This window comes from Python bivittatus, unplaced genomic scaffold (assembly GCF_059951505.1).
Source record: "Python bivittatus isolate LINGU-HERP-01145 unplaced genomic scaffold, Pbiv_v1 ctg000210_np1212, whole genome shotgun sequence".
NCBI lineage: Eukaryota > Metazoa > Chordata > Lepidosauria > Squamata > Pythonidae > Python > Python bivittatus.
The window spans coordinates 11,214,444-11,327,943 of record NW_028277053.1 but is presented as its reverse complement, the minus strand read 5'-3'; the positions used below and the strand labels follow the sequence as shown (position 1 = coordinate 11,327,943).

Genomic DNA, 113,500 nt, shown 5'->3' with positions numbered 1-113,500 from the left:
CCTTAGGCAGGAAACAAGTTACAGTATTTTTACATGGTTAGTCTGGCATGCTTTGCCAATCATTTGGTGTTGCAGTCAGGTGATTCAAAGGGAGGGATCAGCCCAGCACCTGGAAACTGCTCTAGGTTGGTGCAGACACTCACCTTCTTCCAGCTTCTAGAAGACAGTTCCTTCAAATCAGCCTCTCCCCCTGTTCCCTAGAGCTGATCCCTAGATTGGAGACCTGGATCAGCCTGAAGCAGGAAAAGTGCTTTCTCCCTCTCCCTCTCTCTCTCTCCTTTGTGGCACAGCTATCTCTGTGCTTGTTCAGAAAGCTTTTAGAGAAAGCTTCTTGAACAGCACCAAACCCATGCCCTAAGGGAGCCTAGTGACCAGCTCTGGTTTGGCCCAAGTGTTCTACTGATATCAGCTTCTTTTGGATGTGGGTTTAGCACTATTTGAGATTATTCTAGAAGAATGCTAATACTCTGTCCAAAAAGAACCCAAACATCAGCTGATATTTGGGATGTCCTTGAATGGACCTGTACAAAACACTTATACCAAACCAGAGTGAGTGTGTGGCCAATCTGGTCCCCCAGCCCTAGACCCATCCCACATTCAAGAGGTTGACTGGTGCATGTTTTTTCACAGGCTGGTGATATTTGGCAGAAGGGAAGGGAAACAAAACTGGGGAACCCATTATTCCCTATCTTTAACGCACCCTGTATATTGTAAAAGTGGACAACACCTATTCACCAGGCGTTAGCCCTGCGAGGTAGTCCAGCCAAGAAGCACAACCAGGAGTTCTAGCTCTATCTTTATTGTAAGGCTACATGAACAGAATCTTGCAAGACTGAAAGTCTTTCTCCCCTCCTCTCCTTTTACTCTCTGGAAAACTAGGGAGGGTCCCTTCTGAAACGTTTCCCATGCCCTCCCCCCTTCTGTGGGCTGAGACACCTTTTACATGCCGGTTGTCTCATCTGCGGCTCTCCCTCCTGTCTCCCGAGGTCAATCCCACAGACCATTATAGCAGGATAGGGGTTGTCCATGGGGGCAGCCAATTTGATCACCACCTAGTTTTCTCCAGCTGAAGGACTGAAGAATAGCACCTTAGCTTGGCCAAGGGGAAAATCCCAAGGAGGCCTTTTGCACGATTTTTGTGGAGGATCTTGTTTACCTGAGTTTTCCCCACCTATCTGCTCTGAGCCAGGGAGCTGTTAAGTCTGTGCAAGGGGCAAAGAGATGGGCAGGCAGAATTCTCCTTACTCAGTTGGAGGGTGGGAATTCCCTCCCTGGAGCTACAACCTCTCCTTTTCTCCCCGGGAGTAAAAGGCTTCTTTGTAATAGTGGTTTGCGTTCTTCCTGGCGCAAAAGTCTCTCCCTTTCTTCGAAATTCAGGAGAAAGAAAAAATGCCCTTCCTGACTTGACCTGCAGCCATGGCATTTGCTGGTGCTTCTTACTCCAAACCAAACCGGACCAACCTTTCTGGTCTTTGGAGACACTGATTGCAGCCTCCCATCCGAAAGGAGCAATAACTAAAATCGTGAGTTAAAACAAGAGAGCAAAAGAGGAGTCTGCAGGGGAGGGAGGGAGGAAAAGCTACAAAGAAAAACATTACTTTGGCACCATTTGACCTTCCTGCAATTACCCCATTAGTTCTGGATGTTCAACTTCAATTGGATTGCATATGCCCTGGGCTACTGATAAGTCAAATGCCTCTCTTTGGGAGGTGTTTACCAACAGCTAAGGATTTTAAGGTGTGTACCCAACAGACCCTTCGCCTTGCATTTCTTCAGCAATCTGATTAGATAGAGAGACACTTAAACAATACTTGGAGAGTTTTCTCTGCTCCTCAGTCGCCCCACTCAAGCCACAGCTAATTTTACCAGTCCTGATCCGAACTGTATGCTACAGGGCATGGGGAACTCTGTTCATGCACAGGGGCAAGGCCATCCAGAGGGCTGCTAAGAGTGTACCCCTGAGAAAGTGTTTCTTGTTCATACAATCGCCCAAAGGACAAGCATTGCTGAACTGAAGAAAACCCAGTGGGGCTTCTAGTCCCACTTCACTACACTTGCAGGGTTCCTCAAGAGTGTCTAGAGGCGCCCTCATCTGTCTCATGAGATGAGAGGAAGGCTTTTCACCCACGCTTCGCAGTTCATCCAATATAATTAACGTGATTATGGAGCTGACCCTCTCTTGGGGTTCATCCGACTAATGGAAAACCCTGGATGCGATTATCCCCCAACATTGCTGCGTGGATTTCCCTCTCAAGCTAGATGAATGGAGCTGCTCAAGAACATTCGCCATTGGAAGCGGGTTCCCGTTTCTCCAACCGGGGGCTGCGTTCACAGGATCGGCTTCGGGGTTCACACAAAAGACCGAACCCCTCTTTCGCCAGGCTCCGCAGGTTGCGCGGAAGCCTCGCAGCTGCCCCCGGTCCTGGCGTCCTCCAGGCGGGCCGTCTCGGAGGGGAAACCCTCGCTCGCTCGCTCGCTCGTTCGCTCGCCGGAGGACGGGCAGGGTGGGAGGACTCTCCGGCCTCGCTTCGCCTCCTCCTCCTCTCCTCCTCCTCCCCCTCCTCCAGCTCTTTCGTCCAGGCGGCGAAGCAAAAGCCAGCGGCTGCCTCTGGCACCGGACGGCGGCGCAGCGCTCTCGCCTCCTGCCCGGCCCGCGAGCTCGTTCGCCAATGCCATGAAGCCTTTCAAGGCTCAGAAGGGCCCCGTAGGCCAAGGTGAGTCGGGGGATGCCTCGGGCTAGAAGGGTCCCGCTGTTGCCGGGAGCGCGAGCGGGCGCTCGAGGGCGCGGGGTTGGCGATTCCGGCCCCTCGATCCTCTTTCGGGTCCGGGTGCCGCGCCCTCCGCGCGCGCCTCCAGCCGGTTGGGCTCCAGGGCGAGGCAGGATCGGGAGCGCCCGGACTTCTCCCGCTCTGTGCTTGGCTCCCTGCCCGCGCTGGAGGCAAGGGAGGGGCCGGGGCAGGAGAACGCGGGCGGCAGGGCAGGGGATCTCATTCCCGGCTGGCCCTGCAAAGGAGGACGGTGGGAGGAACAAATTTGCCTTTAGGCTGCGTTCGCACGACACGCTAATCCCCCCACCCGCAGAAACCTGACGGAACTGCAGGCTCAACACGTGGGGAAATGCAGGCGCAGGTCCTTCACTGACCCGAGTTCGCGGCTGGTGGGAAGACAGCCAGTTAACACTCTCCCGATCAGGTCAGCGTGTGGTGTGAACGGGGCTTCCGCGGGGGCGACTCAGAGGGGGGCTGAGACGATATGTAGAGGGACGATAGAGCGACGCAGGAAAAGCTTGCGCCCAAGAAGGTTCATCTGGAGACTGAAGAGCTCTTCTTTTTGGGTTCACACAACCAACCCACTCATCCAAACAGTTGGGCTTGCCCAACATCCTAGCCTCCTTTTTGAGGTTAATACTGACCAGGCTTGTGCAGATGCAATCAGGAGGTCTTGCACTCACTTGTTCAGCTTGTGTGAACACACAGCCGTGGAATACAAAGCAGGATCTAAGGCGATGAAGCGTGCATCATGGTGGCTGAGACAGAGAGGGGCTGGAAAAGGGGTCTAGAAAAAATGGGCCCATCCTCTCAGGGCAAGGAGGCGGGTCATCTCCAGTGGTACAAATGCCTCCCAGCCCAGGGACAAACATGGAGAAACTTTCCTGCCGTGACAAACTAATAGAAGGAGAAGAGTTGCTGCTACTTTCCAAAAAAATACCTCCAGATATTGCAACGTTCTAATACAGGGCCTGAAGTGCAGAACTGGCTCACCTGAAGCCAGATCAAAGGTAGGTTTGGCCTGCAAAGTGATGCATCTGCTCTGCTGATGAGCTTGCTGGGATCCATCACCTATTCTGTAGTCTAAACCACTTTTGAGGGTCACGTAAAGCAGATCAACTTGCTATATGTAGAGGGACCGAACAGTGAGAAATGCAGCATCTGGGTATGAGGGAAGAACTTGTGATGCTGGAGAATGAACCCATTTTTGCACTTGCATCTCACATTCTCCTCAAAACTAACCAACAGGTTGCACTTACACAAAATAAGCCACAAAAAAGCCCCAACTGAGGTCACGCTCACTAAGTTTAGCAGGTTGTACAAATGACATCATCTAAGCCATTTCTCCTGGAGAGGAACCCCAGGCTGGAGTAACCTAGTGTCCCCTTGAAACACTGCCTAACAAAACAAGAACACACAAAGGGTCTGTTTTTTGTGTCTGTAGGAGAATATTAACATGGATTTGGCAAAGAATGCCATACCATTATCTTCTTTCCCCCTTTTGTTAGTTTGAAGAAGTGTGACCAGATGCCTCCTGGTTTTTGACTACCATAGACTAATAAATAGGACTCTCCTTGTACCATATTAAACAAGGAGAATGACTTTTGCTTGGAAGCCTGTTCTCGTAGCCTTAGAGTGTCTTAGTGGAGATGTTCAACTTGGAACTCCTCTTGGAATAACATCCTAGCTGTAGATAATGGGCAAGTTATGGAATGAACAGCTGCTGTGTTCTGCTTTGCAGATTTGCTAGAGGATGGTGGGGAACTGGCAGAGGTTCTCTGCGAGTTTGATGCAGTGATAGAGGACTTCTCGTCTCCAATAAAGGAGCGACATTTCCAATATGAGGAGCATCTGGAGCAGATGAAGAGACGGAGCAGTGCCAGCATCAGTGACTCCGAGAGTGAGAATGTCTTCCTCCCTTCTCCATCTTTCTCTTTCACAGTACGACTTAATCTTACGCTTAAATGGCCAGCAAAAACTAAGCATCATAAATGATCTCTAGTGTACCCCCAAGAAAGGCTGTAGCTATCAGCCCTGAGAAAGTGTGCCAGATGGAGATCCATTACTAAATATTGTCTGTTCTTGCTGGTTATACAGTAAAATGTAATCTCCGTCTTTTTACCCTCTTTAATCTCCTAGGGTTAGATTCCTTGGAGGCAAGGAAGGTAGTTTTCTAATAATTTCTAATGCACACGAGTGAGTTGTGCCTTGTTTTAGCCTTGTCCTAGCATAGTGTGTGAGCCCATTAAATCATTGTTTGTCTGTGTATTGCACTGAAATAGGATATGGGCTATGTTAGTGATATTTAGCGATTGTGCAGAAGTCGGAGGCAGAAGGTTAAAATAGTGCTACCCGCTGTGGAGTGAATACAATTTTGGGGCAAAGCATAGTTAAGAAGTATAAATGGATGATGCTGAATTACACTCCAGAAAAATGGAATTTGACAATTATGAAGCATGCTGGCTCTATAGAGCCTGGGTTTCATCTAAGAGAATCATACTATGTAGATGAAAAGAAAACAACTCTTCCAGATGTCAAAGAGTGGATTCAAGAGATGTGTTCTGGGTTGATTTTTGAAAAGTTGATTTTTGAAATTTTTGAAAATCTTGTAAAAATGACAAGATGGGGCATGTTGAGTTAGTTATATATTAATATTCCATCAATCCTTTTCTTCCTTAAGTTTCAACTCATTTTTTCTCACATTACTTATATAGACTTAGTATAGTTTGGTGTTATATCATTTTTGTGGGTTTCACTAATAAAAACAATTTTCAAAAATGACCTGGCTGTGACAGTTCAGACAGCCCCCAGATGACATAAAAAGTTATTTCCTTTGCCTCTTTGCTGTCATCTAGTGGGCATCTGGATAGCTGCAGCCAGATGTTGTAGCCCCCTCAGCATTGTTTTTTAGCCTGTGGTCTCTCAGCAATTACTGTTAGAAACTGTCTGTTGTTTGTGCTAATAGAAATCTTTCTTAACTGTACTTTGGAGACTTCTTTACTTGGCTATTCCACTAAGTGTTTCAAACAGACTTACGAAAGTTTCAGTCGAAACGTTTTGCAAGAGTCTTTTTCAGTACAGTCTGAAAATAGCAATTCACGAAAGTATTAAAACTGCAATATGTTCAACAAGCCGTGGTCTCCTGATGCATTTGCCTGTCCAACGTCAACCCTCCAGTTTGTTGTCCTTCAATATTTTTAGTTAACGTGGGGTGCCATTGTTGTGGTCTGATATGTCTGTTCCTTCCTCTATCTTTCCTGCCGTTCTGGTCAGAGAATTGCTTTGGCTACAGCTTTATGTGGCTCTGAATACAACTCCAGATAAACTTCTACTATTCTAAGCATGAACTATTCATGAGTTGGGTCCTGGGGTAGCTATGATGGTATTCCGGAGCAGAATCAGAAATTGGTTTAAATGTCACCTGCATTTATCTGGTCAAAAGTCCAATTGAATGATGGAGCACAGTGTTAAGCATTAGTGTGCTCTGAGTATTAGCATTATGAATAGATATATTGTGTAGACTCAGAGAAGGTTAAAGCAAAAAGCTTCCGGTCATACTCAGCTTCTGGTGACTTCGTGAACAACCCCACTGAGTTTTCTTTAGCACAACATGGACATAGTTTGCCCATGTCTTCTTCTGGATGTTTTTCAGTTTCCCAATCTGGCCTACAGTCCTGGGATTTCTTATCCAAATACTAACTAGTAATTTGGTATTTAGTATTCAGACTCTTTCTATGTACCACATATGTAGTAGGCTGTAGTAACTACTGTATTGTGTACAACCATCTGTGTACAGCTTTGGTCCTTGGCTTTTTAAAAAATCTCTGCATGTTGGTAATAGTACTGCATTACTGAACGGAGATGTTACAAAAAAATGGCAGCCCCAATGGTATGAGTGAAGGCCCGCCCCTTTTTAACATGTATTGCACCACCCATTAAAAGGGGCAGGATTGTGATCGTGCACTTCTAGTCACTATCTTTCTTTTTTTACCCCTCTCCCATGGATTTTGCGCACCTTCGTATTTTGCAGTTGGACACATATGCTCATCCTAGAAAGAAATAATTAGATTATTTACTTTGAAATGGGGCCAGTCTCTCGTTTCTGCTAGTTGGTGCCCATTCTCTACTTGCTTGGTTTTTACCTTTTGAATCTCTCTCTCTCTTTCCCCCTTAATTTGAACACACTTTGTTTGTGATTGCAACTTGCCCAAGTTCCGTTAGGAGAAGATCTGCAATCTGAACCCTTGCTGGGGTATGTCTGTTTCCCCAAGGGCCTGGACTGTCTTGAGCAGGTTGATGGTTTATACCACTTGATGTTGGGAAAGGAATGTTTCTTCAAACCCTTCTACCTGCCAGCTTTGTTTGTGGATCTGTGTCCATGGCACTCATTCAGGGAATACTTATCGTGCTGTATCTTGTGCTGATGGAAGATCTGGTTCTAAAATGTGAAATCTTGTGCACTTCAGAAGGATGGATTTGTTGAGTGATTGGCTGCATTTTCTAGCATTAATGGAGTTCATGCATCCCACAGGGCCTTTTAAATTGGAAATGGTCTGTGTCTTTTATGTTTTGCACAGAAGTCAGACACATTTCTTCCGGCATCAATAGAGTCATATTTTCAGGCCTTCAAACTTGATACAAGCATTTTAGCCAACCTCAGTGGATTGCAAAAAGCTGAGCACGGATGGGCTTCATTAGCATTTGGGTGGGAAATTCTAGAGCTGTGGACCAGATTGGGAAGTCAAAACAGCGTCCAGTGGTGGCCAGCCACTAGAGTAAGTGCCCATGAAGACCCTAGGAGTCAGTCTCAACTTGGAGGGCTAACCTTTTTCTACAAGCAGTGAAGTTTGTCTTTTTCACCGTGAAAAAGAAGCCAAATAAACCTCTCCCCACAGATGATAATGAGCCCCTAAGCTCCTTGCTCGTTTGACTGATAACCACAACCTTAGCACAGACCCCTTGGGCTCTTCGGTAGAAATCTCTCGGAATGACAAATGGATCTCCAGCCTGATGAAATCCCATTTTAGATACTTGTTCACCTATTTTCTGCATGCGCTTTTCTTTTCAGACTGCTTCTGTGAGATCTCCATTCTACTTCGCGTAACACATGTAGACTCACAATTAGGGTTCACTCAGATCGGTTTTCTGAACTTTAAGTCTTCATGCCGCTACTTGAATACTAAACTCTTCAGTGAATCAGTTTTCAGCCACGGATCCATTTTTGTGAACAGACAGGGGCTGATGCACCCAGCGGGCAGTGGTGAACTACCTCATGGCTGACCATTGGTGGTCCACAGACCACAGACTGAGGAGTCCTGCTCTCAAGACTGAATAATTGCAGGGTGTCTAGAATCAGAAGACAGTATCTGTGGAGCTCGCCTGTGTTCCCATCAGTTCGGGGGAGTAGAAATGCTTGAATTGCTTATGTGGCCAGGCCACTGAGCTTCAGTTTCCTTTTCTCCTTTTGCTTTCCAGAATGGAAAAATGGCAAGACGCCCCTTTTCCCCCACTAATGGTAACCTTTGTAGTGAAAGCGGAGAGGCAAAGCAGGACTTCTGGGCATTTCTCTTAGAATAAAGAAAGGGTCTTTATTCTACAAAAATGCACAGAAGTCATAACACGTCTGCTTGCCCTCCATGGTCATTTTGCAATGCTCTATGCTGGTTCTGCAGCTGGGCATCTTAAATCCTAGGCTTCCCCTCTTGGCATCCAAGTCCTCTTCCTCCCACATCTTTAGTGAATTCGTAGCACCAATTTCATGATTGCCCAGTTTCCTTGGTAACGTTTATGCAAAATGTCAGTGTGGGAGAAGCCAGGCTGTGAGGAGGCGCATTGTAAAAACACATCTGTGGTAACTGCAGCGAAGGAGGCTGCTCAATGATATTTTGTCTGTAAACAACTTTTATTGGAAGGAACAATACACATCCTCCCATTTAATTTCCTCCGACTCCTTGCAAATTCACACCAGCCTTCCTGGGTCTCCTCCTGATTAAGCATGCCAGCAAAACGCTCAGCCAGCATGTGGCTTATTATCTCTTTCTGTGCTGGTAGGATGAGGCAGGATAGTAATCAACGGCACGCTGCAGTGGAGGAATAAAGTCCTGAGACTTTTGATGCAAAATCTTCCAGTATCTTGTGTTGTTTGGCCTCAGGAGGGCACATCAGGTTGGTCCCCTAATGCTAGTATAATGCCACTGTAATGCCCGTAGGAGAACCTTCCCTGTCACTAAATACCACCCTGGAACTTTTGTAGGTAGTGCTGCTGATCAAACAGGTCTGTTGGGAAAACCAAGCAAAAGATACACTTATGCAGCTCTTTCCCCTAAAAAGTAAAGTCTCCCTCAAGTTGAGTTTGACTTCTTTTCAGCTTTGCAAGGTAGCCCAGACAAGAAGCACACCCAGAAGTACTAGCTCTTTATTGTAAGGTTACAATAACAGAATTTTGCAAATCTGAAAGTACATCTCTCCCCCCTCACCTTTACAGTCCAAGAAACTAGGGAGGGTCCCTTCTGAGATGTTTGCCATGCTCCCATTCCTTCTGCAAGCTAAGCAGCCTCTTATCTGACTGTTGTCTAGTCTGCGGCTCTTCCTCCTGTCTCCTAAGGTCATTCCCACATACCATTACATTCCTGGTGACTTCATTTCATGCACCTGTCTCTGTTGTATGTGCAGAAATGGTTTGTCATGGCCTCCTCCTCCTCCTCCTCCTTTCTAACTTTTCAATTTAATTTACAGGTCTGCGATAATTAGTAGTCTCCCATCCAAGTACTAAACAAGTCCAGCTCTGTCTAATTTATCTGTGATAAGATCTTCCTCTACTGTGACTTATCTGTTATACAGGGCAACATTTATTGGTTCAAAGTCATTTTTAATAACAAGTACTTTTACTGTTTTGCATATAAACTAGACAGCTATTTGTCTGGGATACAATAAATACATATTTTTTAACAATAACCAAATTTTAAATCCCAGCTGAAAACTTTCAGCATAGGTCTAAACAGAGCCATAATTATAACATTTACAGGTTATTTAATTAATTGCTTTTTTATTCCAGAAGAATATGATTCTCAGCTCTCCAGTTTATAGTTTTTTCAACAATCCTATGAAAGAAACAAAATAGAAGTCATGCTAGCATCCTCTCCCAAGATCCTTTTGCTTTAAAAAAGATTAATAACATATTATTCATCTCTAATGTTTTAGATATATATGGGAAGCCCAAATAAGGAAAATTAATTATGAATCTCCTTGGTAGGAATTGTTATTAGTGTCACAGGGAGAGGAAGAGAAATTTACTTTAAAAGATTAAACAAATTACTGTGGTGGTGTCTATAAATCAGCGGGATTTTGAACTTTATTGTGCTGAGGATTCCCATAGCATTTTTTTTCCTTTTTGAGGGTATGCAGTATATTTTCTTGGTGTCAAAGAAATTGTGGCTTTCTATTTGCTGATGGATTCTCACATTCATTGGAGAGTGCCCAGGCTTAGAGGCTGATCCAAGAGATTGTGCTGTCTATCAGTAGATAAACCAGGCTGACAAGAAAACCATATAGGCAATTCTTCAGGAACTTTTAGGTGAGCACTAAACCTTTGTTGAAAACTCCTTTTGGAAAGGGATTTGGATTGATTTAATGAGCTTTTGCTTGTATTTTCACCACTCTTAGAATAACATGGGATGCGATGGTGATTGAAGATTGTATATAACTGATGGCTCAAATGTGAAATCAAGGATTGTTCTTTGTTTACTTCTGTCTCTATTTTGTTCATTTCTTTTTCGCACAAGCCACCGTGGAAAGCTCTTTGAAATGGTCACACTCGCTTTCAGACATAATACAAATGAGATATAATAAATCAAGGAGGGCAAGAAAGAAACATAGTTGGCAAAGCATCTTCAGGCTTCAGTAACTGAGAATTGCCCACAAAACTGGATCATGTGGTGGACTGGATACCTACAATAATAGAATTACATGAACTGTGGAATCTAAGTTATAGCTGTTGCAAACCACTCAGTCTTTGAAAATCTCACAGGCTTATCCCAGTGTGTTTCAGAGTTTCGCTGAACCTCTCTCTAGGCTAGCTTGCAGAACTCTTGTAACCTGTAGCCACTCAAAAATGTGCTGATGATCTGAGAAGATTCAAGAATGGCAGAAGATGACTCCTTCTTTGGCATCATTACAATTGTTCTGAAAGACATTAAACAAGCCCTCTCTCATCTGCCTTCTACTTTCCTCCTCTTTTGTTTCATTATCCTCAAAATAGATCATACAATCAGAATTATGGAATTGGAAGGGGACACAGGGGTCATCTAGTCCAACCTTCTGCAAAGTGTAGGAAGCCAATTAAACCACTGTCAAGAGATGGTTGCCCAGCCTCTTCTTTAAAGACTCCAGAGATGGAGAACCCTCAACCTTCATAAGTATTTATTTATTTATTTATTTATTAAATTTATACACTGTCCATCTCCCCCAGAGGAGTCTGGGCGGCTCACAATTAAAATAAAACCTCAAAAACAGTTAAAAATATAAATACCCACATTAATTTAGTTAAAAAGTTGAACTATATAAACAGTAAATTGCTCCATTGTTGTATGGATCTTACCACCAAGAAGTTGTATATGAGGACCCTCCTGGATCCTGCTCATAAAGAGATGGCACCTTGGTGTGGTCTTATCAGCACCTTACATCTATAGGTGGATCAGAATCCATTAGTCTTTGGTGGTAGGTTTTCAAGATTAGGTTAATATACCCTGCAACAATAACGTAGCTTTCCTGGAATCCTGCAGGGTCTCCCTCTGTACATGTGTACAGTATCTATTGTATACAATACTATTCACGTGTACCATATATTGCATACAATGTATCTGATGCATCATCCGATGTGTGCACATGTACAGGTACTCTGAACAAAGATAAACCCTAGTGGAACTGGAGTCATGCTGTATATGTATTTCATGCTACATTATATATTCCTGCTATTCCTTCTGTGGTGGATTTTTTTTACAATCCTAGTTGCTTCAGACAATGCAGTCTCTGAAAGAACATAAAGGAAGTGAAATAGCCAGCGGTGAATCTTCTGAGACTTCTTGCATTTCAGCAAATGAAAAGGAGATCATCTACATGGATTCCACCTCTCCTATTTTATGGGGGGTTGTTTTGACTCTGGGGAACTAACAGTAGATTTGAGGCAATTGCAGTTCCTCAGAGTTTTAATATCTGCCAATATTTGAGAGAAGAGCAATTAACTGCTAGGACTTAGCAGTTGATAACATGCTAGCTCTGGAATGTCTCCTATGGAACTCAACCACCCACGTTTTCCAGGGGTGAAAGAACAATGACACTATTTTCAAGAAAGCTCTGACAAAATAAGGCTGACTTTTGTATTGCCAAGAAATTCTATGTAACACTTGGTAGGTTTGTCAGTGGGAAGAGCTTAATTAAATCTAGATTGGAAGATAAGTGAAATAGGATATGGCAATTCTCTGTTCATGCAATTCTCTCAGTGGTATAAGATGTTTAATGAGGAGCATAAATTACAGTCAATTAACCTATTGGTTTCTGATAATGGTGTTTATTGCCTTAAAGTTTCAATGTGCTGCCTGAATTCCTGCAAAGGAGATAAGTGATTATACAGATGGAATCATTGCTTTATTTGCCATATATGGCAGAAAACAATTTATCTTGCTTATTGAATGGCAACATTTACACAAACATCATTAACAATGAAATCCCTGCATATTTTAGCATGGAGCCCTTCATAGATGATTTGGCATCAATTTAGTAATTCCAGCAATGTTAAATCTGTGATCATCTTGTTTAAGATTTTATGTATGAAGGCTATTTGATAATATTTAACCTCTGAAGTAAGCTGATTTGGACATTTTTATATTTTCCTTATGACCTTTCCTAAGAGCAGTGGCTGTCAATGCCCACTAGCTCAAATGTCATCCTTGTACTCCAGTGCCGAGATACAGACAGTAATCAGGCTTCCTTGCCTCTCTTCAAGTTGTATGTTAGAATGTGAGGCAATTTTAGTTGCTATGTATTTTACTGGAGTAAGAAAATATTGTAACAAGTTGGTTTACTTTAAGTGTACAGTGTACTCTATGGTAAATGGAATAACATTTAGTTTCTTCTTTTTCTCTTCCAAAAAAAAGACCCTAGAGTGAAGTTTCCATGTATGCTTTCTGCCCTTGGCAGAATAACTTCAGTTTTGATTGATTGATTGATTGATTGATTGATTGATTTAATGCATTTATAACTCCTCCTTTTGGCTAAGGGTTCAGAATAGGATTCTTCATTCTTTTCATCCCCACAATAACCAACCTTGTCTGGTAGGTCAGGCTCAGAGTGATTGGGTGAAAGTCACTCAATGAGATCTATGAGTGGGATCTCCCTGGTCCAGATCCTCACCTTACTTGCTACAACGTATTGGTTCTGTTCTCACATGGTCCATGGGTAGAATTTTAAGGCAACAAAATAAACCTGCATTCACCATGTGCAAGGACACTGAATTTCTGACCTCCAGCAAAGGTTTAATTATCTGATGTTGTGAGTGGTAACTCTGCCTCCTTTGTACTGCATTGAGTTCTCAAGTCATGCAGCCTAGACTCTGAACCTTCACTTTTTGTAAGAGGAGGAGGAGGAAGAGGAAGAGGAGGAATCTCTGGTCCATACAGAGTGAATGAACTAAAGCAAAGCATGCAAGCATTATTCTACTCAGTCACTTGGTGCAAAACGAGCTCTCTTGTGCCTTATATCCCTTTTAGCTAATGAATGAGGTCACTCACTGGGTATTTAGGAAAGGTCTAGTACAGATAAAAATGTGTACCCTCCTACAGAGGAGGAATTTCCTGATTCAGAAGCTTTTCACTGATAGAGAAAAGAATTGGGAAATTTTGGTTTCTCCCATTGACCAATAGAAAGAACATCTATGGAAAAACAAAATGAAGCAGCCAACATTCAAACCCCATGCTGACTTAAGTTAAATTTGGGATGGGATGGGATGGGATGGGATGGGATGGGATGGGATGGGATGGGAAGGGAAGGGAAGGGATGGGAAGGGAAGGGAAGGGAAGGGAAGGGAAGGGAAGGGAAGGAAAGGAAAGGAAAGGAAAGGAAAGGAAAGGAAAGGAAAGGAAAGGAAAGGAAAGGAAAGGAAAGGAAAGGAAAGGAAAGGACTTTAAAACTCAGATGGATATGACCACCTGATCTACACAAAGATTTGTCTCTAGTCAGTGGATGAAACACCTATAACATATAGAGGAACATGTAGATAATATATAGAGGTTAATGTAGAGGAACATGGAGATAGTCCTGAAGTTTTGCAAGAGTGGTGATGTAAACACCAGCTTAACCCTGAGAAAGAAAGAAACTCAAAATTACTCCCCTTTGATTGAAACTGTCAGGCTTTCAAGATTCTGTTATGGTACCCCACAACTATAAAGTAGGGTTCCTGACCTAGTCTGCCCCAAAAGGCTAAGAGTTCACTGCTATACAAACAATCCAACTCTGCTTCATTTCCAGAGCAAAATGTTCTTATGCTTTTAGGAGTCATGTTCTGTGTGCTCCATCCTATGTTGGTCTTATGACTGAGAAGACCCACCTTTTCTAAGCAGAAGACTTATGCGTGGTACCATCAAATAGATGGTTAAAACGGGGCTGCGAACTGCAGGGTCAGCGCCCTACCCAGAACTTTACGCCAGTGATGCCGATTAAAGGTGAAGGTGCATCTTCTAAAATGGTTTTCTGCTGGAAAAAAGAAGCCAAAGTACCTCTCTAGCTTTCTTTTTCCACCCCTACCTCCCAACTTGGTCCTGTAGCAGTTAACTGTTGCTTAAGAGACGGCCTAAATTTAAGTGGCGCACTTGAGGTTTCCCTGAACTCTGGAATAGAAATAACTGGAGCTAACCATGAATTATTTTAGTTGCCAAGGTAAGCATCATCTCTTTCTATTCCAAACCCTTCATCAAGTAGGTTTTGCCTCAGCCCAAAGAGACTGACCCTGCTTAGGAATCACAGACTCAGAAAATTGGAAAGGGCCATTTAACCAGTTAGCTCGCTGCAAAAGCCTAAATTAAGGAATCCTCAACAATTGTCTAGCTAGCCTCCACATGGACACTTCCAGTGAAGGGAAGCCCACCAAACCTGTTCAAAGCCCTTTGGGGATTGGAGCAACATATAAACTCTAATAAACAAACAAGCACACTTGAACAGTGGAGTGAATTACGGTCTACATGCTAACATTGCTTTGGCACATATTTAAAACTGGTGTTTATAGTATGTATAACTAGTATACTAAACTACCTGTTGAGACTTCAGGAGACACTCAGCTATAAATCTCTTCTTCTTTAAGAAATGAAGTCCTGCATTCAGGAATTAATTAACAGCAGAAACTTCAAATATTTGATTCTGCTAGATTAATTGATTTATGCACAGGAGAAAAAAAACACACACACAGACACACACACACACAAACACACACACATATACATACACACGCACATGAAACCCAATGGTTGTGTCAGCCCCTAGATTTAAACAAGGCTTTTCTTCCTGCCCTTTTAAGTCCGTAGTCTCTTAGCAGTTTGCTTCTCAGCCTTGGGAGCACCATACGTCTGCCTCATCTTACACAACAATTTGGTTTGCTGAAAATCAACACCTTCATTCCTTACACTGCCTGACTGCTGGTCTCATTTTGTTCCTCTTATGATAAAATACATAATTTCCATTCCTATGGTTTCTACTTCTCAGCACTAAAACTGTAAGACTGTGCTGAGCGAATGTACTGTAAGGCAACACTAATGGCTGTAAGACAGTGAAATTGCCACAACAATAGCCTTAAACCCTGAGATGTGGAACTTGTGGTCTTCCAAAAGTCACTGAATTACAATTCCCAATAGCCCCAACCAACTTGTCTAGCAACATTTTGAACACTTGTGGCTATTTTTTTGCATTCTTGGGTGGAGGAATTATGGATTTTAATCACTCTTGTTGCATCTATTCATCAATCTAGTTTTATAGACACTAATACCAAAATATGGACATTGTGTGTGTCTTTTGCTGCAAATAAGGCTGGAGAATGGTTAACTGTTGCTACAGATATGCCGTCTAACTCCAGTTGCTTGATAACTTTGTTCCAGGTGCAGATTCCTTGTGTGGAAATAGCCTCAGTTTTAGTGACGAAAAGTTACATTCTCCTACACCGTCCACTCCATCTGTGTCTTCTCCCACAATAGCTTCTCGAAAAGGTACTATTTTAAGTTTCGTTTTTTAAAATTCTCCATAATGCTATCTGCCTTTGTAAGCATGTCTGTCTATGCTCTCCAACATCTTTCAATTCCAACTCTTCTAACCTGATTCTCTCAAAATGTATAGGACTACAATTCTCATCCTTCTCAGCCACCATGATGATGGTATCTGTAGTCCAATCTTATTTGGAAAGCACTAGTTTGGAGAAGAGTACCTTAATATATGTATACATTAATTATGATTTATCAGTTGGAAAACCTTACAGGTGTGGTGGGGTCATTGAGGACTTCTGTACCATTCAGAGATCCAGTTGCCTGATGCAGGACCACCTCAGACAATCAGTTGTAGTCACTGTACACTCTGGATACCATGTTTGTGTTTAAGGGTTGATTCAATTTATCCTGGAACTGATTCTTATGTTGGATAAGGGCACTGAACATCTATGTGCATTAGGTATCCCTGTAATTCTCTACTTGCTGAATCAGCTGTGTACATACAGTACGTGGAATTTAATGGCATTTGGTCCATGCCATCTCCCACACAGTGACTGTTCAAAATATTTAACTAGGGAACTTTGAAAGTATCTCACTATTGAGAAACTATTATAGAGTTTTACCAAATTAAGTGGGCAAGATGAAGACTCTTACTTTGAACATAAAAACAGAGCCAAAACAATAGGTGACTGAAGCACAGTTGTGCTGGAATAACTGCTGTATGGCTCTTGTGTTGCAAATTAAGGGACTGCTTTTCTTGAGTCAGTCAATACCAGTTTTGCGGATGGTCTTTTTCATTTGTTTGATATATATTCATCTGTTTTGCCCCCAAACTTCATTTTAGAAGATTGCAAAAAGTAAAGAGAGTACCAGAATACATAACCATGAAGTCAAAATTTCTTTTGAATAGACATCATCAGTCTGTATTTGTTTTTGTTTTGCTTTTTTCAGCAAAGCTTGGAGACACCAAAGAACTAGAAGACTTTATTGCTGATCTTGATAGAGTTTTGGCAAGTAAGTAATCAACGTTGATTCACTGTAGATGCCTGGGCAAGGAACAGGGTAGACACCAATAAATTCCTGGCCTGGAAACAATGAACAGGTACATTCCTGTACTCAGCGGGAGTCCACTGGGGGAGGTAAAAAAAATAAAAATGGCAGCTGTGACCACACAAAGCCCAGTCCCTTTTCACATGCATCACACATTGCCCCTGAATACGGGAAAATACCACACTTCTTATATGCACACAGTTACATTGATTTAGGCGAAAAGGGCCAAGGGCTGAATTAATTTTTGACTGGGTGCTCCCATTGGGAATCTGAATATCAGGTTAGTTACTTTAGCTCTGATTTATTTCATTCAGTGTTTGAAACTTGTATCTGTCATCCCAGTCCCGTTGCAGAGTTGACCTTGAAAGGGATTAGCATATATACGGCACAAACGTAACAATAATATTTATTCTGTCTGATGTTTGTATAGGTATGTGAAACACTGTATTTTGACCCAATACCTGCGTTCAAAAGGATGAGTTTGAGTTATCCATGCAACCCATCATCTAATGGGACAGACACAGAAATCCTTCTCTTCTCAGCATATTGCCAGCCGTTGCCTCTTACGCCCTTAAAGCGTTACAAATGTTGTTTCTTTTTCTACAGACAGAATCAAGTAACGGATGTGCTCAAGCTGTAAAATGTAGCTTAACATTAATTTAAAAGGGCTTTTATGGAAAGATTTGTAATTCTATATAATTAACTTTTAAACGTTTTCATTATAATATATTTTTGTATGCAAATAAAACCTAAACTGGAACTTAATATATAGATAGATAGATAGATAGATAGATAGATAGATAGATAGATAGATAGATAGATAGATAGGTAGATAGGTAGATAGGTAGATAGGTAGATAGGTAGATAGGTAGATAGGTAGATAGGTAGATAGGTAGATAGGTAGATAGGTAGATAGATAATGGATGATGAATGGATAGATAGATATAGATATAGATGTAGATACAATAGATGGATGAAAGGATACATGGATGAATTGATGTATGGACAGACAGATGAAAGGATGGGTGGATGGATGAATGCTAATTGAGCATAGACAGATAGATGATAGAATAGATAGATGGATGGATAGATAGATAGCTAATTGAGAGAGAGAGAAATGATGGATGGATGGATGGATGGATGGATGGATGGATGGATGGATGATAGAACATATGGATGGGTGAATGGATGCTTAATTGACTGAGAGAATAGATAGATGGATGATAGAATGATAGAGATAGATAGATAGATAGATAGATAGATAGATAGATAGATAGATAGATAGATAGATAGATAGATGATAGAGAATGGATAGGTAAATATCTAACTGATTGAAAGAGAGAGAGACAGAGAGATGGGTAATAGAGAAAGAGATGGTTTAAAGGGCTATGAACTAGTTACTACAGTATTTTGCATTTGTGTCCTATCTTTTCCTCCATGAACTCATAATAATTAATTAAAATAGCTTCCATCTAAATGCTAGTCAGGCACAGACTTTTTCAGGTATTGTCAGATCATTCAGTCCTTTTCGTTCTGGACTTTGGCGCTTGCCAAATTTGCAAAAATTCCATCCTGTTCATTAATACAATAGTGTACATCTACAATGATGGCAAATTACTTAACCCGATGTTGCTGTAGGTTACTCGCGTGATACCACGGTAGCAACTTAAGCTTCTATTAATTGTCTCAACAATTGCATTCAAAGCAAAAGCTTCCTTTTCTCTTTGAATAACATTAGCAGTAAAACAGTCACACAGGGTTGGCCTTGCAACATTTGCCTTTTATATAAAAAAGAGTGAATAATATTCATCTCTAAAACACTGGTCCAGAAACAGTGTGCCTAATAAAACTTAAGCCTTGAAAACTCAAACATTTTCTTGTAGCAACTTATTTCATGTTTATTTGTCATGACCCACACAGAAGACAACTGGGAATAGTAATTACAGTAGTCTAAAGTGGGCAAATGTTTAATTTGACCATGTTATTCCTTTATATGTACATATTTCCTGCTGTGCAATAAATGAATTCTCCAAAGTAGCAACTCAAACCAACTTCAGATTCTTCTTTATTATCCTTCTTGTGCAGAAACTTTAAAAGTTCAGACTGAATTTTTCTGTGAATTCACAGAAAATGAATTTGTGAATTCACAGAAATTCAAAGCAACTTCAGATTCTTCTTTATTATCCTTCTTGTGCAGAAACTTTAAAAATTCAGACTGTGAATTTTTCTGTGAATTCACAGAAAATGAATCTGTGAATTTTTCTACCCTACATCCTGTAGGGTAGAAGAGAGAAAATTGTTGATGAACTACAACTCCCAGGAGCCTTCATAGTTTGCTTAGAAAATTGGGATTCATCAACAACTAGAAGGTCACAGGCTATCATTCCTGCCTGGGAATAACATAATCATCACTTTTTATCACTGACGCTGAGATGTATTTATGGGTGTGCTGGTATGACCATAAATCCTGTGTTTTCCTCTAAAATGTGATGCAACTTTTGAATTCTTCTTTGGTTCAGCATTTGTTCATTTAGCGTAATATTAAACTTTGTTAGTCTGGAACTGATCTCTGCTGGGTTGATATGATGCCGGAGCTTGGTGTCAGAGCAAGGGTCTTTAAAAAAACCTTGGCTTTATTTCTTTGCTTCCATCAACAAGAATTTGTTGATGCTGATCTGTGGTATTCCGTGGCCCTTCTCTACTGGTTGGAAGTGCTAAGTCCTAAATTAAACCTGTATTTTCTGATGGCTTCAAGGACCTGATGCAAGCTGACTATGACAATGCTCTGCAAATTACACTGTTCACATCCCTCAGTTCTGTTCCAGTGGCTTGCCTTTAACTAAGCCGTGCCGTTCTTTGCTTGCAGGCAGTCTGGGACAGGAGAAATTCATAAGCTAGTAAAGAGAAGGAAAGCTACTCAACAGCTACTCAGTGGGGGGTGGGTCTCTGGGGAGGATGCAGGAAGTGATGTGTTTAAGCACAGATGTGTGTGCCCATTCATTTTAGACCACAGCAATTCCTGGAGCTGGTCTCCAGCCACCAGAGGGGGTGGTGCAGCTCCGTAGGCTGAAGATCTTCGCATTGTAAGAGCATGTGGTAGGATAGGCTTTCTTCTGGCAAAGAAGGGGGATGGCATATTCCCTGGTCTGCAATAGGAAGCCAGCCTCTTATTGCTGCAAGGGATTCATTGAACAGGCAGCTCCACAAGAAAGATTTGTTGATGAGAGCTCTGTGAAGTCTATTCTCACACATCCATCCGGTTCTACTGGAAGGTGGGGGAGACAGATCTTAATTCATGTAGCTTTTCATTCCAGTGAAAGCCACGGAAACTGTAGGCACAAGAAACTCGTTTGCGAAAAGAAAAACAGTTCCCAAGATTCAGTTGCTCAGAAGAGCTCAATGAATTCTGAAAACAGGGTTGTTTTTTTTTCATTTGCTTGCCAAGAGAGACCGAGCCTCTGATTTAACTCTAATCATGCAAGAATGTGGATGTAGATGTAGATCAGAAGAGGTGCCCCTTTCAAGGCATTGCAGTAGGCATAGATGGTACCCCGAATTACAGCAGCTCCAGATCAAGGAAGCAGTACACAAACACTAATCTATTCATTCATGCAGATTGTCTCTAACTAGTACTCTTTTTAAAAATCTTGGATCAGGGGTGCGATGCATGTAAAAAGTGTGGGGCTTAAGATAGTTCAGCTATAAGATGGCTTTCCTTTATTACTTTGGCTTCCTAGAAGGCCGAGGGGACTTGCTTCCCATCAGAGCCCTGACTTTGGATGGAGGCACCAATGTCAGCATTTTTATTTAAAGAAGTTGGCAACAGATGGGGACAGCCCAGTGGAGCACCTTGAGTGAGATCATGTCCTGAACCCAGAACTGCATGCCCCCAAGAAGAACAGCATCTGCCAATGTTACGCAATGTACAACTGCAAGTCCTTTGTCCACAATGTTTATTTGAAGGCTAGGCATGGACTTTGAGTGTGTAAATCGTTCCTGTCCCTTCCTTTCCCTGCAGCCACCAGGATAAGTGGTGGATAAATGGGGCCAGGACAACGTAGTCTGCCCTCCCTCCCCAACTCCTGGTACCTGGATGTTGCCTCACTGTGCCCATTTGTAGAGCTGGCCTTGGAATGGACTGGTGGGATACAGGGATGGCTTTCTGTGAACATTCCTAAATTAATTTCTCCTGTGACCCAAGCTTGGTTAAGTATGACTTCTTATCAGGTCCTATTCCACGTCATTTCAGAAAAGCCATCAGATGCCCCAAAGAAACCCAGATTGCTTCAGGAGGTACTTGAAGGGCCCAAAGTTTTCACTTTCCAAATAATTAAACAACCTCAGTTCCACGTTAATTCTAAATGGATTACTCCAGAAGAAGCCTGAAACTTTTTATTGTTGACACTTTAGAAAGCACATTTCTAAACTGTTTCGGCCCTAATTACAAATGCTGGTGGTGATCTTTAAAATCCTTTCATAATACCCAAATCTATTTTATAACCTGAATCTATTAAGTATTATGGAGAAAATCTATCTATGGGGTCACTAGGAGTCGAAAACAACTTGGTGGCACATAATCAAATCGATAATATCTAAAGGTGTTTTAAATAGTGCTGCTTGTTCATTTAAATTGCTTAGATCAAGTTCTTTCTTCCATGTGCTATGGCTGAAGGAAGATAAGTGGGTTACAAGGAAGTAAACTCTCTCTAAGGAGGCCCACCTGGTCCTACATTGCTCTCATTTTGGTACTGAGTTAAAATATCCCTGTTTAACAATGTTAATATTTTATGTCCTTGTGCTAGATGGAAGTACCAGCTTTTAGATATTCTGTGCTAGCAATTGTTTCATGGTTTTTGCTGTGTTTTATAACAAACGTTTTACCTTTCGTAGAAGAATCAAAGTTCATAATTTCCCCTCTCGAGCTTTATATATCATCTCTCCCAAAAGAAAAAAACAAAAACAATTTATGATAGTAAATTAACTGGCACAGGGACGTATGGTGGAAAGAACAGTTCGGGATAATTCTGAACCCAGGCACACACTTTTCCATTGCATTTTGTGGAGAGTAAGAATAGAAAAGACGGAAATCTACACAAACAGGCTCTTCTTTATTTTTTTCAAATGTCAAGAGTTGGGAAAATAGATTCTTACTGTTTGCATGTCTCGGGATGTAGCTGATGAGCTTTTTAAAGCAGCATGTCAATGCTTGCCCATATTGCTGAAATGGGAGGTGACCAAACCCTGACTGAATGGATGACATTGTTGGAACCATATAAATTGGAAAACCAAAAACAATGCATGTGTTTAATGCCCAAAGAAGGCATACTAAAAGTAGAAGCAACATGCCCATATTTTCTAGCCTTCAGAGAACCACATGTCACTTGTTGATCATTGTTTTTTGGACACTGCATAGATAAATTGAGAACATAAAAGAAAGTCACCATAAAGCAATGATGATAAACCTAGATAACCTAAAACCAGCGCCATGGGGTTAAAACCATCCAGCATGTTAGACAAATAAAATAAAGTGGAAACAAAGCATTAACTATAGTTCTAACAATATCATGGAGAAGAATGAGCATTTTCTTGAGGTCATTGCCCTGATGCACAGCGAGATGTGGAAAAGGTTCTTTCATAGCCCGCCTCTTGCTTGGAGGAGAAACAAGTGCCAGGCTTGGTCATGAATACAGGAAGAAGGAACTTGGCTGCAAACTGTTTAAGGGTTTTAAAGTTATAAAAGACTGTTAGAAATGAACTGGCAGGCAGCAAGGGGAGCAATTTAGTGGCATAACGTCATCACATTAGCCACTCTTAGTTGACTGTCTGGCTGTTCTATTTTGAACACTCTGAGTTCTTATAGATTGTTTTCAAATCTTCAAGCTGAGGTTGGACATACCCACACTGCTTTACTGGCAACAGCAGAGAAGAGGTTCAGTGATGGTGGGTTCTTATCCAAGGAAAAACAAGGCCCATCTGTGCTTTGCTTCTGAGCCCAGACCAGTGTTTCTCAACCACGGCAACTTTTAAGATGTTTGAATTCTGGGAGTTGAAGTCCATACATCTTCAAGTTGCAGAGGTTATTGGCCTAGACAGTTGATACCATCACCTGCTGAGGCTTATCTCTTGTGTAATTTTGTGGACTAACTTAATGAGAGGTTATCAAAAATTAAATGAACATCAGAAAGCTCTTTCTGGCTAGGTAGAATCATGGCTAATAATTCAGCCTGTGTGCATGAAAGATGCTCTGCCTAAGATTTTGATGTCATTCTTCCAAGACTTAGAACTAGTGAACAGAACTCTTGACCCATTAGTGCATCAGGAAGTTTATTTATTTGCTTGATTTATTGACTATTATTTGTATTCAATACCTGCAACAACTTGTGTTTTTGGGTTGCTTTGGCTCTGCCAGTTTTCCTTTTGTGGTCATGACACTTTGCCATCATGACCCTTGGCATGGTATACAAGAATGAACATGGGAGATAGCTTAGAAATGGTTCCCACCTTGTCTCTGCATGCGAGGGCTCATCCATCAATAAGAACAGCAACAAGGGAGTAGATTTTGAAAAAACCTTTCTTTTGCAAGAAAAACATTTCTTACAGGAAATGCTTTTTAGATTTGGTCAGAATGCTCTTCATTCAAAGGTGTCTTCTCCCCGCTTCTCAATACAGCCAAATATCAGCCAACTGTACCAGCAGCAAAACATTGTTTAGCCACTGTGGAATCCAGACATTCCTTCACAACTTGTTGATAATTTGCTGCCCAGTTGCCAAGGAGAAACCTTGTTATCTTCCTCCTCTAGTGGTGCCACAAGGACCACCAACCTCTCTTGAGTGGAGAGGTTTTGCTTTATAAGCATATTCTTCTCTGGAGGAATTTTGTTTCTCAATTTTTGCGCAAAAGGAAAATGAGAACATCTCGGACATAGGTCAGACAACGGGCTGTTCTGAGCATGTTTGTGAGTGGAAAGGCGTTCCTAGTAGAAAATGTAACAGCAATCTGTTGAAATAAATAAAACAAACCACCCTGTGTACGTACTCCAAGGAGCAAATGCAAAGAAACAGTGTTAAGGGAGGTGGATTTGGACATTGCTCCAAGCCCAGACGTTACAACAGTTAAGAATAGCGTGTTAATACATGCCCTTTCTTCTATAGTCAATGCAAAACAAGTTATTTGAGCACCTAGAAATAGGTGTAGTTTTTAAAATGAGTTTCTGTTTTAACTTGATGTATCCAAATCATCTATTGTTCCCACGAATATTAGTCTTTGAAAGAGAAGCATAAGAAACTGACCCAAATTTATTCTTAGTTGTACCAATTCTTCAAATAAATATTAAAAAAGAATCAACCAGAAATATCCTTTATGTTGTTTTCTTTGATAGATATCGAGCACAAAATGTATTTAAGGAAATCTGTGTAGAAATCTTTAAATTAATCAAAGGCTCTGTGTTTTTAAAATCAAGCTCTTTATTGAAGAATAGCATGATTTAGGTCACTTTAATTCAAGTATAATATGTACTCCAATATAAAGCATATTTAGTTCAATATAAAGATTAGGGATTAATGCTCCAGTTCCGATCAACAGGTCATTTTGACTGCTCTGAGCTGGTCTTGCATGTTGAACAGTCAAGTTATTCAATAAAAGTCTTTTCTAAGAGCTTGAAAGCATGGTGGATGTGAAAATCTGTTGCAAAATCTGTGGAATTTCCTTGGTGTCCATAGCAATAAAAGAACGACCTGCAGGTAATGTCCTTTGCAATCTAAAGATCAGAAGGAAAAAAATTACCATGGAAGATCTCATCACTTTTAATCAACCCAAGAATATTTCAGTAAAATTAATCTCTCAAGAAAGGACCGAAAAAGGTTTTTTTTTTAAACAAAAAAACTTCTGAATCATAAAACGAAAAGATCAGAAGGTTCAGTGAGTACAAGCTTTGGGGAAATACCTTCTAGAGATGTGTGTTTATATCACGCGTCATGAGTGGTACTGAAACTGTAATGGGCAGAAATTCCCAACAACTTTTTAAATGCAAACACATCTATTAAGCGATGGGGCATATTAAGCTTTGCGTGATGAGGTTAGAACAAAAGTATACGGAATGATTTCAAGTTGTTTTCACTGGTTTGCAAAATGACATGTTAATCAGCATTTCTCAGATGTGGGAGCAGTTTTTGAGGGTAGAGAATATGGTCAGATTGTTGGAAAAAAAACCTTTATTTACCCCAGCCACTCCTGAACTGAGCAGAATAGCATAGGTTCACAAATTTGGGCTTGGCTCAGTGCAGTTAATCATTATATGAAATTGAGCCTGACTCTTTTCCTTACATCATCTGAATTTTGTTATGATTCATGCTCAGAGAAGCATCTTTTGATTGGCTTTCTTCAAAGCCAGTGCAACAGAAGAATTGCTTTCATCAGCATCCCTTTTCTAAACAAGGATAAAAAAAACGCTTCCCTCTTCCTACTTAGCACCAGTATGCCTGGGACAGGAACAAGACAGAGGATCACCCCTACCATTCCTTTTCTACATAAGCACTGGCTCCCAGGAATGGGATCTGGGAAAACTTGCACCGAAATTGCCCCAACCACCATGCCTTGCCCCATATAGTCCTCCTGAGCTTTGTGGGTGTATCCATACTTCAACTTACCTGTCTGCTTGATCCCCCAAGGAGCCAATGAATATGGCAAAAGCATTCACTTTGGGATTGATAGTCAAGGCTTGTGCAAATCTTGCGGGAGGAATGCCGTACCGCTCCAGGTTGGCATCACTTAAGACTATGACAAAATATTCATCTGCATCGTCTTTTGCGATCTCTTGGATGGCATGCTCTGTGCCTTCCAGAGTATGATCTCCACTCATACAGAACTGAGAGTGAGCATGCATAATCTGGGGAGACAAAAAGTAGAATCCCTTAAGTGACATGCCCAAGGAAGGAAATAATACCCAATGTGATCTGACCTTCAAAACTAAGCTCATGAATCTATGTTCAAACAAACAGAGAAAGTAAGCGTAATCATATTATTAACGTTTAGCATATTCAGGAGACAATACCCAATGTGATCTGACCCCCTTCACATAGAGAAATCAAGCGTAATCGTATTATTAACGTTTAACATGTTCAGCAGACAGTTCTGAGAATGGAAACCACTGATCCTATCTAGTCAGTTAACATAAAAGTTCTCCCCTCTTTAGAGATCTCCCATTTTTTACTACCTGCATTTGGTGACTACCTGGATTTGGTCACTGTGAACCATTTTTGATCAGGGAAGTTGGTCAGCTACCAAGACCACTCCTCATTCTCTCTTTCTTAATCCACTTATATCTATTTATGCCTAGTTAGGAAGCCCAATCCAAGTATTAAGATGAAGTTATCTTCTGCTTATGTTCAAGGTTGCTATACAGGAATTAGGTCAATGAATGCATGAGTGCATTGTATGGAGCTGAGAACCACGGCAAGATCTTCTCTTAAGGAGTGCAGGGATCAAGTGTAAGGATCAACGGCCTGATGAGGGGAGCACTATTTTTGCCTGCATGGCAGAGAGAAGCCAGTCAATTAATCACACTAAAGGATACGAACAAGGCAGCCTTCATTTACTGGGGACAAGCTGCACAGAATAAGTTTGTAAGAGGTCCACTAGGTCTCTGTGACATGTTGGGAGGCAAAGCTCAGATATATACTAGGAAATGAATCTGACAAAATAGGGACCACTGATGCCTCACTAGCGCTCCCTACTAGAAACATCTATTTTTTAAGTGCACATTTGGGGGAGGTCTCCTGTCTTGTGCAATTTGGAGATTTTGTCCATTTACTTTTTTGTAAAAAAAAAAATGGTTACTCAACTTTCAGGTCCCCTGTAAACACCACGTTTGCCAAGGCATTACATAAATAAACCATGTGGCTGACCTCTGGCGTATAAAAGCTGTCAGTAACTGTGTAATGGTCCCCATTAGAGAAAGGCTGAGAATCACTGACCTAATGTAATAGTACATGCATTTGGGATAAGTGTGTATAACACCAATGCTTGATGAGAACAAAGTCGTTCTAGCTTTGTTTTGCTATGCTAAGAGGATCGTTACACAGAGAAGGAAATCCATACACTCCTGGAACTAATACTGTATAGGGAGATTTTCTATATGAACATAAATATTTTCCTCCAGATTCCAAAGCGCCAGAAGCATATCATTCTTCCACGTAGTTCTACTCCCTGTTTCTAGTTTGCTTTTCTCTCCTGGATAGAAACAATTACAAATCTGCCCAGCTAGACTTAAACACTTCATTAAAAAAGCATACCTTTAGAATCTCTAGTCTCTGTTTATTGTCCTTTGGAACTTTGTCATTGGGGACCAGGACAATGTTGAAACCATCTCCTGAGTGGCCAATGATATTGTACTGCATGGGAAAGATTTGAACAAAGAAATTGAAGCAGCATCTTCAAGCAAAGTGGTCCGTTGTCGTAATAAAAAGAGCCAAGGTTACAGCTTGGAGCATTGTTCCACTCTGCCCCACCCATTGATTCTTGTCGTGAAAACCTCTCTGCTAGTATGCCAAATTACATATGTGTTAGGCCTTCGGTCATGTGTTTAAAAGTTATAATTTAGTTTCCTGTTTTCAGTAAATGAGCAAATGTCACTGGCTGATTCCCAGCAGACCCAGCCTCAACTTCATCAAAACGGGAACTTTGTGACTTCACAAAAGCAGAAATAATTACATGTTTTCCCTTCTTAATTGTTGCAGCAATAATTTCTCCCTAGAAGAGCTAGGGTTCCAGCATGTGGAGTATTTAAAAATGATATGGCAATTCACTAACATTTGTAGCTGGTATGCTCACATTTATTTATTCCTTTCCATTCATGATAATTGAAAGGCAGGTTTTATCATTATATTATTATTTATATTATAGTACTATTAATTTGATTAATCAAATATATTATTATTAATAATTTAATAAATAAATGTTAGTTAATTAATTCTTAATTTATGTGCCAAGAAATCTATTAATTCTAGATTTCTTGGCACTGACTACAAGTATGAACACGTTTCTGGGGAGGGGAAATAAACTGAAATGAAACTCTTCCAGAAATGACAGAGTCCCACGGCCTCTTTAAGGCTCACCTATATTGGTTTAGTAGAGCATGCTTGCTAAAGGAATGGGTGAATTAGGGAGAAAACAGGGTTCTGCATAGATTAGCAATGGTATCAGACCAGGATGGGAAAACTACTGAGTATGAAAAAGCATCCAAAATGGGCCTGTGGCATTATCAGGTACATTATGTTTATTAAAAATTTAACATAATTTAACATTTAGACACTAATGTGCTTGTCAAATATCCAGTCAAAGTCCAGACTTTGTGAGATTCTGTGATGTTTCAGGGAAAAGAAGGCCAAGTCTTTGATACTTCCTCCTAGCCCACCCACACATGCACCTCTAACTATTCAAATCTGGTTCCATCTGAGACTCACCTTAAATTTCTGCTCATAATTCTCAAACGCTTCCATAACCATGCAAACAGCTTCCATGGATCGCTCGAGTCGTCTGTCGACTCCATTGAAACGGTACATGCTGCCAGAGACGTCCACCACCAGGCAGAGGCGCTTGCATTTCTGCTGAGGACTTCCAAGCTTAAAGAAGCAGATGACAAATTATAAAATTACATGTCAACTAGTGCCGAAACACGCACACCCAGAACCAGCATCTATGGGCCCATCTGATTAGAGACCCACAGCCGGGTAACACATATCACCAACTCTGATTAGACCACCACCAATCCTCAGACACACACATCCAGGCAACTAGAGACCCAGACGCAACACATTTTGTGTTACCCAAAAGAAAGTATAAATGCCTTCTATGCCCACTGCTGAGAAAGGACGGGAAAAGAATTCTGAAAGCCTGTTCTTGCCCTGCCTTTGCTTAAACTGCACTCATAAATGAAAAAATGGAATTAAGAGGACACGCTAGGTTAGAAGGCAGGTTTCGTAAAAAGACATGTAAGTACAAAATCAATAAATATTGATTAGACTGGGAAGAAAGGAACTTAATTAGTTTTCAAAGAGCACTCTTGCACCTTTGGATTCAGAAGTATTCTTTGTGTACCTGTGAGTTTAATGGTGTACCAAGCAATAAATCTTGTGGAAACCCAATGCTAGCTCACTCACTGAATTGTACTACAGGTACTCTGATTGTCTCGGGAATAGCACTAGCAGTGGGTTTTTCAGAATATTTCAAAAGTGAGCCACTGTAATATAGTGATTCAGGTGTTGGGCCAGATGCGGGGAGATCCAGGTTTAAATCTACCCTCAGCCATGGAAATGGAAGCCATGTATTTGCCCCACTAGGTAGGCCAGACCAGGAAATCAACTCCACAGGAAGGCTAAAACTACTTTTATTGAGATTGGCTAGAATAACAGAATCTTGCAAGCCTGATTGTGCTGGACCCTGTCTTTCTTATAATGCAGTGAATTAGTGAGATGTTTGTCTGAGTTGCTTCTGAATATTGTTCTCTGAATCACTATTTGAGTATTCTGTTTTGAATTCTTCTTTCCTCAGTGCAACAAACCTTTCACAGTTCAGTTCTTTTCTCTGATTATTTATGCTTTATGTCAATTCAGAGGGTTCTGATCAAATATAACAAATGGCTGGAATTTCTTTAATCAGGAGTTCTGGAATTAAACAGGATGGGCATATGACCACTGACTCTAATCTAACTCTGCACTTGAAAATTAAGCATGTTGGTGTAAAACTCTTTTTAAGGTACACAGCTAACACTAAACCACTTTGCCACTGAATACCATAACCCTGCAAACATCAAAACTTTTTTTTTTTTAAATTGAGTCCTTATTGCAAGTCTTCTGCTGCTCTCATATCTGGTTTCATTCTTAGCCAAAGAGAAGATAAAACCAGCTCGCCCATTATCTAAAATACTGAGAAAATTTGTCTTTCAGTCCACCATGTCCCGAGTTGCTACTGTTTAATTTAGAACTACTACACCAGTGTTTTTCAACTCCCAGAATTCCCTAGCCAGCATGTTGAAGTCCATGCATCTTAAAGTTGCCAAGGTTGAGAAACACTGTACTATACGCTTTACAACAGTCACTCAGAAACCATGGAAAGAAACTCATTATAGCCACTGTGATTCACACTATAATATACGTCAATCATCATGTCAGCGTACTGGAGCTTAGCTTGGGAAATCTCCAGAAACTATTCCATGATGATGCTGGAGAGAGCATCAGCTGTGACTTTGCAATATAAGCACTGTGCACTGGTTATGGATGAACACATGCAGTTGGAGAGTCTTAAGAAGAAGTTAATTTTTCTTATGGTCTCATGTTCTTCAGTAAAATTGCACACACAGACTAGAAAAATAACTAGTGGACAAGCTGGTTTATAACTTTTAACTTACTTGTGGGTCAAGTTCTCCACGTCGCTTATAGATGGTTTTTTCCCCAGTCAGACTATCAATTATCTTGGCATCGTCCAGTTCTCCAACTGCCTGATGTTTTAGCCACTGTCTTTCCTTCCCTTTGGCCTATGGAGGAATAAAATATCATAATCACCCTTAAGGCTACTTCCATTTTTGATGACATATTTTCACTGAATGGCCTACTGGGACTTGTGTTCCAAATTCTACAGTCAGCTTTGGCACAAGTATTTGAAACTAAAGCATGACTAGACAGGTCTTTCTATCAGAGGAATAGCAACATTCATCAATGTTGATGAAATACATTCTTTTTCAGTCTCCAGATCTTGCATGTGATGTGAACCATGAAATGCTAGAATTTAATCAAAGAATTTAATCAAAGACCTATGTCCTATTTGACAACCCATGTAATTCCAGCACTCTGACAAAGAGGGTTACCAAATCAGTTAATCCTCTTTTAGCAAACAAAACCTAAGCAAAGCAAAGTCACAAAAGTGACATACAGAGAACAGGAGCATGACCAACTGATGTAAAATGCACATGTTCTTGGTTTTCAAAACCAAAAAGAACCAAAAAGAAAATAATAGAAGGCAAATAAATTTCAGGTTCGTGGAAAGTACATTTAATTGCCCTCAATAATGTTTGCACCAAGCATTGGCATTGTTAAAAACCGAAACAAAAGGAATACCCCATGGGAAGCCTGCTTCTTTCAATGTTTTACTAGGATGATGGATGGAGTGCTGTTAACAAGGAACTCAAGATCCAGTAAGCTTCTTCTTCAGGGGTGTCTGCAGAGGGCTTTGACTGCATGTGAAAAAGGATGTGGACCCCATCTTGAGTTTTTTAACCCTCTGTGGACCCCCCTTTCTATCTATTTGTGGGAGTATAATGCCCAGTAATTCATACCAAGCAGAGGAAGTCTTAAATGAAATCTTGTACTGTTCCTACAGTTTCGCAGCTAACACAATTCTGTCTTTATTGTCCTTCTTGCATCAGAATGAGAAGTCTCACTGAAAATGTTTGATTAACTTGCTATCTTTACCTGGCTGGCCATGCATATCAAGATACCCTAAAAGTGGCCAAAACTGAAGAGTGTTCTTTGCCATCCATTGGTGAGCTTTCAGTGAAGGCCAAAGTACAGTAAATCCTAACAAGACACTGTTGACTTTGGCCCTGGACTCTGGCTGAGGTTGAGACTCTGGTTTGTGTATGTAGTTGGTTGTGATTTGTCCCTAGCTACGAACTCTGTAAAGAACTTGCATCCTCCTGCTAGCTTCATTAAGAAAAAAAGAGTTCCTATTGGACTATTTTCTTACCCTGAAACCTTTCCTGGGAAATATTAAATCCTGGGAATAAAATTCAAATTATTTAAAGAGAGAAATTCTTCTAGTGTATAACCAAAGGCCCACAAAATTATTTGTCCAAAAACAATGAAACTCTATTTGAATGTATCAATGAACTCCAGTTACTTGCTTATGATAATGAAAACAAACAAATGATATTTGTAGAGCATTTTCAGATGTTTTATGTTAACTCTAAAGTAGATTATCTTCCAAACTCCAGAGGACAGCAGCAGAACTGGCTTACTAAAGTAATCCAGAGTTCATTGCAGAACTGATCCAAATGGGGAACAGGTCCTCATTTGAAACTTCACCACTTTGTCTCACCACTGAACAGCTTGACAACACTTCCAGGTGTGCAAGTAGCCCTCCTTCAGTACAATATGCCAAGGAAGTGTTGAAGTCCAAAGTATATGAGTTACCAGCCCTTTTTTCTCTTTTTCTTGCTGAAAAGCATGAAAAAACATATCCCTGAAAATTGGAGATTTGACCACTGAAGTTCAGTAGCACCAGCTGGAGACGTTCTAGGAGATATGTGTGTCTTCGAGAGATAGTGTGTAGTCATGACTTACCCATCCTTACCCCACTTCTCCTTTTCCTATGGGAGTGCCAAAAGTTTTGTTGTTGTTGTTCAGTTGTTAAGTTGTGTCCGACTCTTCGTGACCCCATGAACCATATCGCGCCAGGCCTTCCTGTCCTTCACTGCCTCCCTGAGTTTGCTGTTTCATGCTCATTGCTTCAGTGATGCTATCTAACCATCTCATCCTCTGCCATCCTCTTCTCCTTTTGCCTTCAATCTTTCCCAGCATCAGGGTCTTTTCCAAAGAGTCCTCTCTTTGCATTAGGTGACCAAAGTATCTGAGCTTGAGCTTCATTATCAATCCTTCCAATGAGCAGTCAGGGTTGATTTCCTTTAAGATTGACTGGTTTGACCTCCTAGCAGTCGAGGGGACTCTGAAGAGTCTTCTCCAGCACCACAGTCCAAAAGTTTAGCCACTGGGTTACATGAGGTCTAATTGGGAGTAGCAAATCATGCAGGAGAAGAGGTTGAATAGTTTTTTTATCTTAAGAAAGCCTATGGTGAGCGTTCTTGAGGTGCTTAGTTATAACTGTAAAAAAGATTATTTGCCTCAGCTCTTCACCTTATAACAGGGGTGGAACACAGCCCCCCAGGATCAAAACAAGTGCATCAGAAAGCTAGGAGGACATATTGTTCTAATATCCATGTTTCGTTTTTCTCTTTGGTTTTGTTTGAAGAAGTTTGAAACATAGGAACTTCCCGTCTCAAGAAGCAGCAACACAAGAGATACAATATTGTCTCCGCAACAACTGGATAGCAAAGGAATAATGGGATCCATACCATTTCATCCCCACCCCAGACATCAAATAAACAGTTGTTTAGGTCAAAAGCTGGACTAGCCTTTTCCTTGTCTTTCTATTACAAGCAGCAGGGGATGTCTGGTTCTTTAGTGAAACAGCTCGGCTGCACATTTCCTAGGAAGACAATGCAGTCTCAGGAAGCAAGCCTATGGCACTTTCCCCTTGAACTTTAAACAACCCTTTGTTAGTCAAAAGGAAGACGGATGTACGTCCTTTGCTGATAATGCAGGAAGGGGTGCTGATGGGCTCAGAACAGACACGGGCCCGGATACAGCAGGCTCGGCATGGCAACGGCCAAGTGTTAGTTGCACGCTTCTTTGTGCAACGCCTTGAGTACTCTAGTCTTCCTGGGGGGGCGGGGTTGAATACAACATCTGAACCATCACATGAGAAAGCCTTCGAACAAGAGATGTGTTATTGAAGCTGAAAAGCTTGTTGCAGCTGACATGTGGCCAATGAAGAACATTGGTTGGGTTGCAATTGTTTTATTAATACAAGCAGAAGATCTTCAGCATTTAAAATGGAACTTTTTTTTCACCTACAAGCTAAAAGATATGTATTATTCTACTTAGAATTTGCACCAGATTCTTTACCCTCTGCAAAGTAGAGGTTAGATTTTAAAAAAAGGTAATTGCTAATATCCAACACCCATCACACTGCATATACAGATGAACTACAGGCTTACCCAATGCATATCACTGCTGGAGCAAATGATGTTACAGTAATACAACAGCACACTGAGATATAAATCAACAATTCTTTTAAAAACAACATGCAGCAAGTTCTAGAGTACAATTGCATCCTTGCATCTAGTGTCTGAATTTGTTTAAACTTGTCCTGGGTGATTATCAAAATATTTTCTTTACTATCCATTTTTTCAATGAGCTCTGAATAGGATACACTGTACAACACCATGTAATTTAGTTAGCAATACTTGGAATCTAGTGTTCAGGCTGTAATGCTCACAACAGTTTTAAGAACAGTATTCGTATAGTTTATTTATTTGTCAATATTATATAGCCGCCCATCTCATGAATGTGACTCTGTTTACTTTGACTGGTACTGTTGAAATCTATAGGATCAACCCTATTGTCCCAGAGACACTTCAGTTGAAGTACAGCATCTTCTTCAAGGATATCTAATGAACGTCTTGGCTGTCATAGCAAGGTTTTAGACCCAGATTTCCTTAATCCATGTCCAGTACTCTAATACACTATGCTAATTCATCTCTCTGCTGATGATAGCTGACATTCCCATATTCAGTCCCTAGTGAGCCTTGATCTAATTCAGACATGCATGTAAATGTTATGGATATGCACATTTCCCGTTTCTTTCCACTTCATCGGCTAACATTACAGTACTGCTCTGCCTCTGAATGTAACTTAGAGAATTCTAGAATAAATGTGTAGATTTGGAACATATACACCTTGTTGCAGTTTTCAATTAGCATTTTTTGTTTATAAATTATTTATGAATGCCACTCCATATGATAATTAATCTCTGCAAAATGGAAACTTGAAGGAAACCTACACCCCTATCAGGAATCCTTTCTAATCAACCTGTACATTGTACGTCAAGATTGACTGAATTATAACTGTATTAATTGATTCTTGTTTTTAATGCTATCATATCAATACTTTGTAAGCTGCTTAGACTCTCCAAGAAACAGAGCAGGATATAAATTGAGTAAATAAATAAACATCCTTTTGCTGTTGAGATTTAATCTACAGGCATAAACACTAGCAGATATGAATATCAAGGGAAGTATGAGTAGCAAATTGCACATATATGGCACTGTGAACAAAATCAGAAATTAACCAAAACTCAGAATGGAGGAATTGGCAGCTTTCTGATTCACAGCCTCACCCTTAGGGGTGGACAGAAGGGACTTTTAGAGATTTTTGTGTTGACTCCTGGTCACTGCCTGGACAAGTCCCTGCAGTTTTCTTGGCAAGATTTCAGAAGTGGTTTGCCACTGCTTGCTTCCTAGGGCTGAGAGAGTGTGACTGGCCCAAGGTCACCCAGCTGGCTTCATGCCTAAGGCAGGACTAGAGCTCACCATCTCCTGGTTTCTAGCCTGGTGCCTTAACCACTGCACCAAACTGATTCTTGCAGCCCCCATTTAGATCCAGCCTATTTTCGAACTAGACTTTTCTTTTGCTGGCTTCTCCCATCATACCAAATTTGCTCCTGTTCTGCTCTGTTTTCGGAGGCTTAGCTTGCTAATGAACTGATGGACAGGCAGAGTTCTGAGCCCCTTTACATCATCTCTTCCCAACAGTCCAGAATAAAAGTTAGGAAACTCTGAGTTGCTAAAAACCTGCCACTATCAAATGCCGTACAGTCGATGTGTATTACTGCACAGCATAAGCTGGTTCCCTGAAAAGCCCTAGGTTTCTAAGATGACATGTCTTGTAATCACCAATTGTGTGTTTTTGAGCATCCTTTGGGAACTGCAGCTCTTCATCATAACGTTGCATTACGTGATCATGCATATAACAAACTCCGTTTAGTTAGGCAACAATTGTTAGAAAATTTCAAGTGGAACCCAGAAAGTGATTGTTGATTAAACACTCAGACAGATCTCTGCAGCACTCTTCCTCCTGCAGAGAACGTGAAAGGAAATTATTTCTTAAAATACAGATAAGGGAGGTTGTCTATGCAAGGGCTAGCAGACAGGAGAAGAGAAAAACAGTTAACAAAATGATTACCTGTAAGTTATCTAGAATAATTCGGAGTGATTGAACCTGTCTTCGAACAGCTCCAGAAAATCTTTCATATGTTGCTGCATCATATTCACTCATCTGGATCTCTCTTAATCTGAAGCAATTATGACAATATGGAACTGAATGAAAACAGGTTCTTTACATAGCTATCCAAAGCCTAGACAATAACTTTAATTCAAGACATGCAATATTAAGTAGAGTATACAACATGCATTCAAATATAAAAATGGCCCTTAGTGGATAAGTTCTAAAGCTGACAGTGTTCTGTTAATTCAAAAGGTCCATGTTCTCACAAGAGTTCCATCTCTGCTAGAATCTTCCTATTCTTAACAAATTCTTAGTCTTAAGTTTTACACCTAGAACTTGAGCTTTCCACATGGATGTCAATGTATCCTCAAGAAGAGAAAAGCAGTGAGGCCGTTGTTCTTCTGTCTTTCCTCCATCTATTGCAAATCTTATGGTGGTACAGCCATAATAAGACAATGGGATCCATTGACCAGCTGTACCTCAGTAAGTCACGGAGTAAATTATGGGAATATCAGGGAAGAAGAAGACAGTAGCTTTTGAGGATCCATTTAGCAGGCAGATGCTAGGGTATTGTCCAGCCTGGGAGAAGTAGCCAAAGGAAAGGAAGAGGGAGGAAAGGAGTGGAGGAAAGGAGCAATACACTGTCAAAGGCAGCAGTAGTAAGGGTTTCACCTAGCTGAGGAAGTGAGATGAAGTAGCAGCAGCAGCAGCAGCAGCAGCAGCAGCAGCAGCAGCAGCAGCAGCAGCAGCAGCAAGACTGCCTTTTTACTAAGGCAAATGAGATAGCTAACCATTGCTAATGGAAAGAAGCTTGTCTAAACAGCTCTTGAGGGACAGATGGTCCCAATGCTACCAAGCCACTAGAACTCTCATTGTCTACATACATTGCATTGAAAACTGCCTTCAACGTCTGGGGGAGACAGAATCATAATCAGGAACAAAACAAGTGACTGAGATGACCTCATAGCGTCCTGCCTGTTTTTCAGCCTTCCCCCCATTCCTTACTCTCCAGGTCAAAGATTTCCTACATGCCCCTCATTTCTCTCTCTCCCTCTCTCCCCCCTTCCCCAAACTGGTGCCTTCTAGTTGGTGGGAAATGATGGGAACTGTAATCTAACACATCTGGAGAGTATCTTGTTAGGGAAATAGCATCCCAGTTGTCTCCCATGGGGCACCCCCAGACCTCATCCTGCAAGGTGAAGTAATTCTCCCCATACATCTCCTGAAATGTTCCCTCCCACGAATTATTCCCAAGTTTTTCTTCCCCTTTCTCCCCCAGTTTAGCCTGACTTCTCCCCTCCCCAGATTCATGTCACACCCTGGGACTTGGGAACACACCAAGAAAGGAACCAAGCCACTGCATCTCACTGTCTGATTTCTTTTCCTCTCTTCTCAGCACAGGTCAGGGTCCCTGCCTCTGCTTCTTGGAATAAATCCCTGCATGAGTCTCTAAAGCGGGAGGTGGAGCAGGAACCAGTGAAGGACCAACTTACCCTGAGACTACAATTACTTATTGGTACTACTGCTCCCAATCAAATTTGAATCAAATCAAATCTTTATTACAGTCAAAGACCAACATAGGTCCCGATCAAAGTTTTTCTTAAAATTCCTTGTTCCTTTTCTCACTACTCTTCCCTTTGAAGTTCCCAACTCCGTGCAGTTCCCGTCCTTGAGGGGTCTAGCCATTTTTCTCCTTGTTATTCTTTGCAGAAACCAGGGGGAGAGGGGGAGAAATACCACCCGTAGCGACTTGTCCTGAGCTTCTGTCCTCATGACTGGAACTCATTCTTCTGCTGCTATCGCTGTAATTAGATTAGGCAGCCAGCTTAGTAAGCGTCAGAAGACAGACCCTGCTGGTGTCACGTTACCTGGCGCTTCAGGCACCAAAACGGACTTGTTCCATTGCTTCTTGTGACCTCAAGTTCATTCGCAGGCTTTTTTCTTCTATCTTACAATTGGCCACACTCCCCTATATGCATAAACTGGGTTGCACTAGGAGTGCAACCAACTCCCACCTCCAAGGGGAAGAGAAGAAGAATGAAAGCCCTTGGACTACCTGGTCAGCATCAGCATCACCATCAGCATCAAATCTGCCTTAAGACTTACATTCTTGGGTGCGACATATACAGTATTTTATCCAAATCCTGGACTCACTAAAGGAAGGGGAATGCAAGCAAAAATTAAATAGAGAAAAGTGGACACTAACCTCTGCTTAAAAGCTTTTTCACCCATTTCTCTGGCGGCTTTTTTCACCTCTTCGGGTACAGCATCTTTCTCAGCTTGAGATATCTGGTACACCTGGTGACCAGCATCCAGTCTGTAGGGACCCCCTTTGCCTCCCAAGCCAGCAGTGTCTCTCCCACCTGGAAAAGAATTCAGAACAATACTTTTGACCAGGAGTATATAGCCATTTTATTATTTCGTTAGCATACTATCAGGGCTGCAAATTCTGAATGACCACTGGGTGGCAGCAAAGGGTCAATGTTTTCTATATCTCTTTGCTGCCATCTAGTGTGCACAACACTACCTGAATTTTAAAGGATTTAACTACTTATTTACCTACCTTTTAAATTTAAATTTAAATTTTTTAAAATTTAAATTTTAATTTTAAAGGATTTAATTACTTATTTACCTACCTTTCTATGCACATATACACAAATACCCACATGTATTAGGAAAAATCATATTCGATAGAAATATAGAGTTTATCTTTTAATCTTGAATTAAAAGATTAACCTTGAAACTTTTAATTCAAGATTAAAAAACATACTATTAAAAAACCCTTATACATTTAATCTATATAATAAAAGCTCACTTTGTGCCAGAAGGTTTCAGTTCTTTTGTCTGTAATTTTGAAGCAAAAGTCCAGGTAGGCAAAACAACCTTTCTAAAATACATGTGTGTCTATTTCCAGCACCCTGCTCAGTTGAGAATTATCTTTGGAAAATGGTTTGATTGAGTTATTTGGATCCATGTAAACTTTCCTTCTAAGACAAATTTGCTCCAGAGGTAGATATATTTTGACCTCTTTAAGGTATCTTAACTTTATAGGACCACGTAATCAGCAACCGACAAACATTTTAACCAAGTAAAGGTGCACTGGATAGCTTTCTCCAGTTGCCATGATGCCTGGGAATTCTGGAGTTCTCAAATGTTTGGAAGGCACCAGATGGGTGGAGATGTACCCTATGACATTTTCTTCTGTATCAATTTTCACCTGGTTAAGTAATAGACATCCAAATCTCCACTTGGGTCACAATCCTTGGATTGCTGGGAACGATATTTGTTACGCATTCCACAAAATCATCTCTAAATCATCTACCCTTATTATGAAGGGAAGTTCCTTTGAAATGATCATGATTACAATGGCAAATAAAGGACACTGAAAGCAGTATGGAAAATGAATAGTATGACTGCCTTTTAATGTGAATTAGGAAGTGATTCTTGATCAATTAATCTTACTAACTTTAACTGCATCTAGGGAAAAAGGAAGTTCCAAACAGAAATACAGTACGTACTGTATGCATGCACAGAAAGTGATGTCGGTATTCAAAAGAAATATATAATATTTACAACTATCATAGATGTGAAGGAGAAGAAAGGAGAGAAATTTATAGTTCTTTTTTCATAATCATTTCAAGAGGAAGAGAGCCCAAACAAGAGCACAGAAGAGAGAAGATGGGACAAATGATGAAAACAGGGTTGCAACATCATGACACCAGCTCCGCTCCTTTTATATGGAATGGAGCATATGCACCCAAAAGAGGTGGAGTCTGTATGACAATAATGCTTCTGTCATTTTGACAAATCATCAGTTCCTGTGGGTACCACTGGAAGAGCATCTTTCATAGCAAGGAAATTACTGGAGACTTGATTCTCAGTAGACTCTGCTATACCCACTTTGTTTTTTACATCAAAGAATTAAGTTGAAGCTACACGCACAGGAGCAAAAAATTATTTTGTACCTGTCCCACCAGCCCAAGTGTTTCCTCCAACATGAGGGGCATTGTCTAGATCTATCTTCCCATGTTTAGGAGAGCTGACGTCCAAACCACTGTCCCTTTGGATAGTTATCTGTTGAGGAAATACAACACGTGGAGCCAAGAATTAGAGGAGAATCCATCTTGCTACATTTATGAGACAGACATGGAATAATTTTGACAGAATAGTGTTCCTTGGCCTAAAGAACTGATGATCCAATGCATTAAGAAACAGGTTCCTGATAAATAAAAGATTGATTCTATAATAACTGGGAAAATGAAGGAACATGTACAGTAACAGAATGTCATGCATCACAGAAGGATACTCATTCTTTTAAAGAATGGTCTGCCCCTCCTCAAGCTGTTGCTAGATCCCATCCTTTTGAACAATTTTTGTCCAGTTTCCCACCTTCCCTTTTTAGGTAAAGTTGTTGAAAAGGTGGTTGTGCGACAGCTTCAGAGTACCCTGGAGGAAACGAATTATCTGGATCCCTTTCAGTCAGGTTTCAGGTCCGGTTATGGGACAGGAACAGCACTGGTTGTACTTTTACATGATCTCTGGCAAAAGTGGGATGGGGGTAGTGCGTCCATCCTTGCTCTTCTTGACCTCTTGGTGGTTTTTGATACCATCGACCATGGCATCCTATTGGGTCGGCTGCGGGAGCTGGGGCTGGGCGACATAGTTTTGTGCTGGTTCAGCTCTTTCCTCCAAGGCCAATACTAATCGGTGTTGATAGGGAGCGAGAGGTCCAGCCTGCAGCCCCTATTTTGTGTGGTGCCTCAGCATCACTTAGGTCACCTGGGATGGAGATATATAGTTGAGTATCATCAGCATACTGATGATACCTTATCCCATGGTGCTGGATGATCTCACCCAACGGTTACATGTAGATGTTAAATAGGAGCGCTCCTAAGTGATGCTGTGGTTGTGGGTATGGAGAACCTCAAGATCTAGGACCTTTGGTTCTGGGTGGGGTTCACTACCCCAGACAGACCCGGTGCGTAACCTGGGGGTTACGCACCGGGTCCTAGACTCCTAGACTCACGACTCCTTGTCAAAGAGCAGATGGCAGTCATGGCTAGGAGGGCCTTTGTGCAACTTCATGTTGTGTGTCAGTTACACTCTTCCTGGATCAGGAGGCCCTGGTCACCTCCTGTTTGGATTACTGCAATGTGCTCTATATGGGGCTACCCTTGAAGAGTATTTGGAAGCTACAGCTAGTGCAAAATGCAGCATCATGGACAGTTTTGAACACCCCCAGGGTGGCACATATAACACCTGTTACGCGAGCTGCATTGGTTGCCCATTTGCTTCTGGGTCCAATTCAAGGTGTTGGTTATCACCTTTAAAGCCCTTCATGGCACGGGACCAGGTTATCTGAGGAGCTGTCTTGCCCGTTATATCTGCCCACCCCACTCGGTCCAGCAGAAGGGGCATGTTGCGGACCCCACCAGTCAAGGAATTCTGGCTGTCAGGGTCTAGGAAGAGATCTTTTCTGCCATGCCCCCCACCCTGAGGAACAGCTTACCATCTGAGGTGCAGGCTGCCCCCACTCTCCTGGCCTTCCGAAAAAGTGTAAAAACATGGCTATGCCAGATGGCCTGGGGGCCTGATGGGGGCTTGCATTGTTGGAATTGGCTGGTGGGATAATCGATATTGCTCCCCCCATCATCTTGAATTGTAGATAGGCTTTTATATAGAATAGGAACTAGTTACGTATTTTAATGTGGATATTTATATTTTTATTGTTTTTATTGTTTTGGATTTTAATTGTAAGCTGCCCAGAGTCACTCTCTGGGGGAGATGGACAGCATATAAATAAACAAACAAACAAACAAACAAATAAATAAATCTAATGACCAAAGCTCCTAAGAGAAATCAGCTGAAAAGAAAAATGAACTTTTTTTTATAGATGGATGGGTTATTTTAGAAGTTAGCTTCTAAGAAGCTACATCAGCAGCAGGAGAATTGACTGAATTTGACATTTCCAAAAATTCATGTCACATAAAGGAGCAAATAATATGTAAAGACTGAATCAAAATAAAATCCCAATGCTTTAGTCACTTTACTAGATCAGGGTGCTTCCAAGCAAACTCTATATTCTTCCTGAAGTTCCTAATGTGTGGGTCATGACCCACTGGGAGAGATCATTATGACATGGAGTGGGTCGGTCACATTTTTTTTAAAATGCTGATCAGGCTAATGTAGGCAAAACTCTCAAAACTCACTCCCATTTTACCTGGGCAAACAACAGAGCAGAGATGTCCACCTGGGAAAGGGTGTCAAAGAAGTCAAGATAATGCTTTGACTGGGCGATTGGACCCTGCCCCCCTTTTTATGTATGTGACGATACACATAAAAGGGAGCGGAGCTATGACTGTGGGGTCATGGCTGCCATTTTGACTTGGCAAGCCTGTACTGGTGTAGTGGGGAGCAAAGCCTGGAGCTATATTTGAGAGATGGATAAACCCATGAGTCAAAACCATCTGCCAATCGCAGCACTTTCATTTATTACTTATTCTTTTATTTATCATTTAGTTTTATTCATGAGGAAGGTTGCACGTTTAGCACTGGGGGGCACAGTATTGCAAACTTTGAGAAACTCTACATTATGCCATTGTTTTGCTTCATTTCCAGAAAAACCCATGAATCTGTCATCAGTGATTCTTTTTCCAGGGTGTCCCTATCCATGTTGCTAGAATTCTTCCTTGTTGCTTGAGAGCAAGGAAGCTAAATTGTCAACAGCTTATACACATCCAAGAAATCTTAAACATTTTCTGTGAAGACCCAAAAGGGTGGAGATGTTTTATCGTCTTTGCAATCACTCTGTTCTCTATAGATACAGAATGAGGACTGGAATTATCTCGCAATGACGGCTCTGCAAATATATACCAATACAAACCACTCCTGATTATTTTAAACCTTGACATTTCCAAGTAATCCACCACAGATAGCAATGGCAGGTAGGAAGATAAGAAGTTATTAGCAGAAGATTACACACAGGCTAAATTCTGTAGAGTTATGAATGAATTTACCTTTACTAGAGTATCTCTGTCTGCAGAGGATATGCTGCAACTGATGGTATTCCAAATAGTTCTCCCACTTGTCAAAAGATTTGCTGGGCCTTCAAGCACATTTTCCACCCAATTAGGAGAAAATGCCTGACCAACATGCACGTAGGATTTTTCTTTACTCTTTGTGTACCACGTGAACTTTACTTTCTTACTTTACTTTATTGTAATTACGGATATGAAACTACGGAAAACCATGCCCGCATGGTGCAATATCAAACAATCTTCCAAATACGTATCCAAATATATACTTTGCCTTCAGGAATTTCTGCAATTTTGAGAAAAGAAAATTCTTGCTTGCCCATGCATTTCTTCTCATTCCTGAAAATCTCTGCATGATTCTCCATCTCACCGCTTGGAAACTACAGTTTTAAGAACTACATCTGCATCCAAGATATTCCTTTCTGACCAGCAGATGGCGCTGATGCCACTTTATTACCAAGAGAAGGGATGAAACAGGCCGACTAATAAATATGAGAGGCTACCAGAAATTTTTGTTTTTTCTCATGACCTATGAAAGACATTCAACGACTCCAAGAGCAAGAACATGCAAGCAGTTGCACTAGCTCCAGTAAACATAAAACATCACACACAAGGCGAGTCTGGCTTAGGAGAAATGATCCATGGAAAGCTTGTTTGCTTTTCGCATCCTTGTTTACAATCACCCTATCAGGTCTAAATAATGTTGGAGGGAGGTTGTTGTCTAACAAACAATTATCTTGTTAGAAAATGTTCCTGGGTCTAAAACGGGATGAGACAGTCTTTCCTTCAGAAGGGGACTAGTCTGTCTTTCTATTTTCAGATCTGGGTGGGTTCATGGTACTAGATCTACATTCAGACCTCAATGGTGTCTTCCTCAAACTCTAGAGTGAAAGCAACAGGTAACGGGGTTAAGCACACAGAAATGCTGCCCTGGACACCAGAAGAGGCATTTCTGTGTGCTAAACTACTGCTATCTGTTGCTTCACTCTAGAGTTTGAAGAAGACACCATTCAGGTCTGAATCCTTGTGACTGGTAGTCATTATGACTTCTACTTAAACCAGGCTTGACTTACCTGAAATCTTCATAATGACTACCAACCACAAGGACTGATGTTCTCTTCTTCTCTGAAGAAACTTCAGTCCCAGGAACTCACTACCTCCTCTGCGTTACTCTCCAAACAAAACACTAGGAGTCTCTAATATTCAAAATGCTTCATCTTACCTGCACAGGCCTGCCATCCTCTTGCCCGATCATGGTTCTCCATTCCTGGAGTGATTTTTCAAGACTTTCTAGACTGGTTTCCCAGAGTCTGATATTGCCCCCCATGTCTACAGTCACCACTCCATTTTTCCCTAGTGAAGCCAACAAGGCATCAGTGTCTGAAATCATTGATAGCCAGGATGTGTACGGAGACAGATTCATTGATCTGAAAACCAAAAGAAGCTCATATATAAACTGCAGCAATATTACCACCACAGGCATCCCTTCTGGATAATATAATCACCACTTATGGTTAATTTAAAATGCTGCTAAACTTTGAAGAAGATGAAAGCAATATAAAGACTTCTGATTCTAGCAAACTTTTAAGAATAGGTTGATCTTAACTAATCTTTATTGGCCTAGTTTGGACTATTATTTATATTTATGGATGTATTTTGCATGATTACAGTAATTTAGGATGATGATGATGATATCATCTTTAGCCTGTTCTTTCTCCAAAGAGCACAGAAGCCAAAGCGGGCTTGTATTTGGGAGAATCACAGAAACAGTAGCTAGGTCAGTTTCCCATTAAGTATCATGACTCCACTCTGCTTTGAACTCAGTTCTTCTGGATTTCTCTATTTACCCACTTTCATTTTTGGACAAGCATTGACAGCTTGATATCTCAACCGCAACTGGAGTCCACTGCTTCTGCCTTTCTCAGTCCCAAGAATGACAGTCTGAGAGAAGTTTGTATGTAAAGGTTTATTTGCTGGGAAGTTATAGAGCTGTAAGAAATCTCAAGTCAGAAAGTTTTGGATTTTCAGCCTTCCCTTAACCCTACTGTGATCTACAAAAAGAAAGCAAAGATTGATTCAGACTGGATTATGTCTTGACACCCTTCCATTCATCCCTAGAAGAATGTGGGTTTCCAGTAAATCCAGTACCAAAGGTAACAGATATTATTTTCTTTCTACAGCAAGATGATAGATACCTTCATCTCTATACCTCTAACTAAAAACTTGATGCTCCATTGTTCTCTTCGGTAAGTTATTTCTGAGTAGGGTTGAAAGACCGTTGATATGTATTACCAAAGATTGTGGAAAATCAGAAGGAATCTGGTAGCATCTTCTGATTTTTTGCTACCATAAATTAACACAGTTGTCCCCCTACACTGTCTACAAAGATTGTGAAAAACCTAAGCAATGTTTCTCTGTTGGTCCTCTGACTCCAACAGTTGATGTGAGATATTTTACATAATAAAATACAATTACCCGGGAATAGGAATATATTTAATCTTCTTAGTTGTAAGATCTGTAATTTCCAAGTATCCAGCAGTTTGGGGAGGAGTAACATCTGCAAACAGAAATGTTTGGAGAGATTTTGTAATTCAAATTAATTACCCTGATAAATCACATCTCTACAACATTCTAAAATATTTTATCAGGAGAGGTACTGGAAAGTACAGTAATAACTCAAATTATTCCTATAGTAAGACATTTAAAGTTAGGAAATAAGACAGATATTTATTCAGTTGAATGCTGAAATATAAATAAACACAAATAAAAGTTAATCACGTGTGACTGCAATCATCTTAAACAACTCACAACAAACACTAGGTTGAAAACATATTTAAAGAGCATTTTTAACAGCTCTAGAAAAAGAGAATGCCGGAGAGATACATTGAGATAAATGAGTTCAAAGTTCCTTTCCCCACCTTCAGTTCAGCTCTTTTAAAGCACAAGAGATTATAAAAAGCACACTCTGTTTCAATAGCTCTGAACACTGGATTTCTCCTTCACTACCACAGATGCCTCTAATCCTTAATTACACTGAAATGGAAGCGAACAAAGACAAATGACTCATCTTTTCAGCATCAAGTTTATAGACGTGTGTTGAAATACAGGACTAAAGTGCACCAGCATTTAGATAAGAAATAATTTGTGAATGTGGAAGGTGTTGATAAACCTATGTAAAAGACATTTTCTACTTCAGCCATGCACGTGTTCAGTGAATGGGGCTAAGTGCAGAATTCACAGCCTCCTTATGCATCTACTATCCCATGGTGCCTAAACTTTACTCTGTATCCAAAGAGAAAATGACCCTAACTTCAAAGCAATCACCATACATGAAATTGATTAGATCCTTGCCTAATATAAAACTCAACTGGTTTCAAAGAAACCTTCTAGTCTTGTCTAATTTCCGCAATAAATTTTACAGCTCATTTCTATGCATTTTACTTGGTAGTATATAGGATGAAACAGCTTGAGGAAGAAGACATGTTAGTATTTCTATTTATATGAGACTTGAGGAATATAGGATATAAGAAAATAAGAAGTTGGGTTACCTTTAGGATATAGTTCCTTCAGAGGCACATCTCCAGGGGCTAAAAGTCTCACCACTTGATTAGCAGCAGCAAGAGTCACACAATTGGCTTGTTTTGCCACTCCACTTTTGCTACGTTTTCCATAATAAAGTGGATCAGCAGGTGAAAACTGTCTACTGCCCAGGGGGGAGCCTCTCTTCCAGCTGTAAACCTCATTGGGTGACTGTAGTACACAGAACATGTACATTACTGTTAAATTACACGTGTCTCCTTAAAACCAAATGAAATATTAATTTAAAACCTTCAGGCTCTAAAAGACAGAAGCTATCTAGATGATGAAGGAATGAAAGGGTGAGCAATATCCAGAAGGCATCCAGAATCCGTTCAGAGAAGAAGCTGGTGGATGGGGGAGAAGATCTTGCACTCCAACTAGAACTTCAGCACTAAGCAGTTCACAGGAACGGCTTACTGAAATCCAAGCATTTATATAGCTCAGAATTACAACTAAGGCTGTTCTGCGTCCTTCTCCTGCCAAGATTGTTGCTAACTTCTGGTTTATGGATTGAATGAAGTTTTGGCTCCAGGGTTTTGGTGGCCCTTAGATAGCACATCCCAAATAGCATCTCCTGAAACCTGATGAGACAGGGCCCAGAAAGTGATTTTCATGCTAGCCCTGGTCCTCTTTGGTATTTCATGCAGTGATAAATCCCTGAGCTCACCAGTCTTTGGAACTACCTGAACAGTGTCAGAACAACATTTGATTGGGCTGCTTCTATTTGAAAATGATGCCAAGAATCAAAGTTTTCTGTTACAAGGATGAAAAATCACAAATGTTGGAAGGGAATAGCAATTAGGTACATGTCAAAAACAAACAAACAAACAAACAAACAAAAAGAGAGAGAAAGAGAGAGAGAATGAGAGAGAGAGAGACTGGAAGAGAGAAGGCCGTTCTTTTTATTAACAGACTAAACACATTCTTGCCTGCAATTCAAGAACGAATTTCTTAAGGATTTTTTATTTAAATTTATTTCAGGATGCCGTACAGCTTGTCCAGGTTTCATAATCTAGCTAAATGATGCAACCTCGGCAACTTGCTTTTCCAACTGATCGGTCAGGGCAGGCACAATGCTGAGATGCAAGATGTCTAAAGCGTCCCAGTTTGAGGAAAGCTTGGTCTGGACATAATCACGGATGCAGAACTTTCAAAATTAAATTAAATTAAAAAAAAAAATTAAAAGCGTACCATGAGATCTGGGAATCCAACCACCAGAGTTGCATAATCTTGCTGGTTAGAGAACATCCGATTGGGGGAACTGATTTTCTGCTCAATTGCTCTGCTTAAGTTCTCGGAAGACAATTGATCCCGAGAAACAGCCTGGGGCACATAAGGTTCAAAAACTAGGCAGAAGAGCAAAGCAAACAAATACAAAATAGGTGTTTATTGAAAACATAAATCAAGATGAGCAGTGGGATGATGAATCAGGTTATTTAGGTTCAGGAGCAAACTGGACTTGAAGAAATCTCTTGAACAGATTTTATGATGGAGATTACCTTCACCCTTTGTTTAATTAGCCCTCCTATCTCAAGTGGGTATTGAGATAGTAAAGTGGGTATTCCTCTTCATGTGCAATTCTGTGATTAGTAAAACAAGGTACTCAACAATCACCTTGTTCAGCTCCATAGAAAATATAATTAAAAAGAGTAGGTTCTCTTCAGCTCATCTCTCAGTCTATCAAGGAGTGCTGGGCACTGACGATATCTCCATTATGCTCCTAATATCATTTTCTGTGCTTAGATTAGTGAGGTATATACTAGTAGTTCATTTTCCTGTGTTTCTCTTGTTTTTTAATATGTTTAATAAAATCTACCTTTCAATGTATATTTGACCTTTTAGATGATTTTTTTTCCTGGCAAATTACAGCAAAATGTTTTGACAAGCCTATCTGCCTGAAGTACTTGAATGTTGTTACTTGGTTAAGCTTTTATAGTGATAACAGCCCACCTCATTTAGGGATTTTCAGGCAAGTTAGAAAGTTGTTATTTCCATTTGCCACCCTCCCATTTTTTTTTTCACAGCTTCTTCTGACTTTTTTATTTTTAACCATATACTGAGAAGAGGGAACACTAGGAGTTGCCCATCGGAAAATACTCTGAGTTCAGCAAATCTATCCTCTGAACTGACGTTTCCTTAAAACTTTTCATTCTCATAATTATATAAACAAAGCAAACAAAAATAACCGCAAAGATGCTGACAATTCAGTTTTAAATTCCATACTTGTTGTTTGCCCAAATCCAGTTTCCACTGATTCCTCGGCCAGTGCGTGTAATTGGCTTACTCCAGTCTCTTCCATTTCCAGATGCATTGGCTGAGTCAACAGGTACTTCCTGGAAATCATGAGGAATTATCCATGTTATTTAAATTGGCCAAATTTAATATCTCGTCTTTCTTCCAGGGACTTGAAGGTACCATACATGATCCTTCCCCGCTTCTGCTTGTGTCCTAATAAAAGTCTGCAAGCATGGGTATCCGTATGGTGAAGCAAGGGGGAGAAAAGATGACTCAGGTAACATGACATCATGATGGGACCTGTCCTTAGTGCAATGACATCATGATGCACATGAAGTCATTTTGACATCACTGCAGTGTGTTATGGATGCTACTGCCTGTGTGGGTGGATTAAGCTTGTGAGCGGTTCAAGGCTGCTTTGTACATCATACTGATTTATGCTATGAATGAGATAACTAACTATGGGTATTGAGCAGCAGAACAGTATATACAACCCACCTTCTTTTAAGTTCAGAGAGAGGATTCCCATTAAAAATGCCGGTTTGAACCACATAAAATAAGATCAGACATATGTCTGATGATTCCCAGGAAGAATGAAACAGGTCATGTTCTGCCTTCAAGTAATCAATATAGCTGAACAGCACCATTTTGACTCTATTGACAATTGAATTATCAATCAGCTGTTTCTTCTCATACACTCCTTCCCTTTTATCCCTGTCTTCCTCTGTCACCCACCCTTTCATTTATTTATTTAAAAGATTTATATGGCCAGTATAACTCTGTAACTCTGGGCAGCTCACAACATAAAAGACAATAAAACACAGAAAATGAAACCATGTCACACAGCCAAGGTGCCATAACATTCCTATCCCAAATATACACACGCTGGGCTCAACTCCCATCCTGGTCCAATGTTTGGGGGAACAGCAAGGTCTTAATGGCCTTGTGGAAAGGCAGGAGGGTAGGGCCCATCCAAATTTCAGGGGGGTTCTATAGGGTAGGCACCGCTATGGAGAAGGCCCACCTCTTAGGTCTTGTCAGATGACATCATCTAATAGAGGGGACCTGGAGCATGCCCACCTTAGATATCCTCAGGGAGAGGTGGTCAAATAAACGGGCCATTTGCCATGTGGGGCATTAAAGGTGATAACCAGCACCTAGAATTGCACCCAGAAAGGAACTGGGAGCCAATGTAGCTCACACAGCGGCGGTGTAATGTGGAAAACCAGTCACCACTGCATTTGGGGCCAGCTGAAGCTTCCAAGTGGTCCTCAAAGACATCCCCATGTGCAGTGCATTGTGGTAGCCCAATTGGGAAATTACTTAGGCGTGAATGACCATGAGCAGGGCCTCCTGGTCCAGGAATGGATATAATGGATTTGTGCAAAAGCTATCCCCACCCTCAGCCATGGCTACCAGCTGCTCCTTGAACAGGAGCTGCAAGTCCAGGAGGAACCCCAAATTATGCACCAACTCTGCTCAGGGGAGTGTCAGCCCATCAAGAGTTAAAGATGGCAATTCTCCAATTCCAGGGGACCCAAACACTCAGAGCCACTCCATTTTGCTAGCGCTGAGTTGTAACCAGTTCAACTCCATCCAGATCGTCATAGCCTCCAGGCATGGGGTAAGCACCTGAACTTGTCCAGCCTGGGGCGGAGATGTACAACTGAGTATCATCAGTGTACTAATGATACTGCCCCCCACACTGCCGGATGACCTCGCCCACAGGCTTCATGTAGATGGTGTCTGCATGAAAAATCTGGTAAACCTAAAACTTTTACCAAGTGCACGAGACCACTTTTCCTCCATCTAGACTGAAACGGTACATAACTGGTAAAAATAAATTTTAAAAAAAAACATAAACATTAATATGAGAACACATGATATTGGAGGAACATAATTATCCCCAATATCCCTCTGCTCGTGTCCAGACAGGCTGATAATACAATTATTCCCAGCCACTGTTCCTTATTCTCACCTGGTAACAACTAGGAAGGGAGCCACAAAAAGAAATAAAAAAAAGAAAGGAAAAGAGGAAAAAAGGAAAAAAAAAAATCTGTTTCTCTAGGTAGAAAAAGGAATTCTCTAGTTTTAAAGTTAATGTAGAAGCACAAATAGATTCCGTTCTTGCTGTAACTGCAAATAGTTTGGGTTCTTCATAAAGATTACTTCCACATGCTTTACTGGGGACTTAATGTTCACAGTCCACATTTAGCGCCTTACCATCTCACTGATTTCAATGAAATGGAGTAAATCAAGTGGATGAATCATCCATGAAAACCAACAGGACTACAGAAATACTTGGCTTTGGCTGAGTCATGCCAGAAGGTTTGCTAAAGGAAGAGGCAGGCAATTTTTTTTTCTCAGAGCTTACAAAGAAATATTTTTCTGTAAAAATTTAGGTATGGGAAAACCACCTGTATCTATGTTTATATATACAGTAGATTATGTAAGCATCTGTATTAGAATGTTGATCCTACTGGTTGGTTTTATTTTCCGTCAGGAGCCACTGGTCTTCAGCCACTAAAAAGACAGACTTGAGGCTGATTGGCAAGGAGATGGTATGCGCGTTGCCCTCCAGGACATCGAGAACGGTAAGATGGCTCCTGAAAGATCAAATGCTAAAGATTAGGCTTAGGTGAGTCACAGGAGACGGAATGCCTCTGAAAGCGAAGAAAATAAGTAATTCATTCTTACCCTTCCTCTTTGTAGAACACCAGCCAGTTCTTGTGCGAAAATTCTTTGCACATTTTGTGACTTGTCTTCTGGGCAGGGGGGAGGAGGAAAAGACAAAATAATCAATCTTAATACCTCTGCCAAATTGCTAAATTGACTAAAGCTTTAAAATCCCTGCTTCTCTGCATTTGTTGCAGGTGGATACTTGGCTGTTACAAGAAAAGGTCCTTAGAGATCTAACTTGGGGGGCGGGGGCGTGAGGGTCCATTCCCAGAAATGCCAACCTTGATTCCTGTTCTCTGTGCTAAATAAAATGTTACATGGCAACCCACGCATTTGCATACAATTGCACTGTAGGGAAAAATGGCCCCTATTTTATCAGACTGCAGCTACATCATCACAGCATGTAACTCAATTTTCCAGTAGGGTGCACTCGATTTATATCATTCAAATTGCAACAGGCTTCTGTACTGACTATTATACAGAGGACATACAGTAAGTCTATTATTACAGATGTTTAATAACTAGATATATAATAACTGTACTGGATAACTGCTGGAGTTATGAACAAGCTGGAGACAAACATGATTTCTCAAACCAATCTTTGAGACCCCTGTAAACTTTTCATTTTAGCATTGTTCATTGTTGTAGACCTATGACCCGTCCACAGAAAGGGCAAATATTTAACTGTGTATCTACACAAATAACCTCCTTAAGATATGCTCTCTTAGCAGAGTTAAAGTTGAACAAATAAGTGTGAAGCATGGAGTGGCAGGACTGTGTAACAAGGAGTGTTAAGCCTGAAAAGGCTTAAGACACAACCCTTTCACAACAGGGAAACCCTCTGCTAAGGTACTAGAATAGCCCATTAAACTCATATGCTCAGGTAAGGCATTGAAAGAGGGAAATCCATATGGGCTTTTAGGAATCATTCGGAGAAAAGAACTAGTCTTGAACAGTTACCTGAAATTTAGGTGCTGGGCTTGTTTAAAGACGAGAACTAAAATGCTAACAACATATTGCCCATACACAAGTTCTGTGAAAAAGTATTCACCTCCTTTCAGATATTCTGAATTTTTGCCTACATTTGTATCAGAACTTTATGTAGGTCCTCCTGATGTACAAAGTGTTTGTGCTGAGTGAACAAACACCACATTTTGGAGCTGGTTCCCATGATTTCATAAATGAATTCATCCAACATGAGATTGTCAATGTGAAAAAGCAACTGTCCCCTTAGAGTCATTAACTGTACCACCTTTAGCTATGGTAACTACCGCCAAGCAGGTCTATAATTGGTGATCGATTCTGGCCCATTCTTCACAGCAAACTGCTTCAACTCAGTAACATTTGAGGGCTATTCAGCCTGGACTATTTGTTTCCATATCTTGCCACAGCATTTCTTTGGAGTTTAGGTCTGGACTGGACGTGGCTCTTCCAAAAGAATGAATTTCTTCTTCATCCATTCTCCTGTAGACTTGTCTGTATCCCTGAGATTACAGTCCCACTTGCACTGCAGCCTCAGTTTATGCAGAGACTGCCCTGTTTCATCCTGTAGATTTTTCTGATACAAAGAAGAACTGTATGTCCTTCAACCATGCAAGATCTCCAGGTCTTAAGGTATCAAGGGGTCTCTAACCACCTCCATGCTTGACACCTGGTATAGAGTTTGGTTTCTGCCAGACACAACACCTCTACATAACCTGAAAATGTCCACTTTTGATTCATCTGTCCATAGAATATTCCTTTAGACATCTGGAGGTACTTCCTGATTCATCCTGGAGATGAGCATCAATGTTGTTTCTTAATGAGCAGTGGCTTCCACTTTCCTACTTACTATGAATGCCATTTTTACCCAATGTTCGTCTGATGGGAGAGTCATGAACGTTGATTTTTAGCTAAGGCAAGAGTTACCTACTGATTGCTGGCTGCTGCTCTGGGATTCTTTGTGACTTCCTGAACATTTTTATGCTATGCTGTGATTTTTACACAACTGCTGTTCTTGAGAAGATCCATTACTATCTCAAATCTCTATTTTCAGACTATGTCTCTGACTGTGGACTGGCGCATCCCCAGAACTTAAGAAAATCAGCCCTGATTGTTTAATGAAGGTATTCACCCCACAGGCATCAATTAATCCCTTTAATCAAATTGACTGAACATTTTTCCACACTGACGTGTTACATATTGGATGAGTTTGTTTCTGAAATAAAACAAGCACAAAACCCGGGTCTTTAAGATCTATAAAAATCCAGAAAATTCAAAAGAGGGCAATACAGTATTTTTTTACAGCACTATACTAATGGCCTAAAACAGTAGCTATGTTTCTTCCTGCAGCAAAAAAATGTGGCCTTAAAAAAATGTTCAAATACATTATGAGGTGAGTTTTCAGAGAGCCGTAGAATCCAAGAATTAGAAGAGCCATTTAACCACTGAGTCCAACCTTGCTTAGTGCAGGAATCTGAATTCAACCATGTATCTGTGATGGTTGTCTAGTCATGATGCCTGAAAACATCCACTGAAGAGGAGCACACTCCCTTTCTGGGAACACGGAAGTCAACTTTCCTTAGATGCACTGCCCCTTTTAAAAGCTAGGCCAGAAACAACTGTAAGAGGGCTTGAAGTAGACTGAAATATTTAGTTTTGCACAACATAGGTATGCTATTGATATGTCTTACCTCCTCTTGCTTGCCCCCCCACCAGGATATTCCTTTAGGAGACTCTGGCATATCTGGTTCCAGTGAGAGTCGGCGTATGGCACCAGTGTTTGTGTCCAGCAATAAAACAACGTTGTTCTGCAAAATCAAAGGGTAACTCTACATACTTTGGAAGACTGTACAAACATACATGGCCTCAATTACCCTTTTCACTTGAAAGAAACAGAATGTATTTCAAAATTTAGGATGAATTTTGCTTGGTCAGAAAATACTAGTTACATTTTTTTCTCCCCAAGATAGCCCTTCAAGCAAAATTTGGTCTTTGTTCAGAGTTCACTGAAGGGCATTATCTCCTGGTGTGGAAAATACATATCTGGTTTCCTGTAGCAAATCGGTCCCCATCCCAATGTTGCTATGGGGAGCCATAAATCATAAACGGTGGGCAACATGCCAGCCCCAGATGTGTTCCTGAAACCCCTTCTGACTGCATCGTCTAATTTCAATTTTCCCACCATTTTGAGGGGGAGTCTTATATTCTAAGCCTATAATAGGCATGACACAGTTAAGACAGAAAACAAGCAAACCAGTTTCTTTCCAAAAACACGTACAAAACCCCAGATGTCCTTGCACTCACTGCTCATGGGTTATTCGGCTTCACCCACTTTGCACTGTCACTCCATCCACTATATTTCTCTCCCCAGAAACTATGAAGTGCATCTTCCAGCCAGTCAACACTCATCCAGGCTCCATTGAGAATCAGGAATTTCATGCATTAGTACATAAGACTTTGCAAGGGGCAACTGCCCTTTCTGCCAGCGCATTATACTAAATTAAAACCCTTCACTTCTCTTTCTTACTCAGTTTAAGAAGGGCAAGATTATACTGTACACTTTTCATTTCATCTATCTGAAAAAGAAGTCCAAGAAAGAAAAAAAAAACCTGGACTATTCAGATTCCCAAAGATCCAAACTGTGAATTAGGGATGAGAAGTCCTGGCTGAGTGATAAACGTCTCTGCATCACTCCCAGACTACAGGAGGACATGGTCAGTCTGTTCCTCCACTAAAATAATTCTTTTCACACTGAAAACTGTATAATCAGGGAGAAAAATTCACAAAGCAGTCTTGTGATGCAGGCAAGGGTCCCTTAATGCATCATTAATTAGCCAGGTCATTGCTCAGATATTCAGTCATTATTTTGATCGAATAAAGGAACAGCTCTTTTGGCTCCAACATCATAATTGATATCAGAGTTGCGAGATCATCCTACTGAATTTTAATCATATGTTGGAGCATTCCCATAACACAGCCCCTCTTTATTTAAAGGAACTGCAGGAAGAAAATTACAAAGATTTCCAAGTTTTTTCTCCTCCTTGCTGCATCTGTATTCACAACAGCGTAAGACAGGAAACAAACGGATTGTTCCAAGCTTTAAAAAGGTGACTGTCCTCTTCTGCTTAGCATTAAGTTCAGGAGGAAAACTGCTCTGGTTAACAGAGTTCTCTTTTCCACCCTTTCAGATGTTAATGGCTCCCATCTGAACAGACTGCTGACCGGTGGCATACTGGTTTGTCTATAAAAATAGAATTTTGCGTCATCGGTGAATACTTCTAGTCACAGCTCTGGCAATTCTTCAGCAGAGCTGGGAAAGATATGCTGCGCTAGTGTGCAGTTTTGGTTATGTTTATTTTTTACTGGGAGAAAAGAAACCTTTGGGTGACCTCCTGTCCCCAGTGCCTTGGATTCCAAATGCTCAACAGATGTAACTACCATTCTTTGAGATGCAGTTCTTTTATTTTTAGCTCCTGTATAGCTTCCCTTTCCTTACTGCATTTTGTAACCCGGCCAAGGTTTTCCTCTTGTGGAAGACGTTCTTTCAAAGAAGGGGGCACACACTGAAATGGGGGAAGGGGTTGTCGGACAAGGGGGGCACTTGAAAAATATGCAAAGCAGGAAGAAAGGATAAAGAAAATAGCATATTTAAACGGTGACTTTTTTGTCCTCCCACCATAGCCATATCAATTTTCCAAGGACAGAGATGTTTTTATCCTGTGATGGGAAGTCTGGTTGTTAACTCTTGCCTTCACTTTTATTTTCCATTAACTATAAAAGTGCAACAGGCAACAAAAATGTCTGTGTACTTGGAAGGTGATAATATTGATCTAGTACCAACTTTCCCTACCTGGTGCCCTCAAAAGGTGTTTAATGGAGCTTCTGCCATATTTATTTATTAGATTTCAAGGTCGCAACCAGTAACTAAAGGGACTCAACTGCTATCCTTCTCCTGGGAGCCATCACAACTCAGTTGCTTGAGGATGATGGCAGTCTGAACCCAACACATCTGGCAAACATGATATGGGGAAAGCTGACCGTGTTTCAGCCTGCCAAGCAAGCCTTCATTTTGTCTATATTCTACTGAGTTTTCAAAACCTCATGAAGGTGCATTGTTTCAATGTTCCCATTTTGGAATATCCAGAACACATTTCTTTTCATGAAATGAAACAGAGATACAGATGGAAGCAGGAAGTATCTATCAACATTTTCGGAAAATGTAGTAAGGGGATTTGGTAAATATGAGGCTGCTGTCAACGGAACAACAGCCCATCTCTTCTGTACTTATCCCCAAAGTTTATGCTACCCATTGCAATATAACCTGGTGCCACGCTGCATCAAGCTTTACAGATAACAACCAGCACTTTGCAGCAAACCCCAAATAGGTGAAACTCTGCAATGGTGGGTTTTTCCTGCCACCAGACTGGTCCCTGCATTCTGGTCCAACTGCAGCTTCTGAGTTGTTGTCAAAGGCAGCCCCATGTAGAGCATAGTGCAGCGGTCCAGAATGTACCAGGAAGTAACGCAAAATGTGGAACGTTATATTATCGTCTGTTGTCTCTGCTCTCAAAGACAGCACTCAATAAAGGGCACAAAAGCTTGCAAAGGTGACATTACCTTATCAGATTTGCATGTATAGGAAGAGGTGAGGCAGTTAAGCATTAGCTGTAATATACAGCTCCTGTTCAAACAAGTGATACTGATTCCAAAAAAACTACCTATAGATAAAACAGCAATTTCTGGTTTAAAGCAGGGAAGGTTTGGAAGGAAGTTGAAAACCAACTGTTGCCATGAGACAAGCTGCTCTTTAGCTAAATGCCCACAAATGATCTAGTCCAAATCATGAAGTTTAATAATAACAACAATCATTTTCAGAGCTCCTGAACAGCTGCTGCACTCCACTAGTTCTCACAGTACACATGGAAAAGATCACAGCATGTAACGGACAGTGGGAACAACCTTGAGGAACAGGAGGAAGAGCCGCAACCAAGACAACGGTCAGACAAAAGAAATCTGAGTTCAGGACTGAAATATAATTTCAGAAAGTGTCTCAGACCTGACCCTCTCTAGTCCTCATGCGGATAAAGGGAGGGAGCGGGGAAGCACATTCACACTTGCAAGATTCTGTTATTGTAACCTTATAATAAAAGTAATATTAGCATTCATAACTCTGGTTTCTTAGTCTGCTCTCTGTGAAGGGCTGACACGATGCATGAGGCTCCCATAAAATGGGGAAAATCTCTTGCCAATGTCCCCTGTCTTGAGGAAGTCTATCCTCTACATCCCTACTTCAGAGGGCCAATTTGGTGCAATACTTAAGGTGCTGGACTTGGAGGAAATAATATGGGCAAGAAAGGAAAGATCAACTGAAGGCCTATTATGAATTTGTTTGCCTACCTCTTTCCTAAAAGATACCCTCCACCCATATTGTTCCAAATATAAAGATATATATAATCTTTTCAAGATCCCCAACTAGGAGACCAGAACTAGTTTGGTTTAGTGGTTAAGCAGCTGGGCGAGAACTGGGGATACCATGAGTTCTAGTCCTCCCTTAGGGATGGAAGCCAGATGGGTGGCTTTGGGCCAGTCCCCCACCCCCCCTCACCCCACCCCAACTCACAGGTTTTTTGCTGTGAGGAAAATAGGAAGAGGGAGCCCCATGTATGCCATCTTGATTTGTTCAAAGACAGGCGGGAGATAAATAATTACACAAATAGATGCCGATACACCTTTGTTCACGGAAATTCATTACAAATCTACTTGTATTCTGCATTCTATCAGAGTATCACAAATCCCTCTTAGCATTCCTTATCAGAAGATTTTCTAACTCAAGATTTCTTTTTACAGGTAAGACCTTTACAATTAATGGAAGCAGGCACTAGGGTGAACTAGAGCAGTGTTTCTCAACCTTGGCAACTTTAAGACATGTGGACTTCAACTCCCAGAATTCCCCAGACAGCCATACTGGGGAAATAGGATGGATGAATAGCATGAAATAGGATGGATTCCAGTCCTTGATGATCATCTTAGACTAATTGGTTATATTCTGTTTACCTGCTCTTCATGGAGAATTACTTGACCTTTGAGAGGATTACCAAGGGGTGCCAGTCTGACAAAAGGTTGCCACATGCCTCGAAGTGTTCGTGGAAAGATATCATAGAGGTCCATGTAGTATCCATTTTTACCAGATATGTTCATAAAATATAAGGACACTGGATTGCAGGTTGCCACATAAAGGGAAGTTTCATCTTCATACTCTTTCATGAGATGGGGCAAAAATAAAACAGAGTAGATGTAAGTTCAAGATTTCTCTGTGATCAAAACATAACTATAATCATCGGAGATCGTTATTTCATTGACAAGAATGCACATGTCATCTGTCACTCTAGATTCACGTACGGTACCCTGGAAGTCAGAACAGAGAAGCATCACACAAAGAAGTCTTTCCTCATTTCTTTTCTCCAGGTTACCTTATGTGTTAGAGTTAGAGAGCAAATATATGGAGAAAGAAACATTCTTATGTACTATCCTTTACAACACTGTATTACAACTCTCTTTGTGTACATGCAGGAGAGATCCCGTGCCTGTATAGAAATGAGTGCACTTCTAATCTTACAGCTAAAGAGAGATGCTGAAAGTCTGTGGGCTGGGTTTAGCAAAATCTCAGGAACTTAATGAGACAAAAGCTATATATATCTGCACTCTCCATGTCCTTCAAGATAAAATAAACTCCCACTTTACACATGTGTAGGGTAGATATGTGAATAAAGAAGATGTGCTCTATCAAATGGCCCAAAATATTGCTATATTGAAGAATCTAATACCTGGTAGAGGGCTTTGCTTTTCCCCATGACTAGAAGAAGCTATTTTAATAATTAATCATTCCAGACATTCAAAAATCAGAGAAATTAGGCCCATGGCCTGAATAATTTGTATGAGCTGCAGAATGATGCAGCAAGATTTGCGTAACCTTCAGCCAAGTGTTAACTATATTTCATGTAATTATTTGTTTATTGATGGGGTTCATTTACCAGCTCAATCCAAAGAGTTCTAGGCAACATATAGCCCAATTAGCAAATAATACAACAATCAATACCATTAATAAAACCCTTCCAGGAGTTTCCAGCCCTTCCACATGGAGTCAATTCACCAAAGGGTCTTTGGAAAGGCCAAATTTTTACAAGCCTCTGGAAGGTCATTTTTACAAGCCATGGAAACCACCATCATCTGGGTGAGAAAGCTGCTGCACGGAGAATGCCTACCATCAAGCCCCCCTCCTGATGCACCTCAAGATGAGGGGTGAACTGAAGCAAGTGCTCTCTGACCATCTGGGTTGGGTGGGCACAATCTACCTTGGAAAGCCACATGTGGCTTTATATATGGCCCCCCGCATCCTGAATTGGATTTGAAACACATCAGTAGTCAATGCAGTTCACACCATATTGATGTACAGTAGCTTGGTAGTAACGAGACTGGCCAGTAAACCAATTGGCTCCCGTATTTTGCACTGGTTGAATTTTCTGTATTCAGAAAGTCCACAGCTCTGGCCTCAGCTGAATTACAGCAATTTAGAAGGGGGTACTGTATTTCTGAAAGTAAATATTACCATAAGCCAAAATAGATATGCAAAATTATATTTTCCACCAGAGAATCATTCAATGCCAGTTTAATACTCATTACCATAATTTTGACAAGTATCTGGAAGATTCCCTGTGAATGCAAGGCAATTATGATTATCCTTTGGGTGATTCTCCAGCTAGGGGAAAGGATTAGTCATACAGCAAGAGTGTAGGGACTAAATAAGGATTATTCTGCAGAATGTTTGCCCAACACGGTTAACTCTTTAAGAGGGACGTGCATGCTGTTAGATTCATACTTAACGGACAACCGCATCTGAGACAAAGCACACAAAAGACATTCTTCAGGGACTTACCTCTATCTGCAAGCAAAATAATTTATACCAATATTTATTTAAATACTTGCACAGCTTCTCAATCATTAGTTATTTACTGGGAAACAAAGTGCTTACTCTACCTTGTGACGTAGCAATATCACACACTAAGTTAACCTCGTTCAAGGGCAGGGCCCAAAATGCTAGTTCTTCTGTAAAACTCAAGGCTCTTGCTTCGTGCCGCTCCAGTGGGAATGCCTGCACATTTAAATACATTGGACCCTAAAAGAAAGGGATAACAAAAGTACTGAAACTCAAACTGGGATGTTTTGTCATTTTGCACCCTGACAAAACAAAACGCCTCCACAAAACTTGCAAAGCAGATTATGTGAAGCAAGACAACCACTGCTGAATCTTCTTAGCTTATAAGACTAGTTGATGGGTGCAACTGCTGAAGAAGCCTAATGTAGGACCAAAAGTCATCTGGAACACGAATTATGAACAGTTACAATGGCAGGAGCTCAAATGCTGATGCGGGTGCAAATGAACATGTGCAAAAGGGGTGAGAAGATCTGATGGGATTTGGCAAGACCTTGGCTGATAAAATTGTGAAGATGCTGGGTTTGTTGCTATTTTATGGTACCTTCTACCCATTCTAATTTCTGTGCATTTTTAAAATAATACCTACTAGTTGAGTAGCTAAGCCTGAGGGCCACTTGTTAGCTGAAAAGTAGAGTATGCATCTCATAAATAAGTAAATATACTGGCGAACTCTTAAACCCTGCTGGCCTTCTGTAAGGCCTTAAAGACATTGGTTTTGACACTGAGTTTGTAGATTTGGATGTGGGGCGGAGCCGGTGCAATGGTTATGTTGATTTGTTGTTGATTGTTTGGTTTTTTCACCTTGGCTGCTGATTATATGTGTGTCATTTTACAGTTATACGTTTTAAAGTATTGTTAACTGTTGGTTGCCCAAAGTCATGAATTTGAGATGGGCACCCATGTAAATTGAAAAGATAGATGATAGATAGATGGATGGATGGATGGATGGATGGATGGATGGATGGATGGATGCAGGCAGGCAGGCAGGCAGGCAGGCAGGCAGGCAGGCAGGCAGGCAGGCAGGCAGGCAGGCTGGCTCTCACAACCCAGTAGTGGGCAATATTTGAGCACTGGACAGTGGGAACGCAATTCAGCAGAGTGTCCAATGGGGTGCAAGCAGCCATATAATGATGCAGTGACTTCATTTGAAAGTGAAGGGCTGGATTTATTGATCCATTTTATTCAAGTTTGAGGGGTATGGGTAAGAATGGGAGCAGAATGCTTCTGGAAGGCACTCTCCCCTTGCCCCCAAAAAGGCACAATTCAGTTTTTATACTGATTTGGGAGCATTTTGAAGGTTTAATGAGATTTTATAAGGGGAGATGGGAGCCACGTACTTACCTTTAAAACTCGCCAAAAAGTGGCAAAATCAGTACAAAAATTGTTATTTGGGGCCATTGTTTTGGAGGGATTAAAAATGGAAATGGAAGTACTTTGCCTCCCAGAAGCCATCTGCTCTGCTTCTCATCCTTAATATGTAAATGAAATAAACCAAAATGGTGTGGTTGAAATTTAGCTATTCTGCCACCAAATTTTATTCTCAGCCATTGCAGGGTTTCGGAATCAGGTCAAGCTCATCCATTTTGGCCCGTCCACCCTTAGACCACTGCATATTTCTTTACTATAATAATCACTTGCAAACTAGCAATCCTCCTCTCTTTAATCTGAAAATCATCACCCATATTCAACCTGGATTCTGTGATTCTTTTTTTTTAAGTGTGCATCTTTGCTAAGTACCTTCTGTGGCCTTAAGATTTGGTGGGCTGCACACTGCAAATACTTAACCCTGACTAAACATGCAGGCTTATGGTCAATATTAAGCTTGTACCAAATCTCACAGACCTTTACATCTACGCGATGTGTTTCCGTAGGACACAACAGTCTTCGTCGTGAATTCCCCAACTGATTGACTTTCCAGTAGCCCATAAATTTTGGTCCTGGCAATGGCAATCTGACCAGAAAAATATCACTATTATTAATTTAGTACACATTTCTGAGTCAACAATACTTTTGTTTTCTCTTGTTAACGTAATTTCAACCGGTTACAGCACAGTCTTAAGATCACAATGCTACTCTGCAGGATGTAATTCCACTTGTAAAAGTTACTTAATAGGAAAAAAGACTTAGTGGTTCTGATGGTCCATGAAACATAAGCTATGTTCTGACATATGGAATAACTCTTTAATGGAGAAACTCTATCAACTAGATTCTTAGAAAATATAAAGGAATTTGTGAAACAGCATTTGAAAAGATATAATTGAGGAACTGAGGAATGAAATATTTGAAGGTTTGAACAGATCATACACAGATGCCAGATAAAAATAGTGGGAATGATTCTCATCAATCCAGACTAGTTTTTAATATTGGCATTTATACATTAATAATTTCTATTTAATGACTGAGTCTACAGGAACACACATGTTCAAGAGAGTTTTCTGCCTTCGGAATAAAATACAAATACAAATCAGAACATAGCATTAGAGTTGGATATAAATGGGACATACTTTTACCTAGATTGTGACATAATCTGAATCGGTTAATAAAGTTTTTCAATCCCGCCAGACTTCTACTATTAAAGCTGCTATTTCCTATGACGTTATATGACAACAATAGTTAAAACCTGACCAAAAGAAGTCTCTTTTTAAAGATTTTTAACTTTGGAGAGCAGGGAATGATTGCAAATGTTGTCCTTATAATTCACAACAGTGTGAAAAGAAATGTAAAAGTCAAGTAACAGGAGTCTAGACTTGTAGCCAAAGTTCTTTGAACTTCAATGCCTTCAATGGTAACAGATGAAGATTATGCTTGCACAGAACTAAACATGGAAACTGGGCAGGATGCAGACAATTCCATGTGAGTCACACTGTTGAGATTCCATGAGTCCTTTACACAACAGCATAAAAAGCTCCTTCAATATATGGGGAAACCATGAGAGGTTTCTTCATCTTTAGCAGTACCTAATTATGCTTGCACACAGATGAGCTCAAAAGACCAAGTTGCTGCTTTGCCTACTCACAGTGTAGACATTCTTTATCCTACTGCTGAAGATAGATGCATGAGAAGTAAGTGTCTGTAAGTAAGTAATGATGTAAAAGTGTCACAGGGAGATGGTAATGGCTCTGAGTTTGGAACATTTGGGGAGTGGTCTACAGAATTCAAAAAGCTGTTGTGACTAAAATAATTTACTTTGTACAGGCATCAGAAAAGGACAATTTTGCTGGTATTCAATGATTATACTCACTCCTCTTTGTTCTAAGAAAATGGCTCATGTAAGGTCATGGTTGCCACAGCAATGAAAAGATACTGAAGGATGGTTATTTAGGGGTACAAACAGGATCTTTGGAGTGATATACAGAAGCAATTATAAATAGCAGATGGCAAGGAAGAGGCAGAACTGGTTCACTCAGCCCTTGTTCTCTTCATTTTCCTTTCCTGAGGCCAGAGAAAACTATCAAAATACTTATTATTGTTTTCATATTAGAAAAAGTAAGAATCTATATTTTCCTGACTTATTTTATCCTTCAGTTTCACAGCCAAAGGATCTGAAATTCAACCAGCATGTTCAGAAATTGCAACAAGGCTACTTAGAAACTACTAATGAACCAATGGATCTTTTTACTTCAACATCCGGCTCAGCACAGAGGGATGTTAATAAAGGCAAATGAAAAAAATATGCACAATTGCCAAACTGTATCATTACTTAATTGGGACTAATTAACTATTTGGATTATGTAAATATGAAGTATGAGGTATGCCCTGGATCACACCTATTGCTTAGGACAGCAATCAGAGAATGTCTGTAAGCCTGTGGTGTGTGTTCTCTTGCTCCTCTTACGAAAAGGGAAAGACAATTTATCTGACTGTGCCTAAATTCTAGATTCATTTTCATATTTTTTTTTAAAAGTATTGGGAACATTTATATGGCTGTCCAACTTAAACACTGTGACTCTGGGCGACATACAAAATCATTAAACAAAAATACAAAAGAAAAATAGCACATACCACTAAAGCAAACTTAATTACATGGGGATCAGGACTAAAATATACTGCAGCTCACCAATTGGGAAATTCTACTCATCCTGACCCAAATGCCAGTTAACGACCCAGGTTTTAACTGACCCAACTGCAACATCAGGGCCAACTGCCTATCAGGGGAGATAGTTCCAAACAGCTGGGGGTGCTATGGAGAATCATTGCGGCACTTCTCAAGTGCATGAGAGCAGAGAGAAATGGGAAAGAAAATGTATACCCTATAGTTGCAAACAACATCCTTCACTTTCTGTTATCAATATTTCACAAACTGTAGCGAAACCCACAGCTTTATTTATGTTGAGCAACCGTATTATGTATTAACCTCATAAAGAAATGTTTAATAGAGGAAGAATGAGGGGAGAAACTGTAATGCTTATGCCTAGAAAATAAGACAGGTAGATTTGTGTGTCCTCCATCAGCACCAGAGCTTACTCCTTCAGCCCATAGCTCAGCGAAGGACGGCAGAAAGCAAGCCAGCAGGCAAGAGTTGTGGTTGTATGGTTGTACCCAATGTCATCTGAACTGGCAAGCAAAGGACAGAATAGTTCTGGCCTTGTGTGCTCTCTTTCTCCTGCAGGATTGGGCTGAGTTGAGAGGCTAGCAAGCGGAAGGGGAGGAAGAATGTCTGAACTCTGATGCTGGCCCTGGGGAGAAAGACATGTGTATCTCCCAACGAAATGCAATAATCTCAGCTGACCTCAAGCCATGCAGGGCTTGATGTAAACAAACATGCCAAGCTCTTCCGTCTTAAGAGAGATGTGGGCATGTCAAGAGACAAAAGGAAAGGAGGGTACTCCTAGCACTGGCCAGAAGAGAAATCAGAATATAATCTCCTTGGTTGAGGCCACATAGTGTAGGAATCAGGAAAAGAACCATGGAGGTGCCATCCCAAAATCCAAGCACGACAATTTTTCTCTCCAATAGAAAGGCTTTGGCACAGTAGACACAACCAACAGCAAAAAATAATTACAGTGTCCTTTTATCTGTTTCATTAAAAACTTATGGCTATCCATCCTTAGTATTTGTCTTCACTTCCACCTCCATGACAAAGACCATAAAAATGTTCAAATACAGGAAGACACTTAGTGGAATGGAAGTAGACCAAAGCAGACTTTGGATCATACTAAAGGGAAGCCCAAGGGCAATTATTTTATTAAAAATAGCAATTAAGAGAGATACTCCAGGGTAGAAGCAATTATTGCTGAGAAACTGGAGAAGTTAGCATGCTCTTGAGAGATGACAGAGTTACACAATTTTAAACCAATTAAAAAACTACTAAAACTACTTAAAATATTGCTGAATGTTTCCTTGAAATCAATATTCAGCAATCATAACACACTAAACCTTATCAAAATGTTATTTCAGTAAGCAGTGATTAGAGCTGGGTTTTTTTTCTCAGCACCAATTATTTGATTGCATACTTCTGAGACTTGGAAGCATTTTGTATTGGATATTATAATATTGAAAGGCTGAGTTGGGCGAGATAAATTTATTAAGACCATTCAGCAAATCTTAATAATTGGAGAATTGCAAAGGTTTGCTAATAATTTCAGTAACTCATCAGTTCTTGGTCAAAAAAACACCAGAGAATGAGATGTGATTCAGATCAGGAGGCATTCCTCAAATCTTTTGACATACAATAGAATTTAAAAGATAAAGGACAATTGATAGTATCCTTTATCATAGACTAACTTTTGTAAAGTTGCCTCCCTCTTGGAGGATGTGTACTTTTTCCATAGGTAGCAGCCTCAAATGATACTTCTTGCATTTTGGGATAATTCCACTCCACCCTGACCACAGTGAAGACAGGCAGAACATAATGTAATCTGATTCTAACACTATTCGATTGCATGAGAAAGCTAATGTAGAGAGATCAGAAGCTCCATAACAATAATAGATCAACGTTTGGAAGCACAAGCTTTGGTTATACAGAAATGTAGTTAGCTGTTTGTCTTAAGCTACCCTTTGGTTTTGCTACTAACATTTCCTCAACCCCAATCATCACTGTCAGGAAGGTGAGAATCCATAAATAACATGGATTCTCCCCACATCACTTACACATTAACCAATCAATCTAGTTGACTTTCATAAATACTGTAGGCCAAAAAGATTCATTGTAACTTAAACTGAGGATTTTTAGGAAAAAAAATCAAAACATAACAAGGGTACCAAAGTAATGAAGACAAAATTGGTGGAATTTTAATCAATTTGTATATTCTCTAAGAGGTGTCTGTACCACACTGAAGTGGTATAATATAACTACTAAGTTGTTAGAAAGTGTTTAACGGTTTATTGGATCCATGTTTTAAAACTAGCATATTTGAGGAATTGTAAGATAACCTTGGGAAGTAATTGAAGTAGTATCTGTACTTTTGCCTGCAAGATTTTATGTATTTCAGTTAAGGGATGATTATAGAGATGGTTTACTCACTAACCACTTAATGAGACCTACAGCTAAAGAAGTGGACTTTTGTCATTCTCCTTAACTTATCTCAAAAAACAAACAACATAACCCCCAACTTAAAAAAAAAAAAGTCTGTTTCACATAATCTTTTGTAGTATAAAGGGAAATACTTGTTTCAGTTTAAAATAGTTTTTGAATGTTGTGATGGTTTGAGCTTAAAAATGTGATCTTGTAAAGTACTATTATTATTATTTTTTAAACACAGTGAGATGTGTTTGATGTCAGTAAATAAATACCCCAAAACACAGGGAATCCATAAATACCATTAAGCAAACTGGATACCACGAAAAAAGTTTGGAATATTGTGGGTCTAAGAAATACAACAAAATCTAGTTTCAGTGGTCTAATTGAGGGAGAAGGGTATCTGTTATTCATAAACTTCTGTTCAATACAAAAGTATTGATGAACTGCATAATTTATGTAATGACATCATTACAAAAATGATGTAAATCACCAGAGAAATTTGACTGGTTGCAAGCAAAGCCCATTGAATCAAGGTCTGTTAATTTGAAGTTTTACAATACTTTTGTGAAATTGTCTGGCACGTGTCTATTTTTACAGGAACATGCAGGAGCATTTTGAGGAATTTGTGCAGGATTAAAAGCCAAGTCAGTTTACTCACTTTCAATTTTTTTTAAAAGGGTTACGAACCAGTTTTGTACAGACTACAGTGATAAATCACCAAAAGACCATTCAATGAATAGAAACTGAGAAAAATCAAACAAATATTTCCCTTTATTTATTTTCATTGTACAAATCACCAATATTAATTAGGTAAAACTATTCCATTTATACATATTGACATATCCTGTAAATATATACTGATAATGTTGTATAAATAAATATTTATGCAATCAAATAACCTTTTTAGAGGAAAATATAAATGGAATTTGCTTCAAGCAATCCAAGTTCTTATAACTAGCAGCAATATGGCACACAATTAACCTTACTCCTTAGCCATCTGTACATTGGTGGGGTTTGCTCCAATAGGTATTCCATGTTTATGTAAAGTCCTAATTAATATCTCACGCATTTCCTTGTGGTAGGAATCAAAATCAAAGACATTTCGAACAACATTTGCCAGTCCTTCTGCTGGAAACTTCTGCAGAGATTAAGAAATAGACAGAAAAAAATCATTAGTTTGTAGTCTGTGACGAAAAGTGCAACTTGAAAGTTCACAGATGTTCTGTTACACAAAAAATCTAGGTATCCTTCTCCGTGGATTGCAATGCATAGAAACATGCATTTCAAGCCATTTAACATTATACGGTTTGAAGGGAAATTATGAATGACTATCAAAACTTTCATCAATTAATTAGGGTAGAGGGACAAAATCTTCAAACTGCGTGGTATTTTAAACAAAGGGTTACATTCAGAAGGCTACATCCAATGTTACTCAAGTGTGTTTCTGCTCACACAGTGAAACCTTCTCCTCTCCTCTCCTTTCCTTCAACCTTCTCCTCTTCAAGAAATGGGAAAGAGAGGTGGGAGAAAGAATCCTTTTGATTCGTTGATACTGTTTGTAGAAGAAAGTCATTATTGGATACAACCTCTGAGGTTATATTTAAACTTTCTGAATATTATCTATTTGGGGAGTTGTGATTCTATATTGCCAAAGTCACCAGTAAGGAAATCTGGTTGTATTGTGACGTTGGAACAGGTTCCTAGGCTACATCCATACTCAGAATTTCTTAATCAAAAGACACTCTGTACTATGGTCCTCTATTTTCCTCCTTAATGAAAGTTTTGTGGGCGGGGGGAAAACGGAATACCCAAGATTATGAATAGAATATGTTGCCTGGAGTTCCCATAACATTCTGTGAACGAAGAGAGCTACCACATGAGAAAGGGTTAGCCTGAGGTCATTTAGAGTTCCTGACCATGGGATGTCCAACTTTCCAAGCCACGTTTTCTTCTCTGCTTGAAGATCTGAACAGCTGCTTTTCAGAATTACACATGAAGCAAAAAACTTTATTCGGCTGTGAACTAAAGAGAAGATCTGAGCAGCGATCATCTGGCTCTTATAACTAAATAAATCACGCTGTGAATATGTACATCCTGGAGTTTACTTTGCTCGCCAACAGTATAAACACCTTTCAACTGAAACAGACAACATTTGTGTAAAAGAAACCTGAATTCACAGCAGAAAGCTTACCAGAGCTCTATAACTATAGAAACAGATATTGTGTATGACTAACTTCCTTCCTTCATTCCCAAGCCATGAGATTGTATCACTTCCCTCCTTCCTTTCATCCCAATGTTTTCCCAGTACCTGGTAGATACTGGGGGATGTTTCTGTATCCTAAACAATTACTCTTGTTTCGTTATGCTACTGGTTGAAGAAAGTCTAAAGAAACCCAGTGGTTTCCCTGATCAGGTCTCTTCAAGCAAACAAGAAACCTGAATTCAAACCAGAAACTGAGTATGTGAACGAATACCTTCTGTTGCTTTATTTCATAATTACATTAATCCCTTAGTTATTTTTAGCTTAACCTATGGAACAGCTTAAGGTCCAGCTTCTTGAATTATTATGGCTCTTTGGCCATATTGCAGGATCTTTTTTTCTTTTTTTAACTATTTGAGATACTGGGAGATACTTGAGACTGCATCTAGCACGTTACGAAAGTAAAGCACATGCCACGTAGTGAACAATCTGGTAGATGTACTCTTGTACAAAAGCCCTGATGCAGATATTCAAGAATCTGGAACTGGTTTCAGTGAAGCTCCCTCTGGTTAAGACATGTGACAAAAGAGATCTAAGTGTCTAATTGATCAAATAGTCAAGAGACTGGGTTCTAGTACAGTAGAAGCATGACAATGATGAGGATCTCACATGCCATTGTACTCCTACCCTGTTTGCTCTATGCTGCATTGGTCCAACTGTACCTGGAATACCACGTCCCGTTCTGATCACCTCAATAAAATAAGGATGCTGAGGAACTAGGAAGAGTGCAGGAAAGAGCAATGAAACTGGTGAGGGGCTTGGAGGCTAAATCCTTTTCTGTTTAACAACTGGTTGCTACTGGTTGAAGAAAGTCTAAAGAAACCCAGTGGTTTCCCTGATCAGGTCTCTTCAAGCAAACAAGAAACCTGAATTCAAACCAGAAACTGAGTATGTGAACAAATACCTTCTGTTGCTTTATTTCATAATTACATTAATCCCTTAGTTATTTTTAGCTTAACCTATGGAACAGCTTAAGGTCCAGCTTCTTGAATTATTATGGCTCTTTGGCCATATTGCAGGATCTTTTTTTCTTTTTTTAACTATTTGAGATACTGGGAGATACTTGAGACTGCATCTAGCACGTTACGAAATTGGTACAATTGGTTGTACCTACAGTGTTTTAAAAACCCAAAGGGGTAAAGACAAGAGTCTATGAAGTTGTAAGGGGTGTTTCAGTGCACAAACACTATATCCATATAGGGAAGGATCGTACCATTTGCACTTACAGGAAAGGAAAAGTTTTGGACCCATGCTGACCCAAATCCAGAAATTAAGTCAGTCTTAATTGACTGAAATAGAAAGGACATAAAATGATTCACTGCTTTGGTCCCAATGAGGACAAGTTTTTTCAAGATTAGGTGATACCAAAGGTGAGCATCATTAGAAATACATTCTGAAATACGTTACACTTCCCAAATGTTAAGGTACAAGTCTTTAAAGATTTCAGAAGTCAAATGCCTTCAATTATTAGTACATTGTCCAGTATTAGGAACAGTCACGGAGTACCTGTAAATGTTTGACAATATTCACTACTTCTCTAGTTGAGTAAGGATAATTGATAATTCCTTGGTCGGCCAAGTTTCGGAGCTCTCCAAAAGCTGCTACCAGTTTCTGGAGAACTGGGTCAGGAACATCAGGCCCGTATTGCCGAAGCATTGCAAGCTCTGAATTTGGTTTAGGGTTATCAATTGCATGACAGCTAAATATATCGCCTGGAACAAGCAAGAACAAGAATGGAGAGAATGATGCCCTGCATGGTAGCATGTCATTTTTAGTACATAATAAAGAAGAACATCTGTGGTTCCCAAACTGTGCACTGTGGTGTACCACAGTGAACTCACAGGGGCACCACCAGATACTTTTAATTTTTGAGGAAAACACAACTGTTAGGTATTTCTTGGCCTAGGGTCACTGTAAAAAAATTACTGAGACACTAACGGCACCCTGAGTTTGGGAACCTCTGGTATATATAATCGGCTTACATCCATTTGTTCAGTGACTGTTCAAAGTTATGGTGGTGGTGAAAAAATGGACATAAACCAGTTCTCGAAGTTCTGGCCATTGCAGCAACCCTGTGGTCACATGATTGTGATCCTGGCACTTGGGTTCCTGGCTTGTGATCATGATATCACAGGGAGCTGCAGTCACGTGATTGCCTTTTGCAATCTTCCCTGCTGGTTTCCCACAAGCAAAGTCAATGGGGAAGCCAGCAGGGGAGGTTGCAAGATGCTCTGGTAAGTTGCTCCTGCTTTTTCTCCCACCCGCAGCAACCCCCCACCCACACGCAGTCTCTGCAGGCCCTCCCCCAGCCTGTGGCACCCCTGCACTCCTTACCTGTGTCTTCCCACTTAATGACCCGCACATCTTGGGGTTACAACGGAAACTGGGACTGCCCAGGATTGCCATCGCTAAGTGATGTAGTCATGTGACATCGTGCTTTATGACCACATTGCTTAGCAACAGCAATCCCAGTCCCAATTGCCGTTGTAACCCAAGGACTACCTGCATAATTTGTCCAGTGAACTTGAACAGGAATGCAAACACGCACACAAACTTTTCAACTCTAGGAAAATCTGGGCTCATTATGTTATAATCAGGTCCTGCTCTGTTTCTCCACTGATGGCATTTCTCTATCATTTGTAATAGAACTGTAAAAATTCATAATCTCACAATTTTCTCCCTAGAATATACATTACTTTAGTTCCCTAGGTACCTGCTGCTTAACTCTGATGCATCTTTTATTAAAACTAATTTGAAGGATTTAGCATGGTTTTAGCTTTAGTATGGTAGCTACTGAGATGTTCAAGGCCAGCTTCAAACCAAGGGCGCAACATGTAAAAACAACCTAAGTTGAACATTGAGGGACTGTTGCTCATTAGTAGAATGCTTGTACTTTACAAAGGTCCCAAGTGCAAGCTTAGCTGGCTTACTACCACTACTACTACTACTTCAACATTCATCATTTCTTATTTTTTACTTACATTCTTTTTTGAAAAACATTTTCCTAGAAAACTTATGCATGGGCCTAAATATGATAAATGTATATATTTTTTCCCAAATAGCAAAGGAGTAACAGAGTCTAAAAGAAAGAAATGTTTTCAGTACAACTAAGCTAGTAGCTTCCTCGATGTTTTTTTCCCTTCAACCAGACTAGTGAAACCAAAGTAGTATTTTTCATAGACAGGTCCATAAAACAGAAGCTTTATAAAAGCTGCCCAGCTTACCAAGTGTTCCAAAAAAGTCATTGCCCAAGAAAGGAAACCCTGGTCTGTTTGCTAAAACAATCATCCTAAAATCAGGATGAATGACTATTACATTCTTTCTTCCATCCGCAGCAGCAGGATCTGGAAGATGCACAAGCAAAATTAGCATTTTTGATCCAACAAGGCTTTATTCCAATGAGAAATGTCACACTCATCAAAAGTTGGTCGTCAGCTAATGTGTATGGAGTCCGTATAACAACATAGCAATCAGTTTCCATAAACTAGAAAGCTATTAAACTACTTGAACTCCTTTACTTGAATTCTTAGAGACACTTTAATAATAACAGTGGCAAGAATACAACACACTATTTAAGTCTTCAGGTCAAACAGCAAGCTAATAGGCCAAACTACATATTACTTTAGGAACTTGGGGCCAAACTGTATGCTATTTTAAGTATATAGCCAGTAGCTATTTATACTTTTACTTTTTATTCCAGAATAAAGTTAAGGAACCAGATCTGGATCAGAAGTACTGAAGGCAAGGGGATTTTTTATGGATATTTTTGCATGTTCTATGCAAAAGATCATGTAAATGACAGGTGTGAGTGCCCATTTCTGACTGTAATGGGGAGTGTTAAGTGAAAGGGTTTTCAGAGTTAGGCTCCCTGTCCACAATAGATCTCCCTGGGCTTACTCTAGAACAAAAAGCTGCTAGTTTGCCCACTGGATTGCTGCTTGTATTCTTGAAAAAAGGCTGCATTTTCCTTGATCACTGTATCATTTTCCTTGATCTTGATAGCTTCATATTAATTAATAACCACTCCCCTCCATTTCTCTGAAAAATTACATTTCAATGTGCTTATTGCTATATTATAAACAGCTTTTAATTTATTTATCTGCCATAAATTCAGCTATTGGAATATTTTCTCTTTGGGACTGCTTACTAGAAACAATGTGTCTCCCGTCAGATAGAATCATTTCGCCACTTTCCACTAAAGTTTTTAAAATGCAGGTAACGTTTGTTGGTGCCTTGTCTGCCTCATCGATCATTAGAATGTGCCCCTTTTTGACAGCTTTCACCTAGAAAAAGATGATTTAGACAACAAACATTCACAGAAAAAATATTACTAATATTAGAAACCTAGTGTTTCCAGCCTGGATGCAAAGGTCTGACCAGGCAGAGGGGTCCCATTCTAATATAATGGGTTTTGTTTTTTTATTGTTATGGACAAGACAAGCAATGCAAAAAATACTCCCAGGTCATGCCAACAAAGAAAGTAAGATCCAAAATCTATTTCACACATTTGATGAATGTGGGTCAGAAGAAAACGGTCCTGTAAACATTTTAGGACACAGCTTTCTTAAAACTTGAGATGAACACTGAATTTATCAAATGTTCATCTTAGAGAGAACTACACCGTGAAGTCATGGGTTCCTGGGTTTTTAATAATGGAAATTATAAGCAGGCTTTCATTACAAGAGACTTACTAGTGGAGAATCTTCATATACAATTAGGCCATCTTTCACAGAAGGCTGAAGTGTAAGACTCTGCACAGTGGTATCTCTAGGACAGCAAAAAAGATGCCAGGTTTTATTCAGAATCAAAATAGGAAAGCTGTTACACAAAATGGGGATTGGTCTTACTTCTAAGTAGGACACAAGACTAACATATTAAATTGCAATGTAGAATATCCCATACTATGTCCTTATAATGCACACAGACACCATTAATAAACTGCTCTGAGCGTTAAGAAAAAATGCTTATGGCTATTATAAATAACACATTGGTGTGGAAAAAGGAACAGAAACAGATATATTGTTGTATCAGGATATTTAGTTTCATTGAACATCTACACTGAACTTCCTTCATTGGAGAGATTCACTTTCACTGGAATGCACTGTACACTCCTTAGCTGTTCTCAAAACACTAAGCTGGTTAGGGCTCGTATGGGAGGCGATCCATCCAGGGATTGTAGGCTAGACTGGGAAGAAAAAAGGTGATGGCAATCCACTTCCACATTGTCACCAAAAAAACCTACATAGACATGAATCACGAGGAGACTTTACTTATTTCCTAAAGTAGCTAAACAAACGCTACATTCATTTTAACACAGCTAGACTTCAAAAGCAAATTTTAATGATTTCCAAAAAACCCACCTCATATTTCTATCAAGGACATAATGTATTACAAACAAACTGAGAGAAACAGTACCAAAGAATAGAACAGTATAGGTTGCAGTGAAAGCTTATTTCTTTATTATGGCTTGTCTATATGATAGTCAGTTTCAGTTATATTGTATCCATCTTTAAACAAGAGATTTGGTCTAAATATACATCCTGCTTTACTGGATCTCCCAACCAAATCACTAACTGGATCCACACTATTCAGCTTCAGTAATTCCAATTAACTCACTTGTTCCTTTCACCAAAAAATTTGAGACCGCATACATGGAAATGTCAAACATGTCTTGGTGGCATCAAGACGCTGTTGGGCTATCAGGCCCTAAACAACTTTTTTTGATATCTCAAATGATCCACCATCATTGAGAGAGGAAAGAGGGAAAAGACATGACCACATATTGTAGCTAGAGACAAAGTAGTTATGTTGAATGAAAAACTCTTATCTTGACCAAAAAATCCCCACAGCCCCTATAAAGAGATCATTGTTACTAGCGTTCTCTTAGTTGTGTGGTTTTAGACATTTGCTGAGTTCTCTTTAGAAGTATTTAGGCAATGCACATGGTTATTTCCTCATTGCATTAGTGCCATATAAACTAAATATCTTTACGCTAGAAATAGGATCAAGCTTCTTTCGTCCCAGACAGCTTGAAATAGATAGAGGTTATCTGCTGCTGACAGATATATATGTGACATTGCTAACCAGTAATAACCACCAAAAAAGAAAAGAAAAAGGAAACTCCTTCCTGAAAGGAAGCAGGAACAGGCCATCTATCCATCCCAATGCCTGATGACTAAAGCAAGGGAAATTTTTTTCATGGAAAGTGAGAAATATTGGGGTGAAGCCAAAAAAGAGATGGAAAGATCCCAACCGCCTGCATCATTTCATTATGAAAAGTGTGTGTGTATGGGGACAGGAATGCCGCATCTGCAAATATTCTGTGCTATTTTCTACTCCCTAATTCACAGTGGAATGCAGTGCTTCTCTTTCTCCTTCGGTCATTTTTGCAGGTCACCAACCACTCTCCTTTCTAAAGGCAAGCATATGCCACAAACAGCCCTTATACTGATCCTGGCATTTTGATTCCAGTTTGAGAAATCTAGATGCATTAGCAGATCTGTAATAAAGTAGTTCTCCAGTCCTAAGGCTGAAAAATCTAGACTAATACGGCAGTGCAAAATGCCTGGAAAAAGCTGCATGGCGTTTTGTTTTGAGCAAATCCTTCTCCTTGGAACGTCAAAGCAGCACACCCTTCGGAACGGCTGTGTGCACACACACACACACACACACAGACGGTCAGGGACTGCTTTCAAAACAGCTGCACCAAGCCTTCAAAGAGGGGGGCTTTGCTTGCACTACTGTGCGTTGAAAGTGCCCCTTTCCAAACTTTTGGCCTAGCTCTCATATTTGACAGCAAGAATCCCACAATGAAATGCAAGGCTCACCTGTGGAGCTGTAAATATTCTCTTGGTCGATTTAACAACTGAAGGAATCTGTCAACCACTTTATTTTTCCCCACACCCTGCAACAACAAAGCAAGCACAATGAGGAATGTTTTGGGAGAGAACGTAGGATGAAACAGCCTATGAAGGCACTTAATTTGGTAGCTAAAGTGGGAATAGCCCTCAGATTCTGGCACTAAGACTCCAGGCCACGTCATCTGATATAAATGCAAAATATAATCAGGCTGTATCTGACATAAAACCAATATTAACTCATGGGGCTCCTTACAAACAGCTTTAATTGTATCTTTAAATTAAAAGGATGAGGGTTTGTCATAATGTTAACGGCTGTAATGCCCTATGGCTACACAATAGTTTATAAATAAACTTGAAATTTAAGTTAACAGTCTATGAATATTTTTCATACTATAATTCATCAACTGGCTTATGTCAACTCACCTATAGCAAAATACTAGTGAGGCATTTATTTTGGCTTGAAATCCCTATAAGCTTTCAGACAAGCCAGGCTTTATTAATGCAACACAATTCTCAGATAATTATTTTATAGATACAGACACACACACGCATATACAAACACACACATATATGTATAGCTTCTCTTATATATGACTTCAATTATGGCTAATGGGAGTTGCCGTCTAACATATTGATGGCATCTCACTGAGGAGAATGCTCTAACCGCTTTATTATTTCTGGCAAGGGAGCAGCCAGAATTTATTTATTTTTATTCAGAAGTCAGATCTGTAAGTTCAATGAAATTTACTGTTAACTAAATATACATAGAGGCATACATCAAACTAAAAAAAAAATGTGTACGGTATTTCTAGGTAACAGATATATATCTGTCATCACTTGCCAATTAGTACTAGATTCTATGCCTAGGGAACTGGAAAATATGTCTACAGGAAACTTGGCTCAAAATCTTGACCCTGGGCAGTGGATCAGTGGGCTAAATGTATGAAACATGTTTTTACAGAAATATAAACGTATATAAAACATGTTTGCATAGAAATCACTCTTCTTCCCACCATCACCCTGGGAAAACAAATTCAGGTAGGTTCAATATACTGTAACTAAATGAGGGAAAAAATTGAGGACAATGATAACATCACTTTTGGAAGTGTCCTCAAACCCGAAAACAGTACAGAAATGCTTCCTAACTAGAAAATGTTACCCATTCCTTGTCAGAGATCACTTAATATAACACAACACAGCTGCTTTCTATTCTCAACAATATCCTTCTCTACTCTACAAGAACAAATTCTATAGTACAAAATAATTATTGATTTTAGAAGATGGTTCCCATCTTAAGACATGCTTGGTATATTCACTTCAACTTTATTTATGGAGAATACAATGAAAAAGTTCAAGGTCTTCACTCCCAAGACACAGAGCGTATGGTTTCATTCCATTCCATGAAGTTGTTTCTCTTTCACAATTAACATACTTCTTGAATTTCATGAATGGAGAGTACCAAGGCCTTGCCTATCAATAACATGTGAATTGCTGTTGTTACTTTAATTTGCATTCTTCTTTTACCTAGAGACGTTCAAAACTTACATGCTATTATATATTTCTTTCTAAACTCTAATATACTTTTTAAAACCATGCTTAGTCCATGATTCATACACACATTTTGTAACTACGGTTGGCCCTCAAAATATTTTATACCCCTAAAAACAATAGGTTGAAACCAGACTCAGTCATGTTTTGAGCAATGAAATCAATGAGACGCAACCAAGAAGAATAAAGTAATCATAGCATAAGTAAATTTGTAGCTTACCTGTTTTTACAAGAGTAGAAGAATCAATCAATCAATCAATCAATCAATCAAATATACATATCAGCTAGAAATTGATATTTGATTTTTCTTACCTGGTTGCCAACTAAAAGAAGATGTTCCCCAAGCAAAAAGTCTTTTAACATATCTTCCATCACCATCATATGCTGTAGAGGAATGAAACCCATGTTTTAAAATTGAAGAGAAAATAAATTAGTAACAAAACAATACTGAGATATTAATACTGTAATTTTTAGTACACTTTAGGCAATCCTTCTGAGTCAGCTATACACAATTATACTCATCTGGAGAATCATTAATATGGTTCGCTATTCTGGGTTGAGGCATCAATGGAAGGGAGGGAGGGAGGGAGAGAAAGGAAGGTGCTTTGAAGCCTGGGGGGTGCGCAGACCAGTGGAAATGCTGCACTGGGAAATGCTGTTTAGAACAAAAAGGAGGCACCAAGCACCCTGCTTGCTCCATAAAATTGGTCCAGAATCCTTGTAGGGCTAATATCTGAAACAACAAAAATGTTCCAGATTTTGTTTTTGCTGAAACAGGGCTGATCTAGATTGGCTCATCAGAACTTCCAGAACATGATGTGCTTGTTTTGGATTTAAAACAGAACACACTTTGCAGTTCATGCGCACTCTTACTTAGAAGACAGCAATAATGCCCTATAGGATCTTGGATAGGTTACAGAAATGAGCTGAATATAGTTCATGACATACAACAGAGACAAATGCAAACTTCTTGGCTTAGAAAAACAGAAATCCATGGCACAAGTACAGAATAGAAATTATACCGCTGTGTAATAGTGCTTGTAAAAATAGCTTAGAATTTAATTTTAGTTAGTTAAAAAATAAAGTTAAATCATTAAGGTAATACGCTGTGGAAAAGACAAATGCAATTTGACTACACCAACAAAGAACTGTTTTGCAATTATGGGAAGATCTTTATTCTGTCTTGGTTAGCTCCCACCTCAAATGTACAGTTCTCCACACTAGAAGAAAGATGAGGACAACTAGAATAGGCTTAGAGAGGTAGAGAGGGGACAAAGAACTGTCCTATGAAGAGAGAATGAAGGAATTGGGTATGGTTAATCTTGAGAAGACTGAAGATTGGGTCGTCCTATCTTATATCCTATCCTAATATATTAACAATACTAGGTTCTATTAACTCACTTCAATTTTTGCTATATGCACAGATTCTAAAAAACAGCAACATCACTGTCATATCTATGATGATCCTAACAAGCAGGAAACAAGTTTTTCTAACCAGTACAAGAATAGGAGTGTCTATAAAATCTATCCTTTCATTTACACCTTTGACATTTTCATCTGCAGACATCAGTATACAACACACACACACACAAAAGATTGTTTCAAAGCTGAATAGACTTAGACTGATTAGATAGTAGGCCTCCAATGGATAATTAGGTAAAAAAAAGAAAGCAGTATCAATGGTGTATGGTCATTACAGATGTAGAAATACAGAAAAGTTACTCATTTCAAACACCCAAGATATTTCAGGAAGGATCCCTCAGACCCAAAAGGGGACCCACAGAAGACAACCCTTTAGCAATGAAGCAGTATGCAAGAAAATTAGAACAATGTTTACAATGGGTCCCCCATGTGCTGCTACGGCATCAAATGTGTCCCAGATTCCTCCCTTGGTACCTTGCTATGCCTGACTCTTTTCAACCAGTTTAAAAACAAGGAATTGAGCATGCTGTAAACCAAAGTGCCAACCCCTGGTATTTTATTTCCAACAATCTCTCTTGCCCATATATTGGTCTTGTATGTAGCCAATCTTAGGAAACAAAAATAACCCAGGGCTGGAATGGAGGAAAAAAGTAACATTAAATAAGCTCAGATGGTAGGGGATCCTTTGGAAGTTTGTCAAGAACCAACTTGGCTACTAGTAAATGGGTATTTTGTGACTGACTGCATTCATCATGGCATAACTTTTGCAATAGACAGGCCCCTACCCTAACAGCTATTTTGGGGTGCCTACAACATGATCTCAAAATGCCAAATGTGCCTGTTTTGGAGAGGGACCCTGATTCAGAGTACATCTCAAAAAAACAGTGAAGAGGTTTGGTCTCCAGTTATCTGAAAGAACAGGAGACCAGCACTTACTTGAGTATTTTCATAGAAAAGAACATCAGGCACTTTCATGTTCTCATAGGGGTTGTAAACTGGAATGCTGACACTCCCAATCTTGAGGATTCCTGAATTAATTTCACCTGGATGTTCACACAAATTAAGGATCATTACTTAGTGCACAGATATGCACAACTATTTCCATTCAAGATGCAACCAAATCTTTAATTTTAGAAAGTCCTTGAGAAAGACTTCAAAGTAGCTTTTGAAATGTTACTTAATCATAGGTGTATGATTCTGGCCTTTTAGGAGACAAGGATGTAACCATGATTTGTTCTGCAAGGAGGTTTCTTTTCCTCCCAATCCCAGTTGTGGAATTTGCTGATGTAGAAATCTGTAAAAATGCAGCTGGCACGAGAGACTGTGGACCAAACTACACACTACTCTAAAAAGCTATTACGCTTTTCATATATTTTTCATGCAATATAAACACTGAAAATATCATTTCAAGTAGATCCCTTCAGCACCTAAAATTCACAATGCAAATAATGTAAAAGTAGTGATTCATTTGTTGCAATACAAACAACATGTGCAAAGCAACTGATCTAGATTTACACTACTGCAGGGAACAAAGGGTTAAATGCTTCTACATGCACACTAGGATCTAATCTGAATCAGGGTCTCAGAACCTATTGTACATATAAAAAAGTTGCATGTTGTTTAACTCTTCTAGGTGTAGAAATACAGAAAAGTTCACCATCATGAAAACTCTTAGATATTTCGGTAAGGATCCTCTAGCCCAAAGTAGAGAACACAAATCAAAATATACAGTAGTCAACTATTTACCCTAAATCATTAATATTGGCTTCCAATAGGGAAATAGCTTCTTGTATTTTTAAATCAGCACTGAATATGAATCTATCCTGTTACTGTTCCCCATTGTATCAACAGGCAAATTATTTATCACTAGCTCTTGTATTGTACATCACCAGCGGAACAATTAAAAAAATGTAACAGTCATATAGTTATACACTATAACGCTTGACAATAGAAGGTGATTTTTAAAAATTGCATATATGTATTCCCATTCAACAGAAATTCCTGCCAGAAAATTTCAGTGGATTATTTTAATACATTTTTGGCACAGCAGACATAAGCGATCAAGCAAAAACAGCTGTGGTCATTATCACAGTGTTCCTTTATAGCATGAAGTGGACGTTTCAGATCTTAGGAGCAGCCTAACTAAATGTCCGTTAAAGATTAACTTAGCTTAGCTTGTCTTAACGCTGAAAGCTGCAGTGTAATGGTGGGCAGGGAGAGGATATCCTGGCAATCTGCTCCCAGTTACATCCCATCTATCCCCTGCTGAGTTCTATGCAGCTCACACCAATGAGAGTTAAATCTGACCCTAAAGCATCACTGTAGGTGGCAAGGCTCCAAGCTCCAAGGACTCTGTTCACTTCTTGAAGACAAGCAGCTCAAACTATTCCCAAAAAATCGAGCAAGACCATGCCAGCTAATTCCATGGAACCTGCACAGCCAGAATCCAACTCAAAGCAAATCCAAATGACTTTATCCAACAGAGGCCAAGAATAATCTCACAGTGGCCCTGTGGACCCTTCCTACCCAGGAGGAACCGAGTCACCTGAAACAGGACTGCTGGCGATTTGGTAAGGGTAAAGAAGTAAGTACTTTTTATCATTGCCACAAGGTAATCCTTAGGAATCCGTACTAAATTTTTACCTGTGCCTGGTTGGATTTACTCTTTGTCTTCCTCCAGGGATGCTTTAGAGATCTCTTGCCCTGTTTCATTTCCCAAAGTTCCTCTGTAAACCAAGGGACCCTCCAACATCCATACAGAGAGTCTACGCAGGTGTGATCTGATCCAAGGTTGTCACTGACTGCTCATTTGGAACACTGACTAAGGCCTTGGTTGAGCCATGCAGTGTGGCTTCAGAAACTACCCCACATTCCTTCTAGACCCCCCACTGGGTCAATTAAGCATCTGGGGCAGACTGATCAAATAGGTCATTCCTCTATGCACTCATTTCCTGCAGTCAAAGAGAACTACCCGGCTAACAGGGAGGGATCTCCCTATGACAAGGGACTGATGACCACATCCCCCAGTGCATGTCACCACTGCCCTAATACAAAAACCAGATCTAATGTATGACCTCCACTGTGAGGTAGGCCATCAACAACCTGGATTGGGTCCATGGTGGCCATGAACTCCTGAGCCAGTTCACAGTCCAAGCCTACAAAAGGCAAGTCCTGCAGAACCATAAGCTTGGGGAACTCCACTTCCAACTCGCTAGAGCATCATGTACTTCAAGTACAGAAGCATCTATGCAGCAGGGAGGCTGGTATCCTAGTAGCAAACCCATCTAATTTTTATGTTCTAACTTCATAAACAGGGTCCCACATCCAGCCGTCTCCGAATCAACATCCCAGGAAGCCACCAGAACCTTTTGGATGTTAATGGGTGAAACAGGATTCCAGAGTTAGAAATATGACAGGATTGTGCCCAGTTTGTACATGTAAGGTTTACTTAACAAAGGAAAGGAAGAATAATACCAAGAGCTTACAGCTATAGTCTCTTCCCTCCATTTTCTGGGTATCAGCAGAGCTTGATTCGATCCCAGCATCCAACAGGATTTTATGTAAGGCAGATTTTGCAAGATTGGGTAAAAACCTAGATACACAAAAAAAGGGAAGGTTATTTCAGTAAAAGAAATGCTGTTCTGCAGACTTCTTACAGGTGACCAGATTCTACAGTGATCTTTTCACATCTGAATATTATCAGCGCATTGTGCCTTTCTTAGATTACTGTCTTCTAACTGTGCTGGATGTCATTCCCATGCTCATCCTGGCTTTACCTGAAAGGAGTTATAGCCCAACACATGAGGAAGAGATCAGGTTGGGAAATGATGGGCTCCTATAAGAGCTTTAGATACATCAATCCTCATATGTGTGCGCGCAAGTGTGCATGTGTGAGCATTGTTTTCATTTTGCCAAAGCCTGGAAGTGGCAAAGCAAATTCTTTCCACTACTTTCCAACACAAAGCATCTATACTGATGTCAGCCTTGTGAGGTAGTCCAGACAAGAAGCACACCCAGAAGTACTAGTTCTAACTTCATTGTAAAGCTACATTAACAGAATTTTGCAAGTCTGAAAGTACATCTCTCCCTCCTCACCTTTACAGCCTAAGAAACTAGGGAGGGTCCCTTCTGAGATGTTTGCCATGCTCCCATTCCTTCTGCAGGCTAAGCAGCCTCTTATCTGACCACTGTCTAGTTCCCACATACCATTACAACTATGAAACATGATTAAGTTCATTATAAGTTGCTCTACTAGGCAAACCAACATTCCTCTCTTCAGAAGAAGTTGGAAATATATGTATTTATGAATGATCGGTGGGGTGAATCTATGGTCCTCATATCTCACTCAACTACAACGCTCAGCATCTCTCACTCTGACAGGCTGCTGAGAGTTGTAGTTTAGCAATTTCTGGAAGAGTAAGAAGGAAGAAAATCATCCTCCTTCCAAGAAAACATCAAACAAGGCGACTGTTTCCCATTTCTGAGAAGCTGGAACAATTGTGATCCTGTCAAGGATACATTGCTATGTTTTGTCACTGCAGGATCATTGACAAACCTATTCCTGTTCTGAACAAGGCCTGCAATTTTGCCTTGGCAATTTTGTAATCATCATGGGAATACAATGAATCTCATCTAGCTGATCAAATGTTTTTTGTCAATGACTTTCAAACTGTGAAAGAAATAAATGACATACTTCCAGTGTTAAGATAAAACAAAATACCTATTAAAAACCTACAAAAACGTACCTGGAAAGACAAGCTTTATTGATAGCGTGGTGGAGACTTTCGTCCGGGTAGTGAGAGAGTCGCCGACAGATTCTCAATAACTGGCGCGTAGATAAGGATGAAGCTAGAGACTGTGCCTGTCAATGGGAAATGAATTTAATTTTGTTTATCGTCACCTGTGAAGCAGAAGAGAGAATTCTTTCCAAAGATGCAACACTTTACAGAAGGAACCTTTCCCAGTCTGGTGTCCTCCAGGGACCTTCAGGAAAAATGCTATTCAAAGGCATGGCTTGACAGAGTTTCCAGTACTTTAAATGCAAACCTGATCATGGTTTTGAAGGGCAGGCAGGACCAGGTGCCTTTTGTTATTGGTGCCTCTGGCTTGTGAAGAAGACAATATAAAAAATGCCTTCACCCTATCTTACTAAGGGCTTACCTGAATTCAGGCCTGGGTGCGTGAACATTAATAGTAATGTATTACCCTGCCACTAACACTAAATGTAATTAACCAGGATGTGGAATCAGAATTTGAAGCTGAGTAGCAAATCCTGATCAGTATTAACAATCAGGCAATGCAATGCTGTATTACTATTGTGATAATTAAGAGAGTTTCTTCCACAGACAAGAAAAATGGGAATGGAAGTGGTGGAGATTAAAGAATACGTGATCCAAAGCCATTATCTGTGGCTTTAAGAGTTCAAGGGTTAAGCCTGCATTGGCCTGGCATGTTCAAATGTTAAGAGTAATCCAGTCTGGTGAGATTAATGTCTTATTAAGCTGTCTAGCATTGCCAGACAGATGGTATATCCTGGGAACTAAAAAAAAAAAAAAAAATTCACTGCAATTTTGCCTTCTTTCTCAAATGCCAACCTAATCTGAAACCTTGCCATGAAACAGCAATGCTGTGGCTAAACTCCAACCTGCGTTAATTAGCTATTATATTTAAGTCAACAATTGAAAACCAATCTTTCCATCAAGACAGGAATTTTTCCTGAATTTGTTCTCCACTGACTTTCATTTTCTCTCAGGGCAGAAATGAAAACAAAACACTGCACTAGAACGCTGTGAAGACAAGCATCCAGACATTCTCCAACTTCTAAATCTAGCTCAAAGAAATTTAAGCCAATCTGTATCCAACAGGAACATTCATTGTTAGGACCTAGATCATGTTTAAGGGGAAGAGCAATCTGCACACTGAACAAGTTAGCAATTGCATTTGTGTTCTGTTATTACCACCTTACAGAAGAATCAGCACACATCTGGAATCTTGCAGATAATGTCTTCTCCCCCTATTGCAAGCCGCCGCGGAGTATGCACCTAAGCATGAAGTTCAACTTCCAGCACAAGCAAGCTATTTATATCTTCTTTCTGTGGATGGCCTGTCACTATTCATCTGTAAGAATCCCCTCCCAGGCTGAATGTGACTCACTTCTATGTGATAGCCTCTGGACATTTTGCCATTTTAAGAAAACTCTACTGAGAAGTCCTACTTTTCAGACTCACTCTCTGTAAACAATTTAGACAGAAAATGGTATCGACATGAAGCTCCACGTGCATTTTTCAAGACTGACCACGTTTCCATAACAGTAAACATCTAACTATTCAGTGTGTAGGCTATTGATACATAAAGTGATACTCCATACTTACACAGGGACTTAAATGTTAAGACACGTTAAAATGTAAGATAAAACTTCTCTAAGAAACTCAAAATAAAATTGCTTTCTGAGATTCTGCAAACTCGTGATGGCTTAGCCAAAATGGTGGAGTTTTAGGGATCTGATGATGAAAAAGCAAGACAAAGGATCAAAATTGAAACATCAAAACTCACAGTGGGATCATTTGTCTCACGAAGTTTGTGTGTTAACTTCAATAACTTCTCCACTGCGGCACCAGGTACATTTGGAACCTGAAACAAATATATGTATAAACTTCCTTCTGTGGTCATTGTGATGTAGACAAATCAACACACACACCTCAAAATGGCACAAGGAGATTTAAGAGAAGTGTCAAGTGATTTGGGAGGGAAGTTAATACAAAGAAACATGTGGGAGGACCAAACAGGCCAGTGAACACTGAATGTGCTGAAAAGAGAAGGAATGGGGTATCTTAGGAAATCACTGGTTTGCCAGAGTGATCAACATTCAACAGCAATCTTCCACACTGCACCATTTTGTGTGCTACTTGAATACACATTCAATGCACGCACATATACAACGTTAGCCCAGTTAGTCTAGGGGTAGATAAATATAAACAGGACAGAATATCAAATATGCAGGCCAAGCCCAGTTAGTTCAGCTTCTTGTACATTTATGACTTTGCCATAACCAATTCTGCGAACAGAGAGGAAGCAGGACAGAACAAGCAATGACCCAAACAGATGCCAACGTCAAGCTCTGGAGTCACTTACCATCTCTTGAATAACTAGAATTTCTTCACTCTTGCTTAGTGGCTTTACATAATGGAAAAGGAAAAGAGTTAAGAGCTCCGGGCCCAGCCACTGCTGAGTGGTACTTCCAACAGGAGGAGGCTCTGCCAGTGCAATTAGTCTGAACGAGGGGTGGATGGGAAAAATGGCCCTAGGGGAAAATAATTCGTTTAGTTGTTTGGCCTCGCACAGAGCTGAAGGGTGGCTGTGTGTTGTTCAAAAACACGTTCTGTTTCTGCATTTCTGTTCATGATTTGATCTCAAAATAAATACCCAAGCTAGCATTTTTTCACACTACTCTAACTCATTAGCCTGGGCAGATTAGCCTAACCAGGCACAACAGGATTAGATATGAATTAAACTCCTACTTGTGCATGCCATCTCTCTCTACTGTATTTTACCCAAGTCAACTAATTCACCTGGAAGACTTCCCTTAACTACAGATTACCAGCTGTTAATTAACCCTAACGGCTTTGGAGTAAACCAGAGCAGTAAACAGATACCGCACATTTATTCGATGAGAATATGCTGCCTTGTTCCAAAGCTGTTAATCATAAGTTTCCTGGTTTGGACAAAACGGGAAGCCATAGTTAACTGAAGACTTCCTGTTTGTTTGCCAGTTCACCTAAGAGGGTTGTATTCAGAGGCAAAAGACTTAGTCCTACTTTGCCTTGCAGGAACAATATGAACAAATTATACAGCAGCGGGCAATCTTTTTTTGGAAAACACAAACAAAAATGCGAAAGAGTAAACTGCCTGTGGAAAACAGTCATACAGATCAAAGCCTTGAAGTTCGTAACAGTTATTTTTAGCTGAATGCCGCAAGCCTCAAAGCTAATCCTTTACTGATAAACATGGACAGTGAAGGATCTGAAAGAATAATGTGAAACGGGAATGAATGACAAGGCAGTTGTCAACATGGAGAAGAACAGCAACCATCAGAAGATAGCAACCAACAGGGCATCTGCCAGAGGGGGCAAGGGGATCTAAGGAACATCATGACATCATTGGGCTAATGATGTAAATTATGTGATGTGCATCATGATGTCATCAAACAAGTGGCGCAACTAGTATAATTTATTTTGGTCTTTTGGCTGATGACCTCATGACAGATGTGATTTCACTGTGGTTGCTTCTTGAAGCTTATGGCAACCAAGCTTATTACAAAGTATTTTTGAAACAACTGTCTCCTGGGTCATCAAGAACACTCCTTTATTTAAATCCATTTTATTTTTATTATTAAGTAGGATGCTTGTTTCTGAAAACCTTTTCTCTAAGGATATGCAACATTAACAATCCATACCCCATCACAGTGCAGCATTCTCTAAAGCAGTGTTGTCCAAACTTGGCCAATTATGGGAGTTGAAGTCCACTCATCTTAAAGTGGCCAAGTTTGGACAACACTGCTCTAAAGCAAGGGAACTAATTTCCAAAACAGCATAAGTGGTGGCACAAATACACATACATATATAAATCACAGCTAAAGCTAGCAACCAGGTCCCTTAAGCACCAACATAAAAAAGCACTTTGGCACTGTAATATAACCTATTTTATCGTTGTTCTCCACAGGGTAAAAACCCATTCGCATTACTCTGAAAAGGTTGTTTCTCTACTGTGTAAGGAAACAATAAGTCCACTATAAAATAACACCGGTTCCAGTTTTTTGTTCAGTTTCATGTATTTCAGTTTCGATCCTTTTTCAAAATGTGGCTCTACAAACCAAAATTTTAAAAGTGTCAAGCAAGTATTATGGATAATGTCAGAATTGCTACATGATTCCTGGAATTTGGATTATGAGATTCTGCTGTAGGCTGCCAGGGTTTTGATTGAAATCCACCAAGCATCGTGCCTGATCACAACATTATCCCCATTATTTTCTTGACCTCCATAATAAGTCATTTGAACTCTTCAATGCCACAGACCCTCACTCGCCTCTCCAAGATCAGAACGGACCGTTCCTGTTAGCATTCAGGAAGTCTGTTCAAACATTGCTTTTTCAAAAAGTTTTTGGAGCAAAGGACAACTTGATTGGAGACAACAACTGGGTTAGGATTGATTTAAGGTGGCTCATATGAAGTTCTATTACTGTTGCTGTTTTTCCTGTATTCATGAGCAATAAGCCACCTAGAATCTTTGGATCAGGAAGCACAGAAACAGGAGCAAGCAAACACTGTTAAGAAAGAGAAATTGCATGGAATTGCTAAAGTCAAGACAAGATTGAAAAGACCAAGAAAATCCTCTTCTAGAGCTACCTCCAGACTGTTCAGATCTCCTAAAAACAATCCATGGACCACTGCAAACAACTTGCTGAAATATTTAGCTGACACTAGAGTAATTATGCATAGATCCATAGTACAGAATTGTTTAAATAACAATGATCTGCATGGGAGAAATGTCAGAAGGAAATCTTTTCTCTGACTTCATCACAAAAGTCGTTCAAATTATGCAAAAGAAAACCTTTGGCCACAAGCATACAAGACACATTTAAAGAAAAAAGGGTGAAAGAAATAACACCTTGCACAAGTTCTTAACATGGTTCTATTATGCTCTGGAGTTGTGTGACAACCAAAGACAGAGGAAATGTTGCGTGGATGGAAAGAAGAATGGATTCAACTAAATAGCAACTTAGCCTAGAAGTGGAAGAAACTGAAGCTGAAAAGAGGTTGGTGAGACAACAGCCAGAAACATACCTCCAAATCAACATGAAGAACCTAAGGAAACAAAAATAAAAGATTCCGGAATGGCCCTCACAGTCTCTAGGCTTGAATTTTACTGAAAATCTGTGGAGAGATTGCAACCATGCCATATGTGCAAAGAGACTGAAGAATATTTTTGAGTTGGAAGAGTGTTGTAAGGAAGAGTAGGGAAAAAACCAAAAAGAAAGAGTAGAAAGACTATTAACTGGGTACAGAAAAAACTTGAAAGCTCTTAATTCTGCTAGAAGAGGTATTATAATGTACTGACTGAATGAATGTCCACACTTCTCCCATATTCACTGTTTTCTTATTCTGAATTGTAAACAACTGCACACAAACATCATTGTACCCTGTAGAGGCCGTGTTGGCTTCTGTTCCCATACAGATTTGTTGAAACATACTATTTGATCAGGAGTGCCTGTAGTTCTTCATGCAATTTACTACATAGAGTTTGATCAGGGCTTTCACATAGGAAATAAATGAACACTGCAACTTTTACAATTAATATCTTTTTTTCATTGTATAAATTTCTAGATATCAATCGCCTCCAATATTACTAATTTACTGCTACTTAACTGACTGCTTTAAAGTCACTTTAAAATGACATACTAACCACAATGTTCCTGTTGCCTACGGCTGCTTAAGATGTTTATACAGGAATTCAAGAAAAGGCACAGCTTTAGAGGTTACAGTGAAATAATGTAGTGAAATACCTAACAATCATCAGCAACTGTGCATGTGGCTTTCTTTATAAGCAGTGTGGTTTATAAATATGTAAAACAAATCCAGATCTTCCTAAAGACATAAAGCAAGTCTTTTACTCTTCCATGCCCATATGAAAATTCAATTAATTTTAATACCTAGCAGGTTACCTTTGCTGTAGTTCCTCATCTGAAAGATGCAGCTGTTCTTGTAGCTTTCGGTATCTATCTTCCCTCAGCAACCTGGTACCATCGTAAAGTGTAATCTCTCTATCATGAATCAACCTAAAGCAGATTTTGTGGAATAAATAAATAAATGGAGGTTCCCATCACCCTGGGTTTTCTGTGAACATATATCAGGGCTGGGCCTTTAAGCAGCATTCCTGGTCAGAAATGGAGTGTCCACCCTCAGCGCAATGGGAGGAAAGCTCTCACTGGAATAAATCATGCCAAGTTCTCACACTTGGAGATATTCTGCACACGTGTTGCAATTATGGCCCAACAAGGTACATTATGCCTCTTCTCAGATGGAAGTGTGAACATGCCACTGGACTGTGTGCATGGCTCAATGATTACATCCCTTTTTAACACTCCGCAGACCTATCCATAACTCTTGTTGTACTGACCTTTGAAGGACAGCTAGTGTGCCTGGATTGACCCGGTGAATACCATCTAGAATGACAAGCTTCCCCTGGAGGGCAGCTGTTACCAGTGGAGAAGGTCTCCAGGAGGTGTCCCCGTTGGGCAGAGTGTACCTTTGCTGCAGGAGATCTCGAGCTGTCATATCCTATAAATAACAAGAACAGCACCAAAACTGCAATTAAACTCAGCTATATTTGGCTGCCAGTGCAGAATTCTTTAAACAAATCATGGCCCCAAATGCATGAAAGTGCTTCTTTATTATTTCAGCTATCTTCTCAAAACAATGCTTGGAATATTTTCTTCTTATTTGGACAATTTATTGAAGAGCGCTGCTAGAAATTTCCCTGCGGAAATTTCAAATGAAAAGCAAGGCTGACCTATGAATAGCCACCTGAGCTGGGTATATATTCGTGTCTTTGCTTCAGCAGCACAAATATTAAATAGGAGCACTAAATAAGATGAGTATGTGCAAGGATACACAGATATTCATATTAAAAAATTGGTACGGGCAGGCCACTTTTAAGAACAAGATGAGTTGTTAAAAAGGTGCTATCAATAACAACCTTCCCTGAAATGCTGTATGGGGAAAAATCAATTCACTTCAATCAGGGTAGGAGCTTGGTGTTAATCAGTACATTCCAAGGGAGTAAAATCCATTTTTTCCAGTAGATGAAAATCAATTTATTGCAAAGAGGGCTTTGGTTGAAATCAGTTTCGCTATGAGCATTCTTCTTTGTACTATTCAAGTTAGAGGTCCAGCTTGTTTCCTGCTTACATAACCCATTAGGCTAGAGATTAAGCTACACAATCACTGAATTTTTAATAGTTGAAACTCCCATCCTTGATGCAAATTGTCCGATTCCTATTCAGGTCTCTTGGCTGTAAATCATCATCATGATCTGCCATTGCCCAATAGGGCTTTATGATTTTGAAATATAGCTATCAAATTCTACATCTCAAAAACTGTGCATTGTTTTACTTTTCAGTTTATCCCTAAATTTACTAACTTAGCAGCTCCCCACTTGTGATCTGGGAAGTGCTGGAATCTGCCTGGGTATGCTACTAGGGACAAATAAAAATAAACATAGATATTGCTTAAAATGGTTGAAATCTTATGAGATAGCCAAATCTCACAAGGTTTTGGTAGTCTCACACAAAATCTTGCAACATGTCAGTATCAATTGAGTCTTGGGAACCTCATGAGACTATGACCATTTGTGTGTTTGTGTGTGTGTCTGTAAATGTGTATGTACTAAGCTAATTTAACATGTGTCTACACATACCTTTTTGATGAGGGTGTATCAAAAGCCAGGCCCCATAGACCTATCACAGTATGTTTTATTAATTATTTTTTCCCAAAGAAAATGTTACTGTATTTAGGAAAGTTCAAAGGTCATGCACCAAACAAGTAAGGAAGTGTTTAGAAAAAAGGCCACACGCGTTTAATGTAATTTATATAATAAATTGTCTATGGGGTAGGATACCCTGTATATAAACATATATAATTATATAACTGATTGACTTTATTTTTTAAAAAAATGATCATAAAAAGATATTCATTTATATTTCAAATTTGTCACTGCCCAACTCACTGCAGAGCGACTCTGGGCAGTGACAAATTTATATTATATTTTTAAAATACATTTTAAATACCATACCTATTAAGGACAGCAATAAAAATCAGCTGCCGTTTAGAACAGAGTAACAATTCAACAGCCTACCTTTCACTGAGATGCTAACTTGCTTCAGAGCAGGCAAGAGAGAAAGAGAGAGAGAGAGAGAGAGAGAGAGAGAGAGAGAAGGTGGGGGCGGGGAGAACGAAATGGCTACGTCCTGAGAAGTCTTACACCAAGTATGGGGAATATTAAAGAATTTACCTGATAAAGCATGATAGGTTCTATGTGATATCCCAACACAGCTGCAAACGCCTTAGCCACAACAGTTTTGCCACAACCCTGAGGGAATGGAAGAAAGAGGAAACATTTTGAAAGGGTCATGCAAATAATCATTCCAACTGGAGAAGCAACAGTGCCTTTCAGATGACCAACTGTGAGAAAATGATACAAGCAAATATGTTTATTAAATAAAACGGTGCATGCTGATGCAGATTGGAAGGGTGCAATTCATACATTTACAACACGGTACTTACTTTTTGTCCAATCAAACAGATATCCTTAACCATATGAGACTGCATCATTTCAGCCAACAGCTGTTCATGGCTGGAAGTTTTGACAAACCCATCTGCTTCAGACCTCTGGCCTGAGAGCTGAGCCCCAGCAGGAACCTACAAGAAAGGTTACAAGTATGAGTCAGGGGAAGGGTGGTAGGTCAACTTAATATATGTTATACCATGAACTTGATACTTAATGTCCATAGCACAATGTTCATTAAGTTGACCTTTAACCCCTTCTTTACTCATGAATTGAAGCTGCTATCCCATTTTAGTTCTACTTCCACTTCCAATTAACCTAACTCGTTGTGATACCCAGATTTTGACAAACAATAGTTATTCTTTATTCAACGAATTTACTTAACAAACTTCTACAGCAACAACTCTTAATACAGCTAGTATTCGTTATTATTAGTAGTAGTAGTAGTAGTAGTAATAGTTGAAATTATCTATAGTTTCATTATGATTGAAATAATACAGTTTCAAAGCACTTTATGATGTTGGCTCATTTCACCAAGTCATGGATAAAATTTACCACAGTTTGGGGCTTCTGTTTCAGACATCATGTAAAGGATAGATTTTGACTTTTCAAACCGTAAATTACTGGAGTTCAGTTTATCTAAAGAACAGCCTTATTGGATATGAATTTGAATAATCTGAAAAACCCTTTTGCTAGGAGGGTCACCTGCAATCTAATCTATTGCTTGGTTTTAATGCCAATCTTTAGGGACTGCTAAGAAGGAAGGAAGGAAGAAGGAAGGAGGGAGAGACGGAGGGAGGAGAGAGATGAAGGGAAGGGAAGGGAAGGGAAGGGAAGGGAAGGGAAGGGAGATGGATGCATGCATGGAAGGAGAAAATGGAAAGAAGGAGGAAGGGGGAAGGGGGAAGGAGGGCAAAAAAAGCTCTATCCTTTCCCCACATTAAATCTTTAAATAATTACCTGAAATGTCACAGTTTCTCCAGCTATCTGAATGGTAACATCAGCCTGCAAGCTTTTGTCATCCTCCCTCTTCTTCACATTTATAACATTTGTAGGAACAGAAAATCTTCTGGAATCTTGGAGCTCAAATCGCTAAGAAATACAATTTTTTTTTTTACATCTTTGAGGTGTAAAGCAATTGTTAAAGGTTAAATTAAATAATACCATTTTTCAGAATCTGAGATAAGGCGTATGATGCTTAAATTAGCTCCTCTGAGGAAAAGCAAATGAGCCAATATTGTATATGGGGTAAGAACTGGATATGCAATATTAAGCCCTCAACTTGGAAATATGTCTCATTAGATGCATTAGGAATTACTTGGTAAGTTGAAGATGAGGCATAAAGTTCATCTTTTTAGATCAGAGGAGTGCAGTTGAAGGCCCAAGAGTTATAGGAGGCCGTGGAAATTCTTGGCTGCAGCCCTTAAGTAATTTTCTTAAGCAGTTTTCAGCTTTTATTGCAAAGGAGATGGATTTTAAATATACAACTTGAGAGTACTCATAGGGAAATTACAGTGAAACTTTATTTTAATGGGTGGGGAGGTCTATTACTCAGGACTGCCCTCTGAATCAGAAAATATGGCATTGCAGGGAATTATGTCATTTGTGTCATGGCGTCATTATACAAATGATGGAAATCACAGCAGAAATCTGTTCCTCTGCTTGCAAAGTCTGTTGCATCAAGAACCAATAAAATGAGGCTTCACTGTATATATACTTTGTTTTAATAAAATCAAATTTAGTTTTTAAGCTTGGTCGCTAAAGCATTCAAAGGCCAAATCTGATTCCTGCTTTAGAGAACTGTACCATCAACCTGTATATTTTAATCAATTAGTCTATTAAACAAACACAAAGTCCTTCAAGAAAGTGCTACTATGTAATCATTATTTTATTCAACAGAATTCTATAAAGAAAAGAAACTTGGAGAGTCTTTTCAAATGCAGTTTTCACCATTTTTCCTTTCTTACCCATAAAATAAAAACAAAAACTATAAAAGCCACAGGAAAAAAATAACTGGAATATGTGTTTGGTAAAACCACAACAACATATATGCAGAATAAAAAGCTCTTAGAATATTTCAGTTCTTGGAACGTAAAGCCAAGAAAACATATTTTATCAAAACATGTTTCCGTGCCAGGGAAGCATGAATTTCTCATCCACAGGCTGTTACATTCTAACACATTAAAACTTTCAACAAATTAAGAAAACAGAGATCAAGGAAAGGAAGGAATATTCTCTCCAGGCCGAATTAAGTTTTTGCAGCATCTTTTTTAACAGGATAGGAATTGAACTCTAATTCAGTGAACACTTACTTTTAAGGCATCTTCTACAGCTGTCTGGCCTTCCTTCCCTAGCAAAACATTATATGGATAAAGCCAGTTGATTATATGCCGCACTGACATCATAGGAAAGGAGTTCTAAATAAGAAAAAAAAAAACAGAAAAAGCAGACCAATGTAATATACCTGAAAGAAGACAGTTACTAATCCATGGTCATTAACCAGTATTTGCAATCCCAAGGTTAAATAATAACTCTGTAAACCTTATTTGTTGAGATTCCAAGCCTCTAGTAGCTTGAAGGAAAACATCTCTAGAGATTAGGAAAGAATGAATGTGTATGTCTCTGTCTCCCTCCCTCCCTTCCTCTTTCTTTTTTAATAGCATTTTTCAAGGCTACATCACACCCAGTTGGGATATATGTGTATCTCAATCACATATAAAGAGGCAGGGATCTGAGTTTGTAGAATTATGGAAATGACATAAATGGATGCAAATGACCCAAACCACAAATGCAGATTTAACAGGTATTTCGCTTTAATGGACCCACCCACCCACCCACCACCACAACTGGTCTGCAAAATCAAAGTTCTACTGAATATTTAGATGAGTTCCATTAAAAACAAGAGTAAGTTAAGCCTTAAATATCTACTGGGGAGGTTGTATATTAGGAAGTGGTTGGTTATAAAACAAAAACAAATATTCAAGAAACAATGAATGAGGATTTCCAAACATGATCAGAGGGGGGGAAAGGGTGAAATGGAATAATACATAAAAATTTGCAACACTGATTCACAAAACGGATTCAAGTAGGTCTGCACTTTGTAATGATCAGAAGTAACAGGATAGATCCGAATACTTTCCTCACTGCCAAGTTCATTCTGGTACTAGATCAGAACAAAAGTGCTTGTGAGGACACACTGTAGAGAATTATTACAGGGAGAACTTCTCCCAGGCACAAATTCATTTTATTGGACAACTTTCCCCATGTTATATACTACTGGCGCAAAGCTGAGTTTAAATTAAATGAGTTTAATGCTACGCTCTTAAATACTCACATCCAGACAAGATAATGACTAGAAACTATCAATGTACAAATTGTTAAAATAAAGGTTTTCTAGTCTGATGGCCTAACTTTGTAATGAAATTCATTAAAAGCACCAATGTTCTGAAAGCACTAATATCAGGGACCCTCCTAATTTTAATCCAGTGGAGTTCCATTTGCTATCAACAAATGAACTTTATCAAAAGTATTTTTCACTCTAAATTATGCTTTTGTATATGAGAATAGACCTACCAGAATCTGCACAGCAGAGGATAAACTATCTAAGGGGAAATCAGGAAGACCCAATGAAGAAGATTCTTGGGTGCAGAGAGTCGTTGCAAAAGACAACAGCTGTGAGATCCTAGAAGTAAAACAATCAGTATTAACTTGAACAGAATACTTTACACTTACAATAATTTGGAATAGCCATTTAAGTAAGAAAAAACTTGGCACTACATGGATCCTGAGTGTAAGCAGACAATGCGCATTTGGTCTATGTCCTAAAGGAGCACTGTCAGTTCAACCCTGAGCTACACATATTCGCTTCTATTGTAGCACTCTCAGTCAGGCATTTGTGAAGAATATATGGCCTTAGAACCTGCGTCTTTGCAGCTTGGCTCAGGATACTGCTGACAGTTCAGATGTACAATTTTGCCTTAAATTTATTGTACACAATATGCATAATTTAAAGAAAGAGGGAGAAGATCTGTTTTCACACCGGACTAAGTTGCAACAAAACTGGGGTTCAAACATTCTTAATTTCACATGCAGCAAACCATCTGCTTTCCCTTTTAACCTGAGGGCAGTTTTCCATGGTATCTAAATTCAGGGAACTGTGATTTAATTTACCATGTTTTTAGAACAAGAACAAATGATTTAAGTCAGAGTTTACCTAGTGTGTACTTACACACTTAGGTTAAACAAATCACAGTCTTACGCAATCAGAATTTCAGCTCAGGCTGATTAAAGATTTCATTTTAAGTTTATTACTGAGAATTTGTCATCCTATTACAAATATTTAAATTCCAATATTACTTTAACAGGCATTTCAATTTTACATCCAGAGGCCCAACTTCCAAAAACAAATTCTAAGAACACTAATACAGAGATTTAATATGCATATTTACCTTTCTGTTGAAACATTATTTCCAACAAAGTGCAGCTGTGAAAGATGGTCCTAAAACAAAATGCATCACATTAGTCTATAAATCTTATTGAGCAAGGCCCATTCTACTCTAGGATATAATTATCTAGGCTGTAACAGTTGGATCTGGGTTTATTGATGACTCTAATGCTTTATATACAATCAGTCTTTTATACCAAAGTACTTAGCTTTAGAAAATGAAATCACTTTTAATTTCTAGTAGTTTTTTTTTTTTTGGCAACACTTGCCTTCTTTTAATTAATTAATTGGCCAGTAAGGAATATGTATACTAAGCTTCAGCAAACATTTTAAAATTAAGATTTGCAACATTTACTTACCTTAAAGGGTAGGTAATAAATATCTCTAGCCTGAAATCTAGACCGAAGTGGTGGGTCTAATGGGTTACCCAAATATCGGGGTACAGGAAGGCCCAGTGCAATCACCCTGAAGTTTTCACTGACTCTAACAATCCTCCATGCATCCAACTCTTCTTTTTCATGCTCCTAAACATAAGCAATATAATGAAAACTTATTATAAACTATTATTATAATTCAACAATGACTTCAGATAAAGAGAATCCAGTGAAGACCTATATGAATTTAGCAACAAAGAAGCACAGTGAACGTATATGATAGTACCCTTTTGTTAATTTCAATAAAATAAAATAAAATCAGAATTCCATCTTGACTTCAGTGTCTTAATAATTACTTTACATATTACAAATTATTCAAGCCTCTGTACATTCATTGTGTTTTCTCAGTGAACTCCATAAACTAGAGGAGGAAAGGAAAAAAAAAGAAGGTATGCATTTCCCACAGGAAAACTTCGCCCACTGAAGGGAAGCAGCACTGTAGATCCAGTCAAACAGTGTGATCTTCGTTCTGACTCTTCTGACCAGCTCCATGAAATCAAAGCTCTAGAGCAGTGTTTCTCAAACTTGGCAAGTTTAAGATGATGATCTGGGTGGTAATTCCTTGATCCTCTTGCTCACCATCCCTTGAAGCTGTGGGAAGTGGTTGCTCACTCCCCTGAAACGTGAAGAATGTACAGGTATTCCCAGCCTGGTAATATTTTGCAAATCAGCACTACTGTGCGAATACAAATTATACCCCCAAAATCTAGACTCTTGCATATTCCAACATAAATTTTGAACTGTGGAGAGGAAGTGATGCTTTATTCTCAATAAGCTCTAATTTGGCCAGATGGGCTTCATTTTTCATGCAAGAGCAATCCCTAACAAAAAATTAAAATACTGTTCTAACCAGACTATAAAAAGGCAGACTGATTTTCATAGCGGAATAATTTTTCTTTCAGTATCACTGTTCTTGAATTTAAAAACTATACTATTCAGTGCATAGCAATTGATAAACCAGATTAATCTTAGAGATACAAGCATTGTAATAGGAGAATATTTTGAGCTTTCTAATTCTAACAATGATCTGATTGTGCATTATGGAAGCTTTAAACTTATTATTCAATTATCTGAAGTTTTAATTGATTAATTGGAGGGGATATGCTAAATTTTCAGGGCAATTAATTAAGACAGGAATAAGAACCTTTTTTGGACAGGGAATGGATGGGAAGTTATCCAGATGAAATTAATATATTTTTGGTCTGGGTTTTTTTAGAAAAAAAAAAAAATATATCCAAGCATACTAAGAAAAGGATGGAGGAATTTTAAGATGTGCCTGTACTCAGTGAAATCTAGTGAGTTATAGATTTTGTTTTACAGAATTGAATCAAATAGATCAAACACAAAGTGGATCACCAGTTTGAAAGAAGAAAGTTGGGATAATTTTGCCTTATAGAGAGAAGGAAAGTGGACTGAATATGTATATATGAAGGAAGAATGAATGGGCCGAAACAAAAGAGAAGACTAAGAAAGTGGTTGATTGGTTAGAATGAACTGATAGACTGAATTGATGAGATCTTCAGAGAGAGAAAGGTGAAATGTTTAAAGTAAAAAAGGCGATGCTTGAAGTGGGGTATAGATATGAGGGAGCAGAAATGATTTGCAAGGAAATATGGAAAGGTACAGTGAATAGGGTTGGTGTACATTAGTTTTAACTATATTTCTTCCTCTTTTTCCACCTATCTCAGGCCTTTAATTTCCTTGGCTTAGTATTTCTTACACCTCTCAGGACTCTACATAAGACTGCTTACACCAAAAGGTAACAGTGTGATGGATGTGTATGTATATTATGCATGTATATTTAATTTATTAGCTGCTCAAACCCACATTTTTTTTTCTTTTCAAAAGAAAACATGATCACATTTTTAGATTTGTAGGACCGATAACTAAGTGGAAATTACATATCGATGTATCCTAAACGTGCGTATGCAGCTAGCATTCAGGGGATAGAAGGAAGGACAGACCATTTGGGTTAAAAGCAATCCACCTGGATTTACTGGCTAAATGACAATCTACCTATAAAATAAACTTTCAGAAGGTTAAGAGTTCTTTGGAAATGTTTATTGAGATCCATTCATTCTGTACAAAATACTTTGTTGTCAACCTAAAGAAACCTGAGCATTCTGTTTACCTTCAGCAGTTTATCATAACGTTCAGCTGACATGAGGAAGCGGCCATCTTCCAGCTGCATTTCCCTGTTCTCCAGCAAATTGTTCAAGACCGGGAGGACGTTCCGCTCAGCCTTCTCCAAACCTTCTAGAACCAGGATCCGACCTTCTGTAGCTGCACGCACTGCACACTTATTAATCAAAACAAAATCAGCACCAGAAATAGGAATAGCTGGATACAGTTTGCAAAAATACTTGACAGTGAAGGCCTGTTTGTCTTCAAGTTACTGTCATCCAACAATCCAGATCAAGAACAGAGGACAAGAAGAACTGCATCAGCAGCAGAAGAAAAAGCCTACAGAACAGCTTGAGGGGCCTAACTCACATGAGCCCACATATATATAAAAAGGGGAGGGAATATTAAAATTAGGGTAGCAGGAAATTTACATGGGGAGAAAGCCAAATTAAGAAAGGAAAATGAAACAATGATCCTATTGTGACATTCATTCCTTGAAACAGTGAAATGAAAACTTTGTACAACAAAACCTACCCTTTTTCCTGGCAATCTTAAAAAAATTACAACATAGAAAGCAGTTTCCTATTGAGTTAGAACAGTGATTTATCTAGGTTAGTATATGCTCCACTGACTCAGAATAACTCAACAGAGTTTAAAATAGAAGCTGCTCCTAGCTCTTGTAACAGATTTCAAGCACTGTGTCCTTTGTCTCTAAAATATTGAACAGCCATAGCTTTTCTTCAAACAGTGTCACGGGACACACAGATAGGTTGCGAACAAGCGAGAGCAGAGCACTCTCTATATTTTACACTCTGGATTTTCAGCAAATAAATTCTGAAAGAGTAAGAACTGAGGTTGTTATGGCTGCTCACTTGGTCAATGTAGTAGGCAGTGCCAGCTCGGATCTCCCTCCGCTGTTTGAGATCAGTTTCTGTTGTGTCCCTGGAAAGTGCCATATATTCTACCTCTCGTTTGGTCAGTTCCTACAGAAAGTGGAATGATATTGGATAAAGTAAATATTTATAATCTGTTTAATTTAACAGCAAATTATTCAATACAGCACAACTCCAAACAGCAGTAGGTCACTGAGTGGAAACAAATGTAAGCCTGAAGCCTAGTTTAGTGTTCTCCTTCAGTCATCATGGCTTCATTTTTTTTAATTATATCTGGTTTTATCAATAATCAGGACCCAGGTTTCCCTTCCTCTACTGAGGAAGTTCACTAGTCAGGCTGGACAAGGCAAAAATTGCTGAGGAAATCAATGAATTAATCTTCCTTCCTCTTTCTAGCAATAAAGGGTATCCATAAAAGCTCATTCAGACCCTGAAGGCAGACTGAAATGGCTCTAGATAACTGACCTCTCTAAGGACATTTGCCATTGCTATCTACTCTGTGATAGAGAAGGTAAAGAGTATCTACAACTAGGTGGTAGTTACCCAAAGTTATCTGCATCCAAAGTGATGCTTTCAAGGATAGCCATATTGTCCCTCTCCTATCCAAGCAACAAAATACACTTTATGAAATTGTGGTTGGAGTAGATGATGCCACCAGGGGCTGAGAATAGGAATCTAAATCCAGCCCAAAGTTCAACTACTGCAAACACCATACCATGATCTGAATTCTTAACCCCAGTAAGATCCACAGGCTCAGCAAGTTCATTTTCAGATACTACTAGGAGTTTCAGAGTGCAATTTAATAATGATGAAGCAAAGTTGGTGGTTCTCAGTCCAATCTTTGAGAAGGGAACACGTTTAACTACAATTAAGAGAGCATCAAGGTCATATCTGAATATACCAATAAAACTTCTATGTTGTTTTAAGCTTCTTAAAGAAAAGGCAGGATAATGCTTAGCCCAATAAACAAAAGAAAAACAGCAATCTAAAAAAATTCAACTTGAGCATTCCTGGTATGAATCAAAGATTGCAAAACTGAGAAACTGTTCTACAACTCCTCATTATGAACCATAAAATCACTATATGTTGCAGTCTCCTTTGTATAGAAACATAAGAATTGTGATGACAACTTCAGTACTCTTAATGCAGAGTTTCTCAACCTTGGCATCTTTAAGATGCATGGACTTTAACTCCCAGAATGCTGGCTGGGGAATTCTGGGAGGTGAAGTCCATACATCTTAAAGTTGCCAAGATTGAGAAACACTGCTCTAATGAAAATCTCCAAAACCTTACCAAGTACTGCATGGCAATAGAACGTCGAAGAGGCCCTGGAGGTCCAATAAGGAAAACATCTTGGCCCAGAAGGTCTTTCTGCATGATCCATCTTAGATGCTGAATCACAGACTGAGCTAGAGAATCTGAAACTAAATGAAAGGATGTAGCATGAACTTTTATCTAATTTAAGAAACTTTAAACAATTCATTTTACATTCTCAAACAATGTTATTAAATCCAACACTGCCTTTCTCTTCCTGAATTTACTTTTTTAACTTATACTTTTAAAGTTCACTGTGCTTTCTAGTTCAAGACTGATTGCGTACCCAATCATGCTTGAGTCCAATTAACTTAATAAAATACTGTGTGTATAATGTCTAGAGGGCTGGGCTTTAATTGTGGGAAAATAGAACCAAATCCATTATTTTCACGAAATAAGCTCAGGCTTATCATACATTTTTGAATCTAACCTAATCTATAGGGCAAGACCACTGTTTTCAGATAAAATGCCTACAGTTACTCTTATCCTTTAAGTAACTATAAGGAAATCATACCAATATTGGACCCCCCATCCCACAAGCATAAGATAATTTTTTTTAACTCACTGTTACTGAAAAACAAATAGGACAAAGATGGGAATGTGAGATGTCCAGGAAGATATTCAGACAAATTATACTATAGTTGAAAAGCTTGATAACTTGCAAATTATAATTCCCCCCCCCCTCGGGGAACGGTACATTTAGCCTGACATAAAGCAGAGATGTTCTAGTAGTAGTAATCAAAGCTTATGACTTACTTTATTTGTAAACCACTTTGAGATTTTTAATGGAAAGTGCTCTACAAATGCTGCAAATATGCAAATAAATAGATTCACCACTGCCCTAATCTGCTTCCTGGGCACTTTTACAGTCCTCTACTTTTAAAGCCTTTGAGGGGAATCGGATGCTCAGGACCTGAGCTTTTATGCACCAAAGCTGCTCCATCAACTCAATTTTAACTACTGTGAAGTTGTCCCATGCCAGTTTGTGACTAAATACCTGAACTGACACATTATCTAGGAAAAAAACCTGTGCTCTGTTATGCCTGAGTCAGGATTGGCTGTGGGTGACTCAGATTGGTGCCTGGACACAGTGGTAGTCTAGATTTAGACAAATGGACCAAAATCAGACTGAAATTCTCTAGATGGGTACCTTCCCATATCTGGGGTTTTGAGAGTTTACATATTCTGGATAGGACTGGACTTCCCTTGCAGGACAGGTACAGTATGTAATGTGGTAGTGTATATGAATTCATCTTTCTCACTTATATACTGTAACATGATTCAGAAACTTCCAGCTAGTGCAGAATGCACTTACTAGGTTGCTCAATAAAGCCCCACACCAACCACACATAATCTTATTGCTAAAGATTCTGCACTTGCTATTAACTACAGAGCCAAGTCTTATGAAAAGGATCTTGTGTGGCACAGGACCAGATTATGTGTGGCACAGTCTTATGAAAAGGATCTTGTGTGGCACAGGACCAGATTATCTGAAAAAAGTGTCTACTTCTATGCAATTCTATTCAGCCCTGCTGTTTAGGAGAGGGCATCCTGCTGACCATGTCCTGGCCTGGTGAATAGTATGCTTAGAGTCTAAGAGAAAGTCATATCCTAACCTAACCATCTGGATATTCCTCTTTTATCAGTTAAGAGAACAGCCTCCTCACTGTGAGTGACAGAAATTATTTGCCTGTAAGATAAATGGGATCCTAAAGGAAAAACTATCCAGTTGCTGAGATTTCTGTAACCTTATTCTATCCTCTTTCAATAAATCTTGTTAAAGAAACTCTGGAAACTGGTTTCTGTGGAGATGGAACAACTAAGAACTTGACATCACCTTATACTCAACAGTGGTGTCAAACAGAAATTCTCCACTCTGTCACCTGCAATGGGGAATAATCCGCCCATGGAGATTAGATGGGTTCTTGTCATCTAATAAATCTTAAATCACATTCTTCATGTGTCTAAGATTTATCTCTTTGCCCAGATTTTTTTCTGATTTCTCTGACTATTCACTGTATTTTTAGTGTCAAACTTCATTCAATAAGTAGAACTGGAACGCTTATGCAACATCACAAGAAACCCAAGAACGTCTGGTAAGTAATATTTATTGAAAAGCATTAGGAGGCCTTAAGCAAAGAATTTCAGCAACTGTTATAATTCAAGACAAGCCCTTGAAACAAAAATAATTTTCAGACCCTCCTGCATTTCTTTTTCCTTCCTACCTTCCTTTGGAGGAGGCTGGCCTGTTTGCACCCATCCTTTGTTTCTGCAACAGATTTGCAATCATACTGTTTTCACTGACTGCGTGAAAACTCTCACTATTACTATATTGTGACAATGCACTTCCTTTCTCATGGTTCACTTCTTCCCTACTGGACAGAAGCAGCAGCAAGGGAAAAGGTCGCATACATGATAAGTACGGAATAAAATTCTGTGGACAGGAACCAAGGAACAGAGTGTGCTACCCTCGAGAAACAAAGTAAGTATGCAACAGCGCTAGAGTAAAGGAGAAACTGAAGAACAGGACACTGGGTAAGAGTGCAATCTCTATGAGCAAAATGAGCTTTTGTGCGAATTATAAATATAAAACAGGGTAAGTTTACACCAGTCCTCTCAAAATTCCATAAGCACTAGCGCTGTATAGAGCACTTGAAGGAGGTTTTCACAGCATGTGAAATACCTGTCTTCAAAATGAGATAGCAGTCATGTCTTTTGCAAGGCCCACAGTGCTACTTTGAAAGGGTTTCCAGCTGTATCTGCATATCTATGAATGGCCAACCCTTCATTTTGCTCTCTTCTGAAGAGCTGGGCAGATGTTCCTCAATACTACATTCTGACAGCATCCAGGAGGTAAGAGCAGAAGTACTTCTGATTGGTACCTCTAACCCCCAGTTTCTCAAGCTCTCTGAAAGGCTACCATGGTCTAAAAATGTGGAGAAATCCCTAATATCAACAGATCCCACTGTCCCATCTCTCTCCTGATACAAAGGAGAGAATCCAAAGCCATCGTCAGGGCTAAATTTGGGTCTGAAGCCAGACTGGAAAGGCTCTAAGTATTCTGTTTTCTCTTAAGAATTCTTACATGTCTTCTACTAAGATGACACCTGGGGCCACTAAGAGCCACATCATCCACCAATTATCCTGAAGAGGTGGTTCTCTGCAGATGATTCCACTCAGTTTGCCATGGCAGAGACTTTATAATGGCACCCATATATTGTCCAACCAGATTCATCCCACCACAATCACTCAAGTCACCTGCTCTCCCGCTTTATGATCCTCAACACCACAGTGCAGGACAAAATCTGATATAGAATAGCAGATGCATAGGAGCCTGGAGGCACTGTTATTCCGCACCCCAAGCAAGTTGCCACTAGCAAGGCCAATCAGATTTGAGGAAACATTCTATCACCATACCCTCTGAGCTTCCTGGAATCTGATAGGATCCATTAACCTTCAGAGGTGCACCAAAGACTATACCAACTAACCAACAGTTCTGAAAACTGGATGGGATTTCCAACACTGTAATATTGAATTTCTTTTCAGAAGTTAGTTACTCTAAAGTTAAACTGCCCAGCTGACAAATGCCTTAAAAGCAATCTTAAATTTTGGTCTGATTGGATGAAGTGCTTCAGACCCACACATTTTTTTCTGGTCCTGGATGGCCTTACAAAGCCTCTGAACTTTTTCTGTGAACCTGTACAGCATAATTCTCAACTGTGGGTCATGTCTTTTGATGCATTAGACTGGGCTTCCAATTTCCTGGCTTCGTAGAATGTGAGCCAACATCAAGAAATCTTAACTTTGGTCTTAATCTAGCAGGTTTTTAAACTGCTAAAAAGTATTACAATCCCGATAGCAATTTTTTTTTGCAATATAACCAAATGTTGCTAGTGAATTAGTAAGTTCAGTTTATTCTATTTTTAGCTACAGCTTGAAGAAAAGAAATTGGATCAAATTTAAGAGATGCCTAAAATAGAAACTAAATTCAAGAATGTAAAACAAGCTGCCATGAAGAACAGAACATAAATGCTATATTGAAAAGAAGAATACTCCAAAGCCTTAAGGGGATAGCCTGCTAGAGCCATTTATGTCCTCTTACTCATCTTTATTTACCTAATATTTAGTCTAGTATTTTAATCCTTTGTTTGGCTCCCACAGAACAGCTTGTAGGCACAGCTTAAGTTCACAAATATTTAGTTGAACTTATTTATAGAATTCATCAATACAGTTAAGGAGTCCACAAAAACAATAAAAACGTTTCCTCTTTCAGCTGTTCTTCCATATATTTATCCTACTTCATTTCAACAGCCCTCACTCCCTCCATTCTTCAGCAATCTTTGTTCGTTTGTTTTGTAAAAGAAGTAATTATTTTAAGAAAACTAGCAACAATGAAGACTGTTCATTTCATGATTCTCCTTACCTGAAACACCACAAAGCACTAGATCAGATTAGAAACATTTTATTTGCAAATGGACTTCAACAAAACACAAACCAAAAATTAAATTCAAATTGGAAACATCAAGATCCATGCCAAATAACTAAGCCTTACATTAAATAAACACAAGCTATATAAAACTAAAACCAGATTTGCTAAAATTGGCATCAATTTAAACTTCCAAGTCCCCACTGCAAAACCATGCTTTTTCTTTAAAATCATTACCACCAGCCTTAATTTTAAAAACTCTAATATTTAGGCATCCAGCATTTAGAACAAATTCTTCAGTTTTCCCCAATATATGGATAATACAAATCGTTATGGAGAAAATATATCTATGTGGTTGCTAGGAATTGAAAACAACTTGATGGCACCTAATCAATCAATCAATCAATCAATCAATCAATCAATCAATCCAAATCTGTCCCCAAAATCTTAATGTATACTGAAAAATTTGGTTGCTGGAGCAAGGAAAATAAATAACTCCTAGACAGTATTCATTGAGTGTGCTCTACAGAACCATGAAAATCCTAAAAGCTGTTCTTAGCCAATATTTGACCACATTTTGTGAGCCAACATCTGCATTAATGGAATTGCTAATCCTGGTTTAGAGAGCTCAGGAGGAATTTCTTATCTGAATGGTTACATAGAAGAGAAGCCCATGTGAGTAAATGAGTAAAAAATTGCATGCACTATATCTAATGTAATTTGCTTACATTACAACTTTAGCGTAATAACTTTAGTTCCACAGGAACTACTAGTTATCTTATCTATCCACAAGGATATGTCACTTAGATGGGATTACAATGCTCATTTTAAGTATCGCTATGGTGTGAATAAAACAATTAGAAGGTTTGGTGGGAAACCAAAATGCATAATCAATAGAATCCTATACGGAATGAAAATTCGTGAAGCAAATGCTTACTGTACTTAGTCATGTCATGTATTTATTTGCTGAATTTTTATCCTGTCTTCCCTCCAAGGAGCTCTGAGTTTCCTCCAATATGTTGCCATCACAACAACCCCGCAGGCTACATTAAATTGGAATTTGGTAACCCAGCTGAATATTGCCTAGTCAGTTTTATTTATGGTGGAACAGCATTTCTGAAATTCTGATATTCTTCCCACAAAGGATTATGTTCGCCGCAATAAAATGTATACAGCTAGACTTCTATTTTGAGCTTAGTTTTAAGATAATATTGCTTCTTACTGTAGTTCACTGGGACCAGTTCTGGATTCTTTGGTGTTCTGAGTTTGTAGGACACATCCCCAATAGTAACAGTATCATCTGAAAATGAGAAATAATAGTTATTTATCACTGGTCACATATACACACAAACAAGCACACTCTGCTGTCAATCTTACATGTCCTATAAGAACAAGTATGTTCCCTGTTTTAAAACACAGAAAAATCTTGTAGCACCTTATCCACAAAGATTTTGTGGATTACCATCTTGCATCTGTAAGATTTTAATCAGAGTGATAAGACTATGTCTTGTTTTTTTCATTACATAAATGGCAGACATCTGAATTTTACAGATGTCTGAATTTCTTTAGAAAAATTATAGCCAGATTTGATATTATGAAAGAAAGCAGCAGTTTTAGAAAGTTTTTTTTTTAAAGAATGGTAGAAAACTGTTAACTTAGCTATTACACTTTTAGCTTCTAGTTTAGTTATTTTAGTTGTTATACTTTTAGCTTCTAGGGGATGTTATTTTCAATGCCTGGGGCAAAATATCAAACATTTTATCCTGAATATACTTTTTTCTGAGCTCAAGAATGTCACTTCAGCAATTATGATATACAGTAATTATGAATCTGACTTCTGGACATTGACATTCACTGAACACAACATATCATGACAATAATGGAATTCTTTCAGGTATTAAGAAAGCTGGAATTCTTGATAAACTTGTTCTAAATTAAAATAATTATCACTGAGAAGCCAATAAGGATAAACCACATGAAAATGTGATTACAGTAGGGAAAAACAAAAGGACAGGACGTGGACAGATGCTAAAATTTTAAAAATGTTGGTATCAGGACTGTCTTTTTGATTGTCGGTGATTATTATAAGCATTTTTTTCTTTTTATCAGTCCAGAATCGAATGCTTATACTAATCACCAACAATCAAAAAGTCAGTCCTGATACCAACATTTTTTAAATGCTACCAACTCTCTTAAATAATCAGCTTTCCCATAAGTGTATTATGAATCCTTCCAAAATAAAGTTATATTTTGCCTCTTCTGGTCAATTACCTTCAAGGTTCACTACTATTTATTTAAGAAGTACTCAGTTTCATAACTACCTGTTTTAGTGGTGTGGCGAAGTGTTTCAAGAAACCATAGGAACCAGAGAACACAATTAAAATGACTGTCACTTTTCTGCACAATATACATAAATTGAGACTCATTCCAGCCAAGTTGCATAGCTAAGCTAAAAAAACTGAAGAGAAGAGGAGGAATACAGAAATCCATCAGCATTTAGAAGATAAGTACAAGAAGGGAAGTCCACTCTTAAAAAACAATGAATTTTGATCAGCATTGTAATTTCAACAGTAGCTCAGTGAGAAACATGCGAAAGGGTCAAAATATATTGCAAAAGTATTCTGCATAAGACATTGGCAAAAGATAAATATGGACACCCGTGACCAGAATAAAATATGAAAGGAAAAAAATGTGCCAAGATTATCCAAGATCTTTCCTCAGGACATTTATATGGATGCTTGCTTCAGTAAAAATCAGTATCAATGATCTCCATGTAATTTATCTGAGAGGTTAAATTACTTCATTAACTCTTAAGCTGAAGCCTCAGGAAGCAGTAAATTTAAACTATAGAAAAGTTTTGCTTTCCACTCTGCAATGTGGGTATTTATTCCATACAATTAGAAACAAGGCTGCTATTTAGTACAGGTAGTCCTCGGGTTACGACAGAATTGGGACCAGAATTTCCATCACTAAGCGATGCAATCGTAAAGCACGATGTCATGTGACCATATCGCTTAGCAGCAGCAATCCTGCAGTCCCAGTTGCTATCATAACCCCAGGATCGCACAGGTCGTTAAGCAGGAAGAGGAGGGAATCGGAGGCAAGCAGCCCGGTAGATGCTGCAGGCAGGTGCTACGGAGTGTGGGCAGGCAAAAAAACAGGAGTAGGAACAACTTCCGTCTTCCTGCTGGCTTTCCCATTGACTTTGCTTGTGGGAAGCCCGCAGGGAATGCTGGAAATCACAATCACATGACCACAGGTTACTGCAACATCATAATTGCAAGCTGGACACTGAGCACCCAGATCACAATCGTGTGACCATGGGGGTGCTGCAATGGCCACAACTTTGTGGACCAGTCATAAGTCCCCCTTGTCCAGTGCATTCATAACTGAACAGTCACTGAACGAGCGGTCATAACTCAAGGACTACCTATATTTGGTCTGAATTTCATGTAGCTTTTTTCTTCACAGTTTTATGTTTTGTACGAATCCAGAAAATAAACATAGTATACAAACACAGGAATCGCTCCTAACAATTGCATCTCTCTCTGATAATGCCCTTTCTAAGTTATGGCACAGGGTCTCCCTTGGAAATGGTGAGGAAATCTGAGAATGCCATTTCCTAAGGAGGAAATCAAATGAAAATGTATTTATTTATTTATTATATTTGTATGCCACACAGAAAAGTTAAGTGTAATTCCTAAAAGAATCCAAAGATCATTTTAGAAAGTTCCCCAGGAAAATCTGATTCCTGATCATGTACACAAGGCAGTCTAGCCTATTTTGTATTCTACACCTCCTCCCTGTGGCTTCTGGCCTCCCACAGGTAGCTTGCCCGTGTCGCAGCTTGAGCAATGAAGAAATGACTCGGTGCAGAGAGCAAAGGCATGAAAGAAAATAATCTCATATTATCCTCACCTCTGCCCTCCCCCTGTGAATGCTCATGCTCTCAGAGAGACATACAGAGAGGCTCTTTATATGGTGGGGGCATTCCCAGGAAGCACGTGACTGATAGTAATTAAAGATAAAGTAAACATGGAAATGTTAACTTATTACAGGATACAGCAGAAGGAGAAAAAGAGTGTTATCAGGGTTTGCATGTTACCACCAACCCATAGTTGGCCAACCACATTTTAGCCTACACGCTGTGCACGCCCAGCAATACAATCTCCTGTGTTGTGCAAATCAGAACTTATGAAGTAAATTGTTTCATCATGGGAAAACACATTGTGTGAAAACAGCAGTGAATGCAAGATTTTTTTCTAGAGCCAGATTCTTCTTAGACCACTCAACTGCAACTCCCCTCCTGTTTCTCCCAGTCTCTAGAACACTGGCTGTCTTCACACAAGAGGGTAACCAGATCAGTTAACCAAGTGCCTTGCATGAGCGCAACATGCAGAACTTGGTTAGTTTTAAGTCTGCTCTGCTTTTCTTTTGGGTGAGCATTGGGTTATCTTACAGTTCAATGTATTGTGCAAACGGTTGAGCGGGTTAAATCAATTACCAAATCAAGTGTTATTGTGAATGCATTCAATGATTTGGAAAAGGCAAAATCCGTCACAGCCTTGTTGTGGGAGGAGGGGGCAAAAAAAGACAATGGCAACTGCACACCCCTTTTGTACACGTGTCAATGTTGCATGCTTATGCAAGGGGCAGGACTTCAATCTTGCCTTTTTTTACCTCCCTTACAGACCCCAGTGGTCTCTTACAAGGGCTGACGCTCTGAAACAGACCCAATACATTTATTTATACACAAACACACACACACACACACACACACAAAATAAGTTAAGTCCAGGACTTTCCAAACAGCCCTGCTGGATCAGGACATATACCCATCTAGTTTTGGGTCATACAGTGGCCGATAGCTCCACATACTAACTTTTTATGCTTCCCTATACCCATCTAATGCTCCTACCCCTTCTTTTAGATTCTCGCTTTTTATATATTACAGTGCTTTTAGTTTTTAATTCATATGGGCAGGGGACAAATTTAATAAATAAATAAAATAAATCTTCTACCTTCTCATAATTTTTTTTAGATTTAGATTTTTATTTTCACTCTGATGTACCCTTTATGCTTTTTAATGACTGTACCCCACCTTCCTTATGCTGGTCTATGACAGTAATAAAAATCTGACTTGATTTGCTCCATTTGAGCACCTGACAAGCCCAGAATGGAAGGCACAAACCCACTTAAACAACCAGCATAAGGAAGGTGGGGTACAGTCATTAAAAAGCATAAAGGGTACATAAGAGTGAAAATAAAAATCTAAATCTAAAAAAAATTATGAGAAGGTAGAAGATTTATTTTATTTATTAAATTTGTCCCCTGCCCATATGAATTAAAAAGCGAGAATCTAAAAGAAGTTCAGGCAAACAGCCATTATAAATACAGTGACCACACAACATGTCCTTCATTATAAAGGACAGTCCTTTATTTCAGAAAGCTGTCCTTTCAATTTTATTTTCTTGGTTTTGCTCTTGAATTCTCATTTGTAAAGCCAAGTTATAAATATAAACAATTAGGTTTTTTTAATCCTTATGACCTTCTTTCAGATTTGTTCCTTTTTCAAGTTTGTCCTTTATTTTTTCCAAGAAACTATCATCACTGTAATTATAACTCATGTATGGGAGATGGGTGACTAAAGGGAAGGCTGAAGGGAGGGAGGGTCAGTCATCTTGAAAGAAAGAGTCACTACTGAGAGAGAGAGAGAGAGAGAGAGAGAGAGAGAGAGAGAGAAAGAAAGAAAGAATCACCACTGAGAAAAAGGGGGAGGGAGGGAGGGAAGAAGGGTCACCTTGAAAGAAAGGAGAGAGAGAGAGAGAGAGAGAAAGAATCACCATTGAGAAAAAGAAAGGGGGAAGGAAGGAAGAAGGAAGGAAGGAAGGGTGGGTCACCATTGAAAGAAAGAGTCACCACTGAAAAAGAAAGAAAGAAAGAAAGAAAGAAAGAAAGAAAGAAAGAAAGAAAGAAAGAAAGAAAGAAAGAAAGAAAGAAAGAAAGAGGGAGGGAGGGAGGGAGGGAGGGAGAGGGGCCCTGTTTTTGTTCTCTTTCAGACATCCCCCTTTGCTTCGCTCAGCCCCGAAGTGCCTCTTCCAGTTCAGGGGACGACGCGCCAGGCGGCCGCAGAGCGCGGGTCCCTTCGCCGCGCGGGGTCTTCTCCGCCTCCCCTTCCCGAGCCGCCTCGCTGCCCCCTTGGCCCGTGGCGCAGGGAATCCCAGCCAACCGGGGAGGCCCCGCGCGGAAGGCACGCCGGGACGGCGCCCTCGGGCCGCGCCGGGAGGAGAGCGGCGAAGGGCGCCCGGGCAAGGCCCGCCTCACCTTCGGCCGTCCCGCCGCCGCCGCCGCCGTGCAAGGCTCGGGCGCCGCCGCGCCGCGCCACTCCCGCCGCTGCCGCGGGCCCCGCGCGCCCGGCCACCTGCTGCAAGAGGAGGCGGACCCTCCGGGCGGCCGCGGGGCCCGCGTAGGGGCCACCACCGCCGCCGCCACCCAGGCACACCACCCGGGCTTGCATGGCTACCGGTGCGGGAGAGGCGCCCGGGGGACGGCTTCCGCCGGCGCACCGCGTCCTCCTGGAAACGGCGCCGCGGCTTTCGGGGCCGGGCGAGCAAGGGGCGGCTGGCTGGCTGGCTGGCTCGCGCGTCCTCCTGCAACCGAGCGCGAGGGCTCGCTCTTTCCGAGCAGCGGGGGTCGTCGCCGGCTTCTCCCTTCTCAAAGGGCGGGAGCCGAAGCCCGGATGCCGCCCTCCCTGCAAGACGGCCAGGCTTCGGGATCGCGCGGAGAGACGCTGATACAGCGGTTGCAGGTTGCGCTCCAGTGAATGGGGTGGCGGAAGGACCAGGTGCAAGTTCTGGTTGCAGAGCTGCGTAACGTTTTCAGTGAATGAGATCCGGGGGAGGGGGGATCCGCTAGGAGATACTAAGAGGACTTAGGAGAACTGAAAAGCCCATTCAGAAAACCAAGAATGAATGAGACTGGAAGAATAGACTGATGGCTCTTGGGGGAATCTCTCCTTAGAAACTCCTCTATTTGGTATGAGTAAGTGGGTTAGGTGTATGTGTTAAACATACAGTATGTTCACAAGGTAGAGGAATGAATTACAGGTAGTCCTGGTTTAGCGACTGTTCACAGTTGCAGCGGTAATGAGAAAGAAACTTTGTGATCAGTCCTCGCATTTACGAACTTCGCAGGTTTGTAAAGCAAAGGAAAGCTGGAGTCAGATCGTAAGCACAGTCAGAGTTTCACTCAGTGACTGCTTCACCTAACAATTGAGTTGCCAGTCCCAATTGTGGGTGTTAAATGGGAACTACCAGTACACATTAGAAAATACTCTTGATTTGATTGCTTATAAAGAGAATTTGAGAGAATTAGTAAAAGGTAACATGCCTTTTAATAAAATGTGCTAGTTGGAAAAGGTGCTACCAGGAGCTTTCTGGATTTTCCTCAGGGTGATGAGAGATTCTGAATGTGATCGCCCATAATTTTGGTAGCATCAAGAGTGGACCTTGGGGAAAATGTGTATT

General features: G+C 39.8%; 2 protein-coding genes across 5 annotated transcripts; one reads left to right on the top strand and one right to left on the bottom strand.

The window, feature by feature from the left end:
- Positions 1–2,548: 2,548 nt before the first annotated feature.
- On the top strand, positions 2,549–18,926 carry RGCC (regulator of cell cycle). Of its 2 annotated transcripts, none has more exons than XR_015795918.1 (5): positions 2,549–2,714; positions 4,510–4,709; positions 15,905–16,012; positions 16,958–17,020; positions 17,487–18,926. XR_015795918.1 is itself a non-coding variant. In XM_007425829.4 (5 exons), the coding sequence occupies exons 1-5, from the start codon at positions 2,675–2,677 to the stop codon at positions 17,492–17,494; spliced, it is 378 nt and encodes a 125-aa protein (XP_007425891.1). In that variant the 5' UTR covers positions 2,563–2,674; the 3' UTR covers positions 17,495–18,926. The 2 variants fall into 2 exon arrangements, 1 of the variants encoding a protein (XP_007425891.1); XM_007425829.4 differs by having other exon boundaries at positions 2,563–2,714; positions 4,510–4,668.
- A 5,576-nt stretch (positions 18,927–24,502) lies between these two features.
- On the bottom strand, positions 24,503–112,675 carry VWA8 (von Willebrand factor A domain containing 8). Of its 3 annotated transcripts, none has more exons than XM_088139487.1 (45): positions 112,299–112,675; positions 107,197–107,274; positions 101,528–101,658; positions 100,214–100,324; positions 99,349–99,516; positions 97,143–97,307; positions 96,788–96,837; positions 95,913–96,021; positions 94,652–94,756; positions 93,300–93,431; positions 92,339–92,473; positions 92,067–92,144; positions 90,174–90,334; positions 89,719–89,832; positions 86,133–86,301; positions 85,554–85,631; positions 83,747–83,862; positions 82,487–82,593; positions 79,938–80,044; positions 77,892–77,963; positions 75,999–76,075; positions 73,863–73,938; positions 73,319–73,454; positions 72,396–72,515; positions 70,678–70,883; positions 67,898–68,049; positions 62,294–62,402; positions 60,493–60,631; positions 58,513–58,715; positions 54,150–54,266; positions 51,496–51,563; positions 51,279–51,404; positions 48,787–48,896; positions 47,755–47,909; positions 46,533–46,734; positions 45,460–45,541; positions 44,207–44,411; positions 39,916–40,024; positions 38,157–38,313; positions 35,909–36,017; positions 30,460–30,585; positions 28,517–28,675; positions 27,347–27,445; positions 25,703–25,941; positions 24,503–24,813 (listed from the first exon to the last, which is right to left on the bottom strand). In XM_088139487.1, the coding sequence occupies exons 1-45, from the start codon at positions 112,489–112,491 to the stop codon at positions 24,705–24,707; spliced, it is 5,769 nt and encodes a 1,922-aa protein (XP_087995613.1). In that variant the 5' UTR covers positions 112,492–112,675; the 3' UTR covers positions 24,503–24,704. The 3 variants fall into 3 exon arrangements, 2 of the variants coding, with proteins under 2 accessions (XP_087995613.1, XP_087995614.1); XM_088139488.1 differs by having other exon boundaries at positions 51,496–51,560; XR_015795917.1 differs by lacking the exons at positions 24,503–24,813; positions 25,703–25,941; positions 27,347–27,445; ... (13 more) ...; positions 58,513–58,715; positions 60,493–60,631 and having other exon boundaries at positions 62,295–62,402; positions 67,811–68,049.
- Between the last annotated feature and the right edge of the window lie 825 nt (positions 112,676–113,500).

Excerpts from the sequence above, each read along its gene's own strand:
- VWA8 (XM_088139487.1), bottom strand. The coding sequence starts at position 112,491 with ATGCAAGCCCGGGTGGTGTGCCTGGGTGGCGGCGGCGGTGGTGGCCCC. Across the intron at positions 62,403-67,897 it reads AATGTACAGATGGCTAAGGA|ATTGCCATTGCCAGGACCAA; the intron begins GTAAGGTTAATT and ends TTTTCTGGTCAG. Across the intron at positions 24,814-25,702 it reads TTGGGGGATCAAGCAGACAG|ATTGCAAAGGACATTACCTG; the intron begins GTAAGTTGAAGT and ends TCTGATCTTTAG.
- RGCC (XM_007425829.4), top strand. The coding sequence starts at position 2,675 with ATGAAGCCTTTCAAGGCTCAGAAGGGCCCCGTAGGCCAAG. Across the intron at positions 2,715-4,509 it reads GAAGGGCCCCGTAGGCCAAG|ATTTGCTAGAGGATGGTGGG; the intron begins GTGAGTCGGGGG and ends TCTGCTTTGCAG. Across the intron at positions 4,669-15,904 it reads CAGCATCAGTGACTCCGAGA|GTGCAGATTCCTTGTGTGGA; the intron begins GTGAGAATGTCT and ends ACTTTGTTCCAG.